The sequence below is a fragment of the Rhipicephalus microplus genome, chromosome 8 (assembly GCF_043290135.1).
Source record: "Rhipicephalus microplus isolate Deutch F79 chromosome 8, USDA_Rmic, whole genome shotgun sequence".
In the NCBI taxonomy this organism is placed as follows: Eukaryota; Metazoa; Arthropoda; class Arachnida; order Ixodida; family Ixodidae; genus Rhipicephalus; species Rhipicephalus microplus.
In genome coordinates this window covers 105210816-105335600 of record NC_134707.1, presented here as the reverse complement: position 1 = coordinate 105335600, position 124785 = coordinate 105210816, and the positions used below count along the sequence as shown (strand labels likewise).

Below are 124785 nucleotides of genomic sequence, written 5' to 3'. Positions count from 1 at the left end.
CCGCAGAGGCAACAGTGGCTGTCAGAAAACGCTGAATCGATTCAGGGCCAACGTCAACAACGGCGTCCCTGTATCTTGTCTGTGGTGGCCTGCGCTTTACCTTGAACCTCTTTCCGTATATCATCAGCGCACTAACAGCCCGGGATCACCTAGCTAGAGCCTATAAAACAACCTAAAAGCAAGCAATCAGAATCCAGCCTTCAGAATCGTACAGTTTCACACTTCAAGGCAGACCTTGTGCAGCCTTAATGTGTACTGAAGTGTTAGTGTTGCAGGCATAATCTTCGAAGGAGCACTCCATAAAAGGGCACAAGCACGCACATAGAAGATTGCGCAAAATGAAGCCCTGTCACAGAGAGCTTGTTCTTTCATCTTTTAAACACAGTGCTTTTGCTTGCATCATTTTAAATCTGCTTGTTCCTTTGCTGTTGCAAAGTGCTTTTTCAGCAAAAATAAAATAAAAATGCGCAAGATTTTTCAAATAAAAGATTTGACCGCACTAAAATGAATGATTGTGACTCAAGAGTTTACTTCGAAACATGTGATAGGAAGACATCAAATAACTGTATGGCAAATAATCAGACCTAAATGAAGGAGTTCATTGAAAAGATGAATTGTTTTTTTTTAAAGCAGAAGGGATCGTTCCCTACTCTCGCGGGGCAGACCAGAGCCGCACGTTCCCATTTGCGTGATCTCTGGGAATTCTACAGCACCCGGCAAGCAAGCCGAAGAAATCCGTCAGGATGGCCACTCGGTAAAACATTAAGTGTCCGCGGAAATCGATAGCACGAACTGCGACGCGCAAGTACCAATACCCTACATCTATCTCAAGGATTAGGACCCCTTCAGATTTTGGAGGGCAGCTGATGCACAATCGTTGATGCACTAAGTGGCATCGGCGTAAACGACAGAATGAGTTAGGACAACGTCATTCACACAGCTGCCAAACGCTCCATCACGTCCCCGTCACGTCAAAAAAAAAACGCACCACAGCTTGCGACAGCGACAATGACGTCAACTGTAGCACGCTTTTGTGAAGTGTGAGCTTATTGATACCGTGGGTGCATTAACCTGGAGAAATGAATTGAGCATTTCGCATCAAATAAGTTAACCGACTTTGTCTGCAGTGTAATGCCCACGTTAACATAGAATGCAATCTTTATGAGTACAGTATACACCATAAACACGACATTGTTATTATTGTGATGAACCAAATTTAAAGAAGGCATTTTCGTCAAGTAGTTACCATGACAACCAGATATTATATTTTGGGATGTTTAGTGGCTTTATGACACTGTTATGGCGTCGCAAGCGGGAAAAACGACGGCCGCGCGAAGTTTGCCGATGAAGTTCGTGACTATAAAACACGTGCTACTATAGAAAGCAGTGAAGATATCTGATTGGTCCTTTTGTAGGGGTGGGGCTCCGTCATCACGCCGGTGAAGAAAACACAGAGCACTGCTAGGCGTCATCATCAACCCCATTTTCGAGAGGACAACAACTCGGAGATCATTTCCCCGGACGTGAAGTGTTGCCGTGACGGGGACGCGAAGGAGCGTTTATGGCTGTGTGAATGAGGCATAAGAGCGAAAGCGAAGGATGAAAGACGGCGATTGCAAGGAGACCACGAGAGCAAGGTAACGACAGTGGTGAGGCAAGTTCCGTGGGGCCTCAATGGTGCACGCCACCGTACGATCACCGACGACGTCATTGTTGAGGTAAGGACCGAAGGCGACCATAAATACCTTACTTGGGATTAATGTGGGGCATTTACGGAGGCCTTTCTGTGGCGCCTGTTGTGTAATGCTGCGACCTGCTGCGTTCCAATCTCCCGGTTAGCGAGGCAGCTGCGCTACACTCCGCAGCCTGCAGTGGTTGATGTAAAGGGCCTCGGGGCGTTTTCTTAGTTTATACCGTGCACCCGTATACAAAACAACATTAGCTAGTCCTTTTCCCACAATCAGCAACGAATTATAATAATTATATTATAACGTGGTGTTTAACGTTCGAAAACCAGCATGTCTTTTTGAGAGACGCCATATTGGAGCGTTTGGGTGCACGTTAAAGAGCCCCAGGTACTCTAAATTTCCAGAGCCCTCCACTACAGCGTCTCCCATAATCATATGGTGGTTTTGGGACGTTACACTGCACCAGTTGATCAATCATGTTGGAGGGTTGCGAAAATTTGGACAACCTGTGTTTCTTTAACGCTCACCCAAATCTGAGCTCACGGGCCTACTGCATTTTAGCGGAGGACGCTGCCGGGCAACGCAACGCGGCGGACGCGTTTCACGTCGGCTCAGCCTTTTATGAATGTTCCCCGCAGATTTATCAAGTCAAATACCTGGCAATCGACCACCACCGGATAGAGCGGGTCCATCCGAACGCTTCGACACCAAAAACCTTGGTGAGAGACCTTTTCTGAAGCTCTTTCGATGTGAAGAACTACCCGAGCTACAAGTGTGCCCAGGTAAGCCTACACCGAAAAGGCCGACGCCGGCCTCGGGAAGGGTGATCAACGGTGCCGACTTGTAAGCCAAGGGATTGAACGCACCTCCGAAATGCATGTAGTAATGATTCTGGAGAGGAGAATAGCGATCTGACGAGACGAGACGCTGATGGCGACGCGAAGGGCTGGATCGAAGTCACGTATAAAAGGAAGGGCCGTGTGAGCCCTGGCGAAGAGACAGCATTGAAAAGAACCCGCTCAAGAAGCCCGACGCACCGAGGTGGGAAGAGCATCATGAACAAGATTTTACAAGCAAGCAAGATGCGAAGGCTACCTGCAGATGACATCAAGATAATCTTCAGACCAAGAGACGGGCTGAGCAATAGACACACGTGCAGAGCCAGCCTCGACGAAGCGATACACCAAAAAGGAGGGGTACGAGACCAACGCGTACGTCTCGGAACCGGAACACAATGCCAAGGGGAAAATCCACAACATTCCCTTGAAGTACACATATGATTAGCTCATGCATGCACTGATGAACGTGAGGAATCCTTCATTGGCGGACGCCAAGAGACTAGAGAGCACGACCACCATGATTCTATTGTACGAAGGCAACAGGGTCCCCATCTGGGCTTACTTCAACAGCATCATCATGAAAGTTTCTCTCTACCGGAAGCAAATAGACTTTTGTTAAGAGTGAAGGAGGCTCGGGCACAGGCCCGATGTGTGCCCAAGACCGCCAGACAAGTTGTGCCTGGTGTGTGGTGCCAAAATTCCTACCAGAGACCATGAATGCACACCCAAGTACAAGCTCTGCGGAGACGCACACCCCACGGGAGACCGGACTTGCAGAGCTAAATTTTAGACGCCATACTTCGTAAAGCAACGACAATGGGCTGCGAAGAGAAACGAGGAAGAACTCCAGCGGGAAGCCGACTCACCAGACCAGGACACCTGGGGAAGCAGCAACACACAACCAGCCCGTGAACCCACATAAAGGTCCAGATTCAGATCCAAGTCCAGGCTGGGAGCCTGGGGACTACGTCGCTTGGAGTCAAAATCCAGATGCAGACCCAGGATTAGGAGCGGGCCGAGATCCACCTCGAGGGGAAGGACGCCCGAAGCTACAACGAGGCAGCAAGGAGAACTGAAGACGCCAGACAAGGTGGGCTGGTCAGACATAGTGGCCAATCGCGATTTGGCAAGGTCCGGAAATAATAGTAACGCTAGAGATAATTACAGAGATATAGAGAAACGCGTAGAGGAATACATAACGGAAATCAAGCTACTCATACAGGAGCTAGAAAAAGTAAGAAAGCAATATAGTCAATGAACTAAAAATTGATGAACTCTACAGCAAACACTGAATGAAATACTCATGAAAATGCAGATAAAGACGTCGCCTCCATCGACCGCCATCGCGGCCTTCTCCACCCCAGCGACCAAAACCACAGGGGAGGGAGAGAATGAGGAGATAGAAATAGTAGCAGTGAAAACACAGCAACCAGGCGCCAAGCGTAAAATCCCGCTGACGAAGACCAAAGAGCAATACGACTCAGAAAAAGAGGTCAAGAGGCCCCGTCCTAGCACAAAAAAACAGACGTCCTCGAGGACATAATAAACAAACTGTCGGACAAAATGGAGAAAATGTTCTAGATGCTGGTCGTGCGACTTAGCGACAGTGAGGTGGTGGTTAAGGCGCTGGCACTAAAACACGACAAGTGGCTCGAAGAGCTAGAGAAGAAAATTTCTTAGACACAGCGGGCACCAAAATGAGAAAACTTGTCTTCCGGCAGTGGAACTGCCGTTGCTTCTCCAATAAAAAAGCGTCGATGGCGCAACTAATCAAAACCACCACAAAAAAACCTGACGTGATCAATTTGCAGAAGACATTCCACCACGCCAAATTTGCCGGGTATGCCACCCACAAGCAACGCACAAAAGGAAAGGGGAGAGACAAAGTTGTGACCACAATAGTGAAGAAGGTGCTAGTTGCTATCCCACAAATTTCGAAACAAGTGACGGATATCAACCCCATTCCTAGAAAAGTCGTGCCACGCAGCAAAAAGGAGAGCAGCACTTTTGTCTTAAACGTATACAGCAGCCCATCTAAAAAGGGCCTAAAGCATAATTTCAAAGAACTAATTAATGAAACGATGAACATAGCAGGCGACAACCGACTTCTTATCGGAGGAGATTTTAACGCTCCACACGCGCAGTGGGGATATGGGCACTCGTCGAAGAAAGGAAAAAACCTTGCCCACCTTATTGAAAAGGCCAGACTAGCCACTCTGAATGAGCCAGCCTCACACACAAGAATCGGTGTAGGTCTTCACAGGAGACCACGCCGGACTTGACATTCTGCAAGAACGCCGGGCAAATCACGTAGAAAACACCTTTGAAGACCTGGGAAGTGATCACAGGATCCTCAGCATCGCCCTTGGCAATCCTCCTACCAGGAATTGCAAACGAACAATCAGGCGCGTAGATTAGGATAAATTCCGCAGAAGCAAAAACGAGAAGAACAGGGTCCCATCGAAAACGTAGAAGAATGGAGCAGTGAACTTCTACGAGACGTAGAAAAAGCCACAACCGAAATGTAGTGGGATGACTGGTTGGCTAGACGAGAAGAGGAAGATGAGTGTGGCGGAACCCTCTCAATGCGGATGAACAGCAGGCTCGCAATCCTTGTCGAAGCCAAAAAATCTATTCAGAAGTGGCTGCATAGGCAAAAACACAATAGAAATCTAAGTAGAAAACTCGCCGAGCTAAACAAGCACATCGAAACACACTGTACCCAGCTATGCCATCAGGAATGGGACAAAGTGTGCGATGCCATGGACCGCAACACAAACACAGGCAAGACATGGAAAATCCTCAAGCACTTGCTGGACCCGTCGGCCACCAAAACGGCGGTGAAAGAAGAAATGACCGAGATAAGACTCAGGTATAAAGGAAACATCCATCAGATGGCTGGTGAAATCCTCAAGCTCTACCTCGGCAGACCCCCGGCAGTCGAACACCAGAAATACTCGGGCTCTCCCAACGAAGATCTTGACAGAGACTTTTCAAAGCAAGAAATCAGGGCAGTCCTGCAGACTATCAAGACCAAGTCAACTCCAGGTCCCGGCAAAGTGTCCAACAAGAAGCTCCAGAACCTGGACGACCAGGGAACGAGCCGTTTGACAGACGTCATCAACGAGTGCTGGAAAAACGGAGAGATACCCGACGAATGGAAGAAATCTGACGTGATCCTCATTCCTAAGACGGCTAAACCACTAGAAATCCAGAACATGCGGCCCATCTCCCTCACTTCTTGCGTCAGAAAAGTACCCTGTTCAGGCAAGCTTGCTTGCCTGAACAGGGTTAACGGCTACCTTGAGTCTAACAACGTATACCGCAGCAACATGATCGGCTTCACAAGAGGGCTCTCCACACAAGATGGCATGATACAACTGAAGGAGCAAGTCATATACCCTATCGCACGAGACACGAGGGCAATAATCGGGCTAGATCTAAGGAAAGCCTTCGACATGGACGAGCACGCAGCCATTCTAAAACGAATTGCGCAACTGGGTCTAGGCAAGCGCACGTACAAGTACATCAGAAATTTTCTTACGGGAATAACTGCCACGGTTAGACAGGACGAGGAGAGCATCCAAGTGGACATGGGCAGCGCTGGCACACCGCAAGGGTCCGTCGTGTCATCGATGCTGTTTAACCTCGTCATGATTGGATTATCAGAAATATTAGAGCGAATCGAAGGCATCAATCACACAATTTATGCAGACGACATTACGATTTGGACCACGCAAAACACCAGTGAAGGCGAGATGGAGAATAGATTTCAAGATGCGGTGGATGCAGTCGAGAGTCATCTAGATGGCACCGGATTGGTATGTTTACCGGGCAAATCAGAACTGCTATTATACCACCCCAAAAGACTAGGCATACATTGCAGAAACCTAGCAGAATCACACAAAAGAATCAGGATAACGACTAGAAATGGCACGGTGATACCCTTGGTTCAGAAGATCAGAGTCCTGGGTCTCTGGATCGAAGCCAGGGGAACCAATGGGGAAACTATAACGCGCCTGGAAAAGAAAGTCATGCCATCCATCAGGCTAATACAAAGAGTATTCAATAAACGAAGGGGCATTAAAGAAAGAAACGTTGTACGACTCGTACATGCCTTCGCGATCAGCTATGTCACGTGCGTAGCAGTGTTCGTCCACTGGAACAAAGCCGAGAAAGACAAAGTCGACGCGCTGATTAGAAAAGAGTACAGAGCTGCGCTTGGTCTACCGCAATACACGAAGAACGAAAGGCTGCTACAACTCGGAGTACATAACACGCTGGACGAGATCGCTGAAGCACAAAGGATAGCGCAACTTGAACGATTGTCTGGAACCATGGCGGGTAGAGAAGTTATGGAAAAGATCTCCAATTACCACGGAATGAAAGGTCCCAAGATGCAGATTCACCCGGACGTCCGGTCCGCGATAGTCACGGAAAACATCCCATAAAATATGCACCCTGCACACACCGTTGAGAAACGACAATGCCGCACGAAAATGATCCTTAAAAACCATGGCACGTGGGAGGGTGAGCTTTTTGTAGACGCCGCTCGGTATTTCCGAAATAATATCAGTATTAGGGTTGTGTATGGCTCCTTCTTCGCAATGGTGGTCATAGACACAAAAGCGAAGACCTTGACCGCGGGCTCCGTAAGGACCAGATCGTCGGAGGCAGCGGAAGAAAGGGCCATTGCACTTGCCCTAGTCAATGGTCGAGAACACGACAAAATAATAACCAGTAACTCCAAGATGCACATTAGGAATTTCACAAAGGAATGGGTCTCCACCGAAGCAGCAAAAATCCTGAACCGCAGAGCAGAAGACTTCCGGAACGGCAAAATTGTACCCAAATACCTCAAGTGGATCCCGGCGCACATGGGGGAATTAAACATCGAAGACACGACCATTCCTCAAAACCTCAACGAGAAGGCCCACCGAACCGTGCGAGAACTAACCAACCATGGCTCGGACAGCGACGGCCCGGCCCCCACACCAACCACAAAAGGGGGGACGACTCTGGTGAAGGCGATGGGTACGATGGAGGTGATGACAATAATGAATATGTGATACAAGACGACAGAGACAGACTGGTCACGTATCATGACATATTGACACATTATAAGCGACAACGAGAAGAATATCCGCCACCACACAAACAGCTAGAAAGATCTCAAGAAACAGATTGGCGAAGATTGCAAACCAGAACCTTCTCAATTCCACTACACCTGAACAGAGTAAATTCCAGACAATACCCACAAGCACACTGTACCCTCTGTAAGCACCAACACGCCGATATGGCACATATTCTATGGCGATGCATAGAGGTCACAGTAATATACCGAGAGGACATTATAAAACCGGACCTTCTCGAGGAGCATTGGCTAAGTGCGCTGACTAGCTCAGATCTGCACGACCAACTGTGGGCAATCCATCGGGCCCGAACAGCGGTGGAAAGGCTTAAGAGGGTGTCAATGCTACACCTTAGACAACGTACGGCAACGATGTTCGCCTTCAAAAGTTGTACCTCGGCTCACCCATCGTCCGGCTCACCCAACGAAGCAATCTATTTCAACCAAATTATTTCCGAGAGTTGTACCTGACGTGAACTGAATCTCGGAAAGTCTACGAAATCTTGTCGTCTGTTCAAGTAAGCTTTTCTCACATGAACAGTCGCTCTCTGGAAGTTTGTGCGTTTCGTGTTTTCTTTCTTATGTGCTGCTTTGTAAAAAACCTTTCCGCATCAAGCTGAGCATATCATTATTTGACAGTCGCATTCAGATGCAGCTACACGCACGCACAGATGGATAAACAGACACAAAGACAGACAAACAAACGTTAATAGATAGATAGATAGATAGATAGATAGATAGATAGATAGATAGATAGATAGATAGATAGATAGATAGATAGATTGTCACGGACGGCCATTTTTGGCGACACCGCGTCACGGCAATTAACGGGCGCCGTACTCCCCGACTGACCGTGAGAAACGGCGGCGCATGAAAGGGAGCCGAGAAGTGCAAAATGGGGTGCTCTTCTTAGAACGTCGCCACCGACGGTTAATCCTTTTGTAACTGTGGCGGCGTCTGCAAGGTTGTAGAAGGCCGCGGTATACCCCGAACAACGATAAGACTACGAGACACGCCGACTGAGAGCCAAACGTTTGACCGTTCCCACGGGGAAAAGCGTGGGAAACGCTCTGTGGCCAAGCCGTATGACAACAACCCAACAGGTTGTCACTCTCGCTAGTTGAAGGCCCTCTCCCAATTAAAAAGGGGTGGCGTCAAAATATTTTTGGGGCGGAGTTTCCCATCCATTAAATGCGCATGATTGGACCCAAGTAGAGGTCTCTTGTCCCCAAGGAAGAGAGCGAGGAGACACGAGGGGGATTTAAGCGCAGGATTTTGCCCTGCTAGGCAGACTAGTCGCTGACCAAGATGGTGTAGAAACAGATCAACAAGCATCTCTTCTAGAAGTTTTTAGTGTGGCTCTGTATCGGCTGGCCACCTAAACTTAGCCGTTCGTCTAGTTGTGACGCGATATTAACGTCTGCAACGTAGACATCGGGACTTCGCCTCGAGTTAGCTCAACCTGCTCGAAGTCACCTGCAAGCACTAGCCTCCCGGAGCCACCAGCGTAGCAACACCGCCGACATCGCAGTCGTGCCAGAACTCTCTTCGACTTCTCGCATCCGATCGTCGGAGACACAACGCTGCCGGTCATCACACGTATGCCTTCACCTGTTTAATCTTCGAACTTTCTCCTCCGTCGTTCTATTCTTGTTAGTTTGTGTAGTTTGTAATAGTTCTCCCTCGTAAGCTGATTTATTGTTTCTGTTATATATTTCTTTAGTTGTATCAAGTGTCGATGTATTTTGTTAGTTGTATTGAAGTGTTGTATTAGATCCCGTGTGCTGCAATATCACTAGAGTAAAGTTGTTTTGTTTTCTCACGTCTCTGATCTCTTCACTGTCTCGGCTTGCGTGCGGAACGAACCAACCTGCTGTCATTCCCGTCGCCGACTTTGCGCTGGCGACGCTAGAGTGGCAGCTTGTAACAAAACTGGCGTCCGCGAGACAGGACGTTCCGTACAAGAGTAAGACAGAGAGGGGTGAACGAGAACCGTGCGGACAGCGTGGTGATAGAGCCACACAGTTGAAGCGGTTGCATCCTGCAATGATTGCGCTGTTTTTATAGTGGCATTATAGTGACAGTTGCAGTACGGAGTGTATGGATTTTAATAAGTGGATCACATACGGTAAACAGTTAGGCCTCGAGGGCGCCGAACTGAGACAATAGGTTAAGGAGCAGCAGGAACAGGCGCAGGCGTTAGCCAGAGAAGAGCGGGCACTGGCCCGGGAGGAAAAAAAAGGGAGAGAGAACGCGAAGAAAAGGAGAAAGAACGGGAGAGAGAATGGGAAGAAAGGGAGAGAGAGCGCGAAGAAAGGGCGAAAGAACGAGAAGCGGCAAGGAAAGCGGCAAGGGAAGCCGGAGAACGGGAAGTGCAGTTACTGCAATTAAAGATTCGCCTCAGTGAGAGTAGCAGGGTGAGCCGATCCAGCAGTGAGCACGGCGATGCCGGCGAGGAACTGTCATTTGAGCGAGACACATGGTGTCAAGGGCTACTCACGGTTCTGCCTTGCGAGGCAAACGAAGCTGTTGCGCAACTCAGTCAGCAGAACGCGAACTACGAGGTAGTTAAGGCAGAGACGTTCCGGACATTCGAAACTTCTGTCTGGACAAAGGAAGAGCAGCTCAGACAAGAGTCTGAAAGAAAGCGCGAAACAGAAAGACAACAGTCTGAAGGTGAGGGGCGTCGGAAAGTGCTGGACGTTAAAGTGTGGCAGGAAGCGCTAGAACCAGAGATCGCGCCAGAAAAGGGCCCGCGTATTCTAGAATACATCAAGGTAGAGTATGCTGAGAATGAGGCCTTGGCCAGTCTGGAGGTAGAGACGATGTCGAAAGACGCTCCTTGCGTGGATGAGAAGAGTGCCAGCAGCCCTAATGGGCCCAGTAAGGTGCTGGAAACCTCCTTCGTGCCTCAAGAGTACGTTTCGACATCGTCAAATGTAGGCATGATTAGCACAGTGGCGAATCAGAGCGAGGACGCGACGCTTCAGGAATGCAGCGATGCCGTCGGAGAGGGCCCAGTTGATGGCTTCATCAGTGTTGACAAAGCTAATTTGGCCCGACAGTCCGTCGTGACGCAGAGTTCAAAAAGCGTTATCGGGAGGGAAGACCTAGCACCAGCTCCAACGAGCTTCCCAACTTCTGAGGTCCCGAAGCGACATGATGATGACATCGAGAGAAAGGGGGCAAGCAAACATCACCGAAAACAAAAGAAGCGGAAGCGCACCGCACTGTGTAAGCCTAGGGCAGATCCCACTCCATCTCGAGAAAGACGAAAGGCTAGGCCATTCATCCGTTTCAAGAAACGTCAATGGTGGCGTTCATGGAGGCACAAGCGGCGAGCCAGGTGTAGAGGGGGAAAAGGAGGCGCGTCACCCGAACGAAACGCGCGGTTCATTTCGACGACTTCAGGAAGGCGGCCTTGCCCAAAGGTTCAAAGTCAAAAAGGCAGAACGGCTAAGTACTGCGTGGGGGCGACCACAAAGACACTATTACCCAGACTTCCCCCCTGTTTCTGGCGCCCCTTGCACATTCCTGAGGGGAGCCGGCCGAAATTCAGAATGAGGCGTGACAGCGGGACACAGCCTGGCGTTCGTGCTTTTTGTAACCTCTGGCGTGCTCGAAAGCCGCGGGGAACGCGACCCCATTGTGTGCGATTCAAGCGGATCTAATTGAGAAAGGGGGGCAGTCAGTTTGAAGAATTGTTGCACGTGCGTGCTAAGTATGGTTACTTAGTGTTGCATTGCAGATGAAGACTTCAGTCATAATTTTTGCAAGTTACGTGATGCGGTGTAAATTGTTCAGAAGGGAAACCGCCGAGCCAAAGGCTGAAAGTTAGCATCGAATTAGTTTATTCATAGTGCGAAAATTTGCATAAGGTAAAACCGAGAAAATGTGTCATTTTTCTAGTTGTTTCAAAGGTTTAGTGTGGCATCGTATGCCTCCACTGCCATAGGGATGTGGCATGAATGAGCATTTGAGGAAGATGTTAGCATAAACCGAATGATTTTGTAAATTGATTAAGATTGGCGTGACCCGGTACAGTTGCCGTTGCACGCATTGAGAATTGAGGCCTATGTGCATGTTACTTTTTTTCCTTTCTTCGGTTGTTTTCTGTTTGTATGTGCGTATTTCATTGTATAAGAAGTGTATTTTGAGCTATTTTCTTTTTGCTTGGTGTATTGGTTGTTTTTACTTGCTGTGATGCACATTGAAGGATTGCACTACAGTAGAGGAGCGCACCTGATCCGTTTTGTTTCGTAGTATACATTCGTGCAGTGTATTCTGTATTGATGGCTGCCGTACACGGCTATTTCCTCTTCTTGTTTGTATTGCGCCTTGATATTGTTGCGTTTAACTCAAGCTGGTACTCTAACAATTTGTTTGTTTTTTTCTTTTGTTGTTACTTTGATGCACTCTGCCTAGTTATGTTGTGTATGAGAGGGACAGCCCTCATGTTTCCCTTGTTGGTGGTGTTTTGTTCCTTGTTGTCGAAAAAATTCCCCTCCGTGCGAACAAATGTTATGAATAACATTCTGAAAGTGGGGCGCAATGTCACGGACGGCCATTTTTGGCGACACCGCGTCACGGCAATTAACGGGCGCCGTACTCCCCGACTGACCGTGAGAAACGGCGGCGCATGAAAGGGAGCCGTGAAGTGCAAAATGGGGTGCTCTTCTTAGAACGTCGCCGCCGACGGTTAATCCTTTTGTAACTGTGGCGGCGTCTGCAAAATCGTAGAAGGCCGCGGTATACCCCGAACAAGGATAAGACTACGAGACACGCCGACTGAGAGCCAAAAGTTTGACCGTTCCCACGGGGAAAAGCGTGGGAAACGCTCTGGTGGCCAAGCCGTATGACAACAACCCGACAGGTTGTCACTCTCGCTAGTTGAAGGCCATCTCCCAATTAAAAAGGGGTGGCGTCAAAATATTTTGGGGGCGGAGTTTCTCATCAATTAAACGCGCATGATTGGACCCAGGTAGAGGTCTCTTGTCCCCAAGGAAGAGAGCGAGGAGACACGAGGGGGATTTAAGCGCAGGATTTTGCCCTGCTAGGCAGACTAGTCGCTGACCAAGATGGTGTAGAAACAGATCAACAAGCATCTCTTCTAGAAGTTTTTAGTGTGGCTCTGTATCGGCTGGCCACCTAAACTTAGCCGTTCGTCTAGTTGTGACGCGATATTAACGTCTGCAACGTAGACATCGGGACTTCGCCTCGAGTTAGCTCAACCTGCTCGAAGTCACCTGCAAGCACTAGCCTCCCGGAGCCACCAGCGTTGAAACACCGCCGACATCGCAGTCGTGCCAGAACTCTCTTCGACTTCTCGCATCCAATCGTCGGGGACACAACGCTGCCGGTCATCACACGTATGCCTTCACCGGTTTATATCTTCGAACTTTCTCCTCCGTAGTCGATTATTGTTGGTTTGTGTAGTTTCTAATAGTTCTCCCTCGTAAGCTGATTTATTGTTTTGTTTATATATTTCTTTAGTTGTATTAAGTGTTGATGTATTTTGTTAGTTGTATAGAAGTGTTGTATTAGACCCCGTGTGCTGCCATATCACTAGAGTAAAGTTTGTTTTGTTTTCTCACGTGTCTGATCTCTTCGCTGTCTCTGCTTGCGTACGGAACGAACCAACCTGCTGTCATTCCCGTTGCAGACTTCGCGCTGGCGACGCTAGAGTGGCAGCTTGTAACATAGATAGATAGATAGATAGATAGATAGATAGATAGATAGATAGATAGATAGATAGATAGATAGATAGATAGATAGATAGATAGATAGATAGATAGATAGATAGATAGATAGAGACCGAACGGGGATGCAGCACGCAAACAAAGGCTTCGCAGTTCACACAATAGAACTCGCAACTCGCCAGATATTCTGTTACATTCAAAACAACGTGCATAAAGAACTGGCGCTACAATGCAATCTCGTGCATTAACTATCCAAAGAATACTTAAAACTAGAATGTTCATAAATTCTGTTCAGTCCAAACTTCTTGGTACTAAACTTGAATGCTTCCCTCTCAGGAAACACTCATACAAATCCCAGCGCTGGTTCTCCTCCTGTTCGTTGGAGGTTTCTCTTCCAGGAAACGCTCTCGTCGCCACTCAGTTGTCCCAGATCGTCTGACCGCACTTCAACTAGACGCCAGACTCTGCCTAGGCGGTGCTGTGAAGAGCACTGCAACCATCGCCCTCATCACCGCGCCGGCTATAACTGGGTAGTGCAATAAGACCTGTTCACAAGTGAATATGCATAAGCCATACCTCGGTCGTTCGTGTTGGAGTGCGCTTTTGGGAAAATCAAGGATATAGCAAGCTTGTATCATTGATCTAACGTCACTTCAGAAAAGTATAAAACGCACCAAAGCCAACTGCGTGCACAATGCCAAAGATGATTCAATTTGTTTGGCCTGCTTCAACTCGCAATTCAAGTGCAAGCGAGCATCGCAAGAGATCACATTTGGGGCAAGCACTTCAATGTACGTTCTGTAACGCCTAAATTCGTAGTATTTTGGCATACACATGATCCCAAACCGCTGAAGAGCATACACGAGCAATCTATCTTACAATAAGATGTAAAATTTGCTCACTTTATTCGGCACAAATGACCCCAGCGATTTCCGCCTTCACAGTTGCATTATCTATCCATCTGTCGATTTCTGTGAGTTGAACATTTAAAGACGATAGTCTTTCTTAAGGACCTCCGACGCAAAAGTTTTGGTCTGTCTGTCTGTCTGTTTGTACATTTGTCTGTTTGTCGACTTTAAACGGTTCTGGGTATTCTAAACGGCACCAGTCGATATTCCAAACAGCCGACTCCATCCGCAGCGCCCACCAACGTTGCTCAAGATTCAGCATTCATACTTGTGAGATCGTCAATTAAAAAGCAATTTTTGCGCATATCTGAGGCACCATAGCAACATGTATATATTCTGTATGTGCGTTTTTTTCTTGAAAATGCATGCATAAGTGATTCTAAGGACCGTAGCATTTATCACGCTGCCCTGGACATGCAACGCTTGCCCGAAAAGGCGAGTGTTTCTAATGCTTTGCTGAGACGACACGATGGTGGCACCTACCCGTCACCTTCCGTTCTACAACTTATCACCTCTGAGACGGGCACGCACGCCCGTCTCAGAGCAACGCTCTTCGTTTTCCAAGAAAACTGCCAGATAGCACTCAAGTCACGTATGACGTGACTTGATACACTCGTTCGCCTCTGCTGCACGCTCGGGGCAATCTAACGCAGCGCCTCCAGAACACCATTCACCAATTTTCCGGCAAAGAACATCAAATAAATGTTTTGTTCACTCTCTCCACACGCAAGACTATCGTCTTTCGACGAGATTTGCAGACTAACTTGCAGATACGGGGCCATTTTCTTTTATTACACGTTCTAGAGTGTTCTGTAGGCGGTTGTTTTCCGTTCCCAAATAAGGTACATGTGTATCCACATTCTCGATAAACAACGCAATGGGAAACAAGGCTTTCGAGATAGTGCCGGCAATCACGAAAAGCAACGCCAAAAAAAAACCTGATTGTGGTCACGATCAACATTTCGTGATTTACCTGTTTAACAAACATGGTCACAATTGCTAGTTAAAGCCGGAACGTAGAGCCTTGAAAGCCGACGCTCGCGATTATGTGTGTTGACGACCATTTTAGCAACAGAATCTAAAGTTGGGCTAGTTGGATATGCATGGTATAACTATCATTTAAAGCGCACGAAAAACAGACATAAAGAGAGGACAAGCGCTTTCTCGCAACTAAACTGTTTATTAGAAAGGGCGGAATATATATACAGGCAACTGAAAAACACGACTCATGCATGTGCAGGCAAAAAAGTACATCAGTGGCACATCAAGAACACATGGTAAAAGAAAACAGATTATGTCGGAACATACTCAAGAAAACCGACTATCAGTGGTCGCGTTGTGTGCAACGTTGATCGCGCGCGTCGCCCTTCCACTGTTGCACGATGTGCACCGTGATCAGAGGATCTTTTAAGCATCGTAATCTGAGTTACCCTAATTCTCCGTCTAGGCCATTCAAAATAACAGAGGGCCTATACATTATGCCACTTTATCATGCGACCAGCTGTGGAGAACGCGAGTAATTTGCTTAACCAACATGGTCGCAACGCCCTATGTCCAGCGCTCTCGCCGTTCTTCTTCACGAAAGCTAGGGAAATCAGTAACACTGAAGTTCTTTCACAACGCAACTCACAACGCAACTGTGTCGTCGACTAGGGTATTCGTAATGCGGAGGTGTTGCGTCTGCTCCTGTTTTCACCGTCGTTAGCGTTGACGCAGTGAATGATAAACTGACGAGTATCATTACGGAGTGGGCAGCGGAAGTTGGAGGTACGGTAGTTAGATAGGGCACTGGCAAGCTGTCCAAGTAGACAAAAAACGTCATTAAAAAGCGTGAAAGCATGAAAGTCTCTAGTGAAGCAGTCAAAGTAGAACTGGCAGAGCTTTCGAAGTTGATTAATAAGCGTGAGGTATCCGATGTAAAAAGGTATAACATGTAAAGAATTGAACACGCTCTGAAAAACGGAGGAAGCGTCAAAGCAGTGATGAGGAAACTTGGGATAGGCAGAAATCGGATGTATTCCGTAAGGGACAAAGAAGGCATAATAACTACCAATATGGGTAGGATAGTTAAAATAGTGGAGGAGTTTTACAGATACCTGTATAGTAGCTGGGACAACCCCGACCCTAATACTATAAGAACTAGCACTAACCCAGAACACACCCCACCAGTAATGATAGAAGAAGTCAGAAAGACCTCGGAGAGTATGCAAAGAGATAAAGCTACTGGTGAGGACCAGGTAACATCAGATCTGCTGAAAGATTGAGGATGTATTGTGTCAGAAAAACTAGCCACTCTGTTTACGAGGTGTCTCCTGACGGGAAGTGCACATAGAACTTTCAATTATAAGTATGTAAGCAATTACTGGGCACTCGAGGACTACGGGACGGCTTGATGCTCTCCTACAGTAGAGTACCTCGTACTCTAAATCGTTAACAACTTTTTCTAAACACACCCGAGTTTTGGAAAAATGCTAACATCATCTTAATACATAAGAAAGGAGATGACAAGGACTTTTAAAGAACTACAGGCTGATCAGCTTGCTCTCCGTAGTATACAAGCTATTTACAAAGACAATTGCTAACAGAGTTAAGAAAACATTAAAATTGCATCATTCAAAGGAACAAGCAGGATTTAAAACAGGCTACTCAACAATTGACCACATTCGTACCACCAATCAGGTGCTTGAGAAATGCTCAGAATATAGCCAACCACTATACATAGCCTTCATAGATTACGAGAAGGCGTTTGATTCAGTAGAAATACCAGCAGTGATGCAGACACTGCAGAGTCAGGGCATCGATGAATTATATATAAACATCTTGCAAGAAATCTACAGGAGATCAACTGCTACCATATTGATTCATAAAGAAAGGCACAGAATACCGAATAAGAAGGGTGTAAGGCAGGGGGATACAGTCTCCCCAATGTTATTTACCGCGTGCTAACAGGAGGTTTTCAGAGGCCTAGAATGGAAACAGTTGGGGATAAGAGTCAATGGAGAGTACCTTAGTAACATGCGCTTCGCCGATGACATTGCATTGCTGAGTAACTCAGGGGACGAATTGCAACTAATGATATGGAGTTAGACAAGGAGAGCAGAAAGGTGGGTCTTAAAATTAATCTGCAGTAAACGAAAGTAATGTATAACAACCTCGGAAGAGAGCAGCTCTTTAAGACAGGTAGTAGTGCAATTGTAAAAGACTATGTCTACTTAGGGCAGGTAATAACCGCGGAGCCGAAACACGAGATCGAAGTAACTAGAACATTAAGAATGGGGTGGAACACATTTGGCCAGCACTCTCACTCAAATCATGACAGGTAGATGGCCACTGTGCCTGAAGAGGAAGGTATATAACAGCTGCATCATTCCAGTACTTAGCTATGAAGCAGAAACCTGGAGACTTACAAAGAGGGCTCCCCTTAAATTGGGGACAACGCAGCGAGCAACGGAAAGAAAGATAGTAGGTGGAACCTTAAAAGACAAGAAGAGAGAAGAGTGGATTATGGAACAAAGGGGGGTTTAGGTTATCATAGTTGAAATCAAGAAGAGGAAATGGACATGAGGCGGGGATGTAGCGCGTAGACAGGATAACCGCTGGTCATTGAGGGTAACTAGCTGGATTCCCAGAGAAGGCAAGCGGGTTAGGGGGAGACAGAAGGTTAGGTGAGCAAATGAGATTAAGACGTTTGCGGGTATAAATTGGCAGCAGCAAGCACAGGACCGAGTTTATTGGCGGAACCTAGGAGAGGCCTTTGTCCTGTAGTAGACGTAGTCAGGCTGATGATGATGATGATGATGACACAAGACAAGCGTGAACTAACAACGGTAACAGTTATACGCCTCTGTGTGCGAGCAACGCGCTTCAAGTGTTGATAGCGGTCAACTCAACGCTCCAAGATATTTATTTAAAATTTTTGGGTGTGGAATGACCCTCCTGTCTTCCATGCGACGGCGCCTGAGGCAAGGTGGTGGTGCGCCGTGTTCTTTTCCTTTAAACGTGATGTAATAAGACCACGAAAACTCCCTTCATGTCGGAATCTGGCAGCTCGAGCTCGTGTTTATGGAGACGTGAGCGCATGGACAACAAGGATGGCTTATAGGATACAGCTATTTATGCGTCTACTATGGCTATGCAACGAGCAACGCGTCCTTGAATAGCACTGTCAGGAACAAATGTATATCCTTACTATAGCACACAATGCTTTTTTGGTGCTTATTTCTCGACACGATGGCAAATCCTGGCTCATTTCTTAGGGTGCGCTTATGATGCTGTCATAACAAAAGTCTGCCCAAGCGCAAACTTTTTGCACACACAGTTTCTCTTTTCCTGCATAAGTAGTGGTTGGGTTTGGCGGTCTCCAGTAATGTACTTACAAAGATATACCTTTTAGAATACGAACACTCTAAGCAAGAAAAAGATAAAATATAGCATTTTAAGTTTGTCATGCCCATACACACGGTGCCCTAGAACTCTCTAGCCTGAGTTTAAACATATGGTGACGCGTGCTATGATGCCCTGACTAATGCATGTTTTTAACTATAGCATATAGTATACGCACCCTATTCTGCTTAACTAAGCTTAATGTAACTAAGCTAAGCAGCTAATTTGAAAAAGTAAAAACAATGATTTACCTAAAACGTAATTAAGGAGAAAGTAAAATGAAAAAGTTGGAGACCGGATAGCAACACATCAGATCAGACTGTTTGCGACTTACCTATGAGGCGTTGATAAAATGCAGACATTTTTAGTGCTCGTGTTTATGATTGCGACAGCTTTTTTGAAAATTAAGACATAATGAAGCAAACGAGGGCATACTGGACGTTAACTGTACTTTTTGAGTTGACGATAATAGCTGCTACCTAATTGTGAAAAAGTAACAGAGAGGGAAAAAACACTTTCCGTCAGCATGGACCCGACGCTTTAGCACTTAAGCAACGGCGACAGCCATCCTGTTGTCTCCTTTATTGGGTATTTATGTGCATGCAAACCAGCTCGCATCACGAAGCACCTGATTGTTTATCGAGCTCACGGCTGAGCAATAACGATTGTTATGTGGAAATTAACATCCGAAAACCACCTTATAATGGTGAGAGGTGCCGTAGTAGAGGGCTCTGGAAATTTTGACCACCTGAAGTTCTTCATCGTGAACCCAATTCTGAGAATGCGGGACTACAGCATTTCCGCCTCCATTGAAAATGCAGCCGCCGAATCCAGTATTCAATCCCGTGACCTGCGGGTCAGCAGCCTAGTACCTTGGCCACTAGACCACCCTAGCCAAGACCACAGCTAAGCAATAAGCCCTCGCGAACTATATACAATAAAGAATCAAGTTTGCCGGAAGTAATCTCTCTTTGTAAATGAATGAAGGAACCAAATTTTGAGGAGTAGTTTTGCTGATTGACTCAAAAGTATAGCAAACCAGCACTTAACGAATCAAATAAACGTATAAGAGACTTTAATTGTACTATTTAAAGTGTATTTTAGTAATTCAACGGTTCATTTTAAGGAAGTAAAGTGGACGAAAACTGAACTTGGTGCTGGCAGGGGTAGAACCTGCGACCTTCTGATTACGCGCCGGATGATCTACTCATTGATGTTTGGCTGCACTTGTGATAATTATATGAGAGAGTTACGCCTATGTGGTTGATAATGGTCAGAATACTCATTTTTTACCTATATAGTTCATAAAAGTTGTTAAAATGTGCGCTAGGTGCATCCGTCGCGGTGGTAGACTGCTACTCAGCTGTAGACATAAAGGTCACGGGTTCAATCCCAGCCGTGGCGGTCATATTTTGATGGAGGTGACTTTAGAGGACCACGTGCTGTGTGGCGTCAGTGAATGTTAACGAACACCAGATGGTCGCACTTTCCGGAACTCTCCACTATGGCGTCCTCCATAATTATATCCTTGATGGCAGGCGCTAAACCCCAAATATTATCCTGCTCAAAGTGGATGTAAAAAAACAATGCGCAGAACATCAACACAGGTTTATTCAGATCACTTTCAACTTCAGTGACACAAAATAAGCATCATATATCTGAGATAAGAACCGGAGAGTTTTTTAGGGTAAATTGGAATAAAGAAAAAGAGCAGTATTTTCTCAGGAACCATACTCGAGGCATTTCTCGGTTTTTATGCAGCGTAATTTTGCCAATAGCACCAACCACACTGCCTCAAACCTGTTTTCAGATCACGCAGTTCATCACGTATAAGTAAGCATGCACATTCCAATACTTGCCTTCACGTTTACTGAAGTTCATGCCGAGGGACTCAGTGAGTACACGCATGTCATGTCCCCTCCCCTTTTCTATAAGAGATTAAAGTGTGCGCCACGTCTGCTCCGTACGTTTATTAAGAGGGAACAATTTCAATCCTTGAAGCTCTATTCCAACGATGGACGTGATCACAAAGGAATCAGTCACATGACCTGTGACGTATTCCTTGGTCTCCAGAATTCTCAAGACAGGGAAGAATTCCCGCTACAAGCGAGGGTTTCGCCGTTGCTCTCCATGGATCTTAACTGTGACTTGAAGTGCCGTCGTTTCAGAAATCAATCTGCGCGGACCGAAACGTGTATGCTGGTATGGCTGACGTATACGGTGACGTAGTGTGCAATCCACAGGCTCGTTAGCGATTTCATGTATCGTGTGAATACAGCTTTACTTTCTGTTTTTTTTTACGTGTAGGGCTATTTTCGTGTAGGATTCAGACTATAATGGCCGACGAGTCCGTAATGTTGCATTCCAAAAAATGTTTAATTGCGCAATTTACTCCTGGGAAGCCAGAAAAGAATGGCAGGCTCTTTTGAGAAGCTGATCAACACTTGAACTTAAGCCATTGTTATTCTCTTTTTTTTAACTTGACCAAGAAAAGAGGAGGGGAGAAGAGGCGTCTGTTACCTTCGGTTCTCCACTTAGAGAACACTGCGTATACGCCGACATGTTTCAATGTAGGTCCCGTCCTGAATAGAAGGCGTAACGTGCGACACATAGTGACAGACAGGGACATGACTACGGTATCTGATCTTGACACCTTGGCCCGTATTCGCAAAAGCATCTTACGTGTGACATATGAGCGATTGAATCTTGTTTAACATTGGGCAAACACTCTACAGATAAGTTTTGTGAATTCGCCCCCTTTTGTACGTCCTGTCATAGGTTTATTCTGCCTGTAATAGGCAAGGTTTGTTTCTTGGACTTTACCTGTAACAAAACCGATAGATTTTCAACGCTTATCAACTTTGCTAAGCATGCGCTGGTTGTAACTTACGTTGCAGAAGCGTGGGCAAGTTCTTTTTTTCGCAGTAGCTCTCCAATCAAAATTCTTGATTGCCAAAGAGGATCAATATCCATTCGCTAACACCACTGTGTCAGATCACCAAGTAGTGTTTTCCGAACATATCTATCGTCTGGCTTTCATCCTCACTGTACACCTAAAAAACATGCATGGGCGTATCACACAGCACAAAATAAATATTCCTTAACCACCTTCCCACATACAATTTTGTAGCGTAGTTGATGATAACGGCTTTTCGAATGTTAAGCTCACATGAAACGTCGAATGTTTTCCACTATTCATACTCAACGAACAATTAGCTAATAAAAAAACATAAGTGCTTTCGGGAATATCAAGTTAAACAAGTATGTACATGTACATCACTCTTGCAGCAAAACACTCATATCGGCAGTGTTACATCTCTGTAAATACTTCAATCTCATCAAATAAAGCAGATCACAAGACATTGCTTTGTGCGGTTGGACGAAGCAACATCAAATGAGAGATTCCGGCACGTCACACCGTCACCTAAACAGGTGATTTTGCACAATATATATTAGGCACACATGCCAAAATCTATTATTAGAAAGTTGTGACAGCGAAACTTCACAGCACACTACACATTGCACATAGTAGTCAGCTAGAAACCTTCAACTGGCGTATGCATTTTGTACTATAAAACTAGTAACTTAGAGAAGTTCTCACAAGTAAACAGTCAACAGAACAAGCAGGGATTGAAGAAGAATTGATTCAGAGCCCAATTTATGATGATTGCTGCTTCAGAGATACGAAAAATGATGAAAAAGAGTAGTGAAGTCAGAAACATACGTCACAGCTGAAAAGTTTAATAGTTCGCTGCAAACGCTCAATACGTGAGCCAATGTGCACTACAAAGTGAGAGCTTGCGAGAATAAGTTTTGTTTTCGTCTTTTTTTGTATATCAGCAGTGCAAGACACAACAAATAAGTAGACAAAACTTCAGGGCGAGAAACATCACATACGTGGTTTCAATGTTCTCGCAACATAAAGTTGACTACACTCGATCGTGCTGCCACTGCTCTTGCCTCCCCCTCCCACCTGGACCACTTGAGTATTTTTGATGCTCAAGAAACGAAGCTTGAAACCCTATTATACTAACATTTTAAGCACTACTGGAAGAAAAAACTTGAAGCGCAAAAATTGGCCCCATATCTGCATGTTAATCTGCAGATGTGGTCGAAAGACGATAGTCTTGCGTGTGGAGAGAGTGAACAAAACACTTATTTGATGTTCTGCGCAAGAAAATTGGTCAATGGTATTCTGAAGGCACTGCGTTAGAGTGCCTCGAGCGTGCAGCGGATGCGAACGAGCGCATCAAGCACGTCACACGTGTGACATAAGCGCCATCTGGGAGTTTTTTTTTTTTTTTTTTTCGGAAAACCAAGCACGTGGCTCTGAGACGGGTGTGCGCGCCCGTTTGGGAGGTGATAAGGTGTAGAATGCAAGACGATTGGTAGGTGCCAGCACCGTCTCGTCTTTGCAAAGCGTTGGAAACACTCGTCTTTTCGTGCAAGTGTCGCATAGTCAGTGCAGCGTGATAAGCGCTACGGTCCTTAAAATTACTTATGTATGCCTTTTCTAGTAAAAGGCGCACATGCAGAGTATATGCGTGTTTTTATGGTGTCTCAGATATGCGCAATAATTCCTTTTTAATTGACAATTGCACAAGTATGAACGCTAAATCTTGAGCAGCATTGGTGGGTGCTGCGGATGGGGTCAGCCGTTTCAAGTACCCGGTGTCGTTAAGAGTGTACAAACAGACAGACAGACAGACAGACCAAAAAGTTTGCATCGAAGGTCGCGAAGAAAGACTGTCGTCTTTAAAAACAAGAAACGAGGAGAAGAGTATAGACACGACGATCGCTTCATATTTGTTTCTTAGCGTCTTAAAAACTCGCAGAGGCATCCTCACTACTAGAGGAACGTTTCAAGCTGTAAGGGCAACTAGTGAGAATGCGGTTGAAAGGGTATATTGAGCACATTGGGGCTGATATATTTGAGTATGTTCGTGTTGACATCAGAACCAGGGGGGCCGGGTGAGCACAACGCAGGGATATGAGTGCATCGCCATAAATAAACGAGTATTGACTGTAGTTGATTTGAAAAGAGTACGATTACAACCATTCATACGATAAGACAGTGACATGTTATGGTAAAGAAATACAAAAAAGCAAAGGTCGGCTCTTGTTGAAAAGGTATTGCCAACAACCTAGGCAGAGATTATATCGAGAGATAAAATTTCGTATTTTTACATTATGTTGGTGGTTGATGCATGCGTGCAAAACCAAACGGTGACTCGCACATTTATAAGGCACTTCAAGACAGAGCCGAATTTGTCAATAATGCTGCTCACAAGCTCGATACAGTCTCAAACATCGAAATTGAAATAGGCTGAAAATATGAAGCTAACAGTAACAGACCACATAAAAACTGCTAAAGCACATACTTAGCCACCTTGAGTTGAGATGCAGTGGCCGTAACTCATTTGGCAGAGCATCGGTAGTGTTGTCCAAAATTCCAGGTTCGGTTTCTACCAGCGGCTATTTATTTTGCCGCCCATAATAATTTTTATTCAATTGGTATCACAAATACCGCCTTAAAGTTGAAGACTACCAATTATGCCCTTCCGCTTTTATTTTCTAAAGAGGTTGTTCGTAAAAAACGCCTTCGATTCATTCCGATTTCTTGGGTGCCATAGCATTCATTCTCGCTAAAGTCGGTTAAAGCGAGTTTAAATGATGGGATATCTGGGACAGTGTACTGACCATTATAGCGATGAAACGCTAAAACAATCTCACAACGACCGCGACGACATTGTGTCATAGCGGAGGAAAGGAATATTGCCAGCTCGCATTTAAATCATTTGGCTCGTTGCGCAAATTGCCGTAGAACACTTGTAAGATCAAGAGTTAGCCTTCATCACAGAGTTGAGTGCAGCGCTTAGGCATAGTTCAAAAATCATTGAAGAAAAAGAAAAAAAGCGAAGAGAAAAGTATCAGATCATTTGTTCGAAATGTAGGGATGGAAACTCAGTTTGGCAAACTTCAAGCTTGCCAGTCGGGGCACATCCAACACCAAAACACATTTCCATTAGAACAGTACGAAAGTTCATGATAAACACAAGTGGCACTGCTAGCACTTTTCATATGTCAGCGCTAATTGTCACCAACTAGGAACTCTACTTATGCAGGATAGTCCACCATTTTTATCTTTCCAGAGTTCCTCTGCATGTATCATACCCTAACGAGTCAAAGTGGAGCACAACACATCAATATTTCCCCATTTTCACCATGACAATGAACGCAGAGAACAATTTTGTTCTTCATGGCAGCTTCTTTTTTATAGCATTGAAGTTGGGGTGGCCTTTCCCTGTAATAGATTCCGCGAAAGTCTGACTTCGATTACCTGGGCTTTCGCTAACATACCACGCACGCAAAACAAAAATAATGCACAGTCTTGCCGAAACTTGGCAGGAGATCTGGTATGGTCCATTTTGAGTCAGTCCGCATAGTAGCTTATCCGCAAGCCACATACGACGCCGTTTACAACGATCGTACAGTGTAGGCGAAAGTCCCACGGCTCTTCGAGTCGTCCACACTGCGCCGATCCCTGACGAACGCGCTGAGACGTTTCAGTGACATCAGAGGCAGCTTGCCCCACCTCCGAGAAAGGCCTCTGTCGATGCCGACACCGCCGGTGTGGCGATGCATACGTGCAGTCGCAGGAGAGACGTCAGGTGCTGAACCTCGAGGCGTAGCCTCTGCAGCTCCCTGCGCAGTTCGGCGTTGCCCCTCTGCAAGCCTTCCGATTCCTGCGAACAAGGTGGTACGAGACAGTGTCAGATGCGAGTCGTGCTGTAGCAGTGCTAGGCAAACTTAGAGGTGGACTCACTCGACTTCACTCAGGTTCAATTAGGGCCGTTGGTCTGATTCTGAGTAAGGGGGTGGGAGTCAGTAATGTTTAAGCGAGTTTGAATCCGAGTGAGTCAAGATTACGAAAATTTTCGTCAGTGTAAGTCTGAGAGAGTCTGCGTCAAGAAAATAATTGTCAGCGTGAGTCCGAGTAAGTTCAAAGCACGTTATATATTTCTTGAGTCTGAGTGAGTTCCCCAATATTCGCTGGCCTGAGTGCTTTACGGTACCGAGAATAAAAAAAGGCCATCTGCACGAATGAACTTTTACACTGAAACACCAAGTTAGCAACCCTGAATAAAAGATAAGGCATACGCGTGTGCACGGTGGGTGGTGGAGAGGGGGCAGAAGGTGCCCTGTCCTTGTACCATCCTAAGCAAAGTGGAGCGGGGAGGAAATTTTTGGCACTAATTAACTATAAGGGGTGCCGAGTCAACCCCATATCTTTGCTCAGTCGGACCTGTATGGCAATACAGGCTTTCGACTATAATGACCGAGTAAAGTAACTGTGGCCTTGCATTTCAAAAACTGTTCTTTTCTTAGATTTACCCTCGGAAAGCCAGGAACTGAAGGCAGCCTGTTATAAGAAGCACGTTTCATTGCTTCATTTTAATTTTTGTAATCAGTTTGGCGTCCCTCCTTCACCCCTATACGTAGAACCTCGCGCCCGTCTATGCCTTGATAATGCGAAGGAAGATTGAAAAGGGACGCGCTGTGCGTGACGCCACTTCGAAGTTGCCGCCCAGCTCGCATTTTATAGCCAAAGAACAGAGAGGTGGCGCCATTGTGTAATTGCATGAAGCTCCAACATTTTCACTCCCATTTTTCTTCGATAAAGTTCTGCTCCCCCACCCCGCCACTAATCTTCAATTTTTCGAAATGGTACACAGGAATACGACATGTACACTTACGGTGAGGAAAATGTAACTTCAATGAAGATAAACACAACATTGAATCCCTTGAGGCAAACAGGCGTGAAAAGACACGCGTTTGGCTTCTCAAGCATTTGCCCTTTCCTAGAAAACAGTACCTAACCCTTAATTACCCATAAATATACTTACTATGATATACGTACGTCGCTATTAATAACCAAATTTCATTACTAAAAATTACCAAACTGTATTTCTTAAGGCGGCAGCACACTGAATATTCATTTGGTAATAAATGCGCTTATTATCAATTGTCACAAAGCTAAAATACCTACTTTGCTCCTTCACAATGTGATGCACGCTTTATGGGCTTCAAACACGTTCTAAACGCAAAAAGAAGAACTCTCGGCCCTGGATATTTTAATGCTGATAAATACTTAAAATTGTTCAATTAAGCACTGTTCCTAAAGGTTACCTTATTCTATCTGGTTTCACAAAAACGAAACTAAAACACATGTTGTATAAGAGACTTGTGTAAAAGAGCTTTCAAAATGTTATTGGGAATTCTTAAGCTTTGCCTTCAAGACTAGAATGCGATAGCGATATCTTGTCGCTGGTAGGTACCGAGTTAAACGGCTTGTGTCATTGAAGCTTTCGCATAGGTCTGCACTCCGTGTAATGGGCAGCATGCTTGAAAACACGGGCGATTGTGCATAAGAAATCTGTTAGAACACAGTAGGCACCCACTACGTGGTCCTAAAAAAAGGCTTAGTAACATGTGTGCCTTTTATAGTGGGTGGCCTGCTCTAAACCATGAATTCATGATAATCGCATGTTCTGACGCCCGATCGCCATGTGCGCATGCATCAAGCATTATTACTGCAATATTACATGTTGACTTGTGAAGCATGCATGTATACAGGACGTGTGTCTTTGTAAATTATGAAGTTTACTTTCACTGTATTTCCAATCAGAGGAAGTTATTTTCACTGTATTTTAGAGCAGACAAATGACTCTGTGGTAGAACACTTGCTTACCACGCAAACCACGCCGGCTCGATCCTCAATGAGACCCAAATTTTTTATTTATTATTTGAATATTTAACTTCAAGCTCTCTCGTTTTTTGGTCACGCATAAGATGATGCTTTTTCACTAACAAATGACGATGCCGACGCCGGAATTTTCGCGAAAAAAGCTCTTTGATGCTATCGCGTTGAAACTGCCGTGTGCCTTGGGTGTACCGGAGAGGCACAAATGGCACGCGCGCGTCATATGTATTTCTCAATGTGCACAAAATTGGTCACAGTTATCAAGAACGCATCCTAAATGTACACTCAATAGAAATATGCCGTAAACATGAAGTGCAATGTAACCTATTGCGTACTCGCGACGGTTTACATTAAAAGTGGGAATGCACCACGTTCGTAAGATGTTCCCTTTCCGAATATTTGCCACTGGGCAACGAAGTGGACATACATGATTGTTCATGTACCCGTTCGCACCCAGCAAACTAAGCGCGGGCTGCCAACCCCCTCCTGCTGTGGTACGGGGGTGTGACAAGTATATAAATACCAACTTTCATATTCATTTTGTTTCTGCTCCGACCATATAAAACGCTTTATTATATACGTCATGGCTTGAATACAAAAATAGTGACTCTCGCACTGGTAGCAACGACATGTCGTCTTTACCATACAGGCACAGAAATTACCTTAAGCAATTTCTGAGGCAATGCCTACCTTTGATACTAAATAAATTGGAAACGGAAAGATTTTTTAAAAATATTTCGACGCGCAAACAAACACGAGAATACTTTGGAAGTATGAATGAAGAGACAAAGAAAACAGTTTTTACACTTTCACATTTCTTTTTGCTTTTGATGTGTTTCTTTCTCAGTGTTTTAATTAACATTGTATTATACCATTATGCATCGCAGCCATGTTTGTACAAGTTGTCTTTATGTTGTAACTTCCACTGTTTTTGTGCTTAGTAATGCATTAAGACGTTTTCTTTTTCTAAAAGCATCAGTGTATTTTTATAAATATCACTTCTGTAACTGTACTTTTGTGAAAAGGAACAATACGTTCCTTCGTTCCTTTTTTGTCAACTTAAAAAAAATTGTGATTTTTTTTCTAGATTTATACCTAAAACTTGTATGAATGCTAATCTTGATGTTACTGCTGCAATGTGAGGGCCTTCAGACACATGCAAGCTGTATGATTCAGCTTTTCGCCTGACGGACCCCCAATATTTTTGCTGAAAAATAAAAACCGTTCTGATTTTGGTTTTGATTCTATAGCAGCGTATTTGTAGATTGACGAATATTCGGCAAAATCTAAATATACGTTTCTCGAATCTCTTGGCCTGAATAAGAAAAATGTTGATTTGTATATGAAACTTCAAATACCTGATCACCCAAGCTAAATTATTAGTGATTGATGTACAACTCAAGCACTCTTCATTGGGTTGCAGGGTTAATAAATGCGCATTTGTTATAAACCTATAAATAGTGTTCAAGCAGACTATTAGTGTTCCTAACTGGTTTTGCCAGTGGCGTCAGTAACTGCCATAGTGGAGGTGAACATTCGTCAATGTTCAAATTTTAAGAAAGGGATGTTTATTAATGGAAAGGCACAGATCGGCTTGAGCCATAGTATGCTCTAGTCTACTACTCTACACCTGGGGAGGGGAAAGAGAAATGGATGAAGATGTGGAAGTGAGGAGGTGATTATGTACCGTCCAGCCAACTTGGCGCAGTGACGCCGCCATGCATGCAATCCAGTTGCATGCATATAAGAGGGCTATGAACACGTTTACGGCCATAATGGTACTGTTGCGGTGAGGCCAAGGGTCCAGCACAACCCAACTTGTCTAAGAGAGAGAGAAAGAGAGAAAGCGGATGCTCACTTTCACTCTGCTGTTACCTATATCAACCACAATTATCATCTGCATTTTGTTACACATTGAGTAGATGGACCTTGTGCATACAAACTTGATAATATTCATCACAGCAATCACAAACTTATTGTGCGTGTGGTGCTCGACGCATATCTTGGCCGGTCAACTTGTCGGATAGTTGGTTGACCATCTCGACTGGTTTGGTGCAGCCCTCAGTGCTCACTTATTTTGGCGTCCAGACAATTGTTTCTTGCTTCCCGCCCGTGGAAGGGTAGATTGTATCAGACCCTCTTTTTCCGCCTCAGTTTGATACACCATTAAACTAGATCGCTTAAACTGTTTGTTTTCGAAGGTTTAGCGATGCGCCTATGGTAGGCTAAACGCACATGACAAGGACACAAGACACAATGTTTAACAGGACGTAGCAAACTGTGTCCTACCCCATTAAATAAGCTCATTACGATGCAATCAAAATAATTGGCCACATTCATCTCTTTACTACTTGTTTTAACTTTGTGAAAGCCCATAGAACACGCGTTTCAGTGTTTCTACTACAGTTGAAAGAGGTCACAACTGAAAGAACGCTGTACTTCTTTCTTCTCAGTTGCAACCTTGAGTCACGTGTTCAGAGTAACGATGTACCAAATGGCCCAATATCACATATACTGTTAAGCCCCTTGTAAGACGCGGCTCGAGTGGCGTTCTCACCTCGCACAGACGCACGGTTCGCTCCTTCTTCCGGTTCCGGCACTTGGAGGCGGCGATCTTGTTCCTCTCCCGGCGTCGCCTCCGCTTCTCTTCGTCCTCCTTCGTCAACTGCGCATGACGCGAAATAGACGAATACTTCGTCAAATGGGCCATGGCACGGTGCACCCACAAAAAATATATATAGACGTAGAGTGCCTAGTATCCATTTACAAAAATTGAACTCTAAACGAATAATTCATTGCAAACTGCTCCCTGGAAGACAACAGCTATATATCTCTCTCGCCGCCAGCGACCGCCATTTCGCCATGGTGTGTAGGGCGTCACGTGCGTCAAGGAGTGCAGCCCTAGGCTTCTAGATAAGCTGCAGCCGCTGGAAGCCTTCTCAGCTGTACTCGTCGAGCAAAGGAGAGTAATAAAACTTCCATCGCACTCCCGGCTCACCACAAAACAGTCGGTCTTGTTTAACCATACGAGTTGTGAAACTCCCCACAGGCTGCATGTATAGACGAGAGCACGCCTATCTCGAACCCAGGCGCCTTCGACGGTATACCCTCGCTCCCAGAGACGCCATAATTTGTTTGCAACTGCCAAGCCGAGCCTCGCTAGCATGGATTGCAGTGGCTCTGGGAGTTTAAAATGTGAAAAGGCGCCTGTTCGCGCTGCGCCCGCTTCTAAAATGTCATCTGGGTACCACTGAGCTGTCATCTGATGCGACAACAACCGGGGCAAGAGGAAGAGATTGCTGAGCACTGCTTGTGAAGTTCACAACGCATCGCGCGAATCATGCCAGCGCGGTGTCTTGCGATTGCACAGGTTTCCGTCCATAACGAAAAGCGCCGAGCTCCATGCACCGCCTTAGGATATAATCGCAATCAGCAGGAAAAACTACGAGCCCAGTGAAGTGTACAAGTAAGTATACTTATTGCGTTTATTCAAGTGCGACTCCAGCTGTCTCACTTTACAGCAGCGATTTGCGTGCAATATGCCTGTAGTATGAGGCACAAAACTATTGTCGTACTCTTTCGCAGGCCACACGTCAATAATAAGATATACGTATTACGACTCACGAGTGGATGCACGCACCGCGCATGTTCAGTACAACTGCAACGGCCAAGTGTCGTGATGCAAAGAAATGTGAACGGTGCGGAAAGCATGATTTAGACTCGGTCGAACCGCTACATACCTTGACTGTCACAAGGCGAATTTACACGTGCTTTCAGCCAGCGTCACCGTAGCATCTTAACACATTGTCCGGGCTAGCACTTTTGCAACGCGTGTTTATTTCGAGTACCCGGCAAGACTGGGAATTGATACACATGCGGTGCATGAGTGTAAGTTGGAACCAGATTGTAGCGCTACGTTGACGCCGGCTTATAGCAAAAATTCTGCCTTGTCATAGCAAAGGCATGCCTCAGTTCCACTGTGTCAAAAGCAACGCTTTCCGCTGTTCGCGTTCCTTTCAATCGCAAAAGTACGTACCTGATGTAGCTGCTTCCGTAGTCTGCAATGCACGTGCTGCAGATACTCCGGGCTGTCGAGGAAGGTTTCCTCGACGTTTTACAAGAAATCAGCGTAAAATTCCAGCACAAGAATAGCGCGAAAGATGCTTACAGCCAGACCCGAGTTGTGAAGTTTTGCGTTTGATTTGCAGAGCATCTGCTCCCATGCTGTTGAGAGTGTTTTTTCACCGCGCTTGCAGCAGACGGCGCCACACTCTTTTCATATGGCAGCAAGCACTGAGCTCGCTGTGTTCTGGTGTATAGCAGTCTGGACACGACATTCGCCCAGAGGTCGGGAGTGTGCAGATTGTCGCGCTACCTGTTTATCAGCACGCCAGCCATATTTCGCATTATTTGTGTTTTGAGTTCTTGCTCCTAGATGGCGTGACACTCTGGTAACTTGTGAAAAATTGGGCCAACTGCGTGTCCAGATTTGGAAACAAAGTTTCCTAACTGGTATGATTGAATAACTCTGCCGAACAGTATCGTCCTGCCGGAATACACATGCTTAAGAGGGAAGTGGCTGCTGTGGACACGACTCGAGAGTGCGCCACAGTTATAAGGCATCAGGTCACTCAAGTGTTTATAGTCATCATCATCACCATCATCAGGCTGACTACGTCCACTGCAGGACAAAGGCCTCCACCATGTTCCGCCAGTCAACTCGGTCTTGTGCTTGCTGCTGCGACTTTATGGCCACAAACTTCTTTACCTCTTTTGCCCCCCTTACTTTCTGTATTCACCTAACCCGATTGCCTTCTCTGGGAATCCAGTGAGTTACCCTTAATGATGAGTAGTTATCCTGCCTACGCAATACGTGCCGTGCCCATGTCCATTTCCTCTTCTTCATTTTTCTTAAGATATCATTATTCCCGGTTTATTCTCTGTATTGTTCTCAGTAATGTGTTTAGAGTAATGCTTTTTATAAATTAGGTTATTGGCCAAATAACTGAAATTTGGACAGGTTGTTATTGAACACCCGAGGTTTATCCCTTGGCATGACAGTAAGCGCGAAAAAGATCACGAAAAAAACAAGAAAGCACACTGTAGAATGGCTAAGGTTAAGGTTAAGGTTAAGGTTAAGGATGTTGTAGGTAGCCGGCGGATCTAGCCTTGCTAACAACTGAAAATTTAATGGAAAACATGAAGTGTGAAGATCGTATACATCAACGGGTGTTTCTAAATAACGAAATTTACTTTCAACTGCACTTTCAAGCAAAGAAAGTTATTTGCACTGTATTTCAAAGCAGACACGTGGATGTGTGGCACAACACCTGTTTGACCTGTACCTGAACCGTAATATTTATTATTTATTTTTATTTACTTGTTTTTCAATCAATTGGTCACGCACAAGATGATAATTTTTCGCTTACAACCAACGACACCAACACCAACGCTGACGCCACTGATGACACTGGAATTTCAGTGAAACGAGTTATTTAAGGATTTGACATTAATACACGAGCCTTTGGCATTTCAACGACTCCATGGCCGGTATCGAAGACACAACCTTCGGGTGGAAAGCTGAGCACCATATTCTCTTCACCACCGTGGCAGAAGACGTTCCTGTACTGATAACTTTTTTTTTTTGCTACAAACATGACGCGACATTTAGTGTCGAGGCTGCTTTAGTTACTTTCAACTTAAGTTTTATCTCTTTTTGAAATCTATTCAATCTCAACTCACGTTGGAAGGCAGTTTCACCACAGCGGCAATTTTCGCACAATACGGTGTCAGCGCGACAAGCAGCAAGGGGTCGCGAGGCGGACACACCATCCCCACTGTGAGCAAAACGGGGTCCTCATCGCGTCCTTGCGCGAATGACGAGGGCATGACAGGTAGTTGCCGCAATCAAAAAACGCCGTGCGTGTATTTCTTTTCTTCAAGTGTATTGCGCAACATGCCAGTGCATACAGTCATCCAAAAGCCCACCACCGCCAGCAGCGGGGAGCTTTCAAAAATGTTCAAGGCCCGACGTGTGTGACCCGAGAGGTAACGGCGTCGCGGCAACGCCGCGTGGAGAAGGTGATTTCCATATCGCAGCAGCTGCTCCTTGCACCCTTGACGGTACGATGCGCACTACCGTGTTTTAGCCAGTATAACTCACTCTATGCGCCCCTGAGATGGGCGTGTCTCCTGTAGTCCGGCGAAACTTGTGGAGCTCACTCAGATTCCCTCGTTAAATATACTTTCTGCTAAGAACCCACTCAGACTCCAACTCAGCAATGTGTTTTGTTTTGTTTTTTTTTTTTTGACGGGAGGGGGTGGAGTAGGAAAACTCACTTGGACTCAGATTCAAGATAATTATCTTCAACTGGACTCACTCGCACTCAAACTCGCCAAAATATTCCTGACCCAGACTAACTCAGACTCACGGCTCGATCTGAGTCTGAGAGAGTCAAGTGAGGCGACGTTTAAGTGAGTTCGCCGATCTATCGTGTCTAAAGATGTCAGGGGCAGGAAGGTACTCCCACCTCCCCACCGTAATTATGCATGCCTGGCTCATTCCTTTGGTCAGTCTGACTTTACACGTCGGTTCTTAAAGTGCAATGCAGAATTTATTTTTATTTATTTTTTACTTATTGGCTATATATATTGTAAATCACTGCAGAGATATTTAGAGGAGTGTGTTGAAAAAGTGTACAGACATTAAGGCACATATTCGCACAATTCTATTTTCTATGCCTGCAAGGTGAGAATAGAATATAAAACGAGCTCGCTTTGTCTCATCTATATAAGGGGCACCGCAAAACAAAATAATAAGGAGAGAAAAGGTCAAGCCGGGAGTGTGCAGTTTTAGCAGAAGAACATGCAGTCTCCCCATATGAGGCTGCGGTGCGGTGAACGGCCACGCTGCACAGCTCCAGCCTTCAGGATCAATTGTGGGCCATCCAGCAAGCCCGTGAGGCGGGGAGGAGACAGTGTCTCTGGTCCTTCTCGTGGGCGGCCTAGGCCGAGTCCACGAACTGGTCGCAGTTATTTTAAAGTTGTTACCACCACCGTAAAATACAAAAATGATAGCAAGTTCCACCATGTTATATAACGAATTTCAACTATGCAGGTTAGAAGGTCGTGTAAAACCAGTATACGTAGCTTCAGGGGCTTGTTGATGACAGTACAATTTGTCCAGCAAGAATGAGAAAACTTTGTTTGAAGCGGACTGTGCGACCACTGTTTCAGCTAAAGCATTGCACTCCCGAAATGCCCGGGGTCATTTAGTACAGTGGTGGCCAAAGATTCCCGAGATTGCTTGATCAAAGCTAGCTTAAATGTGTCAAAACACGTTTCAAATCACTCGGCATTGTTTCATTTTTATTTTTTTTCCATTGGAGAGTCTGCTTTTCTTGAACTTGTCAACTGAATGCGCCAAAAGGGATAATAATGGGCTATCCTGTGATACTCGGCCTCACATATTGGACAGCTCTGCTTATGCAGAACTCTGGAATGCTCAGTCTATCGTTTCGAGGAGAGCCACAGAGCGACAACGACGCACTGGTGCATCAAGATTAGGTAAAGCTTCGACTCGGGCGTACGCGGCGCACTCTAGTAAAGCCCGCAATATAAACCAGTTTTCAACCAACTGCAATGACTAGTAATAGAATGTATTTGTTTCGATCACACACTGCAGATGCCTTTAGCTTTAGACTGTGCTTTAACCAATTCAGCCTGCCTCAGAAAACAGATGCATGCGATGACATTTTCGTTTACATGTTTGGACAATATGGGTGAGCCTGACAAAATCTAGTAGAACCTTGCTGTCACATTGATTCATCTTTAATGAATTGAAATTAGTCGCCTTACTCTTACTACGGTATGAAAACCTCGCATACCCAGAAATGCTTCAGCTAAGACGACTGGTAGGCGAAAGCCCTCCGCCATTTTTTTTTCTAACTCGACGTATTTGATCCCCCCCCCCCCCCGCGTCCTTTGCAAGCCTTCATGCACCTCACCTGGTTTTAGACCGCCCCCGTGATCGGTTCATCTCTGACCAAGTTACGATGTCATGTGACGTCACAAGTTTTAGCTATCTGTAACGTGATTATGACGATATATGGTAGTGTCCTGACGCCTAGATTTTCGACTCACTCGTGCTGACGCCACTGCGGCAGGTTGCTGACGCTACGGACCGCGTCGGTAAATTTGTGCCTTCAATGATAGATTTAAGGCTTTCGTGGTAAGATGTGAACTATTATTCCAATCACCGTGTTAGAAGGCGCTCAAACACTTTCCTACGCTTTCTTAGAATACATGAGCCAAGACCTGTTTTAGCCACACGTCGGTGTTTCTTCAGGTCGCAGAAGCTAGTTTTGCATATCGCCGTAAAAGACGGTTTTTCTTCAAACCAGAAATTTGGTCTTTTTTAATGACGGTCTGTTGGCCCTCATATTCGACCATTCAGCCACCCGGCGAAAGTTCGCTGTTGACATTATTCTTGAAAACCAAATATTACGCATATTTGAGAAGCAACATCAATACGCACGTGTTAGGCAGTGTCTTGTTTTATTTAGAAAATGCACAGATACGTAATTCGCAAGACAGCAGTTTTTACTACGCTGCGTTGACAATGCGACGTTATCAACGAGAAAGCAAATATTTCCTACGCTTCGCCAGAACGACACTGTGGTGCTCTGTACGAGTAGCTTTTGTTCTAAAGAAGAAACTTTTGCTTCCTAACGTAACTGCCAAATGGCACCATACCTCACGCAGCACTTTCCGATGTTTTCGTGCAGAAGGTCAAATAGAGGTTTTATTCTCTCTCTCTGCAGACAGAGATGAACGTATTTCGATTTGCTTTGCAGGGTAGCACACGATTATGCAGCGAATTTTTAGGGACGAAGCTCCTTACCGTGGGTAGTGCGTCCCCGATGTATGTCGCAGTAGGTATTATAGGTACCTAGTCTTTGGAATGTCCGCTAGAATTCGGTACTTGTATATGAGGAATACGTGATTAAAAGCTGCAATATGGTGGTATTTGCAGTGTTCTCTAGATGAACGCGTGGACGGATGAACGCATGAGCGGACAGACAGACAAGCACACGGATGGACGGTCAGATGGATGGACGGATAGACGGACGTATGAACGCATAGACGGACGCATAGACAGCAACACTGATGGACTCAGGGACGGACGATCGTACGTATGCCCTCGCGGACTGACGAACGGAAGCAAGAACGAACGGACGCACGGAAGCACGGACGGACTGACGAACGCTTCGCCCCACTCATCATAATTCCCTCCGTGCATATGCTATGATTTTGTTCTGCTTTTCCGAACGGCGCGAGCAAAAAAAAAAAGCAGATGGCTAACAGTGGAGGCCGTGGTTTACTGAAGTGCACTGCGAACAACCTACTAACTTCTTTCTGGCGGAAAGTAAAAACACTGCAAAACCACGACATTGCACACGACTCGAAGCTTGCACAAGCACGCTCACGCGCGCTTCCCAGACAGCGACACGAGTCCATCTCCCGTCGCTAAGATCGCAGACGGAAGGCTATAAGGTCTGCGCGCGCCGTTACGGTCTGCCAGCATGCAAGCGTCAAGATTCGGCAGGGTCGCAAGCGTGTGTCCGTCGTCTTCTTAACTCCGCAATCGCGAAAGAGGACGCGAGCGTAGACGTTCCGAAGGCCAACAGGCGAAGCTTTAGGCGAAGCCATTGACACGCGACAACACAATACGATTTCTTTGTCTCTATTTGCTTGAGCACGGGTGTGTTGCGACACAAGAGTTCCTCACTGTGGTGTCTCTGTAACGTGCGCTGGGCGCCCGTGTAACAACGTTAATGGGGCGTGGAGGGTTTCGGGACACGACGCGACGTATATATGCGTAGCGTGCACGAAACTCGTCCTTAATAACTGCCGCTTTATTCGGACAACAGAACGTCCCACGCTGATGGTCAGTCTGGGAGGACGCCGTGAAGTACAAGTTTCGGCGAACGCAGTAGTGATTCAACACGGATTACAGTTGTGAAATAAACTCTGTGACCTTACTTAATTCCGCTGAATGCGGTGATGAAACTTGCTTTATACAGCTCACGCACAGCTTTCCTGTTGCATAATGGCTGGGGTCGTTGAAGAGAGTGAAAGAGTGCCTACGTGACTTGTCATTTTAGACACGTCTGTGATGAGTCTAAAGGAAAGATTAAAACATCTAAGTAACAAATATAAAGACAGACATCAATAATTGAAGTAAAGTGCAGCAGACACCAACCATAGCTGTTGGTTGCAGTCAATTGGAATGCCGTTTTCGCTCATGAATCTTGTTCTCTTTGTTAAGGACCTACACCTACACCTCTGCACCTACAATTCATCTAACGGCAACTCCGTGACACCCGTCTGCAGAGCAAGCTAATCTTTCGTACTCCACTGGTACGCCCACTAGGACTCGATGTTTCGTTATGGCGTAAAAGCTTACGAACGAAACACGAAATTTGTGTCTATCAAGTGCTGAGCACTTTAGAAGCCTGGGCTATTGTATGCTGTTGTGAAAACCAGGAATAGCAGAGCCAGCCATGGGTAGCATTTAAAAGCTCGCGCTTGAGCCAAGGAGAAGTAGTCTTCTCTTGTTCTTTGAGCACTTTGACAAGGATATTAACTGCGGAGCACCTTAGGAGCCTGCGCTATGTTGTCGTCACTTGGACTAACGCAGAAGAAGCAAGAGGTAATTTAAATGAAAGGGAAAAAATCCGAATAAAATAGGAAAAATTTGAAAGAAATTGAAACAGACAAAAAAGAGGGGAAACACCAGGAAATAAAAAAAAAGAAACAAGAGTGTGTGAAAGAAAGCTAAAACTAAAGAAAAACGAAGAAGTCGATTTATTAAGTACGTTGGACCCCCTTTATGGTTGGACAATTGAACACGTGAAAGGCCGAAAAATTTATATAACTGATTCTCGGCCAATCCTCTGAGTGGGTATGAGCCATGGTTGAGGTATAACGAATTCTTGGCCAATCCCCTGGGTGGGTATGAGCCATGGTTGATGCATCATCATCCGACTTTCCTTCCAGCTTCGCCTTACTAATGTGAAACTGCCTTCAGTTCACGTATTGCACTTTTAGGCTGCACAGAATATCTTTCAACAATGAAACTCTTTCCTTCAAGTAGACAACCCAGCTCACGCCCCCGTGGTTGCAGTTATTCAACAAGAGCTGATTGAATGGTGCACGGTTTCGATGCCTTACGACTCGCCTGTGAGTATGCGGGTACCGAGACACTAATAGAACAAGCGGCCTCATGCTTTTTAGCACTTTCGCGCATGACAAACTCAATGGCTATGTGCAGCTTCGAGGGCCAGGGAAATCGACATTGCCGGTTTTCCTACCCAGGGAAACATTAAGGGAGATGTGAATGTGTGTTTTCTAGCTATCCCCAAGAAACGCGAACCGGGGAGTAGGTAGATGATTTTTCAAAATTAACTAAAGAGCAAACACTCAGCACATTCACACGCGTGCGCACCCACATACTCCGGCACCCGACACATTTGGCAACAGGGGATGTGGGTGCGTGCGTGTGTGTTCGAGCTGTAATATTTTTGGATATCATTGACGAACTAGTCCAAAAACGAATTCGTTCGCAGTGGGTAGAGTGCACAGCTGAGAGCTGAGAAATGCTTGCACAGCACGTCAGTGTTTCCGTGTGCCTCAACTTTGCGTTCCGTGCGAATTTCAACCCGCATGCAATTGTATACATCAGAATAGCCGTCCATCGACACACACGTTTTGTTCTTAAGCGTGTGGGTGTGTTGAAATAAGTACATAGTTTTGTTTTCTCTGCAACATTGAGAAGCACATAGTGATTGGTTTGCATTTCGGTGTCGCGCGCAGGAAACCTGGGACGCACTGGTTGCGTATGCGTACGCCAAAAACATAGGGAAAATAGTAGAAACAAATGGCATATTAGGCTCAGCCCTTACTTTATACTCCAGCAAACATGAGAAGCTTTATACTATCGTCTCATTGTACTGATTGCACTTCTATTTAAGCGTGCGTATAATTACAATCTTTATGGTGTTGTCTTCGCGTGCGAACATATTGCACCCCTCAAGCAGTTTCTTTTAGGGGTCGGGCTCCTTATGGTATAGGGCAGTCCGTCCCTCCGGTGTAGCCAGCACAGCATATTCACAGACAGACAGAAGCTTCGCCCCACTCATAGTCATTCACTCCGTAAATTTGCTGTGACATGTTTTGCCTGATCCTTCTGAGTGCCTCGCCTTTTTTTTTTTACATAATCGCCGGCTTTGCTTGTCTCAAAGTGTCGAACTGCTGCATATCATAATTTAATCTTCTAGGCAAGTACATCGCTCTGTAGTTTCATGATGTCGTGTCAGTTCGCTGGCTTTGAATTCACATAAAGAAGCTCCTACAATGTTCGTTATAACGGTGAATGTTTTCAGAATATCACAACATTAGCCCAGTGTTCCCACCAACGGCTTCATCTCTTCGCGTAGCTCGGACACGAGGGAATGCTACAGCACCCAACCACGCCATTGAAAAACAGGTAGTTTCAGGTTTAATCAGCAAACACATTAAAGAGATGAAATATCACAAACCGGAAGTGACCGACGATGCTTCAACTTGCAAACACTTTGACAACAGGTTACTTTAGTGATTCTCCTGCAGATATATTTTTGTTGGTCACCTAAAGAAAATGCGGGAAAAAAAGCTTGTCAAAATTTTGCGTGGGCTCCATCTGGCATCCTGGGCCTTTCTCCGCTTCACTGGTAGCCATATGGAGATACACTACACAGGCTATTGGCTGTATAACTACGCAAAAACAAGAACCCAGTACAGCAGCCTTCCTGAAAGACATGCCAATGCGGGGGAAACAGAGAGCTCATCACCTGCCCACGTCAGCGCTGCCTGCGTGCTGAGTCCATCATGAACGAAAGCAACAAACATAATAAAGCATTCGACTGTGGGTTAATCGGGAACTCAGCGGTTACGCGAACTGTCCAAGAAACGAGAGCGCTCCATCACATCACACGTCACAACCTGGATATCGAAAGTTATCCGTACTTCTTTTTGTGTTGTTTTGTATTAGGTGGCCGCGGCCTGCGGAAGCCGGGGACTTGAGCGCACCGGGACACAGTGGGGTTCGTTTCATTTTCCTCGGGAAATCACATCGGCCTCCACGCCGCACCCCTTTAGGTTTCACTTCCGGCCAGGTCGACCTTGTCGAGCGAAATCGGATGTGCGGCGAGAGGCGGATCAAGTAGCCCTTTTTAATGAAGCAGCTGCATGAATGAAAATGAAGTGAAGGCACAATTGCGTAGCTTTCGCGAGATATGACTCCGATTATTACACACGTATATGAGTCGCATATTATGAGAGTGATGAAATCATAAAAAGCAATCAAAGCACGGGCTGGTGTATCCTTTGTCCCAGGTGTTGGTCATCTGCCCACGGCACGAGCTCATAAGACCCCCCCCCCCTCTTTATATAACCGATGACCACCTCCAGGAGTTTGCGCGACTGATTTGCGAGTAGGCCAAGAATGTTCAGCAGACAAAGGCTCATCGAAGGAATTTGTTTTTTCGCGCAACATATCTTGATAAATATCAACCTTGTGAAGCGCGTGGTGAAAGTAAACATTTGGTCTATTCCAGACTCATGCCTGATTAATTTCGATACATTGAATTTTACTGTTCGCATACTTACCCCCCCCCCCCCCTTTTATGTTTTGCAGTTCAGTTCCGGCTGTGTCGACTTCATGAAACTGCACCCTCGGCCTCAAAAGGTTGCTGACTCGTGCTTTTAGGCGAAGCTCTATTGGCCCCTCACTGCAAATGTGCATCTAACGCAGCTGTTGCCAGGCCTGCCGCTTGACCTGACTCGGCTGGGACATGCGGAATAGAAACCGTACATATACTAACGTGCACAGAACGCATGTGTGCACGTTAGTTTCAGAGAATAAAGCATATCAATCCGTTACGTTAAGTACAAGACGACTTTGTAATATAAAACAAATTGTGATCCCACAAAAGACAGAATTCACCATAGAAAGTCTAGTTCTTGTATCGTCCCGCCCTTAAATAAAGCCCAGGTCAATGGCCATAGAGTGTTCTGGCGGTAATAACCTCTCATGTTGAATTACCATCACTGTTTACTTCTCCCTTCCATCTCCAGAAAGCCAGAAACTAAAGGCCGTCCATTTTAAGGGTCACATGATTGTTCTACTTCAATGTCACTTTTGCAGCTCCCTCTCTCCATATTTTTTTTTGTCTTTGTGTATCTGTCTATTCGAATCAACTAACAATAATATTACCTATTGGAAACCAATAATTTTTCCTTTCTGACTCAACAAATGGAATGTTGGGGTATGCTGCGACGAAACTTGCCCCCCCCCCCCCCGCCTATCTGGAGAGCAGTGCGCTCGCCTATGGTTACCAGCTGAAGTGGATGACGTGATAACACCCGGAAGTGACCAGTCTCACAACGACCAAAGGGGGAGGTCACTGGTGCAGAATGTTCGGCGCTCTCTTATTATTTTATTTGTTGCTCGAGATTTCTTTAATGTATACGTCCTTTACTCTGATGTTCACGGGGGCCAAAGTAAACAGTGTGGTTCCTCTAGACTTTTAGGTCAGCTCACCGGGTCTCTTCACCACCGCTGTGCACAAGTCAGGGAGTGGGAGCGGGATGTGTAGATTCTTCATGTCCCGCTGTTCGAGAGCGATGCCGTGGGCTGGGCGTCGTCTGACGTCGACGGCTCCCCCCGTGGTGCCCAGTGCGAGGCGAACTTCTTGCGTAACAAGGCCCGCTGATTCAGCGCAGCTGGGCAAACGCGCAATTCATGCTGATGCGTATCTGCCGACTCCTACACGACTGTAGCATCCAGTTCCCGTCGAGCGACGCGTGACAACTAGTTTGATTCTACGCATTCACATGTAGTCGCAGGCTACTTCAATATGACTATTAAATAAGTCTTAATGAAAAGCACTGCATGTTTTTCAATAAAACTAAATTGATAGTTCGCGCTGTGTTGACGTGGTTCTTCTTGCGTCACTGTCCTCCCCATCGAATTCTCCTATGATGCTGAACCAATTCGCCGAACAAGCCACTCTTCTGAAGACCATCATGACGCCTCAAACAAAATGAATTTTACTTTGGAGACGGGACTTCTGCGTTTTTTTTTAATTTCTAGACTAAGTACAACCGAACGCGAGAAATGTATATTAACTGGACAGCATTCGTTTAACTACTGCACATTGGTAAAAGTCGGATGGGTGAGGGGATATCGTACGCTTGTGCTCCGTGTTTCTTTTTTTTTTTTTGTACGTCTTAGAGTTTTCAACTTTATCTCTGCCCCTTATAAGCTATATACGACTCCGAAGCTTCCTCTAAACATCGCTGGATGATTAACGCCTAGTTCTATGGCAAATTAAAATAATATACTTTCATATTATTTTAACAAGTTCTCTTTCCCTGTTTAGTGATATATATTATGATGTTATTTCCCTAGTAACTTTTCCGTCAGCTGCAATGCGAATTCATGTAACTTGTGCAACCCCAATTGGAAGGGGTGGTAGAGTGGTCGCATATTCTACCATCGTTTGTTAGAGTTGAAATTGTGAGTGTTGTGTATCTGCTAGCATGTCAATAAATACTGTCTTCTTTAGATTGAGGATCGCTTCTACAGATAGGCGGCTACTTAAAACGGCATTTGCTGTAAGTGTTCGCTTACTATTTGCCGCGCCACGAATACGTGGGCTGCGTGAATCCAGCTCAAGCAAAGTATGGACGTATATAAAAAAACTGACAGAGCCCAGCATATCTCTTGTGGATAAATGCCAAAGCATGCGTTCAGATCTGAAAACCTACATGACGTAGTGTATCGCTTCCAAAACACATTACTCTCGCTCCGCTCCTTCTGCAAGAAACGTGCCCAAACACTTTCCTGGTGAGAATATCATGTGGCTGTATGCTCTACACTTTCTTGTTTCCGCCTCCCTCTGCATGCATCCAGGTGGAAGAACGAAAGACATCCGTCGAGTTCAAAGTTCATCGCCTGCTTCCAACGTCGTTGCCGGGGAAGTTGAGTGGCGTACGCCGCTTTCCAAGAAGCCAAGCCCAAAGTCAACTCGGGGCAACGCCGCTCGCGAAAAGACCCGAGCGGCGTGTCAGTCAAGGACATTACACTCGGCGCGGCTTTTATAGGCTGAAGGATGCTTGCTATTTTTTGGTTACGTCTCTCCCGTGCGTGCGCGCATACACTAACGGGATTCGCGAGGCGCGCCGCATTCAAGGACGCATAGCTTCATTCCGGCTTAACAACGACTGCTAGCAGCCGGATTAAAAGTTTGCGGAATTCCGCATACCACACCTGTGGCCGGGGCTATCTATGGCAATGTTGATTCGGAGAGTTGATTTGTGGTATAGTAGGAACATGGGCACGTCAATTGACAAGGCAGAGGCGGAAATGTAGGCCCGTGTACTCAGATTTGGGTGCACGTTAAAGAACCCCAGGTGGTCGAAATTTCCGGAGCCCTCCACTACGGCGTCTTTCATAATCATATAGTGGTTTTGGGACGTAAAACCCCACATATCAATCAATCAATTGACAAGGCACTTGGTGTATGCGATGCCAATGCAAGAGCAAGAGGGTTTTCGCGGCAATAAGTGAGTGAGTGCTTGAGTGAGAGAGTGAGGGAGTGAGGGAGGGAGTGGCTGAGCGAGTGAGTGAGTCCAAAATACAAATCCAGAATAATAACAAAGGCTTTGGTTTCCCCGTGTACATAGGTAGAACAGAGGGGGGGCGGGCTGTGCATGCCTTGAGAGGTGGGTATTCAATATGGTATATACATGTCAATACAAAAAAAAATGTTGATCTTTATTTGTAGAAGGCAATCTTTAGCTTCACGACTGTAGAGAAAAATGCAACTGAAGAATACACCTTGTATGTCATGCTGCGCCGAAAGCACCGACCTCCATGAAGTGACGCTTCTTCGTGCTATCAGTTATTCGTTGCAGAATAAGCATTTCAGTTTGGTTCATGTTGGCCGCAAATAATAGGATTTAAAGCATACAAAACAAAAATGACTTTTCTATTGAGGCCTAATTTATTGTTACGCACGCTATATATAAGTGCATAGCTAGCGAGAGGACATGCGGTGAGCTGGAATGAAAGAAAATAAATTTTGGTAGCAGTGACTGAATTTCAATTATCAGGTAGCCCTTGATAAGGTCGTGTCATGTCTTCCTTATAGATGTATATCACAGGGCGGGGCCGCGATCTCCCTACATCACACTTTAGAGCGCACAAGTATTTCTACAAAGTTCCTTCTTTTCCTCTTAGTATTCAAACTAAAACCTTTAAAGACTGGTAAAGGCTAAAAATGCAAGTGGTATAAATAAATTAATCCTGGTTTCTCCAACAGGGCGTGGTTCATCATCGTATCGCAGTTTGGGTACCTAAACGCCTAACTTTTTCTAACTTTTTTGACAATGCTTTTAACCAGCTCTCGAAATATTTGTCTCATGTCTCTGACGGACCGTTGGACTATTTGTACAAGTGGGCTTACAACACTTAAACGTCTTTGTTTATGGTACTTATTTATTGTTCGCTTCCACATTGGAGCACACCTGCGAAGACTGGAGCTCTTGAAGGTTTTCGTTTCGACAAGTGGCGCTAACAAGAATCGCCACAGTAAACGGTGTGCCTGCGCTTCGTGATCTTGAGCTAGTGCTTGGCTTCCATAGCCGTGCACCAATTTGTCCACAGTGTAATACTTCAACTATGATAAGCGAGTCTGTTACGCGACTAAAAGTGACGTAACAAACCGCAATAACGGGTCATGCGACTAAAAATCACACGGCATTGCGTAACAATCAGTCACGTGATTTAAAATCGCGTAGGAATACTCACGTGGCAAAAAAATTACGTAAGACCACGCGATATCCAGTGACGTGTCTAAAATTACGTAACATGACATGATAGACAGTCACATGACATGTGTCCGCCAAAAAAAACCATTACTGCTATACTCACGCTATAAAAGTCGCAAAATCGCGTAATATCTAGTCACTTGACATCTTTACAAAAACTGCCCGCAAAAACTTGGTTAACCTGACAAAATCTTGACATCACCAACAATATTATTTAGGCCGAACGTTAGCTCATTTAACGGGTTCAGCCTTGCAGCTCTTGAGCAAGCTGCGTACTTGTTTTTAGATTTAGTTGTATTTAAGCGCAACTTTTTCTCGGCGTCCACTATGTATAAAAGTTTTAGAGATTTCATAGCCACGCGTTTTGATTGCTTCTTTTTTGTTATCGTTTTCGCTGATTCTAGAGAACTTTCAAATTTCTCGCCCTACTTTCACCTTTAGTTCACAACCATCCAAAGTCTCTTCAGTGAGGTTACATTATTGTTCAAATAAAGAAGCAAATAAGCTCAGGTAGTTTAGGTAGACAAAAAAGCAGAAAGCTGCAGTGAGGAGAACTTACGCATACAGATCACCCGGTCATTTTGTTGCACCAGTGCTTTGAAGTTATGGTAGACATTATGAAAAGCAAGCATGTGGTCATGGTCCCACGCACTTAAGGAAATAAAAAAGAGACACTACTATGTCTTCCATCGCATTTATCGAAAGAAAGATTTAAAATGTCAAAAGAGAGTGAAAGTAGAAATGAGAAAATTGTAGTGACCCTATATCAAGGGGAGTGGGATAGGGAAAGAAATATGGAAAGGAAAGCGGGCAGAAAAGCAGGCGCGCGAGAAAAAAAGCAAAAAACAAAGTGTGAAGTGGGAGTACTACTACCTAGTCAATCCGTCACTGCCACAGTTTAATAAAACCCTAATTGATTTCTTATGCGTCGAAAGCGGCAAGATACTACAAGAACCACCACTCGTTCAAAAACCAAGAACAATTTGGCATTTGATCTGGCTATTTGAAAACCTATCCTTCCAGCTATGAAAAGCCATCTCTTTCGAACACGCGAACAATCATGATAATGATAATAACAACGCTAGTGTGGCGAAAACATTCGGGCGTTGAGTGGGAGATGCTAGCCAGAACAGGGGTGAAGGGTCGTTGGCTCGGTGCCCTCTCCGAACAGCTTGGTCTCGGCGCAGGAAGAGTGGCGATTCTTCATGTATCTCGCTGTTTATACGGCTGACTATAAACGACACGCCTGCCAACTGTGCTAAAAATGAACGAGCGTTTAATGACATAAAAGCCGAGTGCGCGTTCATATATAAGTAAAGGGGCTTTAATTGCAGGCGCCATTGCGCTCTGAAGCAGGCAGAGCTGTAGACATTGCAAACTTGACGAAGGGAGGTGTTGTTTCACACAAAAACGTTGCATAACACAAGACGGTGCCACAGTTTAGTTCCCTTCAGAAATTTGACAGTGGTCAGGTACGCATTACGAGCACGCAAAACCTCACGTAAATAATGAAAAAGGAGGGGTGGGTGCAAAAGCGGAATCGGTCGACCAAGCCAAACTCTACATAGAGAAAGACATGCAAAATAAACCTCTTCCCTGTCTTCCTCAAAATTTACAGATTAAATGAAAATGCCACCTCTGAGTAAGGCTGACAAAGTTGATATAGTACACGACCGGCATATGATTGACGCATTTGCGACCTAGCCTACCAAGCCAAAGACGTGACCTATGAAGACATGGCGTCTGCTTCATAGGCCAATTCCGGTAAGTACCTCTTAAGTGACAGCGGTAAACTTGCATGGATGACTTGAGAGTTTGGCACAATGCGCTCAACCCTATTCTTATCTTTCTAGTTGCTTCATCTGCGTGGTTCGCCCCACTGTGACAACTTGCAATGTCCTTAATAACATAATTGTTTACCATAGCCAGTGCCTCGCCATCCCTCACTATATTATTTACTTTATTTTTATTTTTACTCTACTGTACTCCTTATTTGGGGAAAAGAAGGAGGAAAATACATGAATGCATATGTACATGAGTAACAATATGCATAAAAATGAGGTCAGAACTATATAGCAGTAGTAAGAACGAATTTCAATGCCCACGAGCATTTGCCTACATACCGCAAGGCGCATGCAATACGCAAGACAGCAAAACTAAAAATAAGAAATGAATGGTTAGTCAACACAACAATGGTGACTACAATCGGTAGGTATACTTTACTTACTAGGTAATACTTTACTAAGGAAGAGCGGGATGCCATATATACAGGAACTGCGGACGTGTTTCAAAAAGTGCTAGCGATTCAAAGTTCCATGCATTGTACAATCGCTAACATGCTCGTTCAGAAGAAAATTCGAACAATTTAAATCACTATATGCACACTATATTCTGAATATTTATTTTACAATTAAGGAGAGCAGTAAGCTGTAAGCTTACTGCTTCCTTTGGAATGTCCGCTAGATAGCGGCACTTGTATATGATGAATATATGATGAAAATTTATGGACCACCTTCGCGAAGAGAATCCTGATGGGATGCGAAGCAGCAGCGGTGCGCACGGCGTGGACCCGGCTGAAACGCGTTTCGACGTGACTTCTGGATGAACGGTCTGAAGCAAAACTCGTTGTGGTGCTTACTAAAAGTTTTTTTTTTTCGAAAAGCACACACACGCGAGGTGGTTTGGGTTTCGTGTAAGTTTCATCGCAAACAAAGACTGTTCGCTCTATGTGCGCTTGAACGTTGCGAGCGGTGGAGAGGATAAAGCGAGTGAGATGACACGCGTCGAGCGGCGACAGGCTAGGGAGAAAGTGACGTCGACGCGCGCGCACAGTGAGGGACGGCGTGACCTACTTGACACCGCCCTAACATCTGCAACCAGGGGAGCGTGGTGCGGTAGGTAGGACAGCGTTACACAGGCTAGTCATAGAGCTGGTTCGCGTCTAAAAAATGCGAGAAGGAGGTGTTCACTAGATGGACAGACGTACGTACAGACGGCCAGACAGACAGATTGATAGACAACGGAGTAACGGATGGATAGACAGATGAACATCACACAAGGTAAGACAGGATACAAGACAAGACGGACGCGGCCAGCGGACGGATCAGTCACGGCTAACCGATAAAACCCTTTGAAGCTTTGCCCCACTCTTCATCATTCACTCCGTGGATATGCCGCGACTTTTTTTGACAATTTGAATTTATGCGATAAGCTGCGATTTAACAGGGAATCGCAATGCTTAAGGGACATTTTCAAAACTAACAATTATCATTCGAGAGGGACGCAACCTCAATCAGCTGCCGCAACATTTCAAAGTATGCTTGCGTGTATTACAAAAACCTTTACGGTTGTAATTTCAACAAACGTATACATGTTTCGTATGTACATGAGATAGCGCATTCGAAACCTTTCAGACATTAGAATTGCGCAAAGTGTGTTGGCATTTGTCCGCGTTGTGATATCATTTCAATTAGGGTTTCGGAACATTGGGGAATAATATTATGTGCTTTATTCTTTACCAAGGAGAGGTGCGGGGCTTGGAAAAAAATTGAGAAGTAGCTTGACTACCTCCAGCCCCATCAAGAGGATACATCAACGGCCTCATAAACAGAGTAAATGAACAGGATGAGATAAAAATGCAAGTGATGGAAAAACAGGATTATCAACGAATAAATGCATCTTCTATCAATATGATGAATAAGAAGGCTTTTAAAACACTTACACAGCAATATTAAACACTGCATTTCAGAGCAATGAAGATTTACAAAAACTACACTTCAGTAAACTGCGAATTCTCACCCGTCCCGCGTCCCCCACCAAAAAAAAGAAAGGAACCCTGGAGAACTCCCTCTGAGCTTAGAGAAAAATAAACGCGGAGAAATGAGTTTTCCATTTGCATGGTAAGTCTGTCCCACAAAGGTTACAAGTAATTATTGAATGAAAGCTCTCATGGCGCCTAGTCCGCGAAATGGAAGCGCGCTTTCGCCCTCCAAAGATAAAGTGGTTATTTTTTTATTTTTCAGCGGATATATTACTGCTATTATTTAGAGATATATTGTTCCTTCAGATTTTAAGGCGAGGATTCTCCCTCTGGCAGACATGAAATAGTTGTTTTGAAGCTGGGGCAGCTAATTGCTATCTCATAGCAGAGTACGTTGTGATATAAATTGTCGAAATTTTGCTTTTAACACATCTCCAACTAAGTTGGTGAACACTCCGAGGCTTACTCAAAAGTATTAGTAACACACGAGCATTTTTGTGACAGTATCTGTCTTGGTAGGTTTCCCATTGTAATGATCTTGGGCGTGTGCGTAAAACAAATCTTTGCTTTCGCACGACGGCCACAGTTTATGTTTGACTAAGAAGTTAGGCGGCCTTGCCCGCCATTTCGCGGAGGGCATGGCATCATTTTTTAGCAACGATTTCCACTCCAACGAATAAATGAACTTTATTCGAAGTCTGGCAGTTTTCTTTGCGCGAGATGGCAGAAATTGTTTTTTTTTCTCATGAAACCCTTTTGCTGTTCGTGTCTGTAACGCGGTTTACTGCTGCATTATATCTGCACGAGTAGCTGAACCTCACTGCAGTACCTAGCAGCCCGCACTTCGGCGTTCCTCCTCCCCACATCGTAACTTCACCTCGCAATACCCCCGTAAATCTCATTACAAGTGACACAATATCAAAAATCCATGGGAGCTCACACATTGAAGCCAGTATTACAGACACTCGCATGACTTCCGTACTTTCTCAGTTTACGTATGCACATTTGTGCATGGCAAGCGAGGCTTGGCCAGGTGATCGTGTGCGCTTTCACAGAGAACGAGAGCCATTCTCAAGGACCGTCGCCTTTGTACGCATAGGCTCTGCATCGGCATGGCCGTGGTCCTTGGCTTTTCACCCCGCACTAACGAGCGTTTAATCCGCTAGAATACGCCGTCGTTGACTGCGGTGAAGCTCGGCGGGCTGCTACTCCGCTGTTCCTCTTGGCACGGGCAGCACTGCCTAACACTCCGATGATAACCAACACCAAAAACACCAGACTGTAGAGGCCATGTTGATAAGAACAGCACAAAAGGGGGTGGGGGGATATCGCAAAGGAGGGGAGTGTAATTATTTATGCTTTTTCCTTCCAGTGCTTAATTATCGCCGCGTTGAGTATCTTGGCAGCGTCTTGTATTATCGAACGAAAATTACCGACTCGCTTCGCAGCCTCATGCACACGATCTCCGGAGAAACAGTGTTTTTTCTTAGAACGGCCCTGAACGCTGTATAGAAGCGTCTTTCTTTTTAGTTTTCGTGTTCTACCGTGGATAATAAAAGTTAAATTAGGGTAGACGGATCTAGCTTACGCAATCTGGCAAACTTCCCTTCCCCTACCAGTGTTGATGTATGCCGTGTGCGCAGTTTCCCGTGAGAGGACAAACAAAAACATGCGCGAACAAAAAAGTGACGTTTGAAAGCCAAGAGGAAGCATTACACTTGTCTAATTTCGACACTCGACTAATTTTCTTCGTAACTATGTTATTGCGTACCGTTAGAAGGTATGTTATTCCTATCAACAAGTAAGGGTTAATCCCTCCCATGAAGAAAGTATGAGGTCCTCCACATTAGTGGCCAAGAGCTATTGGCGCTGCATTAAGTCCTACACTCAACAATGCTCAAGCAAATGCTGTAGACCCGTGTGCTGAGATTTGCGTGCACGGTAAAAAACCCCTAGTGGTCGAAACTTTGAGAGCCCTCCACTACGGGGTCTCTTATATGCATGTGGTGGTTTCGGGACGTTGAACCACACATATCAATCATCAACCATGCTCAAGCGATGAACTCACCGATGATATCACGTAGTCATCCCATCTCATCAAGGGGGTTTGATTGATATGTGGGGTTTAACGTCCCAAAACCACTATATGATTATGAGAGACGCCGTAGTGGAGGGCTCCGGAAATTTTGACCACCTGGGGTTCTTTAACGTGCTCCCAAATCTGAGCACACGGGCCTACAACAATTCCGCCTCCATCGGAAATGCAGCCGCCGAAGCCGGGATTTGAACCCGCGCCCTGCGGGTCAACAGCCGAGTACCTTAGCCACTAGACCACCGCGGCGGGGCTCATCAAGGGGGTAACTCAGCGTATTGATTAGTAGTTGTCACCTATCCTAATCGAATGTAGTCATGGAAACTGGGCAACCCGCACTGCTTTCAGACACGACCACGCGATTGATGCTCACTCATAATCCACTGCTGCTCACTGGTGCACTGTAGTACGAATGCTAGCGATGTAGCGTAAGCCGGGTCGTGAAGACAAGAAAATTGGGGTCATCTTACGCGAGCATTTATTTGTTCTTTTTGGACGAGAAGTGCTTTCCGACAAACGAACGATGCTATCTATCTATCTATCTATCTATCTATCTATCTATCTATCTATCTATCTATCTATCTATCTATCTATCTATCTATCTATCTATCTATCTATCTATCTATCTATCTATCTATCTATCTATCTATCTATCTATCTATCTATCTATCTATCTGCGTGTTTAGTTTTCATTCCCTCTTACAAAACTAAAATTCGCATGAAAAAATCTAAAAGGATAACGAACATGAGTATCAGGCAATGATATCAATTGCTCTACTAACGTGTCATGTACGTCACGATAGAAAGAAACCCAGGGATCCCGACTAAGTAATTGATGACGAGTGGGTGCAAACTTAGTCCTAAGGTTTATACTGTGTCTGTAAGCCGCCGACTGGTAAAAACAGTTATTTATTTATTTATTGATACTGCAGACTCAAGCAGAGACTATAGCAGGTGTGATACATTGATGCATCATATTATTGATACAGGATACATTATACACGATTTCTGCTTGTAAATGCTTTATATTCTTCCGTCACAATCATGATTTATGTCAGTACATTGTTAAACCTTTCGTTTGAGTTTGTCTGACCTATGTTGTCCGACCAATGCCCTATATAATATTGAGTTGAGTGGTGAACTGGAAAAAAATCACGTGACATTTTTTCAACAACTAAGTGACGTGACACAAAGAGTCGACGACTAAGCTCGATCCTAAGTTCCATACCCTCCACGTTGAAGTCTCCGACTAGTATAAAGACTTCATGCTTCCAAGTGTTTAATATTGCCCGTCGCAATTAACATTGACATTATTCTATTGGTAAACATTTTGTTCACCTTACGTCCATGAGTCTCCCTATCGTGATCACGGATGGCGAAAAGGTTAAAGGCCCTAAGAAGCTACGCACCATAAAATTGACATCGCTAATTATTGGTGGCCATTTCACTACCTTATCGGAGTTCTCACCGTCTGGTCGAATGACGGAATGCACCGTAGCCTCTAAACACAAACAACAAACAAAAAACATTTATTAACACGAAGAACGACTACCACTGAACTAACAACTCGACGTCCTCATGGCCACCCCACATTCCATCACGCATCACATGCGCATGTTTGCACTACTTCACGCCAGCCCTAAAGCATTCGTACACGCCCCGCCAGTCCGTTGTCAACTCTCTGTGCACCCTGTAGGCTCGCGCTTTTGCGAGGAGGCTGTAGGATGTGCACCTATATTACGGAGCACGTGTAGTTATCGGGTATCTATGTGCGTGATTTCCACATGTTCGAAGACTTTGCGTACACCAAAATGCACATTTCGTGGAGGGCGAACACTTAAAGGTATTGTCAATTGGTTCATAGAGTATTCCACACACACAGTGAAGATTTTCACTGCGTGTGCAGAACAAGTTATTAACTTTTTAGGGCACCATACATAACCAACTGATGGAAAGCAATGCGCTGACCCTGCTTGTATGTACGGGAAGGCAACTTACTATTCTCTCTCTCTCTCTCTCTCTCTCTCTCTCTCTCTCTCTATATATATATATATATATATATATATATATATATATATATATATATATATATATATATATATATATACTGAAGAAGTTTTTCCAATGGGCCAAACGTACTTGGGAAGAGAACAAACGCAACATAGCGGTTGTCTTAATTTTATAACCAACGGTTCGACCGGTGGAACGTTCTTCGTCAGGATTTGACGTGTTCGATTTGACGCGTTCGATGCATCAAACGCGTTTTTCGAACGCGTTATTCGAAGGTCGTAGGTTCAATTCCCGCTCACGGCTGATTAATTTTTCACCCACTTTTCTTCTTATTTACATTCCATTGGTTCTAATAACTTCCCCTGTACATTCCTTGGCATTACTGTCTGTTAGATCTCATTATATTGTGTCAAAACACGGAGAAACGAGCCCTTAGGTATACACTTCTTTCCCTTATATATATATTTATATATATAAAAAAAATCCGCGTGTTGAGATGCGGCGATGGCGTAGTGGTTAGAGCATCCGCCTCGCATGCAAGAGGTCCGTGGTTCAAATCCCGGTACCGCGCAGTTTCCAACCGGATTAAAAAAAAAATCCGCGTGTTGATGGAACTGCATTAAGAGGCCTGGGGTGCGGCCTCACCGGCAAACACCGCCGAGAACGCACTCCCTCACCAGAGAAGGATTGGCCACCCTGGTGCAGTATCTGGCCACTACCTCCCACATGCTTACGTCAAATAACTCACGGCCCTCAGTCCCCAGCAGCTGCGAAGCAACTGACCACGGCGGCGGTCAGATCTGCAACGCAGCAGAGGGTGCTAAGAATCTCTGAATCCGGACAGGCCGCCATTGGAACCTGAACTTGGCAACGTTTAACGCTAGAACCTTATCTAGTGAGGGAAGTCTAGCTGTACTATTCGAGGAGCTAGAGAGTGTTAAATGGGATATAATAGGGCTCAGTGAGGTTAGGAGGACAGATGAGGCCTATACGGTGCTACAGAATGGGCACGTCCTTTGCTACAGGGGCTTGGCAGACAGAAGAGAACTGGGAGTGGGGTTCCTAATTCACAGAAACATAGCTGGCAACATAGAGGAATACTATATCATTAATGAAAGGGTGGTAGGTATCGTAATTAAACTGAATAAAAGATACAAGATGAAGGTTGTACAGGCTTACGCGCCTACATCCAGCCATGATGACGCTTCAGTTGAAAGCTTCTATGAAGACGTGGAATCGGCAATGAGTAAGGTAAAAACACAGTATACTATAGTGATGGGCGACTTTAATGCAAAGGTAGGGAAGAAGCAGGCTGGAGACCAGGCAGTAGGAGATTATGGCATCTGTACTAGAAACGCCAGAGGAGAGCTACTAGTAGAATTCGCAGAACGCAATAATTTACGGATTTTGAATACCTTCTACCGAAAACGAGAAAACCGCAAGTGGACATGGAGGAGCCCTAATGGCGAAAATAAGAACGAAATAGACTTTATAATGAGTGCACACCCTGGAATCGTGCAGGATGTGGAAGTGATTGGCAAGGTACGATGCAGTGACCATAGATTGGTACGGTCTCGAATTCGCCTAGACTTGAAGAAGGAACGACAGAAACTGATACGCAAGAAGCCAATCAATTAGCTAGCACTGAGAGGGAAAGTACAGGAATTCAGAGTGTCGCTGCAGAACAGGTACTCGGCTCATAGTGAGGAAACCAACCTTAGCGTAGATACAATGAATGATAATCAGACGAGTATCATTACGGAGTGTGCAGTGGAAGTTGGAGGCAGGGTAGTAAGACACGACACTGGCAAGCTTTCCCAGGAAACGAAGAACCTAATTAAGAAGCGTCAAATCATGAAAGTGTCAAGTACAATAGACAAAATAGAACTGGCAGAGCTTTCGAAGTTGATTAACAGACGTAAGGTATGCGATGTGAGAAGGTATAACATGGAGAGAATTGAACACGCTCTGAAAAACGGAGGAAGTGTCAAAGCATTGAAGAGGAAACTTGGGATAGGCAAAAGTCGGATGTATCCACTAAGGGACAAAGAAGGCAAAATAACTACCAATATGGATAGGATAGTTAAAATAGCGGAGGAGTTTTACAGAGATCTGTACAGTAGCCGAGACAACCACGACCTTCATACTATAAGAACTAGCAGTAACCCAGATTACACCCCACCAGTAATGATAGAAGAAGTCAGAAAAGCTTTGGAGAGCATGCAAAGAGGCAAAGCTGCTGGTGAGGATCAGGTAACATCAGATCTGCTCAAAGATGGAGGACAGATTGTGTTAGAAAAACTAGCCACCCTGTTTACGAGGTGTCTCCTGACGGGAAGAGTACCAGAGTCTTGGAAGAACGCTAACATCATCTTATTACATAAGAAAGGAGATGACAAGAACTTGAAGAATTACAGGCCAATCAGCTTGCTCTCTGTAGTATACAAGCTATTTCCAAAGGTAATTGCTAACAGAGTAAAGAAAACATTAGAATTCAATCAACCAAAGGAACAAGCAGGATTTCGAACAGGCTACTCAACAATTGACCACATTCATACTATCAATCAGGTAATAGAGAAATGCTCAGAGTATAACCAACCACTATACATAGCCTTCATAGATTACGAGAAGGCGTTTGATTCAGTAGAAATATCAGCCGTCATGCAAACACTGCGGAATCAGGGCGTAGATGAAGTATATATAAACATTCTGGAAGAAATCTACAGGGGATCAACTGCAACCATAGTGCTTCATAAAGAAAGCAACAGAATACCAATCAAGAAGGGTGTAAGGCAGGGGGACACAATTTCCCCAATGCTATTTACCGCGTGCTTACAGGAGGTTTTCAGAAGCCTAGAATGGGAACAGTTAGGGATAAGAGTCAATGGAGAATACCTTAGTAACCTGCGCTTCGCCGATGACATTGCATTGCTGAGTAACTCAGGGGACGAATTGCAACTCATGATTACGGAGTTAGACAAGGAGAGCAGAAAGGTGGGTCTTAAAATTAATCTGCAGGAAACGAAAGTAATGTACAACAACCTCGGCAAGGAGCAGCGCTTCGAGATAGGTAATAGTGCACTTGAAGTTGTAAAAGACTATGTCTACTTAGGGCAGGTAATAACCGCAGAGCCGAACCACGAGATTGAAGTAACTAGAAGAATAAGAATGGGGTGGAGCACATTCGGCAAGCACTCTCAAATTATGACAGGTAGATTGCCACTATCCCTCAAGAGGAAAGTATATAACAGCTGTATCTTGCCGGTACTTAGCTACGGAGCAGAAACCTGGAGACTTACAAAGAGGGTTCAGCTTAAATTGAGGACGACGCAGCGAGCAATGGAAAGAAAAATGGTAGGTGTAACCTTAAGAGACAAGAAGAGAGCAGAATGGATTAGGGAACAAACGGGGGTTAAGGATATCATAGCTGAAATCAAGAAGAAGAAATGGACATGGGCAGGGCATGTAGCGCGTAGACAGGATAACCGCTGGTCATTAAGGGTAACTGACTGGATTCCCAGAGAAGGGAAGCGGGTTAGGGGAAGACAGAAGATTAGGTGGGCAGATGAGATTAAGAAGTTTGCGGGTATAAATTGGCAGCAGCAAGCACAGGACCGGGTTAACTGGCGGAACATGGGAGAGGCCTTTGTCCTGCAGTGGACGTAGTCAGGCTAATGATGATGATGATATATATATAATATTTACGATAATACGAACATGATGTCATGAAGGTGTCATTGTTGTTTCAATAACAAGGTATACGAGAACGCTTACGTTATCATGATAAACGCATGAGGCTATGAAATACCTGTCATAAACTGATTCGCATGACATGCCCTAGATAGCATAACATGTATGCAATTACGTTCACTTCTTTATCTGGTATTACTCAATGTGCATAACGAGACATCAACCACGTGGCGTAAGTGTCCACGACACGTGGTGCATTTGCTCCCACACTCGTTCGTTTCTGACAGCATCGACAAAACGCTGGTCGACAATGACTTCGTAGTGAATGCGCGAAATGATGACTTCGCGCGTATGAGGGTGAACGGCTTACGTGATCCGGCCCCGGCTCCTTGTACTCCGGTTCTATGTCTCCGAGCCCTAGAGCCTCCCTCCTCTGCTTGATGGTGAGCTTGAGGCAGTTCTTGATGAGCACCGACCTCTCCCGCGGGATGCACAGCAAGGTCTCGTCCTCCATGTACCGGGGCGTCGCCTGCAATGCATATGCGCTGACTACGTTAAAATTAAAGCCTTACATGACTCATCTAACGTGAAACTTCAATGGTGTCGGCGTCGAAGTGTATTGCAAAAAAAAAAAACTCACTACGTGCTGACGTTATGATATGGCGGCCTTGTGAAGTCACACATCAGAAAAAATTGTGAGGTCTTCATGACGTCACGATGAAATCGCACTACATGACGTCACATCACATTGTCGCTCATCCAGATATGGGCCCATCACGAATGCAGTGCAAAATCAGTGAGTTGCAGTGCTCTAATCTTGGAGGTCTTGCACGACCATGCTAGAAGCAGAAAGCTTTCAGAAGTGGGCGAGGAAGGATGAATACAGCGGCTGAACGCAGAAAGAATTAGGATATGGCTTTTGCCAATGAGTCGTACTTCTTAGTCCACTTTAGCCAAGCCTATTCAAACCGGTAATCCTAACTGGTGTTCATTTACACTAACCATTTAAGCCCAGATAAAGTGCGTGCGATATAACTAAGCCCGACCGACACGCTTCATGATAAGCAACCTGTTGCGCAAAATGTTTTAAACACCCGACGAAACACAAACGGGCGCAGACTTCCAACCGAGTTCAATATCGAAACGAGGCATATGTATGAAAAGTATGACAGCCTAAAACACCAATGCCTTAGGTGCATACTACGAGAGCACACATCAGCTACTTCCTCCCCCAGGGTGTAGTGCTCTATCATGGAAGGTCATTTTCCTTTCTGTCACTGAAATTAACGTCATGCTCACGCAGTTGTCGCCCTCCTATTGTTTCTTCTGCTGTCTAAAAAAATTGCGCTAGTGGGCTATATAGGAGGACCAACTACCTTGAACTCGTAATTGTTAAGAGATACCCCACTTTTTTGTGACCTAATAATGCTAATTGTGTCAGATCATGCAAACTCAACCTAATTTAAATTGAGCCAAGGTGGGACTGGCTTAGTGAATACAGCTACACTGTGACTAAACCTACAGCTTTTAGCAAAACCTGCCCAGAATTCTTTTTTATAATTTATCGCCCTTCAATTTGCGCACAGTATGAGCCATGAGACCTACCCAAGAGGCGTCGCAGGGCGCCCAGGCTGCCTGGCTGTGCGTCTCGTCCTCCTCCTGGGGTCGCCATTGTGCTCCGTTCGGTGCGAGCGCCAACATGGCGTCCCGGTGCAGTGGTTCCTGCCGTGAACCGTACATTGTGCGACCTTTGGCGGCGGTAGAAGACGGCGGCGCAGTGCCCGCACTGCTGCAGTGAGCCGGCCGATGCCAGGGCCACGCCGATTGGGCCCCGGAGAGGCTGTGTTTGTGGCTCTGTGAAGAATGGGAACGCATGCATAAGGGCGCCTATTTACAAGCGGAAAATAAACTTTCATGGACCATTCTACTCCGAGAATGCAAATGAATTGGAATGGCACCTTTTAATAATATGCCGAATAAATAATTGTGTACATTATATGTGACAAATGCTTTCTTTAAAAAATGTATTTACCAAAACAATTCACGTACATAGGAATGCACTCCTCAACTGTTGTAAATAGTTACGAGGTGATCACAAGTATAACGTTTTTATTCCTCTTTGGCACACTAATGTTTCTTCAGACACCCCTCTGCTAATGACTACGCCGCGAGTCGAACTCCATTCCCTCTCAATCGCCGTTTAGGGCGGAGCCACCTGGCTGAGCTATCAGGGCCTCCGGTCCCGTCCAGTCTCTACCGCCTTTGGACAAAAGTACAGTTCTCACTCACTCACTCACTCACTCACTCACTCACTCACTCACTTACTCACTCAATCGCCAGAACAGAGGATGCGTTATCCCTCCAGACTGCACTGAATGATGATATTTTGAGCACCTGATAAGTCATTTTTGTTTGATCACGTATTTTTATTAGCTTGAGGTATACGTGTGCACCATTTAAACTACATTATCTATAAAAATTACCTACTGCATCTGTAATGTCTTCATGCACCGTGAGGACGCTGAGAGCTAAACAGCTTGCTATTCGCCGAAGTGTAGAAAAAGGTTTGTAATCTTGTCTTCTTTGGGTAATTTTGTCAGGATCGTTTATGTCTAATGTATGTTCACCAGCCATTCATTAGTGTTCAAATTTGACTGAATGATTTATCTGTGGAGTTTAACGCCCCAAAAACACCATATGATTATGAGAGACGCCATAGTGGAGGGCGCCGGTAATTTCGACCACCTGGGGTTCTTTAACGTGCACCCAAATTCGAGCACACGGGCCTCACAATTTTCGCCTGTATTGAAGACGCAGCCGCCGCAGCCGGGATTCGATCCCGCGATTGGCGGGTCAGCAGCCGGCTACCTTAACCTCTAGACCACCGCGACGGGTTGTTCATTAGTGTTTTTAACGACTGTTATGTACTTGAGAATAGTAGAGGTGTACTCTGATTTGTATTTTTATTGTTCTTAGAATTATAGGTGCCCTAATTAGGCGCAGCAACTTCATACAATGTAAGCTGAGCTGTTGTGTAACATTCTATGATATTGTATCATCACTGTGTGACACGTTTGTGAAGTTCATGCCTAGACATGTGCCTGAACTACCTTAGGAAAGTTACGACCTTCTCAGCTTTGTTAAAACAACTAGAGCCAAATTTGCTCAGTATACAGTGTGTGCTGTTTACTGAGGGATATAGAATACCGTACCGACGTTTATTATCTAACGTCCGTGGTGACGTTCCCTCTGAGCATAAATAACCCTACAAGCGTCGCTGTAGCGGAAAACGTTTATAGAACCCGTCCCCTACCAACGTTTATATTCGTTAGTAGGGGTAGCAACGTTGTGGTAGTTAGGGTACGAACTTTAACAAACGATGGTAGTAGACGGTCCTGGCAAGCCCACTATGCGGACATAATAGCTACCACACATAGAAAGACACGCGCATGCACCCCATAACGCGTACCTTAAAATCAAGACAGGTAACATCGACGACTTACTCACTGACCGCTTCGAGCACTGTATTTAGTTGTGGATACTTCTCCCAATGGCACGTCCAGGTAATGTTCGCCTCTTTTTTGCTCTAGGCCCGCCACTGTGGCCGGCATATTTACTATAGAAGACCAGCTCCATCCGTAGCGTCAGTAACTACGTTGCGCACCTCAAAACTCCGCGTTATATGTTTTTTCCTTACACCGTGCAGCAAAATAGCGGCGTTCACCACACGTGACGTTTTTCAATCGCGAGAAACGCGGCACGCGTTTTTTTGCTTTAGTATCTAGCGTGCAAGATTAGAGAATACTCTGAAGTGAACAAAACAATTACGCCCGTTCGCCTCGTCCGGTTAGGTTTCTCAAGCCCCCATGTAGCAGTTCCCTCTATGAAACTGCGGCCGGCGCATGTAACAAAAGCGAACATTATCTGGACGCGCCCTCCATCACGGCGGGCGGAGAGTGTCCACACCAAAATTATTTTACAATAGCTTCCCGTGAAACTGTTTTTCACGAGACATGAGATCTGTCTTATTTTTTGTTATCCTTATTAGCTCACTTTAAACGAGATGGCCCGTTCGTCCTGTTTCCATTTCTCAGTGACTATCGAAGTTTTCATAAAACTATACGGTACTTCATTGACTTCTAAGCGTTGACCATTGTGGCCTGTTTCAATAAACTATAAATTCAACGGGCTTCAAAACGTTTCGTGTAGAAGTTTGGGCTTAGCCGATGAGTCAAGACAGACAATCGGTTGGAACGTCTTCTAAACAGCCACGTGGAATAAATATAAGCTTTTTGTTATAACCCTTTCTCTATCAAGCTTTTTTGGCCGGAAATGATTAAGAAATAGCATTTTTTATTTTCCTGTTTGATTTTTGTATTTTCGAACATCTAAACAATTATTCCAAGCTGCTTTATTTGAAAAAAAAAAACAGCCAACTTTTTTCTTTTTTGAAAGTGACGGCCAGACTAGAGGTGCAGCACGTGCGCATGTGCCGCTCCTCTAGTCCGCAATCTCTCCAGCTTTCGTGACATAGAATGTTTGAACTTGAGCAAGGAAAGCGTAGGAACGCAAGTTCATGAAAAGGAACCTTGGACGCAGCTGGGGTAGCGCCGCGGGTTGGTTTACATCTGGGGACGTTCACTGACGATACGGCTGGATGCGGTCTTCGTCCAAGTACAATTACTTAGGGTGACTATTTTGCTACGTATATGCCACTGCCACACACACAGAAGAACAGATATTTTTGAAATAACGAATCTTTAGCAATTGAGGGAAGGGTTTTGCTATCGGAATGGAGCGGTTCCGGTACACCACGCACGCACAAAACAAAGCGCTAGTTTTTCTGTCTATAATAAAGCGCTGCTCACTGTCTCTTTCTTTTTCCTTTCCTTTCCTCTGCTTGTAGCACTGTTTTTGTGCAAGCCATTCTTCAAATCTTTTTGCGTGTATGAAGTTTTTTGTGTACTAAAATGCAATTTTCGATAACACTTGCATAATAATTATTATCTTGGTGTGCTATTTGTTGAAGTCAATGACAACCGAGCAAAATTCTTTAGGACAGCTTAAAACTGCGGAGCCCCGAAGTGCTAAGAAGTTACCGATTTTCGATCCCCTCAGGTAGATTGCGCTGATTTCCACTCTAATCGTGTTGTACTAACATGCCGAATCATATAGTCTCCCAAATTATAGTTTAATACTGGTCTAGTTCAGCCTCTACTTAGTAGTTAAGAGGTTAATCAAGTCCCTTCAACAACTTCAAGCAGCGGTGAATATCGTTCGAATACAGCACCAAACTAAGCGTGGTTAAGAAGCTTCGACCGGGCAGAAGCGAGCCTCCAGCCGCCCTTCTCGTACCGTGCGGTCGCGTCCCTCGGAGCACGCCCGTATCTCGCGTCTTGACGACTCGCCGGTGGCAGGCCCGATGCGGGGGCACCTCGCTCACGCGGGAACCCCCCGCCGGGGGCCAAGGCGAGTCTCGATGGGCAAGAAAGCGTACACACACTCGGCAGGGAGCGATCGCGTTGTCTTGTATGCGTCCGTCCGTCCGTCGTCTCACCAGAGTCCACCTCAGCGGGCATCTTGTCGTGGAGGAGGTGTACCGTACGTGCGGGTTGCGTTTTCTGATCATTTCGCACGCCAGGACTTCGACTCCTGCTGGTGCGCGTTCGACTTTTTAAACTTGCGCAACAAATGACGTAACTCTTGTTCTGTGCCCAAGAGAGCGCGAAGCGATATGTCTATGTTGATTGAATGCACGTGGTGTTCGACGCCACGTGACACTCTGGCTGAATCAGCAAGCTGAAACACTTCGCTGTCCAATGTCCATGGAGAGTTGTCCTGATTTCAATTAGCGTAATCATAATTATCATCATCATAAGTGTTGTTACTCACACAGGAGAAGAAATAGCATCTGCCTTGTCGCGCCAATGGACCCTTTTCATAATTCGCAAGTGCGCTTCTCGGCACTTTACATTTGCTCAAGTAGTGCTGCTTCTGTCGGCCTTCAAGCGGAGATGCTGTGCTATCTGAAGTGAACGTGCTGGGGCATGTCTGTTTTGAGTGTTTATATCAAGAGAGCCAACTCTGTCTTTCCCCCGTCATTGTGTAAGCGAACCGCACTTGAACAGGCTGCTTCCAGTAAGTGACTGGCTGCCATTGGTTGTTCACACTGGACAGCAGGAAGGCTAACTTTACAATATTGAAAATGGTTTATTAACCCGGTCTATTGCCAACTCCGGCAACGTTATGTCCAAAAACTTTCTGATGGCATTTTGATCCCATAACCATGTTTCTCATTGGCGTGTTTGTCGTCTCTTGGAATCCAGTCTGAAAGACCAGCAGTCCTCCTTCCTTCGTGCAACATGCACTGCGATTGCCATATGTGATTCTTGATCACTACTAAGACGTACTTAACGCCTTGTTTGTTTTATAAGCTTCTCTGCTCTCTTGTTGTTCCTTGGAGGAACACTACACAGAAATACGATCTGGCTCATTTACTAAATAACTCCATCGTTATTTCGTTATCACCACGCTTGCGGCGAGGAAAAGCTTGATGAGTGAGAGAACGCGCAAAAAAGAATTGAGTTTGACGACGTTACGTTCAAATTCCCGCACCAAGCGCCTTGACTTCATAAAGTTTGAATATGCCTTCTAGATCCTCCTTAGATAATAATTAGCAGGAACAAAATACGTGATCATTAGAGGATGTAGTGGAGTTAACCCACAAAAATTTGAGGAATTTAGTTAAAGCCAATGTGCCGAAAATAACAGAAAAACCCGTTGAAATGCCCGATGTGATGGTCGAATATTATAGCGCGAAATTGAAAAGTTTAGCTTTTAATTTTATTTCCTGCTTCTTTACAAAGCTATGAAAATGCAATTGGCGCCGTTAGCATTCTCAGAGTAGATTTCTCCAGTTTAAATCATTGGTTCTAGCATTTTTGCGCCCTTTTAAAGACACACCTATAATTTTTCTTTTTATGGCTCGCTTCAACTTGCTCAATTGAAGATGAGCCCCTTTCGTAAGCCTCAAGGTTTCTGCCACGTGCGAAAGAACCGGTAAGTTGTAGGTGTTATACGCCTTTTTCTAATGAATAGCGGTACACTACAGTTAACGTCTAAGCATTTCGTGCTGAACTAATCTTAAGCTTATTGGACCCTATTTGAATGAATCACAATCCGTATCAAGGGCGTTTGACTTGAGTAGTCTTAGGTGCGCTCACAAGAGTAAATAAAAATAAAGAGTGCTTGCGTTTATGACAAAAATGCAAAGTAAATATTTATTCTTAATGACACCCCTTGAGCATGCTGAGTTACCCGATCTGTTCATAGAGCGTTCGTAGCGTGCAGTCATTTATCTGTTTTGCTCATCATTCACTCACATGCCTTCTACCACCGTAGAGGACCACAGCCTGGGCTACAGATTTATACTGCCGTATCTGTCTTTCAGTGATATAAGTAGCAGCTGTCACTGTAATGAAAATGAATCCTAGGATTAAGCATCTGATCAGTTTTATAGTATCACATGTCCCTATCAATACTGTCACCACTGTGTCCGCCACGATGGTGTAGTGGTTATGGTTGGTTATGGCTGGTTATGGCTGCTAAACCGAAGGTAACGGGTTTGAACCCGGCTGCGGCGGTCGCATTTTCATAAAAAGGGAATGCTAGAAACCCTTGTGTTGTGCGATGTCAGCGCGTGGTAAAGAACACCACGTAGTCGAAATTTCTGGAGCCAACCCCTACAGCGTCTCTCATAAGCATATCGGGGTTTGAGGAAGCAAAACCCTACATATTATTACGTTGTCATGAGTTTTTTGCCTGGTTTCGGCAAAATGAGTTTTATGTGCCTTTCATGTCCTGATCATTTGGAAGGAAAGAGAAGATGTAGCTGTGGTTATATTGAATTTTTTAAATGTCCTTTTCAAGTCGATAACATCACCACTTGCTAAGAACGAAGTGGCAGGCGAAAGAGAACCACGTACTTTTATTTACAAATATGTTTTCCCCTGGAGTCGTTCAACAGAGAACTTTACAGCCACTCCTGACTGTTCACATAATTAACAAGATTTTTCGGTCAATGGGAGCGAGATGCCACAAACGAAAGGTGTTGTCAATTAGGCCCGAGGATTTTTCTTTATTCTTGCTGACAGTATTGCACCTATGTAGTGCATATATTTTCATTGTTTTCAGAGTGGTAATGCTCGGGGCGTATACTCTGCTCAATGAGCTTTGACTCCGTGTTCAAGGCAGTGAGGTTTGCAGCGATCACATTATTATAACAAAAAACGTGGCTGCTCCCCCTATATATATGAATCGGTATAACACGAAATTGAAACGTGTTTTTACAGAGGTAGTTAAGCGTTTATTGTGCACTGCTTCAGCAACAGCAACAAATTGATAAGTCAGGCTAAGAACGGTGAGCAGCTCGAAACTTGCAGCACACGCCTCAAGCAAAAAGCACGCACGAAATTAGCACACGCAGGACGAACGCAGTCCAACAGCTGTCATAGTTTGACACTTAAAGCACGATGTTGCATTACAAAGAAAGACACCGGGAACAAGTGCACAAGTATACACAAAGCAAGCGTGAACAGCTGTCACAATTCTTCCTGCATCATGTGTCAGCAGCATGCTCGTTTCGTAAACCCGACCACGGCAGCGTGCGAAGCCACCTTCGTCCTCTCCCGAATTACGTGTCTCATAGGCACGCGCGCCGGAAAGACCACGCTCTTTGGAAGCTGCGTTTCATGGAGGCGACAACCTTTAAAGCCCGCCAAACGCGAGCCCGTCGCGCCATCTCAAGAGTGATAAAGAAAACGCCCTTAAGTTTCGAAGCTCCGAGGACTGCCAAACGGTGCATAGTGTATATAAATAGCTTGCCGTTACACTTCAGACAATGTACGCTCTGTGGAGTACTGGTTGGCGCCACGCGCTGAGAATTGAGAGGTTGCCGGTTCGATTCCGCGGAACGAACGCTTGCCTTCTGTTTCATTCTTTGAAATCTCTTAGCATATATTTTTCATCGTCACGGCAGTGACGGAAGTGCGTCAGTGAAGCCGTGGTGAACTCTGGTATAAAATACAATCGTGTTAATGTTCATTGCTTTGTAAGGTCGCAATGAGGACCACACAATAAGACACAGGCCATTAAATCTACAGCCTAACAACTAGACAAGTTCATTAGAACATGGACAATCTGCTACGAAACACGGCATATTGTAGTCAGAACTCTTTCATCAGTGTTGACTCTTTACACGTTCCTTGTCCTTATTGTCGTACACTTACCATTGAAAGAGTGCGTTCGTAAGTGCCCATTAGGAAGGCTCTAAGAGAGTATAGCGTGTAACAATGAACGGAACTAGATGAACACAAGAACAAAAATAATGGCCCGAACGTTTATATTCATGAGTGTCAGTTCTTCGAGTGCGTGACCACCGTTACAAGTAGAATACTGCTCTTGGTACGAGGCACCGTTGTGAATAATGCGGCAGCAGACACGAGGTAAAACCTTGAAGCTCGAAGCGTCTGAGAGCCCAGGTATGCGTAACCTCACGCGGGGACGATATTTCAAGTCATCCTTGAAGAAATAACTCCGTGCCACACAAGTCGTGCCACAATTTTCAGACACTATGCACTGTATAACAAAATGAATGGTTAAGCGATGCATTAAACAGATTATGATTCATCTATGATGTATCCGCTTCAATAATAGAGCGGTGCTCAATATAAAGGAAACGGCAATGTGCGTAGTTTGAGGGTGTCGCCATAATGAATGAACTCTTATTGGGATTCATACCATACAAACCGGAAATGCGGGTGATTTATCACCCATCATTATCAATGGTCACTGTGCCAGCAAGGGCTCCGTCAGAACAATCGGCGTACCTATATATTAAGCTTTCCTAAAAAGTAAAACAAACTAGTTTTTTTTGCAAACAATTTTATAGCCCATCAGTATGTCACTCACGTTGGAAGTGTATCGAGGTGAAGAGTTCTTTTATGCGTCTGATTGACATTAACCAGACGTATAGCCATGTGATGCGTTAAGGAGGGTTCGCTGATGGAGTCTCAACATCCCGAAACGCTTCAAGCCATAAGAGACGCTGTATGGCAGAGCTCGGATTAACATTCACGATCTGGAGTTCTTTAATGTGCACTATATGACAGGGTACACCGAACCGTACCGCTCGTCCATCTTTGAATTGCGACCCCACCTCTTGAACTAAGCCTGCTTATTTGGGGTCAGTAGACAATCAACGTAACTAGTGAGCCACCACAGCAGCAATACGGGGTTAGGTAAGTACATAAGCTTTCAAGCCTGTACGTTATTTTATCGTTATGCGCTTCGTTAACAAATCTCGTTAACTACTGGAAATGATTGTTTAAAAGTTAGGTATCAATGTATTTAGATTTAAAGGGGCTTAGATTAGCCGACAACTTTCCCCAGTCGTTGCAAGGCATTACTGAGTGGTGAAATAAAGCAACCCATTCCATAAATCCCACTGTGTGAAGGCGGCTGCCCTAATAATTGGTTTTCATACTGTATACGTAGAAAGACAGAACTATTCATTGACAAAGCATTTAATTTAGCTTGCATAGGCAAGTATCTCACTTTCTACTATGGTGGGGAAGGGTATTGGGCACTAAAAGTAGAAAAAAAGAGCAAAAATGACGTAAGACGTCCAAATAATACGACAAAAATACGTGGACTTTTAGGTCTAAAACCACGCTATGATTATGAGAGACGCCTTTGTGAATGCCTTCGGAAACTATGACCATCCGGTGTTGTTTAACATGCAATTATATCACACACTACATAAGATTCCACTATTTCGCTTCTTTTAAAGGGAAACTCCACTGCCGGAATCGAACCCGCGATATTCGAGCCAAGCACCATAGCCTCTGTTATACCAAAGTGAACGTTAAAATGAGATAAAAATGAAGAAACATACAGGCTGAGCCCTTTATCCCTAACGCGGAAACGTGCGCTGATGGGGTCTCTCATTTCCTGGTTTCAAGATGCAGCTAAAATTTGTCGAGCTTTCCGATACTGTCTACATACGTGAATACAGGCTTCTTTGTACGCCTTTGTAGTGTGCTGCAGAATAGAGAGCTGAAGACAGAGTCAAACAATAATGTTGTTTGGGTTTTCGAATGCCTGCAATGTTCACAGAGTGCCAGCTGATCGGCATTCCCTCGATGCTCAATTAATACATGTTCCATAATTTCAATGAAGCCACAGCTGTTGAAGTACGGCGTCACTGCTTAACCAAAGCGGTGTCGTAGGCTGTCTCAGTAAGCAGTATACGTAGTATTTAGACGTAATAGCGCTTGTACGCACTCGTTCTGCCGTACAGTAATATATTTATCATTGAAAATATTCTTCGGGCATGGTTTGCCATACGTGACTATTTAATTACTAAGATATCTCTGTACCAGTTACTAAGAAAAATAAAGTGGCGTTGCCTTGCTGTCGTCTTAGGCAAACGCATAATTGACCATGTGGCTATTTTCGCATCAGCAATACCCCGTGAGTCCTCTACGTACAGTTGCACATGGCAAAGAAAACACTTCGTCACATCTGACCCTGATTAGAAGCGACACATGTACTGTTATCTTGTCCAGCGTCGTGACAAGCAAATACATGTTAGCGACAAGTGTCGTTATTTGTCTCCAAGTGATTTTAATGTATTTTGCAGTCAGCTACAACTTCCGCGTTCCTCCGCTGTGAGGCAAAAATATTTCGAATTAGATATTTTGTGCGTCCTTTCGTTAAAAACATTACATGTTGATAAGAGGTATAATGGCAGTGCGGTGTCCCGAAGGCCACGACCGTGGAAGGATGCCTAATTCGGCCAGATTGCTTCTTGTACTCATCGCATAGCTCTTGTGAGATGTAGTAACTTTAGAATTACTGCGCACATTCATGGCCAGAAGCATCTAGAAATAGTCGTAATCAGTGCCTCTGGAAATGTGCTAACTTTCATCAGCTTTGGGTATAGTGGCGTTGGCATGCTTGGCCCACTTACGAAGGCCAAGCAGGGGGCGGAAATTCCTATACCTCCCATGTATTCGCTCTTGGCAGCAGCAGCGCCGCTTTTACTACTGGCGGTTGCCGCCCTTCCTACTACAAATAAACCACTGATAGAAAATTTATTTCAGGACATTACTGGTGATGCCCAAAATAAATGTAAAGGACCCAAACTGAGAAGAAGAGGGTTGCGGCGAAACTTTCTTTTCCCACTTCGCATGCAAGCGAAATGCGATCGTGCTTTCTTTAAGGTTCACTGGCCGTTTGGCTGATGCTGTTATTCGTAAAATTTTGTTAATCGTCTTTGTAATTTAATTCGCGTTTTCTGAAGAGGCGAATGTTTAGCTGACCGATTTCCCAGTTGGACAAAACTTGATCGGCAAAAATGAAATGAACATTTTCATTGTACGTTTTTGTATAAAAAACGGCTTCATACACGTAGTCTGAAAGTGTCAATCTATCAGAAGTGCCTTACTTTACCGCTGACATATGGAAATAATGAGCAAACATTGAACCTATAATATCTAAACCAATGCAAAAATTATCGAAAATCGCGAGTAGGACACGTGGTATTTGACTCAACTACGTTTGTTATGGTGGCGCACATAGCTTTCTTAAAGAACTTGAGTACCAAATGAGACTAAAGTTCAAAGGCACGGAGAGGCTTGAACCGATCGGAGGTTTTTCGAGAAACAACGTCACTGGAAACAGTGCTTCGGCGAGTTGACTTGTCTTCGACAGGACAACAGCGCTGCCTTGACGAAGAAAAATTCACTTGTCAAAACGTTGGCTCATCTACATCCTCTGTAATAATAGTTAGAAGCATTTAGTTCATTACGTTTGATTTACTGACAATGTTAGAAGTAAAGGCTCACATATTTTCAAATCGCGGCTACAAGAATTTCATAATTAGGAAGGAGCCTAAGATTGCTTAACATCATTTGAACTACGCACCGAAAATAAAAGCAACTAAAACTATGTAGCCGAGACAACTTGAATTCAAACCATTCAAAAAACGCAACCTTTCGACAGGAGCTTGGCAGTCGTCTACACCAATAAGGTAAGCGACACTGCACTTCCGTCATTCCAGACAGGCTTTCAGAGAACTGGGTTTACTCACATGTAGTCATTCAAAAGCGATACTTGCTTCTGGCAGCTTTTTTTTTTGAATAAATAAAAAATAAAAACTCAAGTGTTTTTTTGAATTTCACCTGATCAGAGCTCCGAGGAAAAGAATACACAGTAACTCTGCAGCGCTTGAATCAGAATTGAGGCTTGTTTCATCTAACCAACGCGTGAAACGATCAGCATGCAATAAATAAAGAGTAGAGCAAACACTTTAAAAAAAAGTACTTATCCACTTCACTGAAATTCTGTCCGGGCGATGCAAGTACAATCGTAAGTTACTCCGGAGGTACCATACAAAAGCGCCGAATAGCTGGAGTGAAAAACCCGCGAAAAATGCTCCAGAGGTGCCACGTAATCAGTCCGGCAAGGCGGAGGAAAATGCCAGGAAAAAGTACTTCGGCGGCGCCATGTAATTGTTACGGTCGGTCGGAGTGAAATATCTGTTAAAGGTACGCCGGGTGCACCGCGCGATTCCGGCGGCGAGTTGCTCCGGCTGTCTGGAGCCAAAATTTCTCCGAATAGGGGGACGCTAGAGGACAAACGTTTTACTCCGACCCGGGAGTAATTTTTTTTTTACAGTGTACACTACTGCGGTGCCCTCAGCCTTGGTTTGAGTCGAAGAACCGCGGTGGTGGACTGTGGCAAAATGAGAGGAATGCACTTCGCCTTCATCACAGTCCTTCAGTTTTTTTGACGGCCGCACACAGCAAGGAAGCACCATCTTCCTTTATAGGCGACAGGTAGATAGTCCAACCGCGCGGCTGTTCTTCTCGAAGCATGGCGGTGCCACGCAGTAGCTCATTACAGTAGCCACATGGCTTTCTTCCATATTTCGGAGAGTTTCTTTGAAAGCCGAAGTTAAAACACCGCACAGCCTGTCCCATGCAAATTCACCCCTTTACGAAGAACAGACGTACATAGCCCTAAAAGTGCACTTGATTCATAAACGTTTTGCATAATTTATCTTCTCAAAAAACTCACGATACGAGATACCCTAACAACCCCCACTCGAAAGTAAACCATTTGCGGGCCCGTTAAAAACCAACGAATGGTAGAAACATCCGGAGTGCTCCACTGAGGTGCCTCGCATAATGATATCGTGGCTTCGGCACGTTGAACCCTAGGTATCAGTAAACAATATATGAATAATTTTATTTAGTTGTATTTACCCATCACTTTCATTTTAAATCCTCTTTTCATGCCGCCTGAAACATCTTGTATATTCGAATCTTAGAAAGAAGCGCGTTCGCAAATATTACACCAAATTTTGGCACCGGCCAGCAGTCGATACACGCGCGAGCAACACGCTTCACGCGCACACTTGATTTCGCTTCCCCTGGCATTAGCACTCCGTTGTCCATTTGTCAACTTTATTGCTCCGAGGATAAACGCAACAAAGGTGCATCCCCCTCATCTTACGGTCATCGTCGCAGCTCCGTGAAAGAGCGCGCTCGTGTCACGCCGTAACCAAAGTCCCGTTTAATGGGACGACGAACGGTCCTTGGTTTCTTGCCAGGCGCATAAGTCGGGAAAAGCGTACAAAGTGGGAGTCTTATGAGAGCGAGAGCCAAAAGGCTTCGTAGGACTTCCACAACCTTCGTAATATCCAAGCTGACGCAGACTGTGATTGAGAAAGTAGCGGGGTGAGGGCAGTTGGCGAGGGTGAGCTTTGTGTGCATCAGACTGAGTTGCCGCTAATCGACATCTACCGATCAGATGAAAGTGACGGCCTTGATGGAAGCGGCCTTGAGGAACGACCGACTGCTGTTCGGAAGCCATCGGCCGATGAAAACACAATGTCACGCACTGCAAATGGCACTATAGAAAGAAAATATAAAAAAAGTTCCTGGCGGATGGTCACCGTGTCATATCAAAAACGGTATTTCTTTCTCCACTCCTTTTGTTTAGAGGCGTAAGGGGTTTGTCACAGTTCCACTCGGAGAATCGTAAGCTACGGCACCAGCTGCATGTTTTGATTTGGATTGGCGAGAGCCGTATAGTGTGTGTGCGTCGGCAGAAACGCCACAAGACAGAACAAACAAAAAAACTAAATCGTACTATTACACTACAGTTATTCTCTTTCATATGTAGGAACACCAGTCATCTACGCCATTTACACTATACGAAGAAAAGGCCAGGCCTTTAAACCTTTGCACCGGCTTTGCACCGGCTGTTTACCGGCTTTGCACGGTCAAGCTAACTGATAGTTGTAAAAGTGGCTAATATTGTATTGATTAATGACGAAAAAAAAATGCTAGTATGGGGCTGTCGTGTAACTTTTTTATTGAACGTCAAGTTACAAAATGACGCTTAAGATATGTACAAATGAACGCAGATGCACATGTTCAACAGTCGTGTGTGTTTTGTATAACCAGTTGTTCACATCTGCGTAAGATTGCAGACAGCAACATGAGTATTACCAACACCCTGCAGAAAGGGCAAGTCGATTGGTAGCTCTTGTGCTTGCGGGAATGGTAGTCCTGGATAGTGCTACGTACACCACTTTTGGGCGATCACGCTTAACTATAATTGAAGTTAACCTGACGTGACGCCTGTACCATAGGACTACATATGTAATGTTTATACAATTATATAGCACTTCAACCACGACTGGCTTTTCACCAACATTGCACCTGCATAGGGTCTTTTTCAAGGCAGTTCTAAGACAGGGCGTGGCTCTTTGTTTGGATACTTTATTTCGACGCAGAACGCTTGGGTTTGATCTCTGGAGGGGCCCTGTTTATTTTATTTATTTTATTCATTTTAACCACATAGCCAAATGACATTACATAAAGGGGTGGGTCATTTACAAAAAAAAGATGTAAATGAACAAAAAGCAGCGATGCAATTGAACAAAAAACCTTCGTATATATACAATGTCGGCTAACACACTAAATAATATACATATTTGCTAATACAACTCAGAACGTAATTATACGACGTTATCTGTCGCAACAAAAAGGCCTTGTTATACGATGTATTTGCATTCGTTGGCTTAACGTCTCGAGCGTCAGCTTTCTCTAACGCTCTCGCGTTTAAATTACGCATGTCCATTCTCACCTTTCCTGGAAATATAAACTGTGAATCACAAGGGTCGCATACCCGAATACTGCGGCCCGTGGCATACGCCTCTGTGCCACACCTGCCTTGAGGAATGGGTTAAACGATGTACGTGACAGAACTTGTCAAGAACCGCCACACATATTCTACTCCTACCCTACCATACAAATTTGGTCAACCCCACCTCCAAGTTAAGGAGGCGATCCTTAGCGCACCCAGACGTAAAGAGATAGATGAATAGATAGATAGATAAATAGATAGATAGATAGATAGATAGATAGATAGATAGATAGATAGATAGATAGATAGATAGAACTATTAATATATACTAGCATCTGAGCACCATCCATGCTTTCGAAAGAAAGCCTTCGAAAGACAAGGTTACAAGCTCAAAAGTTCCACCTTTGATTCCGATAGATGAAGACAAAGACACTTGATTGACTGATTCATTCATAAATTGACGTATCTATCTATCTATCTATCTATCTATCTATCTATCTATCTATCTATCTATCTATCTATCTATCTATCTATCTATCTATCTATCTATCTATCTATCTATCTATCTATCTATCTATCTATCTATCCTTCTAACTAAATGCCAGCGTGTTTCGCTCAAATCCCTAAACGAAAATTTGCATGGTATAATTTGAATACGTAACGAACACGAACACCAGGCTACGGTCATGAATAGCGTGCCAGGCATGTCAGGTACGCCAACATAACAATGGGAACGTTGGATAATCGTGAGACATGTGCAGTGACGCGAGTGCTGAATTTACTTCCGGTTACAAGTGATCCAATGAATGCCACTGTAGTCGACGTTCCAGGTAAGCGCATTGTGAGTACAAAACTATTGTACTCAGAAAAACACTTTGCTCCATCTTGTAACGCTTGCCCAAATACAAGAATGCAGCATAGGTGATTGCTCGCCCAGTGTCTCGTATGAAACCGATTTCTACAATGTGATGTGGTGAATTTTCCCCTGTAAAGTTTAGGACTGCAACTTCTTAATCTGCATGGTGGGGAGCGTACAGTTAAATGTAAATATTTATGCCTACGATGACACAAGCAAGGCAGAAATCCAATGAGGAAAGGTGGAATGAAGTTTCGGGAAGACGTTCAACAATCCGTGGATTGAGTGTTTCAACAAGGCGACCTCCATTCGACATGCATGTATGGCTGCTGCTGCTACTACTACTACTGCTACTACAACTACTGCTACTACTATACTACTACTACTACTGCTACTACTACTACTACTACTCTTACGAATACTACTACTGTTGCTTCTTCTGCTGCTGCTACATTCATTCTTAATGCCTTAATTTTCTTTATCATAATCATCACCGCCGCAACAATCTATATTTATGTATAGGGTTCGGGAAGAAGGCTCCCGCCATCCGTTGCCAATCACTGATGTCTTCGTGGCCCACATAGAGTGTAAGTTGAAGAGAGCCCACCCTTCGACTGCGACACCCTTCCCACCCGTGGCGGTGTCCACTTACATCGCGGTACCCGCATGCCTGTCTGTTCTCGCACGCTTTTGTCTGAGCGGGCGACAGTGATGTCACGGCTAAGCGACGCGGCCGCCACGAGATCTTGGCGCAACGCGCGTTCTCGCGGTGGGGGATAAACGGGGCCAGCCGTACGCTTATAAGCTCGTTCGACTCGGCGTGCAGGGGCTTTGACCTGCGGCCTTGGCACGGACACACGCGCGTCGGCAGGGAGCCGCGCCGCTACTGGCTCTGTCACGTCTAGCGACTCTTTTCACCTTTGTTTGCCGTGTTTCCAGTGAATAACGGATTGACATGTACACGGGACGTATGGAAAGGAAAAGGTTTGTACGCAGTGATATAAAAGCAGGAAAAAAAAAGTGGTGGAGAGCACAATCACTCGACTGTGGTCGAAAGAATTCAAAAGTTGATGTCAGATACAAGACACTTGTTGTGAACAGAAGAAGGAGATTTGTTTTCTATGGGCTTGCTTCCAGAAAATAACGGAATGACATGTACACGGGACGTATAGAAAGGAAAATGTTTGTGCACAGTGACATAAAAGGAGGAAAAATAAAAGTGGTGGAAAGCCCAATCACTTGACAGAAGTCAATGTTGATGTCAGATACAAAACAGTTGTTGTGAACAACAGGACAATTGTTTTAGATGGGCCTGTTTCCTTCTTAGACACATCCAAATTATAGCGTTTGATATTTAGTCCCGACCCTCGCGGGACTTTATTTCGTGGCTCCTGTCTACTGTCTGAAGTGAGACTCCTGCCCCATAGAGATCCCAGAGATGCTTGAAGATGATTTACCGTGATTAGTATGAACTTTAGGAAGCAAGAAGTCATCGTTCACCGCAAACCTGGCAGAGTTAGTATTCACGAAAATTTGAACAGAAACGAAGTTACCAGAAACTTTTATTTCTCATTAACGCTAGTATTCACCGCGTTACTTAGGGTTCACAGCTTACCAACTTGCACACTTTTTCGTCATCCTGAGTTTATTAGCTTGTTGGTACTTTCATACGTTTTGTCAGTGTTCGTTTCTGCCTGTTTGGGTGTGTGCCGAGGGCGATTCGAACGGCATGGAGTATTAGGTCGAAGTCACTGCAACGTATTTTATGCGACGGTTTTTGCACAGCTATCCTCTGTCATTCGCGTTCTAGCTGGCCTGGATCATAAATAAGTGTTAGTGGAAAGTATTCTCAAGAGTCGTCTCTAAAAGTCAACGCCGTTGAATAATTAAAAATGACACTGATGGACCATCGGGAATAACAATGTAAATACGCTGGAGCTGCACGCTTCCTCTTTACCGATTAAATAGCCCCACGGGGTGGTCAGGTGGAGATCTTTAAAGCCAAGCTGAATATATGCAACAGAAATTTTCATGGAGCACAGATTATTATAGCAAACATTTTTTCTCTCCAAGCCTACCTCGGACTCGGTAAGATAGATAGATAGATAGATAGATAGATAGATAGATAGATAGATAGATAGATAGATAGATAGATAGATAGATAGATAGATAGATAGATAGATAGATAGATAGATAGATAGATAGATAGATAGATAGACAGATAGATAGATAGATAGATAGATAGATAGATAGATAGATAGATAGATAGATAGATAGATAGATAGATAGATAGATAGATAGATAGATAGATAGATAGATAGATAGATAGATAGATAGATGAACGCTTCAAAGATCAGTATTATCCGTGACCCTTTTGATCCTCGTCGTTTTCCGAAGAGGAGGGGTGGTGGTGGCGCTGAAGTTTTGCAAAGTCGAGTGCCACCCCACCCCCAACCCTACCCTCGTATAACAATTAGGCAAAATTATTTTAACCGGGGCGGAAGCAATACTCTCCGGCACACAAAATTAAGCAGGCCCCAGACTCTGACATTCAGCCCACCTCACGTCAGGGCCTACCCTTACCCAACGCATTCACGCAATATTTATCTCGAAACACAGTCAACTCAGCGGCGCACACCGGGCCCATGCTACCCCTCTCTCCCCCCAATTTTTTCACCATGGCACGGAGAGCGAAAAATGTTCAATCTAGGGAGGGGGGAGGGCTCCCCGAAATAATAGAGGCACCCTCCTCCTTCCCCTCTCCCCTAAATATTTCTGGGTATGGCCCTGAGCCATCTAATACATGTTCCTTATGCACAGATATAGCCAATCTAGAACACATGATCCGGCCATGCCCCACGTTACGTGGCGGTGATGTTTCCATGCTGTCCAAATGGGAGGCTGCTATTACCAGCTCAGGACTCTATGAACAACCATGGACAGTTCAACGGGACCGCGAAGAGCAGAGAGACTTGGTCTCTTTATTTAGACCTGGGAGTGGCCCACGACGGCTGTAGCTCGATCTGAAGGAACGCAACAAGGTTTATTCATTCATTCATCCGAGAGATGATTATTGATTAGAACGAACAGTTCGCTGGTTGTTAAGTGTGTCACATAGAAACAAAGGCTCGAAATAAACGCGTAAAGTACGGCTTTGACGTCATCACAGCGAACCTTGAGGAGTCTCATCGCATCTGCAGTCACATTCGTTCTTCCTTTTCCGATCACCACTTAGCACTTACCCGAACAAAGAACAGACTGCGCTTTTCATCATTCACAATTCCGCAGGCGCGAAGCCTGCAGAAGCGTTGACGCGGGCACCCGCTCACAAAAAGACCACGCCGATTCGTCCGCTCACATTTTAATAGCACCGCTCGACGAGCATGTACCAGCGAAGCGAGAGAGGTAATCTCGCTAGCACAAAGGAAAACTCGTCGACTCGCATGTGATCGAGCCATCCTTCGCATACAAGCGTCCTTGGAGTCTTTTTTTCGCTAGCTGAAGGTGATGGCCGTGCACGTGTGTGTGATCTACGGGGGCTGCAGGCAAAGAAAACGCTTGCGTGGGCGGGCGTGTGTGTGTTCTCCGTGGGATATGCGGATGGCAAGCGTGGTGTGGAATACGGGATGAGAATGGACGACGCGGTCAACCCTTGCGCGCGTTTGTGTGTGTGGCGGCCGTGCGTTAATACGAGGCGGCAGCAGTCGTCCCAATCACGCACCGGCGGATGCTCGGAATGGTGCCCGCACCGCATGTGATCTGGCCACATCAACAGTTCCTGTTTGGTGTTCTGGGTGCCTTAAAAGGACGCCTAAAGAACCTCTGATTGTACAAAACATGGTCGCCTTATCCTCTCCCGGCATTTGCCGTCTTTTCAGAAACGCTGTTTCAGCACAATTCGTGACACCGACGCTCTGTTCCCGCGACGTTATAAGAAAATGATAAGTTCCCGATTTTTCTGTATAGTGGAGATACCCTGTTGCAAATACCATAATTACTCAAATGTCGCACGAGTTTCTCTTTTCAGATTTTCGCTATGGACATACCAGTTGCGAATACCGTATTTACTCTAATGTCACACGAGTTTCTCTTTACAGATCTTTGCTACCTAAAGTCGACCCTCACGTTACAATAGAATACTAAAATTTCATTTTTCCTTGCTGGACGCCATGAAAAGCCACCCATCACGTTACAATAGCGGTCGCGTTGCAGTCAGGTAAATACGGTATTCTTCTACCCCGCTGTGACATGCAGTGTACATGCCCGTTCTGCCTTGTTCAGCTTGACGGCTATGCGCGATCTACTGACTTGACTTGGTTTGCGCGTTTTCCACTGCACATGCGGATGTAAAAGCGTTCTGCCGGTAAGCCCGAAATCCTTGTAGCATCAATGCAGAGTGCTGATATTATGTACATGTTTTGTAAAGAGCTTGCTAAGCAGGAAGGGTGGTGAAAGTGATGAAGAAACCAATCTATCGTCTTTGAACTCGGAGTGGTATAGGGTCACTTTGAGGGGTTCCGCTCGATTGAATCGATCTGAAAAAGCCCGTGACTGTCAGATTGGTGAACGAAAACACTCGGCGCTGCGAACACACACGTGACGTTCTAGTACGGTCGAGCTTCGTTATAGTGAACACTGATATGATGAAACTTCGGATATAACAAATTAAATATAGCCTTTGGTTCGGAATGCTTTAGCACAGTGACATTCACTCTTTTTGTGAGGAAACCAAAACGCGACAGACGCCCTGATGTCGATGGTCATGAAGAAATGCTTCGCTCATGGAGAGAGCGATGTGAAGAAGACAGGCAGAGAGGTTATCCGAGCTTTCGCAAGGTTGGCTACCCTACACTAGGGTGTGTGAGTAAGGAGTAATAATAGAAAAGGAATATATAGAGAAAAAAGAAAAAAAGTGTAAGAAAGAGGTGGATCAACCGTTAGCTTGAAACCAGAAGACACGAACTCACACTGTTAATACGCAGGTGGAGTGGTCAAAACTAGAGAGGTAGCATAGTAGCAAATGAAGTATTGATAAACAACTTTCAAAACTACGTTGCTTTAGTTTTGAATGAGACATCGAAATTCAATGTAAATGAGCTCTGTAAATGAAAAGCAAACAATATACGAGTTTGACTGAGTGTGTCATCTGACAACAAACACAAGCCGCAGCTTTAGAACCTGGTTCAAAGTACTGTACTATTAGAACTGTACTGTTTATAATAATTTGTTCAACTTGAATTATACACACTCACAGCGTATTTTTTGCCCCCCCCCCCTTATGTAATGCCCTCGGGCCTTTAAGGATGCAATAAATGGAAATGAAATGGAAAGTGATCTTGAAGCCTAACGTGATCCTGAAGTATTTTTCATGTATTTCTGTGAGAGATGTGCCAATCGGTTAGAACGAATATTTATCTCTGCTATTAGAAAACATCCCAGATTTAAGGGACTATTCTGCGGTACCTTTGCTGAGCCATTAGAACGAGCTTTGACTGTACTAGAAACGTATTTGTCTCTGCCCATACATTTAACAAGTCTTCATACAAAGTAGGAAAAGACATGAAATAAAAATACCCACCGCAGATCACAAAAAAATTAAAAGAAAATTTTTGATGATTTGCAAAGCGACGCGTCTCGTTCAACATCTCTCTTAATTTGTACTACATTTTTGCAAGGTCAAACGCAAAATCGGAGTTCCAATTAATTTCAGTATTATCACGTGTCTTGCCAGGTGACCAGGAGTTACGTGCTATCGGAAGGTGCTTGTTGATTGATATTGTGAATCCTTTTATATGATTGAGTAGGCCAGTTCTACACACATATAGATGTTTACCCGCAACATACGATGCTATTGAAATGAAGATACGTCATTTCATCACACTACAAATCTAACTCTTCGCGCAGGCCAGCTGTTGCTATGTTCACACAAATGGTGCTCATATCAGCGGATATATTTAATATCAACGATGACGAAGTGAATATAATAAACTAATCCTGTATGCGCACGTGTTCACATCTGCTACTCTTATTCATGTCATGCTTGTTCGCTTCATATTTACTCGAAGTACAAGGTTGTTCAGATAAGCTACAAACATGCCTGCATCTTGTCATAATTGATGTGTTGCGTGCATTTCGTGTAACGATGATTATCGCGTATTTTTTCTCCTTGAAGTTGTTTTAGTTGCAGCGCACAAGAGAGCGTTACGATTGTGAATGCATTTATTAGGACTGATATACACGACGCCATGTCCTGTAGCTGATAAACGGACATTATCAACGATAATTGGAAGGGCGCAACTTGATATTCCTGAGTCATTCCACTTTGTGAAAGCAGGGGAGCAGAAAATCTGTGTAAATATTCATTTATTGATTCATCTACTTCAAATAAACTTTTGGCGAAGAATATCCTGTTTTTAATCAATTTAAGCTCTATTTGCATCAGACAGAAGTGCAGTGGGTGCAGAAGACCTGTTTGTTAATCTTTAATTTAATTATTCAAACCATTTTCTTTATACTCAGTGGACCAATGGTGATTATTGATATATGCCTTATTTGCATGGCACATGCTTCTAGGGCTTTTCTGTGGAGTGGGTTTAATTTTTGACCAGGCAATCGCTTGTGGCGTTACAATATGTTCACATTTTTCCGTACACTCCTGGTCTCAGCCACGGTGGGCACAATTCAGCCGTAAAGTAACAGCACACAAAAAGATAGCATCACGATAACAGGACGAGCCGCTCACCCTGTCGTCATGTTCCTGCTCTTTTTTGTCTGTTTTTATCTTGACGCTCAGTTATGTCCTTAAGTGAATGCCAACCAGGCCAGCAAAGACAATCGTTAACTTGCAGTCATATAATCCGATTCGTCTAATTCACAAGCGCCCTTTTGCACGAAGTCCAGATTGTCCTCCGCCGCTTTCTTTATTATCATTTTGAAGACACCGACAATTCATGATGATTATAACTTTCGGCCTAGGAGGTAACCGTTTCCGTTGTCAGGAATAACGGTGCATTTAGTGCAGATGCGTGCAGGAAGTTTTAGTGTACGTTCCTTTGGTTAGCCGATTGGCGGGTACACATTTTGTTCAGGCATATTTGTGGAGAAACACTGATGTTCTTTTCACCTCTGCCCTTCCTAGTACACTACTAAATTTCCTGTTGATTTGATAAAGAAATTATTCACAAGAGGAAATGGTGAATGAATAAACTACAAAGTATATACATTTCTATTTGCCGTTAAACTAATTGCTGATCGACAACTGGTTAGCTCGGTTGCTGGAGCGATCACCTAAGCGAGGTGTTCGTTTTGGGTCCAGGTTCTATTTCTTAATTAGCTAAGAAGCTTTCTTTCTTAACAAATCCGCGTGAGCTATCTGGCACCCTTGCCATACAAATAGTTGGGTACTAATTTTATAGTCATCCACCTTGCCATAATAAACAAAAATCATTTGCAGTAACCTTACGGCCCCCCCACCTTTATAGTGTGTTTCTATCTCCTTAAGTGGAAGATTCTAAGACATCCAGTTGCAGTGACGTGCTGAAAGGTCATGCGGCCTGACTGAGCAGAAGCAACGTGCATGAAGCCATTCAAGAAACCAGATGTCTATATTTGAAAGTTAGGTATTGCCTAGCGTTGCGTCCATATCCTTACTTTGCCGAACTGGCCAGAGCGTGTGTTTCGCTGGCCAGAGCGTGCGTTTCACTGGCCAGAGGCCACTAGGTGGCCTCTGGCCAGTGAAACACACGCTGTGCCATTTTACGACTCTCACTATTTAGCTCACTACTGCAAGATTCATATTTTCACTTTACGCGACAAAAACTGTTGTGTTCAGTGATTGATAAACTGGTCTTCATTGTGCATTTACCTGTTAACAGCTTTTTAATTCTCTGTAATGTTCTGGTATTGACATTGGCTTTTGCATCACCGATATCAATGATGATGCAACAAGATGACGTTGTCATTAGAACTGTTAATTATTCTTGCTTTGTTATTCCTGTATTATGAATTGGTTTTGAATGTTATCATTATTTTTTTCGTATTATTACGATTATTCATTGTATTGCGATTCTTAATGAAGCTTCTTCATCATTTCTGGCATGTTCATTTACTTCTACTGTATTTTCTTTTGGTAAGTAGCTCATTTCTGCAGACATAGGAGGTTCCCCTGATCAGTTACTTTGCAACATTGAGGGTTTATTATGCGAACCCTGTAACTGAACTGCATTTCATTACCTGGACTTACTTGAAAAAGGGTCCAAAACAGAACAGTGAAATGCCGGTCTATCGCTGAAATCATACATTACTTTCTCTCATCAAGTCACGTCACTCCGCTGCATGTGACTGTGACTGAAAGTGCTGCTATATAGCGCTCTTCTCCCGAACAATCACAGCGAGGCGGCATGCACGTCTGTGCTAACTTTTTATCGCCTAAACTATGAAACCACCGAAATAAGAAAAATATTTGTTTTCATTTTGCAGCCCTAAATAGCAGCCTCCAATTGACGTCCGTAGTTAAATTATCTAAGGTGCAATGTTAAACGCGTACTCAATCGGTATATCGTGAATTCTCCATATGACGCTCATGCGAGGATCTTGCAATAAAAAAAAATCATCGCTGATCCTCGAAGTGAATGACGGTGAGTGGGCGAAGCTGTGGGGTCGTTCGTTGTTACGATAAATCCCCGGTTTCTGTATTTACTACCATAACTATTGTTTGTACGCATCTATAGATGTCATCGGTGACAGGAGAGGCAGTGTCGCAAGTAGCACGGAGATACTTCCTTTCTGTGATTTTTAAAGAACATTGGACACATGTCTTGAAACACCCAGTATAAGGTACGCGATGTCCAGCCAACCTCTTTGAAAGCATTCGAGCGAAAAGATTGCAAGAGTCCACGAGTAAACAGAGACATCTGTGCGACGCTTCAAGGGCGCACGATTCACGCCGTGCCTGCACAAACCGGGTGTCGACTAATGTGTCAAGCCGATAGGAGGCAGGCCCGCCGTCACGACGAATATCTGCCGCGCCAATGAGCGTGTCCTCCGACACATTGGACGCACGAGCGAGATAGGAGGGTGGTGAATTGCGTACGCAGGAATGTGTCTTCTGGTATAGGAAGTGCGCGGAACTGTGCTTCGCGAGATAACAATGATTGAGGCTTGCGTATAGGCGCCATAGTTGGAGCAACACGCGAGTCGCTTTATTATCAAAGGTGATAGTTGACAGAGGATGCACACCGTGTTGCAAGGGGTTCTGTAAGTAGGAATAAGGACCTTGTACCGGCTAGCCGATGCACTGAGTACACCGAAATTTCAACCAATATCTCCAAACCCATAAAAGGGTACTAACTCGAAATTTTTAAGTTGTTTCCTTGCGTGTAATCAAAGATCTAACGCCTCAATAGCCCGGAAAATGTAATGCTCAGTGGAAACGCACCTAAAAAAGTACTCGCTCTATGTTTTTGAAAACGTGTTTCAGTTCGTAATGTGTTCTGGCATCACACCACGGTATGAGCCTCTTCTAGCCTGCTTGTCCATGATCGCATGACGTTTACATGTGAGCTCTACCCTCCACTCCTTCATGGTGTCTAAGACCAACACAGATCTAGCTACCATATCTCAGTTGGTGACGCACAAGCGGTCATTTTGGAAGTTTTGTTGCCTGATGTCGACACTGTATGCCAATGAATAAAGTGTCCAGAATTAGTTATATAGTCTTGCGTGCTGCTAGTGACGATATCGCTGGGTGTGCCATAGAAAAATTGATTTTATATCGCAATACAACAGTTCATCATCATTCGCTTAGCTTGACGCTTTCTCAAAGCAATTTCTATACGTAAAAGATTTGTAGCGAAGTGTAAACTCACCCATGAAACTCACCTTAAATTCTACTGGACTGTCAGAACGACTCTGAGCGCAGTGCCCTCCCGTGTTTGTGTGTGTGTGTGTGCGCGCGTGTGTGTGTGTGTGTGCGTGTGCGTGCGCTCCTCTCTGTGTGTGCGTGTGCGTGTGTGTACGTGTGCGTGTGTGTGTGTGCGTGTGCGTGTGTGTGTGTGTGTGTGTGTGTGTGTGTGCGTGCGTGTACGTGTGCGTGTGTCTGTGCGTGTACGTGTGCGTGTGTGTGCGTGTGTGTCTGTGCGTGTACGTGTGTGTGTGTGTGTGTGTGTGTGTGTGTGTTTCACAGCGAAACCTGTTATGAGATCACAACTCGGGGCACGCGCGATGTCTGCCATCGCCGCCGCCGCCGGTGCCCGTAACCACATCACACGAGATAAAAAAAAGCAAGCACCAATTACACTGTCGGGTTCATTCCCGGGTCCGCTGGGTGCCAGCCCAGTATTTTATCACTGAGCCACGCCGCTGCATGGAACTTGTTGGCCAACTTCCCTTAGGCAGGCTTCATGTGGAGACAACAATCTCGTCATTACGACTTATAAAGCGTTTTAAAACAGATAAAGAACCCCCGTCGTCGCATAATGCGAATAGCGTAACGAGTGGGTCGTCCAATGCTGCAACCCATTACAAAAAACTTGTTCTTTTTCTCCTATGAACTGTGGTGCATGCCCTCTTGAGGCTTAATTACTCATCGTCGTCAGCCACGGCATGAACAATTGGCAGAATATTTCTTGCTGGTGTTTAGCGTATACTGCGCCTCTCAGAAAAGTGATGATGAATAGCATAGCGAATGCCGGTATACAACTCTAAAGTTTTTAACAATTATGCCATAGTGGTTATCAAGCAAGTGTGCTTGTAGCAGTTAACCAATGAGTGTTTAAAAAGTTGGCCCGAATCTACACGTTACACTGTAAATGTCGTCGAAAGACGATAATTTTGCGTCTGGAGAAAGTGAAGAAAACGTTTATTTGATGTTCTGCGCAAGAAAATCGGTGAATGGTATTCGGAAGGCACTGCGTTAGAGTGCCTCGAGCGTGTAACGGAGGCGAACAAGCGCATCCAGGCACGTTAGGCACGAGCGCCATCTGGCATTTATCTTCGAAAACAAAGGCATGCGCGAGCGTGGAGAAAGATGCGCGCCAGTCACGGAGGTGATAAGGTGTAGAATGGAAAGCGACGGGCAGGTGCTACCACTGTGCCGTCGTAGCAAAGCGTTAGAATCACCTTCTTGAGCATTGCATTGCACTGTCAGCGCAGCGCGTTAAACGCTGCAGTCCTTAGGATGTTTTGTATGTGTCCTCTTCTTGAATAAAGGCAGACACACAAAACATAGACATGTTATTGTGGCGCCTCAGATATGGGCAACATTCGCTTTTTCAATTGACAATCGCACAACTATGAACACTATACCTTGAGCAATATTTGTGGGCGCTGCGAATTGGGTTGGTCGTTCAGTGCCGTTTGAAGTATTGTTAGGGCGTACAAACAGACAACTGTACAGACAGGCAGACCGACAGACTAAAACTCTGTTTGTCTGTCTGTTTCCGCCGAAGGTCCCCTAGAAGGGCTATCGTCTTTAATCTTCGAAAACGAGAAGGCATCTGCGCCTGCTGAGAAAGGTGCGTGCCATTCTCGGAGGGTATAAGGTGTACTACGCCACACCACCACCGCGCCACCACCGTGTATATGCCACCACCGTGTTAACACGGTGTTTCAGCAATTGTTTCAGCAAAGCGTTGGTAACACTTGCTTTTTTGGAGCACAGCGTTGCACTGTGAGCGAAGCGTGTTTGACGCTACGGTCCTTAGAATTACTTGTGTGTTATTTCTCTAGTATAAAGGCACACAAAACACCGACATGTTGTTATGGTACCTCAGATATGCGCAATAATTCGTTTTTAATTTACAATCGCGCAAGTACGAACGCTAAACCTTGAGCAACAATGGTGAGCGCTGAGGATAGGGTCGGCCGTTTTAAGTACCCGGTGCCGTTAAGAGTGGACAGACAAATGTACAGACAGACAGACAGACCAAAATTTTGGCGTCGAAGGTCCCCAAGAAAGACTATCGTCTTTAAAAAAGCTCTAAAAAGCCGCTCTTCCAGCTTTTGTCGTGACTGTGCAGCGGTTTCAGCGGAGGCCTCTTGTTTTCTTGTTTTTTCATTATTACTAGTTTTCATCTCTCTCTTTCAACTACCTAATCCTCAACCAAAATCACATGCCGGCTACTGAGTTCTCGTCAACATCCCTGCCTGTTCCCTTTTCTTTTTTAACACAATAGCGTTATAGATCTCATTTCGCAGCAATTTCGGCGTCGGAATCGCTTCTTGTGAGCGAAAAATCATCATCTTGTGCATTATCGTAAAAACGAGAGATGAAAAAAACTGCAATAATATATAACTTGTAGAACGAAGGAAATTCAAAGCGAGCACACTCTAAGCCAAAAATGGCCAAAATGGGAGCAACGGCTGTTTTTACTCCTTCAGACCGACTGTTACTCTCCGAAAAGACCAAGCGGAACAAGATGGCCGACTTGTTCGAGAATGGGGGAGCAACTGTATTCATCTTAAGTTTGTAAGGGAGCAACGGAAGGAGGAACCGCTGTAAATGCTCTCGTCACGCAACGGTTACTCCCCGGCAAGACACCGCACACAAATATGCATGCCGCCCACATTGATAATCATGGGCCAGATTATTGTTTGTTCTGTGTGCCAAACTTCACCAAACCAAAACAGTGATTTATTTTAGCATCCGTAGATAATAAGATAGCAGCGCTGGCTGAACACAGAAGGCCTGAGAATACAGTACGGCAAATACCTAACACAAGCAGCAGCAGAATGGAGAGTTGGCACGTCAAAGCGGACCGAACGCCGAAACACGTGCAAAACAACGATAAAAAAAGCCTAGACACGCCGTTCGTCCGCGAAGTAAGGGCGTCAAACTCGATCAAGCACCGAAACACGTGCATAAGGAGCCCCCCCCCCCCCCCCCCCGCCCAGATATATCGGAGAAGAAAAAAAAAAAAAAGCGGACCCAGACGCGCTTCTCATCAGCCGTACACTTAGTAGCACGCTTCACCGTGTAGTTTGAGGGCAGAATGACAAATCTGCGCCATCTGCGCCCGCACGACAAGTGTGGCGCTAGTGTAGCAAACGATGTAAGTTACAAAGTAATTTTTATTCAGTGTTTATGTTGACTAGCACTAAATAAAAATTACACTCAACTTTTTATATTTATTTATGAGTTTTAGTGTACCTCAGTTTTTTTTTATAATTGTATTAAGGAGAACACACTGAAATTATTGCGCTGACGCCTGTGCTGCCACTGCTCGACGTTTTTTTTTTTTCGGCGCAACTAGGTTCGCGTTCGCACTACTTACTCATTTTCATATGGTCTGTGGTTGGCGAGCACATGGACGTGCGGGCTTGTGAGCTATGTTTTGATCGTGTGTGTGTGTCGCAGATTTGCGTTTCTACTTATTCGTGATGAAGGTTAGTGTATATTTATCTTTATGGAGCGCGAAGTAGTTGTGGATTTTGCTGCTGGGTGAAACAAACACATCGTAAACACGTCTTCAGCTATCTGCAAGCCTGTTCGCTCGTCGGACAAAGGAATGTGCATGCATCAGCGTGCAGGTGAGTGGCATTTCCAGCAACATTTAATGCTCTTACAATACATTGTTGAGTGGTTGCGCTATTGAAAGAGAAATGATTTGCTCTTATTCACCGTATCCATTGCTAGCCGTATCGGACTAAATTACCTCTATTACCGCCTGCATACCCTCTTGCTTCCCCTGTCACCACTGCAGTGCCAGTGTACTTTTGCAGTTAAAAGTTCATTTCCGCAACACTACCTCGCTTGAAAAAACATTGGGGCGGGGTTGTAGCTGCATTCATACTGGCACTTTTCTACCATTGGCTTTATGTAATGTTAACGGCTGAGTGTTGGGGCCTTGGGCCGCATTTTTTAGAGATGCAAAGTGTATGTAAATCAGTAAGTGAACAAATCATTGTCGCATCACTTCACTGGCATAGCCAGGTGGTTGCGCACAGAATTTTTTTAGGCCGGGCGTAGGGAGCCCAAATTGACGACCATATTCGCTTGCCCGGCCTATTCAGATAAGCGGACCCCCCCCCCCTCCCCGCACGCCTAAAAAAAAAAAAAATCTGCCCACATCACTGCGTCACTTGCTTCACCTCTGCGCTGAACGTACTATTTTATAAGCGCACCATCAAGCGAGCAGTTTACATATTGACAGAACAATTGGAGAAGGAATGACCCAAATCTTTCAGATTTCTTTAGTGATGCAAAACCTTAGCAAAACTGAATATTGTAAAAGACAATCATAAATTCTGTATGTTCTCGTTAGAGCTGTCATTATTCTGCATCATGAAATCTTTATGCGCTGTGAAAACTTGGCATGCCGTTGAAGTCGCATATCGACGTTAATACCAATCGACGAAAATTTCGACAACCTCAATAATGCCGTTTGGGATTTGCCGCATGCACATAATTAGGCTGATTCCCACTTGGCTGTTCTTAACCTGACTTCACTGCTACCAAATGAAACAATATTTGATGCATGTCTTTTACTTTTTTTTCAGGGATATGACACAAATTTGGTTATACTGCAGATAAAGATGCTCCCAACGATGCTAAAGTACAGAAAGCAAGTGAATTTTGGTAAGTGCAGACTTTTTGTACTACGTATATGAAAGCATCGCTTTTTAGGGGCAAACTGTGCATGTGTTGGCCAGAGAATAGTTCATTATGCCACATGGTTACACTGGCACTGACAATTCGACATGGCTCCGCTGGCCCGTGTGTGTGCTCACACTGTTACCGTTAAGATAAAATGTTTATGTTTTCATTGCAGGGATTGCTGTTTGTGCTAAAAAGCCAACTGCCAAGATTTCTTTACGCTGGTACTCCTAAAAGTATGCTTTCCCTATTTACATGGATTTTGGCTTGCACAAAGCATAACACTTGGGCCTAGATTCACAAAGCTGTCCATGCGCAGGCCTTCATAACAGTGTTTCTTGACTTGCCTTTACCCTGTTTTCTGCAGATGTTTCGTGGGTTTAAAAGTGCCACAGCATGTTGACCTCCCCCACTCTGAAATATTCGCGTTCAAAGTTCCGCAAGAGTGGGCTTAACTTTCTTGTGCACCTCTTTGCTAGTCCAAGATACTGAAGTGTTATGCTCTTACTAGAGGTGGCAGTGTTTCTAATGTTTGTATTTCCATCACATTGACCAAGTATGCGATCTTGGCTTGACTGGTAGCACATCCTCAACAAATGTCTTTGTGGCACATGTAGAAGGCAGTACAAAATAAATAGGCAGACATTCACACCGGGAGCTAACTTCTAATAATGCTTTTTTTTTTGGAAACCATGGTGTGCTTATTCCAATTTGTCTAACAAGCAGTAACCTGTTTGGCTGTGAACCAACAAGACGTTGAACTAATAAAAGCTTCACATCTTGTTGCTCTCAATTATATATGTATTGGCAAGCTATCTGTGACACTGTCAAACAAAGAATCAGAATATCTGTGCATGCCTTAAGATATATTGCTTCGTTTACATATCTCGTGGCTGTGACTCGTCAACCGAGTGAACAAATGCACCCTAGTTTTCTAAATTTAAAGCATTTTTTTAAGGTAGCACGGTCTACATTTATTGGTCTATAGTTTTGTCCAGCCGTTTGCGTCAGGTACAAAGAAATATACTGAAGATTATCACGTAGCCTCTGCAAATGGTTGCTTTCAAGCAGGCTTTGCATGCTTGGCTTGTGCCTACAGGTATTACACAATTCAAGACGCAGCAGCGTATGATAGAACAGTAGAATCGAGAGCAACTATGTGCACGAGCTAAATAAGTATTTTAACATGAGCGGACAGTACGTGTTATTTGCCCCACACATGACCTCATTTAGAATGTCCATTGGTGAATGGGCTTATAGAAATGTCACTCAGCTGTGTATAGGAAACAAGTTAACTGAACCTAAGGGTATCTTTAGCTACTACAAATATGCCTTGTTGAGGTGCTGCACATTTTCTTCCAGAATATTGCTGTCTGAGACATCATGTGAAGAGCGTCTACCACATCAGCATTTATATGGCTTGCCAAGTAACGTTTGGCTGAACCTTCCTTTTTTTCACATTTCGTTTTGCAGTAGACATCCTAGAATGTAAGCGCTGCTGCAGTGTGTGTGACTCATTGTTATGAATTGATTCTGGCATGTTTAACCTCACACTTCTATTTTTTTTTCTTGCAGCAATGAGATGCTTCACATATGCCTGCGGTGACGTTCTGCTGCGCTAGCCTGATGGAAACACCAGCTGCGAAACTTGAGTTCTTCAGAATTGGAGAAGTTGCCCTTCTCTCACCAATGATGACACAGACTGCCCTATGCTAGAAATTCAAGATTGTTTTTCCACGGATGACGCAGAAAACCTTTGATGTATTATGGTGTTTGTTTAGTGCTGGCTGTGGTGTGGCGAAGTCTACTTTTACGTGTGGTCACACGTCGCCTCATAAAAAGAACAATAAAGCATTTATTTTCCTGTCAATATTGTCCACTTTTTGTGTTAGAAGCACCCAAACAGTGCTCTTCCAAGGAGCTCTCGCCATGTGTTAAGCGTGTGACAAGCATACTCGAGATAAATACTCATTTCCCCAAGGAGTAACTGGAAGCATGTGCAGTTGGTTTTCAGAGAGTAACTGCGAACACGTGGGAGGAACGGTAAAGAGTAACTGTTGCTCTTAGAAGAGCAACTGGTGGGAGTAATGGTTGGTCGGCAGGGAGCAACTGGTGGGAGTAACTGTTGGTCTGCAGGGAGGAACTGGAGGGAGTAACTGTTCATCCCCCGAAGGAGGAACTGAAAGGAGAGCAACGGTTCCTCCCTCTGCAGTTACTCCTTTTAGGAGAGTAATGGGAGTGGCAATGCAATTGCTCCCTGAAAGGAGCAACCCCTATACCCCTGTTGCTCCGTTTTGGCTTAGAGTGCATGTTTGCGTGGCAAGCAGGGTTTTCATTATAATATAACTCTACTGCTTGGAAATACTGTTAAAAAATTCGGCAGATCCCACGTACCTGGGAATAGACGTTATGCGATGCATGTGGAGGAAAGGTGACTGTGTTGAAATTTTTTTATTAAGCAACACGTCATCACATGACGCTAAATAAATGTACAAATGTTGCACGCACAGACATATTTTGAAGAATTGCTGAATTCATATAACCAGTTGTTTGTGCTTGCGCCGCGATGCCAACTGGAACTTGCGTATTAGCAACACGCGAAGCTGATAGTGATGCTCGCGAGGATGCTGGTCCTGGACACTCCTACATAAATCAAATTCAGCGCATGGCAACTAACCACAATTAAAGTTAACTCGACGTGATGGCTGTATCAAAGAAGTACATGTGTAATGCTTATAAAATTGGGTAGGCAGCACTACAACCACCAATGACGTTTCACGAAGATCAGCGTCTATTTGAAAAGTAGTTCCGAGACCTAGCGTAGCTCTGTGGTAAAATGCTTCACTGCAACACCGAATGCTTGAGTTGGATTCTGGCTGAAAACCTGCCATTTAATATTTGCATTTATCGGATCGACGCTACCGATATAGGGTATTTCTTAACGTACACGTGTTAAAATTGCTCGTGTGTGTTCTCGTCGTTCCAGGGTAGATAGTACCTCTGATAGATACCCGCAAACCAGGGGCACATACCCACCTGTGGGTATGTGGCACTGTCGGGCGGGAAGTGTTTGACGACGTACGAGATGGAATCGTTATATTATTGATGTCTTGACCAGCGGGTTTAGTCGTCAAAACATCTTGACCTCCCATGCTTAATTTGATTCACGCCAAGTTAAGGGGGTGACCGCGAGAGCACGCAAACGTAAGCGGCTAGATAGATAGATAGATAGATAGATAGATAGATAGATAGATAGATAGATAGATAGATAGATAGATAGATAGATAGATAGATAGATAGATAGATAGATAGATAGATAGATAGATAGATAGATAGATAGATAGATAGATAGATAGATAGATAGATAGATAGATAGATAGATAGATAGATAGATAGATAGATAGATTAGTACGCTCAAAGTGGCCAAAGTTCGATAATAAATGCTTCGCAATGAGAACTTCCTTCTCTAAAAATCAGTGAAAATAGCCTTCACATTTTACAATAGGACGCGTCCCGTATAGAGGCTTCACAAAGTGACATATAACATCGCACTAACATTGCGTGGTGCAAGCGTCTATTGCGATCTGGCATCTGAACATGCGATCATCCTAACGACTTCGTCGTTTAAAGCCAGCCACCCATTATGAAAGGCACACAAGTTACGGCTTGGATTCTTTCTTACGATTACGTAATGGGCTCAGGCAAGTTCGAGAAGAATTCACGTGCATAAATCATCGTAGTTTAAAGCACGATATCCATTACACAGAATGCAGTCATACGTGAAAGCTTCACTGACCTAGCCACTTTTAACTTTTCTTAGTACTAATCGAAAATTAATACCTATATTAAAAATTCGGCTGATCCCACATACCCGGGAATCAACTTTATGAGAAGCACGCGGAGGGAACGTGACCGTGTTGCATTTTTTTATTGAGCGACATGTCATGAAATGACGCTAAATATATGTACAAGGGTTGCACGCAGAAACATATGTTGAAAACAACATGTGTGTTCAAGAGTTGCAGATGTTTATATAACCGGTTTTCCACTTTCAGAACAATATTTGCTGGAAATGTCTTTTAGCAACACCAGAAGCTGATATGAAGCGCTGATGCTCGCGAAGATGCTGGCCCTTGACACTGCTACATAAATCAATTTAAGCGCATGGCACCTCACCACAATTGACGTTAACCTGACGTGACGGCTGTATGAAAGGAGTACATATGTAATGTTTATAATGTTTCACGAAGATTAGCGCATATTTGAAAAGTAGTTCCGACACCTTGCGTAGCTCTGTGGTAGAATACTTGACTGCCACGCAGAATGCTTGGGTTCGATTCCTGCTGGGACCCTGAAATTTATTATTTGCATTCGTCGGGGGGCCGATGCATCCTATTTCAGATTTTTCTTACCACTGACATTTATTGTATGCCCTCGTTGGGTCTACGCTATCGATGTCGGGTATTGCTTAACTCTCACGCGTTAAAATTGCCCACCTGTGTTCTCGTCGTTCCTGGGTAAAACTAAGTGTCAATCACCTGTGGCATATACCCACTTACCAGTGGCACATACCCGCCCACGAGTGTGTGCCACTGTCTGGCGGGAAGCGTTTGACGACGTTCGTGACGGGATTGTGACATTATTCATGTCTTGACCAGCGCATCATATTCGTCAAAGCATGCTAATTTTGGTCCCATGGTCCTCCATGCTAATTTTGGTCCACGCCAAGTTAAGGGGGTGACCCCGAGAGCATCCAAACGTAAGCGGCTAGATAGATAGATAGAGAGATAGATAGATAGGTACGCTAAAAGTCGCCGAAGCTTGCTAAGAAATGCTTCGAATTGAAAATAAGTGTTGAGGTTTGATGACGCAGGGCCACCATGTGATTATGAGAGAAGCCGTAGGGCAGCACTCTGGAAATTTCGACTGCCTGGCGTTCTTCCACATGCACCTGAATTTAGGCGCATGGGGCAATTTAAACTTCTCGTGTAGCATCGTACAAGCAAACGTACGTTACGATGTGGTTGAAGTGTCCACTGGGGACCGGATATCGCTATCGCGGTAAACTCTTGAGGGCCAAGCTTCCGCGTCGCAATTTTTTTCCCTTCCTCTCTCGCCACTACTGTACTGCTAGTGCGATGTATTCACTATGTCACAAAAAAGCTTACGTAACTTGTATGATTGTTTGGGCTGCCATAGGTTAATGTGTTTTTTTTTTTGTTTTTTTTGCTATATTCATCCCTAAGGGCGTTTTTTTTCCTCTTGGTTTTCCGAATGTTTACACAATACCTTTGTTCATTAAATTTTGCTTTGTTTGTTTAATGTTTTTAGATGTTATGTTCATGCATTAGGTATAGGTCATGCTTTGAACCACTGTAACCGCTGAGTGTGTGAGGTGGCCAGGTTCCCCTCAAGCTGCTCAATGCAGCTTTTTCGCCTGGTCTCCTTGCAACTTTGTTGCACAGTAAAATCAGTTCAATGAAAGTCAATTATCATCACGATGTCGACGGTGGAGGAAGCAGCAGCCCAGGCGAGGTTGATAAGTTTATTTTTATTTAAGAATCAATAATGTAGAGTTAGGACAATTAGTATATTTGTTTACGCACCCCTAAAACTCTTTTTTAGCCCCTCCTCCCCTGTCTTCTTTTTTTTTATTTCAAAATCTCACTGTGGCACAATTCACTGGTTAATCCACTCCTTTAGGATTTAACCTAGCATTCAACCATTGGCAGCTGCGCTCTAAAAGGTGACACGTCCAGGAACCGTCAACTATAATTTAGGTGTGAGTGGGAAGCCATGCGCGTCCTCCAATTCATTGAATTCATTAAAAAAACGATGCCCTTCTCAGCGAAAACGTTCTTGATGGTAATATTATTTTAAGTTCCGTAATTTGGAATCAGTCATCCAATAACGCAGAGAACCATTAACTTGCACATTTGAGGTGGCAATCTGTAATCACAGCAACTGCAGCAATTTCAAGTCTCCGCTAATTGACGCCAACCATATGGCGAACATACATGACAGGCCTCGTCGTTTGAATCCCACGGGGCGACTTTCTTCTCTCGCATAGTAGATTACCAAGTGCTCAAAATCGCAAAGCACTTTTTGTAGCTATAAGGTAAGGGCTACTTGTACTATAGTACCTTGTGCTCTAAATCGTTACTCCCTTTTTTATAAACACAACCACGCTGCCGCCGCCCAAATGTAGAACTGATACGAGTGTGAGGCCCTCGGGACGGCTTTATGTTCTACCAAAGTAAAGTAGAGTATTGAGTACTGTAAAGTTTCAAGAACTTTTTCTAAACACATAGCAACAATTCTTAGGATACGATCGTTGTGTATATTACAATAGGGAGAGCTTAGCACGCTCCTTTAGTAAAGCACGCAAGCTCTAAATATGAGTTCCAATCCTTAGAGAGTACCGCAGACAGTCTGTGCAGACAGCTTAGAAGACAGCACTGAGCCCATGCTGCCGAAAAATGGAACACGCCTAGACAGCTTCTACACGCAAAAATTTAAAAACAAAAATTTAACTTGACTCACAGTTAGCGTCTGCAGAAGCGTCTGCTTGCGTACAGACGACCATTCAGGCGAGATTCGATCTATCTGATGGCGTCATTTATGGAGGAAGGAAAATACACAGAACGGAGCATGACGTCTCGCACCCAGCTTTGGCAAGTTTACCCGTTTTGAAGCGATCAAAGTCCACCCTTTTGCAGTGAGGTCACGCAGTAAATGAGACTTGCCGAGATGTTCTTGTTTGGTTCTCGGTAGTTTTTAGTGGAAGATTGGCAGTTTGGCTATAGTGCCTAGACTGTAGTTTGGGATTCGATCCCGCAACCTGGGATTCGATCCGAGACTGGGATTCGATCCCGCAACCTGCGCTTAAGCAGCCGAGTACCTTAGCGACTAGACCACCGCGGCGGGGGGCACTTCAGTCGAATTAGCGAGAGCATTGTGAGCATAGAACGCATGTATACCTCACACTTCTGTGACGAATAATATCATTGTGTATCATTCCCGCTTGTGGTTAATCGCCTGGCCGCCGGTAGAATTTTGCGTGCGAAACTTGGCCGGCAGTGTTTTGACGTTAGCCGGCTGCAAACACATCGCTAAGCGGGCTTCCTGTAGCCAAACGTGCTTTGCCAGCATGGCACCTGTTTGATTTTCTTTTCGCGAGCGGCCGTGAAGTAAAGAGTACCAGCAGTTTACACCGGCTAAACTATTTGCCGGTAGTTTGATTTATTTACAGCATAATTAGTACACTGTAGTGTAACGACCATCGCAAGGGCAATGCCGTGACGACAAAAGGTGATCGAACCGGCTGTTTGCTTCCGCGAGTGGCCGGCCGCAGTTTCCGCCGGGACAGTTATTTGCAGGTATAGTTTGAGTTAATCACGCCATAGTCTGCTTTGGAATGATCATGTGACTACTACGAACCAGCAGTGGTTTTACCGGCAGTTCGCTTTTGCGAGTGGCTGGCTGTTATAGGAACGCTGGCATTTCACGCGGGGACAATTATTGTAGTCACAGTATGTTTCCAGAGCAGGCTATGGCGTGACTAACTCAAACGATGCCGGCTAATAAGTCCCCCCGTGCAAAATGCCTGCGAATTTTTCGCTCTTTGACTACCGGCCGCGCGCGAAGCCACTGCTGGTCAAACTGCTAACTGACGGGCAAATAGCTGTACCGGTTTGCGCTTCATGGCCGCTCACGTAAAAGAAGTGCCAGCAAAGCGTGTTTTGCTACACGAAGCCGCAGAAACAAACCTACTTGCAACTTCTTACGACGTGTCACAGCCACGTAGTAAGACTTTCGTTCTTCAACTTCTCGCAATATTCTTACGGCGCATTCCTCGATACGTGTCTACATAAGATAATGGACAGGGAAAACTCTTTTAGCTTCGAAGAAACACTGCCACTCAGCGCCAAAATCCAGAAACGTGAGCACGGCGTTCACGGTGGGGCTTCTGCGCTACGAGTGATGAAGCACTTTTTAAAGCAAAACGAAACCAAGATAACTAAAACCTACCACGCGCGCTGACGTATTGGTCACGTGTTAGATCGACTTGGTGGGCCTAGATCGCGTTTTGCATAGTTCCTTCCTGTATTTTTCCTTTCTCCATGGTGTCATCCATTGGCAGATTCAGAGTGTCCGACAAACTCTGTGCTGGAGAACTCTACTCTGGCGGAGGGCACCAGGGGGGAATCTACCAATAGATCACACTCGCTTCCTCTGGAGCAAATGGCAGGGTCACAATAGAACGCGATACGTGCGTCTCTCTTCTTGCATAAGTGAGCACGCTGCGCACAGCGACGCTACGCCAGCAAAACATGAGCTCTGACGCGAGGCGCAGCCCACAGAGTTTCCTGAAATTAATTAGAGGGGACTCTGGCGCTGTGATCGTTCAGCGATCACGAGAATGATGAGTAGTACATGGATTTGCCTATAGTATTCGTACTTGCGGATGGTGAATCGTACTTGCGGCTTCGTTAATTGCTGGTTTTGGTTTTGTTTCCGAAAGAAGGAAGCCTTTTGAACATCGTGACCTGATTCGAAATGGTAAGCCTGAAAGAATAAGGTGGTGAAGCGCAACATGAACATTCGCTGATCTTGCTATCGTGAAAAAAAATAGCTCCAAGCCACATGAACACACACGGAGCCGGAAGCAGGCCAGCTGTACGAAGATTAGACAAATCTGTGTACTACCCATCATTCCCAAGCTCGCTGAAGCACAGTGCGTTGCAGCTCCCATAGACACTAGCGCCAGAATGTCCTCTAGTGATTATTAGGAAACTCTAATCTGCAAGCGACGCGACCGGAGTCCGTTGGCACACCCAATGCTGAAACCGTTTCAAGGTACGGGGCGCTAGCGACTTCCGGTCGAATCCGCCGATTTTTGAGTAGTAGAAAAAGTTGCTCCTTGGAGTGGATCTTTTGAAGGGAGCTGCTCCAGATCTGCCATGGAGCAGAAGAAAGCATTACCGGAAGTGCTCCGAATCTGCCAATGGATGACACCAAGAGCGATTCGCTGAGCCACCATATCTTGCTTGGACAGCAAAGTAGCCTGCATCGTATTTGTATACGAGGCCGTTATTTTGGAGCTGTCTAATTTACCAGTTACGTGAGAATCGAAATGGAACGTAATTCATTTAGGTGCCTATTTAGCCGTCTACGGTGAGCATTGGAACACATCCTAAATCATCAACTACTTTTTTCCAAATGACCCCGTACTTCAGCTCATCGAGCACTTGTTCTAAGCACATCAATACAGTAACTATTTGAGCAGTCAGGACGGCTCACTGCTCTCGCATGGTTGACTACAAAGTACCCGAAATCATTGAACACTTTTTCTCTACACATTTTCTGCGAATGTAGCTTATGCTACACTGGCGCACGCCGGGGCAGCTCAGAGCTATCCTATAGTAGAGTACATCGCCCTCTAAGTCACTGAACGTATCGTCTAAACACATGCCATTGCGTTCTTTTGTACATACATGCCTTTTTTCTTGTGTATTTTAGGAGTAATAATGTGTTCTCTACAACATCATGATGTATGTCGTGGCACATAGATATGCCGATGTCTATGTGCCCCTTATTACTTGAGTATTACGAATTTTTTTGTTTTCTGCCTAATGCAAATAGGCTTTTTTTTCTATACTGTCCTTTGTTTATGTCACTGTGCATGTTACATAGACACTGTTTATATGTGCTGTGGCGTCCCTTGATAACATATTTTTGTTTTTAACACTGCTTTACAGTTCTGCAAATCATCAGCAGTTATAAAAATACCTTTGAGTACACGAAAATACGTCCTAGCGTTGACGCAAGCACAGCCTCGAAGAGCAGTCTGCGTTAAAGTTATGCCAAGATTCGCCTTTGTTTTTTTCTCGGAAACTGCTGAAGAGATATCTCCTGCAGCCGAGCATCGAGTTCGTGATGGTCTAGATCAACGCCAGTGCTGGCACCCATGTCAGACAAATCACGATGGTCTTGGTCCCGGTATGGTGTAATCACGACTAAGTGTAACCACATTGCTATGGTAACACATGACTACATGACGAACATAAGGGACCGGCCGTAAAGTGGAAATCATGACATTCGTGTCATTTAAGTCATGACTACACGCCATGCTCATGTTGAGCTCGCGGTCATTTCACTAGAACTTTAGCATGACTCGATCCTAATGATGTCTATTCCGTATACTGTAGCGGCCCTGATCGCGATCAAAGATGGTCATGTGACGCCAGTATGTGTGGTGCGTAAGCGCCAAGTGTTACTGCCGGCTGCGGCCGTTCTTCAGACAATGTTGTGGAGCGATCGGAACGGCGTCTTTCGATTTGTTTCCAACGTGCGTTAGCGCCTGAGTTGCTGTAAAAAGCTGAAAACGCGGATCATTTTTTATTGACGTCTTTCGACTTGTCATACAAAAACAATACACCAAAATTTCATTTAAAATTTGCAATTACTCTGAATTACTCTGAATTCACTTTCTTTTGGCGCGTCTTCTCTGAGCTAAAAAAACAGGAATGCTTGCTTAGCCAGATGCACATTTCTTATTGGCACGAGAAGTATTCCATCTTACTTTAATCCAATCTAGTTTTGGTAGATTAAAATTCTTCTCACTAGCTCACCATGTTCAACATAATGTCCGTTTTATATAAACATTTCCTTATTTCATTTTTCTTTATACTCCAGGTAACGAATTTATTTCTCGTCCTTTATATCAAATTAGAAAGATATCTCTTATATTAACGACATTCTTCATGAAAAACCTTCCGTCGTGGGTATCAGCGAAGAAGAAATGTTCATCAATGCAAACAAACAACCAGAATAAAGGGGTAACCCGCAATCACGAAAACGCGTGTTTTAAATAAAGTTTTCGCGAATTCAAAAGTCTACTGACAACTATAATCATTCATGTCACTTTTACATCTAGTCACAGTGAGCACCTAATGTAGTTCGACAAAACGTTTCTACGAAGCCTGCATGAACTCTACCCCTCTTGAATTTTTCTTGCACCACCGGTATGACGCACTTATACTGCTCAGATATATTTCCATTCTTCACGCATGCGTATTTAGTATACATTTAAACCTTATCCCTGTTTGTAAACAGTGCTAGCCACCATCGACATACTGAGACGCTTGTGACGTCGTCTGGTGAGAGTAATTGTTTGTTACGTAGTCGTGACGTACTTCATGAGGCCAGATATCGCCGAGTGTCCGCTCTTCTTCTTTCTCTTTGTACAGGCTTCATACGTGATATTGTGTGAATGTGCGCGTGTTTGCGTAACGCAATAAGTGGAGTCAATGCCCTTTCTCTCATACCTTACTTAATTTTTAGAAATTGCAGCTCTCCCATGATGGACACCGAGACCTTCGTGTTTCTGGTTCATTTGGTGACAGTGTATAGCGCACGTTATATCTCTCTCTCTTCTAAAGGTGCGTCCGCTATGAAAGGTGTCGCAAAATGAACCTTTAACGGCCGTTTACCTTATCAGTTCTCCACTTATGATGTGAGACCGTTAGGCCACAAAACAATATCAAACAATGACATCTGTACAAACCGCACGGTGCATTAGAACTCCGGGACAATTTTTGTAAATATCATTTGTAAAATATCAAAAGAAGATGTTAGTTCAAGACCTATCAGCACGCCAGAACTTCATCACCTGTCTCTTTGTAATAGCTTATTGCAAAAAGGCGTGATAGTACAACCCATTGCAAATGCAATGTAACGCGGTTTTAATGCAAAGCTGTAGAGTGCGGGTTCAATTTGCTGCAATGGCGGCTGCATTTTCGTGGGGGCGAAATGCGAAGAACACCCATGTACTTAGGATTGAAGTGCATCTGAAGAGCCCCAGTCGTTTATATTTAAGTGCAATTTTACGCTATTGACATGCCTGATAATCGTATCGAGGTTCTCCCAAAACGCAAGACAAGGCAATTGCATTGTTAGGGACCTCGTTGGTATGCACTTTGTTGTTAATTTGGTTGCCGTATGGAGAACAATATAGATTGGTTTAGTAATTACGTTTCTGAAATGTTTTAATTGCAATATGTTGCATTGCAAATTACAGCTGACCAAAAGTAAATAAAGTAATTACAGCTGACCAAAAATTAACATCACTATTACCCTTGAAAAGTAAGGAAGCTATCGGCACAAGAGTTCCTCACTCATGCAAAAACTCATACACACTTATGTTCAGCACGTGTACAATGAAATATGAGATATGTTTGCGCAGATTTGTACGATTTAGTTTTAGCGCCTGGTTGAAATTGTTCATGTTAAACTGATTTTGATTGATCTTTTTTGCGCCACAAAGAAACAGGAAATGCCACATTTAAGTCAGCAAGAATTCACAACGCAATGAGTATTTTCTAGTAATTAGTCTTTTAGGTAGTTCACTGGATGTCTAATTACCATCCCACAAAACTAATTACTTACAATTAATTATTACAGAAAAGCTAACGCGCTTAGAGCAGTTCAATAGTTTCCAAGTCTGGGGTAGGTATCGTGCTAACCGCTACAGATAAGGCCCAACCAGGAACAGTGAATAATACCGCAAGGTAAAAAGAATTTAGCAGCCTGAATACGCAGATAACATCTACAGCAAGGACACACACACACACAGCAATCCAAGTTCCCGCTGCATACATTCAGCACGGCATCTAACCACAGCGGCACCTCTGTACGCGTTTCTCAACGCTGAGAGGGTAATCTGCTGGTGTCCGGTACAGGGTACACATGACTGATAAGAGATAATCGATCTTTCAGATTACGCACCGACTACACGAGTCAATATTTACACGCGCACCATTCAGTGACCCACTCTCACTGTGACGTGGGGCAGTCCGGGCTGATAGCGGCAGAAAATGGGGATAGGATGCGGAAGCGTACAATAATATTGAGAAAGATTACGACCCATGATGATAAGTTTCGCCACCCAGCTTCCGTTTTTTTAACTGTTGTCTGGTTCCGTGTATGGCGTTGTTATCTGGAAGTCACAGTGGTACTCTTCCTGAGCTAACGATAGCGTCGGTATTGAAGTGGTGAATCAAGATTACAACATCGTTATCTCACACACATTCGCATTGCATTTTCTCTTCTTTTCGCCACTGGTTGAAAAAAAGAAATCGTAAATTCAATGTAGTCACAGTATTACTGCCAATTTGTACTTTCTAGAAGACTTCTATCGGCGGATTGGCGTTAAGTTTGCAGAATGTATCAGCGTCTAACGTGTTAAGCAGTACCACAATTTCTTGCCTCAATGTAATGTTTGGCTGCAATAACGGTGAAAGATGCGGGAATTGTGTAGATAACAACCATTGTTGAGGTTTCACGTCCCAAAACCACAATATAATGATGAGAGAGACCGCAGTCGAGGGTTACTGATCACTTCCGCTTCCTTAATGTGCACCTAAATCTAACAACACCGTCCTCTAGCATCCTGCCTCGGTAAAACTGCAGCCGCCGCCACCGGTGTTCAAACCAACTACCTTAGGGTTAACGCCATAACTACTACATCGAGCGCCATAACGGCTATTGATCACCGATTCAGCAGTGACCTAGCCAGGGTATACTGACACACCGGGCCCGTTAACTCCAGGTTTTTTTTTTTTTTTTTGCGCCATGGCATATAGAGCGAAAAATGAACATTTCACAAAGGTCCCCGAAAAAAGTTATGCGTACATCCCTGCACGACGGATCCCAATCGTACAGAGGCAAACGATCTATCAGTGGAGTGACCACACCATTGTGGTGTTAAGCTACACATGAGTGCCCATAAAAAGAAATAATCAAGACGCATCAAACGATTGATCGAGAGTCGTCATGACGAACGCGGATTTTGTTGTTAGGATATATTAACTAGTACCGCAAAAGTTGTCGAAGCCCCAGTTGACGGCTCAAACCATGGCAGTAATCAGTCGCTAAGACTTGGTGCTGTCAATTCATACTCGCGAAGGTAGAAGGGAAGTACAGCCCAACGCGAGGCGCGAGGCCCCTGCAGTTGGTGAGGTGTGCGGATAATATATTTCAGAACCAAATAGAACTATATTAGAATAGCGATGTCAACGAATCGATTACGAATACTATCCGGATAGTTTAGGGACACTAAGAACAAAATTTTCAAAGAATCCTTAAGTTTCAACCATACTTTATTTTGGATAAATACTCACAAACATTTACAAAAAGAACATTGCGATAAACGTAATCGGAAAAGATGCCGCATTTATCAGCCATGAAAACTGGGGCAAACTGGTGTCCACAACAAAAGACTACCAGATACTTAGTAATTGTACATTGACAGGCAGCGGTTGCTTCAGAAATCAAAGCAGCACTTTATCATCATCGTTTACGCACAGCTGAGACATCAAAATTAAAACAAGTTTTATGAATCGTCACCATTGATCTCATGAAGATCACAGCAGGTTGAGGCCAGTTTCGCTTGACGAGAATGGTGTTTTACGACGGTGCAGCTTTATCTACGTTTAGTACAGAGTCATTAGCACGTAACTGATTGGGCTGCATATATCTTGGCACTCTAATGACAAAAGGAAACGCGCTACCTATATGCTCCTCTGTTTTGTTCCTGAGAAGTTTGTCTACCAATGCATACTATTCGAAATGGTTTAAAGATATATAGGGTATTTCGAAGATGTGCCATTTGATTTCATTACTGAATCGGGTAGAGCGCTATTCGATTTGGTATTCTAGATTTTTAATGGTAGCACAAACCTCTTTACTATGTGTACAAGGACGAGAGCACTGGTAGGCGCTATTAACTATCATCAGCGGTGACGGATAAGATAAAAAGTGGATAAGAGGCCCCACTTGGTGTGACATACCTCGTTAGTGGTGACAGTAGAAGTCCGGCCGGCTTCGTGGTAACCCAAAGAAAACAGCTCAATAGAAGAGGCTGCCACGAGGAGAGGGTTTACAAATTGTGTAGCCTTATGTAGCCTACAGCTTGTGTTCTTCGCAATAGACAACCACAACAGACCACAGACGAGTTATACGTTCACAGCGGAGCAGACCATCCGCACGAGAGATACCGGCGCGATGTACAGCACACGCTCTCTTCTTAAACTGGCGTCACGAGTCAAGTGTGCGCGAGTTGTGTTATGTGATTCCTGCGCGCGCGGATACACGCGCTTCGCGCCACCCGCGGCGCGTCGTCCCGAGCGTGGGCAGGACTGGTCACGTGGTGGACGCGTCCTTCCGGTCATCGCGATGGAAGGGGACGCCCCTTTTACCTAGCGGCGGTCGTCTCGCGTCGACCGACGTCGCGGGGGCAATCCCTCTCGCTTTTCAAATCGCTCCGCTGCGTACACGCGGAAATTAAGGACACGGGTTGGGCAAGGGAGGTAAAAGCAGGGAGGGAACTGATCTGTGTGTCGTAACTGAGAAGGCGAACAGTCAGTCAAGTGCATGGCGGGGCGTCAGGTTGCAAAGGGCCGTAAAGCCTTTACGGTGCATTAAACTACGCGAAAAGAAAAGGTTTTTTTTTTCGTTTATGATAGACGCTTCCTGCATTGTATGTGTTTTCTTTCCTGCTTTATTTTCTCTCACTTCTTTATTACGGAGAAGACGCAGCGGACATCTGCGATGTGCTTAGTTTGCGCTACCTCTTACGTAAGGAGCAGCGCTGCTTGGGAACGGGTGTCGCCACGGCGTTGTTTGGATTGGGTGAAATGAAGGAGAAAGATTGTGTTTAAATCTTACTTACGCTAACAGAGATAACCTTGCTTAGTACGGGGAGAATAGCACGCTCCGGGAAATGCTGGATAGAAACAAGTACGTCAAAATGAAGTTCAACGCGGTAACTTTCTTTTGTTGTAACACTTTTGGAATTAGCGTTGCTATCTCCTCCTAAGTGCGTGCGTGCGTGCGCGCGCGCGTGTGTGTGTGTGTGTGTGTGTGTGTGTGTGTGTGTGTGTGTGTGTGTGTGTGCGTGTGTTAGCACCGCCCGCGTTGGTCTCCTAACATTTTTTGGTATTTCAAATAAGTCATTGACGTATGGTAGCTGCGTGGAATCATTTGCTTGCTGTTGAGGTCTTGGAGGAACATAATCTATCTAATCAGAATTTTCTGCCTCTTTTGTACAATTGCGACTTGTTATGACCCCTTAACAAACCTCTGAAAACACAGAGAACGGGAATGAATTTTATACTTCTGACGTGCATCGTCTTCCTCGCACAAGTGATGACGCCAACAACCTGTCGGCGTCACTTCCTGAGGAACCAAGCTCTATATTCGGCTGCAACTTCCGAAGTCCCTAGCGTTCCCACATGAGAGGCAGGTTTAGACAAGTCTGCACCAATGAGTGAGCACTCGTGAGTGACTTCACGAGCATGACAGCCGCGGTGACACCGTCTTCGTAGGACCTTAGTTCAGTGGACGAGCGGGGGTAATTTATTCCACGAGCCTGCTATGGGCTGAATGGCATGACAATCGTGTGCGATCAAGTGCTTTCATTTTAGGCAATTTTAAGCGGTGATTACGATGTGTAGCTAGAAATCACTAAAAACTGCTATTCGGTTTGTTATGATCACGTTTATGCCCATATATTTTAGTCAAGAATAGGCTTTTTTTTTTAATATCATGTTCCAACTGTTATGCTAAATTCTATACAGTTTGTGCCATGCACTTTTTACGCTTGGAAACAATGACCCTGCGTGCTCAATATTAGACACCAGTAAGGCAAAATGATTAGCCGTCACCCTATTTGTAAGCCCCGATCTTCTCACATCATGTCAATCAAAAAAAAAACGATAGATATAACGATCGGCGTTGACAGCGTGCATGTGTTTTACGAAGGAATGCGCAGAGAGGTGGAGTTCCTGCCTCCACAGTGAGTTATAACCTAAAAGCAAATGCAAGCTGCGTCCACATCTATGGCTGCCTTGATAACAGAAAGTTTGCATGGGTAGGTTGTCCACAAATGAAAGTTTATTTTACCAGCACATGCCAGTGCTCTAGACGACGATAAACGAAATTCACATACATTGAACTCTCAAGTCAATCAACTTCTTCGGATCTGTAGAAAGAGTTCACTGAATCCTGAACACGAAATCTTCATTGAGATACAGAACGGCTAAGGCACAGCATAAATGAAATCGAACGTGTGAAATGAAAGCCATTGTAAATTGCAATATAAATTTTCCATTCCAAATTTAAGCGCCACAAAAGACAAAGCTGTGCTGCGCAAGTCTTGTTACTTTCTAATATATCCTGCAGCCTCGGCGGCAGACACTAAATTCAAACCTGCCCCAACTAATAAAACTTAGTGGTCATATTTTTCTTATTTTGGTTTCCGACGTATACTGGAAACGATTTTAAAGTCTGGCAGCCCTGCGCAGGTACAGAAGCGCACATGACTCGTTTTACGCTCTGGCATGAGCGCTTTCCCTTCGCGTTGCGGCATTTATATACAAACACAGCCAAGCTAGAGAAGCGGCACGCGCGCACGCGCGTGCCCCTCCAATAGCTTGGCCATGATGAAAGCTATGCCACACCACCGCCGATGGATGGGTCATACGAGTACGGGACGCATCAGCTGCGCCAGTACAGCAGACCGCAAAATTTTGTTGATGTAATAAAAAAAATTAAACTGGGTCTGCGTATATAGTTCGTTCAGGCAAAATAGTCACTGTTCAGAAGTTCATTCAACTGAAAGAGCCTTGCATATAGTTTATCAAAAAGCAGTGTAGATTTTTTTCAAAAGTTTGTTGTTCTGAAATGTTCATTAAACCAACTTTCACAAAAAGGACAGTTTATTGTTGGATGCGTCGACCGAAAATACACAAGCGCTTTGCGATATTATACATGAACAATTCCGGCTGCGGCGAATGCATTTCCGATGCAGGCGGAAGTGCTGTAGGGCCGTGTGCTCAGATTTCGGTGCAAATTAAAGAACCTCATGTGGTCCATACTTCCAGAGTCCTCCACTACAGCGTCTTTCATAATCATATGGTGGTTTGGGGACGTTAAACACCACATATCAATCAACAACGTAAACAAGCAACAAAACGACAAGAAACATAACACAAAAATAAAAAAAAAATCGGTAGATCCCTCTTATATGGGAACTGATGTTATGCGAATAATATGGGCGGAAGGCGACCAGATTGCAATTTGTTTTATTGAGCGACACGTCATGGAACAACGCTAAATATATGTACAGATGTTGAACGTACAAACATATGTTCAAGAGTTGCAGATGTTTGTATAACCAGTTGTTTGTGCTTGCGCAGCATTGACAACTGGAACATGCGTATTAGCAACACCATAAGCTGATATGACGCGCTGATGCTTGCGAGCATGTTGGCCTTGAACACTGCTACCTAAATCAAATTCAGCGCATGGCGACTAACCAAAATTGATGGTGACCCAACTTGACGGCTGTATCAAAGGAGTACGGAGGACAAGGTGGAAACCATTACAACCATGTCGAGGGACGCGAAGCATCTTTGGTTTTGGTAACGTGGTGCGCGATAATAATTTTGTACCGCCAGACCAAAAGAAGGAGCCGATTAAATTCTGTACTTTCGGTGAAACACGCAGTGGGGAAGGGTTTGCCGGTGGCATACAAGTACCAAGATTTGCCGAGGTAGACTAATTGCGACAAGTTCCAGCGTTCTAAAAAGAAAAAAAAACGAAGTGCCTAGCCGCATCTGTGTTTTGTTCTATAGTTTGTATAAAAGATGCCCATATATTTTTTTTGGTATAGCAAAGTCATTCAAATACACCTAATATCTCCATAATGGTAGACGATTGCAAAGGTAACGGGGTGCATTGACATCCCGCGGGGTTTGCCATAAAGAAATACTGATTTTTTGAAACGTTTAAACGAGCACCAGATATCACACCGAAGGGATAAAAGGTACTTAGGACTTTCTGCATTTACTGTTAATTTGGTATGTACAGAGTAATATGATCAGAACAGGTAGGTAATTTCACTTCAGAGTGGTCAGACAGGGGTAAGCCAAGAATCTGTGTATCTTTAAAACAAATTGTGAACGATATTTGAAACACCATGCGCTCTCTACTATGGGAGAGATATAAGCTGTCTTGATAGAGAAATATATTTAGGTATGTTTCTCTGTGCTGCCCCGACGAAATGATATTACATCGATTTCTACCGATACGCATAGTGCTTGTGTTTAGAACAAATGTTCAACAATGCAAAGTACAAGATGTGTTTAGAAAGAGTATTTAACACTTTAGAGTACTGAATCTTCAACGATTCAAAGTGTGCTTAGAAAAAGTGGTTAACGATCTAGAGTACTTGGCAGTGTACTATGACATAAGCACGGTGCGGGATCTCTAACAGAAGTGCACGTATTATTGACGAAATCAAGCTGAAGAAAATTCGGTATGCAATTTCACCAGTCAAATGAATGTTTGTGTGACTGGTTTTCAAACAAACACTTGAACTTCCTGGCATACTCTACGGAAGATTTCTACAGCACTACAGAGTGAAACGCAAGATTTTTAGTAGGTACGGCGAACTTTTCATTACTAATATACGTATAGCGCTTGCAAAATGATAGAACGGTCCAAATGGGTACATAAAACGCCTCCGAGCAGGTCTCTTGCATTTATGCATGGCAGACACGGAGCAGTTTTTAGAGCAGAACTTGTATTTTTTCACACTTAAATTGCTGTTATAGAATAGCGTTCGCAAAGCTTGCAGGCGTTACAGGCATTGCGGGCATATATAGCGTTCGTTACACAACGGGAGCTCGCAAGTGGTCGGCGCGCGACGCATGTTCAACGCAAATGCAAAGGTTTGTGAACATGACGTTATACATTAGCGTTCGGAAAGCTTTTGAGTGTTACGGGCGTTGCGGGCGTAGCGTTCGTCATTTTACGGAAGCTGTGAAGGAGTCGGCGCACGACGCATGCTGAGCGCAAACGCAAAGCTTTGCGTTGTTCTGCTTCAGAACTCTTTGTGGTTCTACGTGCCAAAACAACGATATATTATGAGTTACGTCATATGAAGGGCTCCGGACATTTCGTCAATCTGCTGTTCTTTAACGTGCGCTGGCATGACACAGTGCATGCGCCTTCAGCATTTCGCCTGTATCGAAATGCGACCGGTGCGGGTGGCATCGAACAAGCAATCTGCGGTTCAGGAGATGAGCACCGCCTCCGCTACACCACCAAGGTGGACCGCTAACTCATACTCGAAACCGACTGAAAGAATAGCAGCAAGCGAGAAAGAAACTCTCTTCCACCTTTGAACTCGGAGTGCTTTAAGGCCGCTTAAGAGGACTAGCGGATGCGTATGGAACGGGAGTCTGGTAGTTGCCAAGAAACGGACTCAAGGTGCGAATCACCGAGTCTTACGTGGACACGAATGCAAGTACTATAATGTTGATAAGTTTTATATTATGACAAACACTTGAGCCACTTGCGCATAAAACACTTGTTCACAGCGCGAATGTGCAACCGTTTTTAAAACAACACACCTCCAACGATGCAATTACTCGAGCAATGATGACCTCCCCTTTGAGTGCTCAGCACTTTCGGGTCGCCAAGCGGGCTATCTCTTCGACTGCCGGCACAGCGCCAGATCATCACGGCCAGCTCTTTCGGTTGTTTTTTTTTTGTATTTTTGTGCAACGGTTGTTTCGCGGTGTATAGGCTCATCCTTTACTAAACTATCCTTGTCTTCGTGGTAGTTAGACCGGCCGGCGTGTAAGGTCCGTTAAATTAAGCACGTTGGATATCGCGTTATAGTGATACACTGGAGCCAAGTCGCTGGGGGAATAATTGAGGCTGTCTACGTCACCTCCTCAAGGCTAATTGCGAAACTCTAACGCAAGGTGATCATACTTTGGTGCGTAAGCCCCCTTGCTGTAATGGGCTACGGCGCAAGTAAGGTAGCTAATTATAAATATAGTAATCGCTACACTGCTTCCTTTCCTGTAACTACAATTCTTGTCTCACTTATCTCTCTTATAATGAGTCGGGAAAAACTTTGGTCTTCGATACTTTGCAAAACACTGTGTTTTGAGGCAATTTCGTTAGCCCTTAAAAGAAAAAAAAACAAGACATGTGTCACCGCAAAATATTCACTGTTTTCAGTAACCACCAATGCAGAGAAACTAAAATATATTAAAGATTCATGGCTATTTACGATTATTTACCGATAGACGCTAGCTTCGAGGTCAATGCCTGCTGAGTAATGAGTTTGGGCGTATTACACAAGCTAGTAGAATCGTTGAATTGTGGGTAAGCGCACTTGTTGGTACGGACGCAAATTGAAGGCAATATCAAAGAATTAGCAAATCGAGGAAGATATAACTAATATAATTACAAGCGGCGTCTCAAAACGAAGGAAACCTATAGTTTACTATTTCATAGCGTAAAAGCCTGGCCCTGTCAGGACACGTTTTTTGCACACACACGTGGGTGTGCAAATGTATGCCCAGAAGTGCCGCATTAATACGTAGAAAAATCTAGAACTGCAGAATTTATTTTTAGAAAAAAAAATAGAGCTAGATTACTGAAAGTAACGCGTTTAATTTCATTGTGTACAGACTGAGTACGTCTGGCCACACCAAAATAACCGGGTTGTCCTAATCACGAAGTTCGACTGGCAAATGGCCTTGTAATATTAATATTACCTATAGGGTTTACGTCCCAAAACCATGATATGCTCATGAGGAACACCTTAGTGGAGGTCCTGGGCAGTATCAACCACCTGGGGTTCTTTCAGGTGCACTGACAATGCACGGTACACGGGCCTCAATCATTTCGTTTTCAACAAAATGTGACCGCTGGGGCCGGGGTCGAACCGACGACTTTCGGGTCAGCAGCCGAACACCCTGACCACTGGTCCACCGTTGCGGACAAATGACCGGATATTTTCGCACACGGGTTATAATAGAGTTTACCACCGCAGTGGTTGTCGAGTGGTTATAGGGTCAGCCTCCAGCGTAGAAAGTACTCAGTTCAATTTCCCGATTCTAGCGGCCACCTGGAATGGTTGTTCTTCCGAGCAGAGAAGGTACCGGTCCCCGATGCTTGGTATTGTGGGTACTGGCCTCCGCTTTCCGACGCCTCTGTTCTCTCCGCATTCCGTGTGCTGAAGTTTCATCACGGATCTCATTCTGCACCAACACGGCTTCATGCACAGACCAACAAGTTGTCTGTCACCCAAGGAGGTCGCTCCCCTTGTTCATTGACGTTGAGCAATGCTTTCTTTTTTGTTGCAGAAATATGCGCATTTTTTATCCTCCAAAACACTGCCCTACGATATATTTTGTTGAATTTGCAATGCTTATGGGCCAGCGCAACTCTCCCGGTAACGTCGCGCTGTTTATGAGGGTCTCCACAGGCTCTTGTAGCAATAAAAAGATAAAGGGAAAGCAAAGAGATTATATTTTTGCTCGAAAGGTGTACAGTGCACACCTTTTGCTTCTGCAGAAAAAAAATATTGTGGCGATTGTTAGAAGTGAGATGCACGTTTTGTGGTTCCACAGAGGTAATCTTTGGTACCGATACTTCAAGAATGGTGGTTGTTCTCTAGGCTCTATCCTGTCTCCCTTCTTGGTTCTTTCAGCTCACACAGCAACTTTGGGTTTCAGTATGCAGTAACTAGTCTTTAAAGAACTATTGACCACATTTCGATGGGGGATATGTAATAATGCTCGTGTACTCCGACCTATGTGAACACTGAGGAACCATCAGCGGTGAACATGGCTCTTGAGTTTCTGAAAACAATGTGCTCAGAATCTAAATATGATGCTGGCATATTATATAACAGAAACTAGTATCATTACTATTCTTTAGCTGCGCCTGATCGAAAAGAGCGGCCCACTCGCTATGGCTTCCCATAAAACACGGGCGCGGGCTCGCGTCCTTGGCGTGCCGCGAAGGCGGTTATGTGTCATTACGCGAAGCTCTAAAGCGATTAACGCCGAGCCCACATAGCCCGCAATTTACGCCGCATAGTAAATAGGTGTGATTGTCTTTCTCCTGTTCATGCATGCTTGCTAGTACACGTACCTCCGCGCTCATGGAGACGTAATCACATGCATTCACGCTTTTGCGTTGTTCGGCCTGATATTCTGATGCCGCTGAAAGTTTTCAGCAAGTGCAACATACCCTACGTATCCTTCTTGTCGCACATGCGACTTTCATTAATAAATGAAAACAAGTTAAATTGCCGACACAACAATGCTGCTACAATGTACTATCATGTATCGTGTTCGATGTAACGAACCGAGGCGACAGGTTGCTGAACAAGGAATGACCCACTGGTCGTTTATTCATGACGCCTATATAGCTGCGTGGGCAGCGAGGGGAAGGGAGAGACAATGAAGGAAGTGGCAAGCAGTATCCGCGCACATGCGCGATAGCGCGTTCTGATACACTCCAGATTATTTCAGACAACCTAGAGTTACTTTACGGGCCCCTGAACATAAAGACTCGAGTGTTCCCCGCATCATGTCCTTATGCAGATCTGGCCGTGCTGGCGTAACATAAAACGCGCAGTTTTGAGCTTACTAGCGCACCCACCGTGGTTGTATATTGTTATATATGCTTGACTGCTAACCCAATGACGCGGGATCGAATTGCGGCTATGGAGGCGACAGTTTCGATGGAGGAGAGCGTGCTGAAGGCACTTGTACTTAGATATAGGTGCACATCAATAAGTTCCACGGGGTGCGAATTTTCGAAGCCCTCATCTACGGCATCTGTGATTATCATATCGTGGTTTCGCGACGTTACACCTTAGCAATTATCTACTCGATTATAAGCTTATAATAGCTGGAACGCTTAGCCGCTAAGCTGTATACGGCAGGAGTACTATCTAATAACGCAGTTCATTATGACATCCAGAAAGCACCCGTCTCGCTAAATAAATACCCGACCCCAAAAATTGGGGGACCCTTAAGCTTCGCGTTTAAGAGTTGAATAGCGATATCCGGCCACTAATGTGCCTTTCAACCGCTAAGCGCACACTTAATAATATGTTTTGTTACATAAACTCACACGCACACAGCAGATTATACCAGCTCGCGCTATTATCTCCGAATGGGCTCGTTTTCGCCGTGACACCTATCGAAGAAAATGCGTCAAAGAGGCCCTGAAACACTGTTTTAGGTAACCATGAAATGAATTCGCTAGAAAAGGTTATTGCCTCACGAATTTAACGCCGCAAAAATTTTAAGAATCCGTCCGGTGCGAGTGGAGTTACAAAAGTTTGTCGCATGCTACAATTGCATTATCTCTTGCCCCGTCCCGAGGAAAGCGCTGGAAGCTAGGCAGGGAGCGGTGGCAGAGACGAAAAAACTACCACGCCTCGTGATCTTGAGCACATTTTTTTTTTCAAATGTGCGGCTTTTTTAGTGTCATTGCGGGCGCACGCGTGGACAAGTATAGCTGTCTCCTGCTGCGATCTCTGTAACTTGCTTTTTCGGTCCCAGACACACAGAGAATTTTCGCTCACAACCAACGGGGCCGACACTGGCGCCGGGATTTCTGCGACATGAGCTCTCTAACGCTATCGCGTTAAATGTCACCAGACCTTGGAAACAAATATACCTGCGGTGAGTATACCTTCATGAGAAATTTTATGTGGTTTCCCTTTACGAAATGGTTATTATAGGCCTTTACAATCGAACATTTAGCTTGTGCAAATGTATTCAGTTGCATATTGTGTTTTGGGGAAATGCAGTTAGGCCGCGGTGATTTGACGGTAAAGTCGTACTCGATCGCTGCCCTGCTTAAAGGGCTGCCACTCGCCTTCGCCGCACAACATACCGGGATAAATAGAGAGCTTTTATATTATCATGAATGTGAAGTGGGGAGGGGGTGATAATCCGACAAACTTCCGAGCATTCTTGTACCTCCCACTGGCGAGAACAACATAATCATAGCCGAGCGCCATCATTACAACCAGACAGTCAAAAAATATACATATTTTCGTGAAGACGTTATATATCTCGACGCTGTGGTAGGACCACTTGAAAAAACGGCCACGGCTGCTGCCATGAAAGAAGACAGGTGCGTTAGCGTTTCCGTGTCCGTTAAAACGGCACGCCCCGACGTGGCTGAGGGGGTTGCACTAGCCCTAGCAGTGATGCATGCGGCGGCTGATTCTACCATTACCGAAATTCGCACTGATGCCCAGAGCGCTTATCGATACGGCATAGCACCAAAGACAGTCTCACGCATACTGAGCAAGCCCCGCCGTGGTGGTCTAGTGGCTAAGGTACTCGGCTACTGACCCGCAGGTCGCGGGATCAAATCCCGGCTGCAGCGGCTGCATTTCCGATGGAGGCGGAAATGTTGTAGGTCCGTTTGCTCAGATTTGGGTGCTCGTTAAAGAACCCCGGGTGGTCGAAATGTCCAGTGCTCTCCACTACGGCGTCTCCCATAATCATATGGTGGTTTTGGGACGATAAACCCCACATATCAATCAATCAATACTGAGCAACATTTCTTCACTTCTCCATCCGGTGAGTATCACGAGGGTGCCTGGCCATGAGTGTATCCCCGGGAGTGAGCGCGTTCATGCGCATGTCCGAGGTCTCTTTCCATCCGGACCCTGGCGGCTCGCTCACCCGAACCCGCGAGAAAACCACAAGAGGGAATCCGCACCTACCATGAGATTACGAGGCATTACCAAAACGGCAGATGAGATTTCCCTGCCCCACACTTCTCCCTCGTCGCTAATCAGAGTTTTGGTGCCACCTGCAGACAAAAGCATTGATTTCTCCCTCTCTGGCACACCTATTTTACCCACTCTTTACCAACCATGTGCACATTGCACCACCTGCGGGACACACCAGGCTGATCTTTCCACTGCTTGTGGAACTGCCCAAAGCCCATGGCGGGATCCTCTCCCTAACCCTTCCCTTTCCTCGTGGGAGGCCGCTCTTCGGGTCACTGGCTCGGACGACCAGTTGTGGCTGGTGCACCGGGCCTGCCTGGAGATGTCAGCCAGGGGGCTCCCGGACGTCTAGGGGCCCAACCACATATACATTGATTTTTTTTTTTCAAATGAAGTTGTATTCTCCACCTCCTCCAGTAAGAAGACCATTCAGGCGAAGCTTCTGATTCCAAAGAATTCCTATGGTTTCAGGTTTTAAACACGGATAAAAAAATGTTGGCCTGCACAAGTTGCGGATAATCGGTAGATTGTTCGTACAGGTAGACGAAAATGAGCTTAACTGAACTACATATGTCTTCAAATTGCCTAGAGCTTTCGAACGGTGAACAAAAAGGGAGTTTGAAGGGCTCGTTTTTTTTTCATTTAGAAATAGGGTTAATAAGAAAGAAGAGACAAGGTAACCAAGCGAAGTACAGAGGATGTTATTCGGGTTAGCTGCAATGAAAATGAAAAGTAGACGAAAAGTTCACTTGCCGCTGGCAGGAACAGAACCTTCGACCTTCTAATTGCATCTATACGACCACTTTATTGTGTTTACGTTTATGTCATGAATACCACGAATAACATCCCCCATATTTTCCTTGGCTTTCTTGTCTCCTACTTTTAAATAATACTCGTAGCGATGACGCGTCTTTTTTTCTGTTATTTTTTTACAAAGATTGGGCGATGAATTCTGGGATTCGAACAACGTACGCCCACGCACATCAAAGCGAACAGGGTAGCGAGTTCGTTGCAGCTGTCGCTTAAAGACTGGAATATCGCGCACACCCCACGTATAGAAGCCGCTTCGTATGCCAAAACGATGCTCCTGGGGATAGAGCTTCGTTACTCGTTATTTCAACAACAGGAAGCACCCCCCTCATCAAACCGAGCTGTCTGCGCTGTCTTATACCTCCGACACTCCCCCCTCTACATGACAAATGGCGTCTCGCGACGAAGAGATAGCTACGATCGCGTCGATTTCCGGTGCGTCACTGAGCGCCAAGCATCGTGTAACAAACAGCCGGTTAGTCGGGTGGGAGGAGCTAACGGCCGTAAATCAAGGTGACGGCTAAACAGCGCCGCGGGAAAGCAGCCAGCGATCCGCAATGCGAAACGCCGGATAAAGAAAGGCTAATTGGAGGCATGGGCACTGGGCGCTTTCTCGGCCAATTCGGCGTGCGTGGCCACGTGGGCTGCCTGCGCGCACGTCGAACGGAAAGTTGAGACCAAGAACTTCGAACCGAGGATTTGTTTGGGCTTTTCGTTCCGCTATATCGCATGACAAGATCCACAGAAAGCGAATATGTGCCAAGCAGCTCGTAGCATAGCATGGCCATACACAGCATAATATAGTGAGAAAGTGGGAAGGAGAACTAGCAGCGAGGTGGAAGGCAGAGGGTAGTCTGCGGCATAGGTTTGTTGATTTGATTGATCTGACGTCCCAAAACCACTATATGTATATGAGAGACGCTGTAGTGGAGGGCTCCGTAAATTTCGACCCCCTGGGGTTTTAATGCGCACCCAAATCTGAGCACACGGGCCTGCAGCATTTTCACCTCCATCGAAAATGCAGCCGCTGCTGCCGGGATTCGATTCCGCGACCTGCGGGTCAGCAGCCGAGTACCTTAGCCATTAAACTACGCGGCGTTGCGGCATAGTCTTGTATATGAGAGTATTTTACAGGTGGGTTTCGGCGCCAGCATATTGAGCTTCCAATCTTGTCGTTTTTTATCTGGAATGACTAACAACTGAACGAACAACGGCACAGGGGCCATGCACTCAGGAAAACGGTTGAATCGGTCCATTTGACGTTTAGTTTGACGTGTACATAACAAGGGGTGAGGAAAAGCAGTAAAGGTGAGTATAATGTTATGGTTACAAGTACGCGAAAAGGACCGATCTAGGCCAATGTAGAAACCAATAAGGAAGGAAACGTAGAGAAGAGAACGAAGGAACTGATGCCGATCATAATAAGTAATTAACAGAAGGGCAAGAAGAAAAGTGTAGGGACACTCAAACAATTCCACCAGCGTTCACCAGGTGCATTTGCTTACTTCCTATCTAACTATTCAGTCAGACTACACAGACGTGGAACTAGATTTTGAGACTCTTAAGTTTATAAAACGTGCTTAACAATTTCAGGTACTTCGTACACGGTTATTGGACAGCATTGAGCCGTCCCTATGACAGGTTGAACAGTGCACAGCACTGACACAACTACCAAACATCTGGAATAACCAGCTTTTGCGATGATTATACGTAATTGTTGTGCTTGTACGTTCTAAAACTAACGTACGATTATGAGTGACACCGTGGTGGAGGGCTACGGAAATTTCCACCCCCTGAGGCTTGTTTAATGTGCGCCTAAATCTAAGCACAAGCATTTTCGCCTCAAGCATTTGCGCCGCTGAAGGCCTTATCCACTAGACCACCATGGCTGGTCTGTTTCTATGTTGGCTTAGAAAAAAAAACATTTGTAACGATTTTGAGTACCTCGCACTCAAGTATGGGAGAACAGTGTGCCGTTCCGATTGTAGTGACATCGAATGAAGGGGTAACGGTGAAAGAAACGTTGCCTTATTATATTGTCTAAAAAAGAACTTGTAGAGAAAAAGTGGGTGACAATTTAGAGCACTTGGTACTCTACTATGGGAGAGCGTAAAGCCGTCCCGCGGGCGTGAAGAAAGGTCATCGTTAACTCGCTGTGGCATCAATGGCAATATCATACGCGACAAATGGGGCATCGGCGATTCCAAGGGAATCCGACCCGCAAAGATTAGCCGGGGCTCTCTATGTTTATATGCACCGTTTTCTAACTATCAAAAGGTGTCTCGGTTGTGTGCTTGACGCCTCTTAGTCGCTGCTGTTAGGGTGATGCGGTGTATACTCCAGGTGGCTTGTCATTAGTCGTTGCCACGTCTGGTTGTTGATTGGTTATGAACGCAATACCTCGGTCGTTAAAGCACCTGAAGTGTTCCTATGGTAAACAGGTCGACAAAGGTTTTATTTAAAATATGCAGGAAGGAAGCTGCTAAGAGAAATTACAGCAGTAAGAAAAAAATGAAGAAGGGAAAGGAGGAAGCAAGAAAGACAGAAAGAAAGAAGGCAATGAAAAACAATAGAAAGCAATAAAGAAAGAAAGAAAAGTTGTACATGACACAGTACTTTTTTGCCCTCATTTTTATGATAGGCAAAGGGCTCCGCAGAATCGTGTCATGCCACACGAATTGTGCTAATGAGTTAAATATGTTTATTATAAAGCTAAATCTTGTGATTTTATGGTGCAAAAGCACGAAATAGTTGTCCGGTGAGTCACTGTGAAGGAATCAGTATTAACTTGGACTACTTGGGGGCTCTCGCATTTGTTCTTATATCTAATTGCACGGGTACGTCCCGCATTTCACCCGCAGTGAAATGATGTTGCTGGCTGGTAATTGAACCCATGTCCTTGGGCTCATCACCCCGACACGTTTGTCGCTAAACTATAGGACGTTGGGTGCTGGTAATAAAAGTGGACACTAGACCACTACGTTCGGGTTGTAGAGGCCGATGTCTTAACACGCCTACGTTGTATTCCTTTTCACGATGACCTTTATGACTCAGTGATCACTTCTTGTCCATTCTTTGCTTTCCTAATAGAGCGCTATAGTCGCTTTGTGTTCGCAGCAGATTTCTTCCAGCATATTTATATAGTCTTCGTCGATGCGTTGACCCTTCTATGCCTGCGCGACTGCTGATATCTCGGCCGAATCAAATGCCTTCTCCTAATTAAAGACGGCTATGTATAGGGGTTGGTTGTATGCCTCGCATCTATCTATATCACCTGATTGTTTGTGTGATTTTGTTATATTGTTGAGTAGCCCGCACGAAATACTTCTTGGTACACTGGTTGATTACCATAAATGAAATCCTATTTTAATTAGTGATTGTTTTTTTAAATAGCTTGCAGACAGCCGTAAGTAAGATGATTCATCAGTAATTTCCGAAGACTTTGATGTTGCTCTTCTTGTGGATGAAGGTGATGTTGTCATTTTTTTGTGAGAGTACATCTGGTACCCTCCCCGAAAAAAGACACATCGCTATACACAATGGCCAGTTCTAACATAATCTCTCTCTAATAAACTGGTCAACGCAAAAAATAGACAAGGCACACAAGGAAACGAATGAGAGCATCGCTAACTTCCGACTGAAGTTTATTGCAAAAGAAGCTAAGATTTGGACTACTGGAAAGATAAGATCACATGCTTATTAAGGAAATGGTAAAACAGCAAAAACTAAATAAGACTAAAAGGCAAGAGGAAAAACCGAAAAAAAACGTCATCATCCACGAGCACTCCCACAGTGGGTATTCGCCATAGTTAATATTTGAACAAGATCAAACAACATTTGCTGAGGAATCCGCATATGCCTGTTCTTTTTCCGATAAGGATGTGGATGGTTTGCTAATGGAACTTCCTTGATCTATTATTGCGGCTTCAAATAGCGCGTCGAATTAGAGCTAGTGCTTTCGTTCGGGTGAGACGCAAAAACTGTTCTCGAACAAGGGCTGGCTTCCTTATTCTGAACAATGAGAAGCCGAAAAAGAAAACCGTCCCTTCCCCCGTTTTTTTTACTTTAGGAAATGTTCTTTAAATCTTGCGTTAAGGCACCTACCCGACTGATCAACGTACCTTTGTCCACGAAACAAAGGTATACTGTATACAATTCCCATTGGGCTTTCAGCAAACTTTTTATGGTGCTTAACTATCTGGTGGTTCGCGGTTCCTAGTACCGCCGTATTTCGGACACATAGCCGAGAAAGTTCAATCGCTGCAGAAAAAGCCCCCGAAGCACCCACTCTTTGACCAACAATTTTTAAGTTCATGCCAAATGCTGCGTAGATACGTTATCACTGCTACCTTGTTCCCTAGTAGTGCCCCACGTTAGTATTGACTGTCTGTGCACATGGTTTATCATGGTGTACAGATTCTTCCTTTGTCCGTTTTCAGAAAGTCTTCCGCATAGGTGTGTATATTTCACTATATTTTTACTTCTATTTAATGTTTTTAGTATTGTCTCTTTATTAGTCTCCCATGCATTGCCTTTTTTTGTGCGTTTTCCCTCTTTTATTTGAATACTTTTCAAAGACTGTTTCTGTAGTGTTTATTTTTCTTGTTTTATTTTTGCATGTGCCTGCAGAAAGACGTTATGGTTGTTCCTGGGCACGCCAAATAATAAACTGATTGATTGAATGATTATTATTGTTAGTGTAGTTCTTGTTGTCGTTACTGCAGAAGTCGTGTACAACTAAGCTGAGAATGGGCATCGCGTTACTTTTCTATCAGTGATTACTGCACCATTATCGGTAATGAACGCACGATTAAAACACCTCAACAAGACCACGAAGCAGCCCAGTATTTATCTGTCCTGCTGTTCTCAATGGCACATGCTGTAAGCGAAATATCTGGGCATCGATACACCCTACTTAATCGTAACCGAGCCAACTTGAGGCACGCGCCGATGGCATTGGCAATGTTTATCGCGGGGCTGTGGGAACCACCAAGACCGTGCCACAGACACGTCGTTCTTTTTAAGGAGAAAGCCTTATATTCGTATGAAACAGAAATAAAACTTACCATCGGCGGCGTGTCTCGACACCCGAAAATGAACAAATTGTGGAGAAGTATATCAAGCGAGCCGTACAAGTGGTTGTCTGCTTATTGTCTGTTTATTACTCTCACCTTGCGTGAACTTTTCTTTGTGCATTTTCCCTCTTTTATTTCAATACTGTTCTCAAGACTGCTTCTGTAGCTCGAAGAGTACTCGGGCGGAACGATTGACGATGGTGCTCGAACGCCGATGCCGTGCTTTCGTCTCGTGGTGAAGAGAAGACAGCTAAGCCCGTGATATCAAACTGCTACTTTTTCTATATAAGACGAATGAACGATTGAATGACTGAATTTTAGGTAAAGAGATTTTGGTAGCCTCCTCAGGGTGAGGCGGAAGAATAAAGTGATTAGCTCCTGTCCCGCCTCACTCCGTCTATGATAATGGTGGTGCCTCATGTGACGCCTTGAAGTCTTTTGGCCCGGGTGTCGTGTTCGGCTAACCGGACAGCCCAAGTCTGGTTTACAAGCTTGACGCTGGTGAGTGCCACCTCCCAGCAGCAGCGATCGCGTCAAAGGTGATCAGCTGCATGCGACGCTGAACACTCACTTTCATAGAACTGGATTACGGACATTTTACACAGTGTTGCAGGTAATAAAATTGTAAATAAAGATGGCTTTAACATGATGTGATGGATATTGTTTTCGAAATAACCTAATGAAATCTCGGGCTCTAACACTATCATTTGAAGAAACTCGTTTTATGCAGGGTCTCTATATGTTATCTCATGCCGGTCAAATAGATTATTTCTGTACGGGACGTGGCATCAGCATTCCAGAAAAATATTGATACTATTCTCCGGAATGGCTCAGGCCTGCAGGCCATTCGTGAATGATAGAGATGTTGTTGCGCTTTTATGTTGAAGCACATATTGTGGCTGTACGGGGGGCCTCACAAACAGAAAAAAATGCTTAAAACCAGCTCGTCTGCGTAGCTTGACCGAACAACGCGTTAATAATCGCGATAGAGCAGTACCTAAGGCCAGTAAAATAAAATGTCGGACGAGTTGGCTTTCATGAATGAATGTGTTGTCCTGTCTGCTAAGCTTGTGTGCATTTTAGTTGCACCTTCTTACGTCGCGAAATATTGCGAGCGTTATTTAGCAAATTGAAACTTTTTATTTGTATGTGTACGTTTCATGACGCTGGTTAAAAAGCCAAAGACACTGCCAATTCATAAAGTTATTTGGGTTAGCAAATGTATGTAATGTTCATAAAGCGCATGCTCGTCGGCACTCAAAATATGTTCGACAGTTTCAATGGAGCCACTCCTATTCAAGTGTGGATTTCCTCCTCGGTCGAAGTGGTACCGTGAGCTGTTTCTATAAATCTCTGTTCAGTTGAAGACGATAGTACAGAGTTTCTAAATGTCGGGGTGTTCTCAGTGGGTGCTCCTATATGTCGGTTGATAGAGTAGGAGAAAGCATAATGACGTGCACGGCAGAAGCTTCCAGAGTCTCTTGTTCTCTTCGAAAGCAAGTTGCCCACCTAGCTGAGAAGCATCAAATTTAGTGAAATCGATTTGCTTCTAAATTTGGTTCTGAAGTTCTTTGCGGGCCACTTTATCTGGCTTTTTCATTTGTCAGCTTACCACAATTAGCCGACAGTTCATTGAAATGTGAATAAGTGGAATGTGGTGAACTTCGTTGTATACATACCTTCAGGTAGGGCCCCGTGTTTTTGAAAAATGCTAAAAAAATCCGACAGTCAATCACCGGTAAAATGTTTGACAATGACGATTTATCCGATAAACTGCGATACGAGTGGCCAATGTGACGCATTACTGTTCTTTATGAAAAGGAAATGTTCTATGCGGCCATTATAACATCGGCCTGTTTGGACGATACAAACTTGACCTCAAGTGAACAATATCTCGTGGAACGACCCATCACACATTTAGCACGGGGCTTATCAAGCTCGCGAGCACGAAACGACATGTTTAAGGATGGTTCCCAAGTGGCACTATGGTGATACAGACAACATTGAGTACCCGGATGTCAGAAAGTAATTTGGCGTCTATTACTGCAAGCTTCTAGTTCGGGATTCTCACAAATATAGGCGTTTGCATTTAATTATTTCTACTTGTGTATATCATATGTTTGTGCGCGGCAGACTTGCGGACAAATCGCGTTTGCTTCCGGCGTTTAATGTTTTCCCGTCGAGATACGATACCATCTAAGACGTTGCATAATTGACAACAACCCAAAATTAAACGTGCAATAGCGGATAATTATAGATATGCGAAAAGTAGCCTCCCGTGAACGCCAAATGTGGCCAGAAAAATAAACACCCGTAAACATCCCCCGAAGTTAAAAAAAAACAAGAACTTCAAAAACGCGGATCCCTTCATATAGCGCCCATAGGAAGAGCTCCATGTTTTGGGAGTTCTTGGTTTTAACTTTGAGAACGCTTTTAGAAGTTCTATTTTTTTTCGCAAAAAAACTTGGAAAGCTGCCTTACACCACTTGAAGGGTAGTAAACCGGAACAAACTTTCTGAATTTTCTCGCCTTTTTTTTTTCTTTTTAATCTTCCCCCTTACGTTATCAACCAAGTTTGTTGCTACAGAGTAGAACCAATTTCGGCTATAAAATTTTCTGATCAGATCAAACCCACAATGTTTGCAATTGTTGTGAACTCAGTCCTGTGAAAAGCAAACGAGATTGATACTATTACGAAATAAAAATTATCGCTTTCTCAATACAAGGAAAGAAATAATTCAATGTGATGAACTACAGCACAATACACACTGACGAGCTAGTACGAAAAAGGAACGCAATGTACATCTCCTAATAGCAGCTCGTGTTGTAGGTCGCTTATTTCTGTAAATTACTTCACTAAGGCACGTAACTTCAGCGATGTTTACTGCAATTGCCGCTTAACTCTGATCAGTGCAATATCAAACAGCAAGCTTCCTGTGACATCACTGTGGTTTCCAAAACATATTCATGATTAAACAACGCTTGAAATGTTATCGCGGCAGATAAAACGTTAATTGCGAGTTTCGTTGTGTGTCCTTTTGCAACGCAGATGGGACATTGAAGACCGGAAGTAGTGGGGAGACAAGGGTAAGTTAATACGGGAAAGTATACATAATCGGTGACTAAGCTTTGTTGAACCTATATACGGACAAGTTCAACCAAACGGCACTGCAGTGCTTCGTTATACTGGCCCAAGCTTTAAAAAATACTGCGGTATCTCAATTAATTCATTTGTTTTAAACGCGATAGCCTTGAAGAGCTCGTTTCGCAGAAATTCCGGCATCGGCGTCGGTGAGATTGACTGTGAGCGAAAAGTTATCTTCTTTAGCGTGAAAAAAATAGACCAATGCAAACAAAAAATGAGAAAAAACCTGGCTGTGACTGGGGACTAAGCAGGGTATTTTGGGTCCTAGTAGGAATCGACACCGGGTCATTTGCGCGGCAACTGAATGATCTAGCACACGGCCGTGCGTCTGCTTTTGAATTTAATGAAAAGAACATCTTCTGCTTGGAAATGCAGTGAAAGGAGATTTTATGCTTTACAAACACACGCGTCCTTTATACAGGCTTCACAATTAAACATGGATTATTGCAGTGATATACGTGCCAGAAGCACGTTTGGAAATCAGGAAACAGAAGGAAGGAAGGAAAATAGGAGAAAAAGAACAGTAGGGAGGTTAACCAGCCTATAAGCAGCCGGTTTGCTACCCTGCGCATGGGAGGGGTATGGGGGAGATGAAAGATAGAGAGCAGAGAGGGAACAGAGATAAACACAGCACATTCAGCAGCACACGCGCGCAACAGAACATGTGATCATCATAATGGCTTATCTTAATGATTGTCATAATGATTATCATAATGATTATCATAAGATTCTCATAATAATTATCATATGAACTATCATAATGATTAATGTGATTATCATAATGGTGTAAAGCCGGTCACCCACTACAGAAGGTACACACGCTACTGCGCCTGTTCCCTTAAGGACACGCAGCGCGTGAATAGCCAGTTCGAGAAGCATTCTTGCACTGAGTGTTGAAGTACAAACTAAAAACAGGTTATCGCTATTGCGTTGAACTTTTTATTTTTATTTTAACTAGTTATTTATAGGCTGAGTGATTTAGTGAATAAGCGTATGAGTGAGCGAGTGAGGAAGTGAACGACTATTGGTCGAGCCGATTGAATGAATGGGTAGTTGAATGCTTGAACCTTCCTTTTGTATAGTGGTGTGGTCATAAAAACAACAACAACAACAACAACATAATAATAATAATAATAATAATAATAATAATAATAATAATAATAATAATAATAATAATAATAATAATAATAATAATAATATTCTCGTTCTTAGAACCTAGAGCTGCGTGTAGACTCATGCCAAAAGTATATCTTGGTGAATATCTCCTCATGCAATCAGCACATGCTGCGTCGTTTGCACAGCCTCCCCACAGCATGTCCATCTTCCTTCTCCACTGAATATCACTTTATAAATACGGTTGCAACCTCAGTTTACTCATATCGGTACGTTACCCACTTTACGCTTATTTTGTATTGTGCGAGGATGTACAAACACAAAAAAGATGAAAAATTTCGGGGGCTTTAAAGCCAGGTCAATCCCACCTATTAACTACTGGCTGCGCAACGGATGGTTCGGGTCGCGGAACAAGGCAAAATCATATCGACT

The 124785-nt window shown here is 44.6% G+C and overlaps 1 protein-coding gene across 1 annotated transcript; it reads right to left on the bottom strand.

Annotated features, from left to right (window-relative positions):
• Positions 1 to 20241: 20241 nt before the first annotated feature.
• On the bottom strand, positions 20242 to 103680 carry LOC119163898 (uncharacterized). The gene is made up of 5 exons (XM_037415970.2): positions 103424 to 103680; positions 58507 to 58755; positions 57272 to 57430; positions 29970 to 30077; positions 20242 to 25394 (listed from the first exon to the last, which is right to left on the bottom strand). Exons 2-5 carry the CDS (start codon positions 58639 to 58641, stop codon positions 25224 to 25226), a joined length of 573 nt encoding a protein of 190 aa, XP_037271867.1. The 5' UTR covers positions 58642 to 58755; positions 103424 to 103680; the 3' UTR covers positions 20242 to 25223.
• Positions 103681 to 124785: the final 21105 nt, after the last annotated feature.

Bases quoted from the DNA above. Each gene is read 5' to 3' on its own strand.
- LOC119163898 (XM_037415970.2), bottom strand. From the start codon at position 58,641: ATGTACGGTTCACGGCAGGAACCACTGCACCGGGACGCCATGTTGGCG. The intron at 57,431-58,506 runs GTAGGTCTCATG...TATGCATTGCAG, and splicing joins CGCCCTGCGACGCCTCTTGG to GCGACGCCCCGGTACATGGA. The intron at 30,078-57,271 runs GTAAGCCGTTCA...CGTCATGCGCAG, and splicing joins AGGAGCCGGGGCCGGATCAC to TTGACGAAGGAGGACGAAGA.